Source organism: Suricata suricatta, chromosome 10 (genome assembly GCF_006229205.1).
Source record: "Suricata suricatta isolate VVHF042 chromosome 10, meerkat_22Aug2017_6uvM2_HiC, whole genome shotgun sequence".
Classification (NCBI taxonomy): Eukaryota; Metazoa; Chordata; class Mammalia; order Carnivora; family Herpestidae; genus Suricata; species Suricata suricatta.
In genome coordinates this window covers 23549647-23693825 of record NC_043709.1, presented here as the reverse complement: position 1 = coordinate 23693825, position 144179 = coordinate 23549647, and the positions used below count along the sequence as shown (strand labels likewise).

The window sequence follows — 144179 nt, the reverse complement described above, 5'->3', positions numbered from 1 at the left end:
ACTGCCCAGAGGTGGGTAAGACAAGACTGCCTCATGGTTGAGGGAATGCGGCTCCTACCACTTACCTGCCGTGTGGCTTATGTGGGTTCTTTAAGCACTGCCAGCTTATTTCCTGAAGTCTTAAAATGAGAGTTTAATAATTTAGTTTTTAGTTAATCATAACTTCCTTTTAGGATCGCTGTACAGATTATACGAGACAATGCGTGGACACTGGCGGCCACACAGTAAGTGCTTAGTCAATGGTGACTTATGACATTAGGTGTAATAACCCTCCCTTCACAGATGAGGAGACTACAAACGACAGTCAGTTTGCTAGAGGTCACACCATTTGTAATCAGAACAGGAAGGAAATCGCAAATCCAATTCTGCTGCCTGCACCTTGAATCCTTTCCCCTACACCTTAGCCACGATGTGTGAATCAGGAGGAATATTCTAGTGCTTCTGCTGGCAGAATTTCCCATGACAACGAACGTCTTCCTGCGTATCTCTGGTGCACTGATCTCAATGTCTCCTCTTTGTATCCACAGAACATCATCAAAAAGGTGATTGGGCAGAAGTTTGTGTACAAGTTTGTGTCTTTCCCGGAGATACTGAAAATGGACCCGCACGCAGTGGAGATCAGCCGGGAGAGCCTCTTGCTGCAGGACAGCGACTGCAAGGCGCCTCCCGAGGGCCGCGAGGCGCACAGGCACGGCTTGTCGGCCCTCAAAAGCGCAAGCCGCAACGAATACATCCACTCAGGCCTGTACTCGTCCTTCACCATTAATTCCCTGCAGAACCCGCCAGAATCCTTCAAGGCAATCAAGACGGAGAAGCTGGAGGAGCAGCCGGAAGACAGCCCTCCGGTGGAAGAAGTCAGGACTGTCATCAGGTTTGTGACCAATAAAACCGACAAGCACAGCAGCAGGCCGGTGGTGCCCCTGCCCTCCACATCCGAGGCCTTCCTGGCCTCGTCCGCCTCAGCCAAGGTCTCCTCCTTAATGTTGCCAAATGCCGCCAGCATTTCGTCCGCCTCACCCTCCTCGTCTCGGTCCCCGTCCCTGTCCCCCAGCTCGCCCCTCCCTTCTGAACACAGAAGCCTCTTCCTGGAGGCCGCCTGCCATGACTCCGATTCCCTAGAGCCCTTGAACCTGTCATCGGGCTCCAAGACCAGGTCTCCATCTCTCCCCCCAAAGGCCAAAAAACCCAAAGGCTTGGAAATCTCTGCACCCCCGCTGGTGCTCTCTGGCACCGACATCGGCTCCATCGCCCTCAACAGCCCAGCTCTCCCCTCGGGATCCCTCACCCCAGCCTTCTTCACCGCACAGGTAAGAGCGTCCCTGTGGTCTGGGCTGCACGCAGGCTCAGTGGCATAGCAGGAAGGAAGCAACCACCAAAGCAACTTCCTTCTGCCCTTCAAAAGGTCATCTTAGGGCCCGTAGACCAAAGTCACGGTGTAAACGTGAAGGGAAATTACTTTTCCCTCCCCAGACCAAGGCGTCCACAAGACAGCAGGTTTGGGGTGTTGACTACAGTGCGTTGCTTGGTTGGTTTCTGGCTTTTAGTGGCTGTAAGTGGTCATAATATGGAACACGTGCCCTGGCTATCAAAGGAGATCCAAAGAATAATTTCCTAGAGAAAGTTAAGCGGGCCAAGTGATGTTTCAGAAGGCATTTGGGCTTTGTGAAATTGTTATGGCAGAGTCCTTTCTTGGGGCCCTTGACGAAGTAGTTGTTTGTATTTTGTTACTGAGAAGATAGATGTGAACTGATCCTGCCATTGCAGTCATCAGGTGGACATGCATTGTCCTGTATTCGCTACCAAGAAACGTAAGGGCCACACCGAGTGGTGAGAAAGAGATTCTTCCATAAAAGCATTGCTACTATGAGAAAACCCAGGTCCACGTCAAGAGGGGGAGGAAAGCAAACTTGTGGAATAAGAAAGTCTTCCGTGTTATTAACTCCCATGAGAAGGCAGCCTTTTCCTTTAAGGTGTTGGTTTTGTTTTGTTTTGTTTTGGGTTTATTTATTTATTTATGGTAGTGGTCTTTTTTAAGTAATCTCTACACCCGGTGAAGGGCTTGAATTTAACGACCCGAACTCTCAACCCTGAGATCAAGAGTCACATGCTCCACCAGCCGAGCCGGCCAGGCGCCCCCAGCCTCTTCCTTTAAACGCGATCTGCGGACGCTGTTCCCGTCCAGCTGGCAGTTGCAGGGCAAAGCAGAGCAGGTGCTGCTAAACCCTGTTTTTGCTTCCTCGGGAAAGTTGGACACACTTTGGTGGCAGAGGCTAGACACACTGGCTTTGGGGTCAGTTCCTGGCAGCGCTGCTTGGTGGCGGTGTGCCGGTGGGGCTTGCTCCCTGAGCCTGTCTGCACGTCTGTGAAGGGGACTGTCGTGAGGACTGAGCGGGAGAACGTGCACGGTGAGAGCGCTCGCTACCGCCGGCAGGTGCGCTCCTGGAACTCTGAGGCAGGCGGGAACTCCGTCACCGGCCTCCGTACTCATTGCCATAAATGTCCCTGCGTGACCATCCTGAGGAGTGGCAGCGCTTCGGATTTTCGTGTTTGCCGGTTACTTGCCGCACGCCACTCCGGTTCTTTCTCGTGGCAGGCCCAGGAAGTCGATGTCAGGTCCCATTTTTCCAGCTGAGGTAAATGGCGCACTTGACATAAAGTGACTCCTCCAAGGTCACAGCTAACAGGTGGTAGAAGCAAATTGAACCCTGTTAGTCGCTCCAGAATCCATCCTCGTAAGTAAAATGTTCTTGGCATGCCCGTCGGGAAAACACCCAGTTGTCCCTGATCATAACAGTGCGCGGAGTCTGCCAAGCTGGGAGCCGCTCTTGGCCATTTTCCTCCCCATGGCTTCTCCCAAATCGATGGTGTCGCCAGGACTTTGTGTCTGCTCAAGCCTGCGAGCTGGTCAGCATGAGCGCGCTGCTGTTGTGCTGAGGGTGAGCTGAGGGCTCAGCTCCTGGGCGGAACGAGCATGTGTGCTTTCGATCAGGCATCTTCTAATCAAACACAACTGGCCGGTGAACGCGGTGAGCGAGAACCGCTGAGTAAAATGGCTTGGAAACAGTGGTTCCTGGAGCAGCTCGGAGACGTGACCGAAGAAGTGGGCCAGGCAGACAATCCGAGGATGACCCCCCTGGCCTCTGTTGTGTTGACAACTGTAAGGCGGAGAGCGGTCTTGAGTGAGGCCCAGGCTAGCTCTGATTTCCGTATCTGCTTTCTCTGTAAGGCTGTATCACCGTCTCTGAACAGATGTGAGTCCTGTAGCCTTCTCAGAAACGCAGCTCGGCCTTGCCCTGGGGTTTTGGACAGGACGCAGCGCGTGTGTGGCTCTGCCCGGTGGGACTGAGGCTGGCATGGCTGCGCTGAGCGGAGGAGGAACCTTGACGTGAGACAGGGAGAGAGCGTGGATGTGAACACGAGGATGCTAAACTCGGGCCTGGGAGACAGAACCTACTAGAAGAGCCTAAAATCAGGAAGGGGACACCAGAGGAAAGCCAGATGCTCTAATAGAGGACTTGTGCCTTGGGCAGAGGAGGATGAATGGTCCTCAGCCACACTGAGAGGGTAGGACCTTGATTGTGAGTTGGTGTCAGGAAGTCCAAGAAATGAGATCAGGGCTTCCAAAGGGGGGAGAGGCCAAGGGCAGGGTCTCGTTTCAGGCTCAGAGTGCCTTTGGATGGAGCCAAGGGGGCAGGGGGTGGCCACTAGGTAGTGCTCTGAATGGATTCCGAGGAGTCAAGGGCCGCCTTTGGGGGATGGTGGAGTCTCAGGGCTTGAATCCCCTCACCTTCCAGCAGCGTCAGTGCTGCGCCCAGTGCAGCCGGCAGCGGCCCACAGGGAGGAAGACCCGGAGAGAGCAGAGCAAGGGCAGGGCCCAGGTCAGGTGTTCATCCAAGTAGATTCTCTGAGATCAGACAGGACGGCCACACCTGTCTTGGCTTGACAGTCCTCCGGATGTGCAGGGCAGGTTGGAGTCAGCGTAGGATTTGGGTTCTCAGAGATTGCCTCCCCAGGAACTGCCTCAGAAACCAACCCCGGAGCCACGGTGCTCCCTCAGTGGACAGTCAGCGGCAAGGCCGGCGCTCTGAGCAGCTGGCCTCATCCTGAGGGGCGAGCCCATGTCCCTGCCATCCTCCCAGGGGGCAGGAGTGAAAACCTTCTCTTTGCTTCCAGGTCAACTCTGGGGGCTTCCTCTCCCGAAGGGGACCTGCGTCTTTTCTCCCACGGGCAGCAGTGATGTCTCATTCCTGCAGCTCATTGTTTTTCTTCCTAGCTTAGCACTTTGTCACAAATTACTTTCCTCCGTGGGCTGTGCTGTGTGCAGCACGACACGTTTGTATGTAAACATGATGTTACCAGTGGGAACCTCCTACCAACCTTTCTTAACCATTGGCTTTGGAAGAAATGAAAGGTGTGCTATAATAACTTGATACCCTGAAGATGAAATTCCCAATAATTTACTTTCTTTATCCCAAGAACCGTTTATTTATTTTTTACTTATCCCAGGAATAATTCCCAGTTACTTTCATCCAGAACTATGGCAGGAGGAAGGGCAGGATTAAGAGACTCTTGGCATGAGCAGAGTCACGTGGCCACAGTTTCCTCCAGGGATCCTGTTAAACCATCTACCTTGTGTAGACCCAAGTTCAGATCTGAAATGTCATCTATGGTATGACGTGCATGAAAAAAGGTTCATTCTGCCCCAAGCCATAAACTGCATGCATCCAAACTATGTGTGGTGCATCTGCTGGGACCTGTACAGTGCAGCTGAGACTACTCTTGGGAACCAAGATTATGAATATAGACGGACGTGATGGTCACCCAAACACCCCTCACGCGTGGACTGAGGACCTGAGGACAGAGCATACAGAAGCCAGCTGCGTCCCAAGAAGCGAGGTAGTTGGAGCTCAGCCGCTGCGGTCATATTAGACTGTTGGTAGAAGAGCAAGGATGTTATTTCTCATGGCATGAGCCACAGAAATCGAGATGAGGGAGGAGCTGGGATGTGAAACCCTGTTGGGGCCTGGCCAGGCGCCACAGAGGCCTGAATAGTGCCAGCTGGGACTGCTGACTCCACGTGCCCTCGGCACCGTGGCACCGTCTGTCCCTCTGCCTTCCATTTGCCTCTTCTGTTCAGGGCCTCGCTTCTCATCTCTTCACAAGGTGCAGATGGTTCGGAACTGGAGGCCGCCATGTTGCTTTTCCCTCCGTTCATGCCAAGGCCTCTGTTATCTCCCGTGAGATGTTTGATGCTGAACTCGATACGTGCGGGCGGCGGGCACGACCTCCCCATCAGAGTCTGAGCACGCATGCTCCAGGCTGTTTTATTCGCAGCGGCCTTGACGGGCTCTAATTGAGTGGAGAGAGCCTGCAGAGGACTGAAATGTGAAAACCTCCTTTCTTTACTTTACTGGTGGGGTAATAACATTGGGCCAAGATCATAAGGTGGGAATTTAGAGTACAATGGATGCGTCTCAAGCCAAGCACTGAGGATATATTGCGTTGTGCCCTGGCTCTAGAGTGGTTTCCCATCTTAGTGTCTCCTTTGCCATTATCACAAAGGCAAACACGATTTTCCCCTTCATCCCACTCTGCACAGCACTTGTCCAGCTTAGCCTAAAACCGCCTCTGTACTGACCGTACAGGGGACAGGTTGTCCTTCTAGAAGCTCTTGGCAGTGGAAGATGTTGCTAGTAGAGTTTTGCGTGACGTGACCCTCCAGCTGAAGGTTCTTCCCTCCCTCGCTCGGGGCTGCCCAGGATAAACTGTGACAGCGTGGACCTCCCTCTTTCCACCTTGGAGCCTGTCTCATCTCCCTCCTCTGCCTTCCAGGTTCCACTGCCTCCTCCCCAGTTCTGCTCTTAACCCCTTTCCCCCTCCTGCCATTGACTACCCCTGCTTTATTTAGATTGTCATGGAATTCTGTTGTGAACTCTCATGGGATCCTTTCATGAGGATCAGCATATTCAGTGCTAAACAAACTTGTGTGTAATTTAACTTTTCTTCTAAAGTCTTTAAAATCAGTGTTTTTATTTGAATTGGGGCAACTCCAGGAGTCTTCCAGAGATAGCTTCCATTTATTTGAGGATTTGTTTTTAATCTCAGAATGGCATTGTCATGGATTCTGAGAGGCTGAGATTTGTGATATGTCGGTACAAGAAAATGTTAAATGGACAGCCTGATCTCCTCCTTTATTTTCTAGAGCCCAGAAGACTCAGATTACCAAATCAAATAATCTGCATATACTCGTTGTTGAGTGGCTCATGCACATCCTCTTTAGTCAGTAATGAACGGTTTCTATGTTAATTCATCTGGGAGATAACTGTTCAACACCTACTGTTTGCTAGTGATTGAGGTGCAGAAGTGAACAAGATAGACCATTCCTGCTCTCATGAGCTTTCAGCTTGTTGCCCAACAGGCAAAGAATATGGGGCAATAGAACTTAGGGTGATGTGAAATTTTAGGGGACCCTGAAAACTGGATGAGCAACTTAGACTTGTTTTGATAAGAAATTAACAGCTTGCTAGGATTTTTAGAGAGAGACAAATTCCCATTAGAACCTATCAACAAATTATCAAGCATTATTTGCAGATCACTTAAAGGATACGAGAAGTATGTACAGTGCCTATTTCCGTGACCTTAGGACCCAGCCAAGACAAGGCACGTGTGTGCGCGTGGGCACACACACACACACACACACACACACACACGCATGCACACGGCAAGAGTCAAATACATAGTGCAAAGAAGCACCATGGGAACAGAAGAGGGGAAAGATCATTCAGTTCAATTCACCATATAGGAAGTGAGCACCCATTTACACGTAAGATGCAGTCCGTGGAGCTGGAGAAACAAACATGAATTCGATTGTGCTTGATCATTAGGAGCTCATAACTTGCCCTAAATTGCTAGGCATACTATCCCAGATCAGTACAGAAGAAATATTAAGAAAGAAGGTATTAATTTTGCTGGGGATGGGGAAGGGTGTTGACAGGGCTGCCCGGAAGGCACGGGCACACTTGGGCAGGGTGTGGAAGGATTGGTAGCAGTCATCTGAAACATGAGGTGAAGAGGAACAGCTCAAACCAAGCCATAAAGATACTAAATAGCTTAGTGAATTAGGGGCAATCCCGTGGTTCAGTGGGGAGTGCGGATAAATTGCAAAGATGAAGGGGGTGAGTGACATCGTTGTGTTTTAGAAATCATCTTGATGATGTGGATTGGGGAGGGGTGAGGCCGGAACCAGTTAGTATATTATATTTAATATTCCAGATGAAAGACAAGGGGGCTCTAGGGCTATGACAGTTGGATGGGGCCAATGGGACACATGTGAGAGAGACCTAGGCAATGCCATCCACAGGTGTGAAGGTGGCAGGGGAGAACCACAAGTTGGGGATGAGGAGCATGGGAGAGGAATAAGCTCATGGGGAAAGGGAGGTTACATGTTCATTCGGGCCATCTTGAGTGTGAGGAGATGGTATGACGTAAAGGAGAGAATATCCACTTACAGCTGGAGCTAAGGAGTTTGAGACTGAAGGTAAAGTTAGGGAGTCACCAATATGTAAGGGGTGCTTAAAATCACGGAAACAGCATAGCCCAGGGAAGTAAGGGCTGAGTGGTCAGGGAAGATTCTGGAACAAGGGCTAAAGGACTGGTAGGTTGGAATTCTGTAGTGCTCAGGACACATCAAGCAAAGAAGGAGGGTTCGTATGAGGAAATTAGGGAGCATATGAAACCAGGTTATGGGGCAATCTCGAATGGTAGGTAAGGAACTCTTCCCCCTGAAACAAAGAATTTCAAGGGAGGATAGTATGTTAGGGTGACTGATTTGGTAGTGGTGCTCAGAAGAGATTGGAAGAGAGGTACCTGGGTGGCTCAGTTGGTTAAGGGTCCAACGCTTGGTTTCAACTCAGGTCATGATCTCACGGTTTGTGAGTTGGAGCCCCACACAGGCCTCTGTGCTGACAGTACAGAACCTGCTTGGGATTCTGTCTCTGCCCCTTCCCTACTCTCTTGTCTCAAAATAAATAAACTTAAAAAAATAAAATGAAGTATAGATTGGAAGAGAGACGAGAGGTAGACAGGTTTATGTGGCATTTGTTGAATGCCATTGGTAAGTTGATAAGGTTTTGAATGCAGCAAGAATGGAAACGGGGGTGAGGGGTGGGATAAATAAGAGAGTCACTTCGAAGAAGGATCCGCTGGCCGTGCCCAGAGGCTGTAGCCAGTGGGAGGGCATTTGCATCTCCGTGACCAGGATGCTGGGTTGAAGACAGGACTGAAGGTCTGTTCCATCATTGTGTCTTTGGTGCCTGATACATACCATGTACTCAGTATTCCTCGAGTGGATAGAAATGGGGAGTCATAAGAAACACTAGATTTGGAAAGAAGGTGAGGAATTCCAGTTTGAACATGTGGGACATTCCAAGTGGACATGTCCAGCAGGTGACAAGATAGGTGAGGGGATGCACCTGGAGTTACAGATCACTTCAGCTCATTAACTGAGCTGGGTACTACAGGAGGAAAAAAGATGAGCAAGATGCCTTAAAGGCTACAGAAAGAGGTATAATAAGAATATACAAATTGACATAATGAGGCAGGAAATGTTAAGGAAAAACGTGGTCATAAAGTATTATACAGATTCAGGAAGAAGAGAAAGGTCACCTGATTGAGGGAAAAGCAGAAAAGCCTGCTTTGAGGGGGTGGTGTTTTGAGGGGCAGAGGGAAGCAGGGGTAGGGTGGAGGAGGGGGTTTGAGGGCATGTTCAAGACCGGGGGCCTTGAACCAGAGCCCTCAAATGGGGTATGTCTGGGCAATGGCAGCTCACCAGGTTCAGCTCAAATGTGCAGGCTTTTTAGGAGACCCTGTTTTAGGTGGAAGAAGAACCGAGTTGGTGGGGAAGCGGGGGAGATGAAAACAAAAGACACCGAGAGGAAGGTCTTTCCCCTTGAACATCATTCCCCTTTGCCTTGGCTGCTAGGGCCTCTCCCTACCGGTGAGGGGATCAAGAAGTCCCTGTCTGCCATTCAGAAGGGCCCATTTGCTAAAATATTCTTTGGTGAAGGAAGAGGAAGCATGCATTTTGCTTGCGGCTTCTTTCTTTAGCCTCTAGCCCTCAGGCTGAGCCCACACCATCTTGCCTGACTCCAGGAGCTGGTGGAAAGCGGCTCTGAAAACTCACTGTATAGGAGATTAGCCAGGGTGAGCATTAAGAGGAACATCCCTTAAAAGAAAAACCAAATAGCTTTTTCTTTATAGCCTCCGGCTCTTCAGGGAGAAGAGGGACGGGAGGGAAGAGGAGCGAATGAAGTCCTCTCAAAATACGTATTTGCATACGTTATATAAGATATGTCAGACATGTGAAGTAGACGACTACTATATATTCTGAGTACATCCTGTACCCCTAGGAAACAAGTGTGCACACATCTCTCATCCAGACATGGGTATACATTTTAGACTAAAATAAAAATCCTATACTTCCTGTATTGCTTAAAGGATCACAAAGGAGTGGGTGTATACTTATGGCCCTGAAGAGAGAAAGCTAACTAGGTTTTGAAGACCAGAGGCTTATCGTCTCTCTCAAACTTGGGGAGCTCCATTGGTCAGTAAGCGAGGAGGCCCTGAACACACTGTTACTGTGGCATGTTGTGGTTGGAATTTGGTTCCAGAGTAACATGCAAATATTAGTTCCCCGATCACGTGAGCTTGTGCGCTTGAGCCTAATGTGACTGAGAGGAGCCTCGAAGGTACTGGCAGGTGCCTGGTTTCAGGACACTAAGGATGTTTGTGTATACATCAAGAATTTCTCCCATGAACAGATGAAATTCACAGTATACATCAGTTTCACTTTTCAGGACCACTTATTGAGCGTTTGCTGTGTACCTGGCACACATTAAGAGCTTTACATCGATCATCTTATTTCCTCTTCCTTAGCGATCCTGTAACGCAGGCCTTTTTTCGTCCCCATTTTACAGATGAGGAAACCAAGGCATACAGAGGTGACCTAGGTAGTAAGTAGTGGTTCTGAGGTTGGAACCCTGGCAGAGCCCGTGCTCAAAGTCTTAACTGTCAGACCAGATGGCCCGGTGTATTTGTGAAGCTGCCTCGCATTAGAACTGGGAAGTCGCTCGGAACATGTATTTATCCTGGGAACCTCACTGGTCATTCCACGTGTAGGCAACGCTGTGGAATAGAAGATTCAAATGACTTGGTATAAATTAGTTCACTTTTCAGTAGCTGTACAGTTTGAGAGCCTTTAGAGGTTTGTCTTTCTGCTGAACACAGCAGACCTTTCAACTTAGGTTTATGCCAACTGTTCCTGATAATTAACGAAGCTGCTGAAGCCAATTCTAGGAAAAAATAACACTTCAGTATCCAACATGATGCAATCTGCAACACTGGTGCCTTTGCTGTGGCTCTCAGTACACAAAGCACCTTATTGACATCACAAAACCGCTGAGCGGCTGCTTCTAGTCACCAAAGGTGCAAAACCACGCCGGGCCAGGATTTGGTCTCAGCTGAGAAGAAAAGCCATGCAGACTTAGCAGCCGGGAGAGCGGTTTCGCCTGCCCTCTGGCTGGCTTGCAGGCCAGGACTCCTGCGGCGTGCGTGCAAGCAGATGCAGTCCTCGAGCTCTCCCGGGAAACCCAGAGTTTTGGCTTTATACCCAATCTAACAAGAAAGAATTTTTCCCTCCTCCAAACCATTGCCAGGGAGATGAATTCTCATCAGCCCCACATCCGGAGTGGAATCTGGAGAAGCTAGTTCAGAACTTCTGAAGAAGCTGCTACAGGGTATTTTAATAGCAGTTCCTAAAATCTTAAAGGGCTGCTGATATCTGGGAAAGTGAAGCTTGAGCGGCCCTTTAAAAAGTGTGTGTGTGTGCAACCCAAGTAATAGATGTCTAGTGTAAGAAAATAAAGATAATGATATAGCCCCTTCGTGGAATGCCATACTGTACACTAAATCTTGTTTACTGGGAGAAGGAAGGGAGGCCAATTGAAGAAACCACCTGGACAAAAGTCGCTATAAACTTGAGTTTTACAGCTGGAATGGCTTAGGGAAGGTAACTTGTCCCTACTTTTCTCCTTTATAAAATTGCTAATACAATTAGCATTGAAGAAAAGTAAACTGCACAGCCTTGCAGAAATAACATGGTTTTCAGATTTTCTGAACATGGTGAGGCTTATTTCTTGGTTCAAGGCTGGTGTATCTAGCCTCAGTGCTGATCACGGCCAGAGTCAGGTGATGCCTTCATCAAAATCTGTGTGCTTTTTTCCCCAGACACCAAATGGATTGCTTCTGACCCCGAGTCCACTGCTATCCAGCATCCATTTCTGGAGCAGCCTTAGTCCAGTTGCTCCTCTGAGTCCTGCCCGGTTGCAAGGGCCAAACACGCTGTTCCAGGTGAGCATTTAGAAATGAACTTTTACACATTGAACTTCTAAAGGATGTGTTTCCCCAGTAAATCCTGCAGAGGTTACAGAATTCTACCCTCCATTTGGTTAAAATGTTCAGTTTCCCGAGGGAGTTGATGGGGCTATAAAAGCCAGCCTTCAAAGGCAGACATTTTCATTGAGGCAGAAATGGCATATTTATGTCAGATATCTACAGGTGGAACAATTAATTCATTAAGTATTTGGATATCTTCACTGACTATGACACTGGAAATTTATTAAGGAAAAGGAACACCTTTAAAACTATTTTATAAAATCTCAAACTTTAAAAAATTAATCAACCTATTAACATTACTTGAAATAAATTGAAAAACAAAGATCATGAAGAATGTCTCCATACTGTAATAGAAAAGTTATCTGTAGAATTCTGTAGATCGTCATTAATTTCTCCCTGTTCCGTAAGAAAGGGACATCCAAGGCATTTGGTTAAAAACGAAGTCTTAGCTGCTTTATCCTGCACAACTCCTGTTGCTAGGTGGGCACATTTGTTACTCATTCATACACTAGAATTATGCGGCAGCAGGCCTGCTATCCTGTGGTAATCCGGATTTCCTCTTTGAGAGACTCAGACTGTTTCTCACAGACCAAGATGTTATTACTAAGAGAATAGAAAGAGTCCTAGGGGCAGGAGTGAATCGGAGCTGGGGGAAGTAAGAACTCGCTCTCTCCAGCCTGTCAGCCACCCACCCTGACTCCTGTGCCTGCCTCCCAGTGTGGCTTACCCAAGGCAGTTGTAGTTCTTTTCTCCCCTTGCACCCAGCACTGGCCACTCTATTTATCACTGCCTATTCACCAGGCAACCTCCACTAGGCTGGGCCTTCAGGAGGCTGGAAACGCACTGTGTTTCTTGTTTACTGTGGTGTGCCCTCAGTGTCGGGCACATTGCTGGGCACACAAATGATGATGCTTAGTAATTATCGCTGACTAAATGAGTGGATGCCTAAGAACTCACCAAGAAACTGGGACACCTCGCTGGCTCAGTCTGTAGAGTATGTGGCTCTTGGGGCTCAAACTCACAATTGTGAGATCGAGCCCCATGTTCAAACTACAGATTATTTTAAAAAGAATAAATTAAGAATGGTCTAAGAATGTTAAGTGTTAAAAAGATCAGATCTCCATGCTTTTCTGAGTTGGTCATTTTGCTTGGCAACGTTAACATTTACCTCCTCCGGAGCTGTACCCGCGCTGGGATTTAGGGTCTTGGAAGAAGGGTGGAGCTAAAGAGGTTTTGATTGCTATCTTGCTTCTCTGGTTTCCTGGGAAGCTGAGGTAGAGTTGTCATGATGTGACTGTATATCCCTAGAGTGATCAGGTTTCTCTTCGGGCCCATCTTCTCATCACAAGAAATTGAGCTATGGTCATATGCGGCCAACATGTTTATACTTATCCATCTGAACTCAGGCAGAGAAATAAAAATTAGGAACAGTGAGCAAGGGAAGTACTAGCAAAGTTTCAGATTAGTAATCTTTTGGTGGAGAGTTAAAAGACCTTACTTCCTGGTATTCAGGTTGGAGTGGCCGTCTCCTAGCAGTAGGGTTCCTGATTAGGGCACAAGTGGTTTGGAGCATGTGTGCGGGGAGCTCTGTGGGCCTAGGGACTGCGGCACTGCTCCCGTCCTAGCATCTACCAAGGCCTCCTAGGGTTCACTAGATGTTGGTGAACAACAATGGAATCTCCCTCCCTTCCTTCCTGACTGGGAATTCTGCCACCTGACTGGCACAGGACTTCATGATCTAAGGAATTCATGGAAAGCTGTTGGTTGGGAGTTCTTTGGGATCCCTTGCCTTAGAATCTAAACCTTTTCGAGCCCATCACGCCTAACAGTGACAACTGCCCGTGTCCGTAGTGTCTCAACACATCAGGGTAGTAGGAGCTCTGCGTGCTGGATATACGTCGCCTTTTCTCTTTGGTCATGAATGTAAACCAGTGGCTCTCAACGTTAGTGTGCAACAGAATCAGCTTAAATGGTGGGTCAAAAGCTGGCTGGGCTCCAACCCCAGAGTTTCTGATTCAGAAGATCTGGGATTGGGACTGAAAACAACATCTTTTCGAGATCCTAGCAATGCTGCTGCCCCAGGAATCCACTGAGAACCACTGCAGACCAGTGGTTCCTAATTTATAATGAGAATTCTGCAGAAGAAACTGCTGCATTTAATTTCACAAACTCTTATCTGCTGTCCTCTCTACCAGAGCCATTCAAAACAAAGCCGCTACAAATAGGGGCGTCGGGATGGGGAATCTAATCATTTTTGGATGACTGGCAGGGCCTTCCTTGTGCCCTGTCATTGGGGTCCATAAGACTAAGGAAAAACAACTTTGTACCTTTTAAAATATCATCACTCTTCCTATGATAAAAGCAGTTGTGATAGAAGTTGGAACTAACAATTTTTAAAACAGTAAATAAAATGTGGTAAGAATATTAAAAATTAAGATTATCAGTAGTACTCCTTTTAAAATAATTTTCTTTAAAAATAACCTTTCACATATACTGTAAATGTGTTGGAGGAATAAAAGAAATAACACTTCGGCTACAGTAAGTTTTAAATGATGCTTGCAAGTCTCCTATTGTGAGGCTTAGAAAAGGAGACCAGAAACCTTAGGGTAGCAGTTGACAGAGAGGAGGAGTTTTTGCACAAAAGGTCCACTGATATAATTTTTGTGGCAATTTATAGCAGATACTGGGGAATTGAAGGGAGAGAAGATAGTGCCTTTCTGGACGAGGTATATTTAAAAGTAAAGTGATTCTGGTCAGAACAGTTTGGCAGTTTGAACTTATCTATAGGATGTCTGTTCCACTTTGAAACAGATTTTGATCAAATATGGAACAGGTACAGAGAATATCTCAAAACAAGGCAGTGCTAATTAAGTTTTTCAATTAAGAAGGTTTTCTGTAATTTGCAATTCAACAAATCTAACCCAGAAAAGATTTCCAGTGCTCTGTTATCAGGGATTGTAGAAGATACACAATATGGGAATAATAGATTTATAAACAAAATGTTGTGGGAACCCAACTGTTTTCTAGCAGGTGGCACCTGAGCTGGGTAGAAAGGACAGGATTGTGGCAGAGAGAAAAGCACCTTTTAGATTATCTGAATGATTTGGCTGTGCAACTACAGTCTGTTCACAGACAGGGTGCTCAGAATTTTCCACCATAATCTCTTAAGCAACCATGGGAGGCTTTCTTAGCTGGAGATAGTGTAGTAAAATGTCTATTTTCAATATTTTTTATAGTTTACCTGAGACAGTGAGCATGAGTGGAGTAGAGGAAGAATCCCAAGCAGGCTCCACACTGTCAGCATGGAGCCTGATGTGGGTCTTGAACTCATGAACCATGAGATCATGACCTGAGCTGAAGTCAGACACTTTTTAAATGACTGAACCACCTACGCATTCCTATAATTTCTATTTTAGAAAGATGTGGAGAAAAGATTGAAGAGAAAGTGTAAGGGACAGGAAGAGATGAGAGAAATTTATTACTCCAAATGAGGGAAAATACCTTTTAAAGTAGTAGAAATGGGAATATATTTAGAAGACATTCCAGAGGTAAAATTGAGAGGAAGACTTTTAGTTGGGTTTGAGGAGGAAGAGGTAGTGAAAATTAGGGAGAGACAAAGACTACTTATGTGATTAAAAGACAGGAAATGCTTCGTGTAAGAAGCTCACATTTTTTGAGGGCTACTATATGCTAGCCATTGTTTGAAGCACTTTTCGTGGCTTCTCATTTAATACAGTTGACCCTTGAACACTATGGGGGCTGGGGTGCTCACCCTTGCAGTCAAAAATCCTTGTATAACTTCTGACTCTTCAAAAACTTAATTACTAATAGCCTGAAACCTTTCTGATAACAGCTGACACATACTTCGCATGTTCTGTATATTATATGCTGTATGTATTCTTATAAAAAGTTAGCCAGGGAAAAGAAAACCATAAGGCAAAGACCTTTATAGTTCTATGCTGTTTGTTGAACAAATCTGCAAACCTGTGTTGTTCAAGAGTCACGTGTACTCCCAGTAATTCTTTCTGAAAACTGAAGGAAACTAAGGCCCAGAGATTTTGCTCAGTTTACCCAAGACCACACGCTAGTAACTAGCGAAACCTGGATTCGAGTTTGGGGTCATGCTCCTGTCACCACTCTCACTGACTTAAGGGCGAGCACAGACTTGCTGGCTTTTGGGGAAGATGCATTGATGGGGACACCCAACTGACAGCAGGAAATGACTGTTGAATCCAGTACGGGAGAAAGGCAGGCTGCGAGGAAGGCTGCAACGTCAGAAAAGGGAGTGGAGGTCGGGAGTCAATAAAGATGGCGCATGCCAGAAAAGCCAAGCAAGAAAAACTACGGAAGTAAACTACAGAAATAAAGGGCAGAGGGCAGAAACCAATAATACATATTTTAACCAGGAAGAGTAACAAAACCAAAACCTGATTCTTTTGGAAACAACAGTAAAATGGTAAAACACAAACCAAAATGAGGTAAGACTGCCAATAAGCTAAAGGAATGATAATTCAAAACCTGCTCTTTCAGGGTCTGCTCTGAAGTCAATGTAAATAGTAGTTAGGAGCATGGATCTTGATAACCCAGCTGAAATGGATAAAATGTTACAAACAACTAAAGTTCCAAAGTGTCAGAAGAGAGACAAAACCTTGAATTTGTTAATGACCATTAAGGAAATTGAAATAGTATTTAAAGGGCATCCCCACATGCTGTGGGGATAACCAAACTTACATTACAGGCTCCTAGGTATCAACTGAAGTGACAGCTACTGATAAACTGAAAGGCACTAGACATAAGTTATTGAAATAGTTTGAAAATTGAAAAAATATATTATTCTATAAGTATTGTACAGTACTTCTAACTTGGGCTAGGTTTTGAAGTTCGATATTTCATCTTGAAACTTAATAACGTATCTAGACGAAATAGAAATGATACTAGAAGATGGCCCATGAGATCATCTTGACACCTGTCATTCTGGACAATGAAAATCTAGTCATGAATCGTAATGTATTAAAGGGAGGCCTTTAAATATTCCTGGTCAGGTGGGAGATAGCTGTGGTGTTTCTTTCAGACCTGAAAGTTCTCAAAGCCCATGCCTTTATCCTACATATCATCTTAGTTACCAACAAAACAAATTAATGTTACTTTCTGTCACTTGTTTATCACTGTGAAGTGTGATAGTGTCATTGTAATTGAAAAGAATATTTCCTCAGGCCCAAAATATATTCTTGCTTTCTAAATCTTTTAAGGTAAAATACACATTTTTAATAGTTACTGAGAAGCATCTTTATAGTACTCTGGATAAACCATGGCCATTTTCAAAATAGTATTAGAAATTTTACAAGGGAATCAGTTAAGGCTGTTGTCTCTGGTTCTCAAAAACAAGATTTAAAGCAAATTAGCATTCTGAGTAGTTTGGAGCCTCTTAAAACGAGTATTAGAACATGCTTTAGCAACATATAAAGTATACATTTTTTTCTAGTGACCTAGGCATATAAAATAGGGAGATTTTCTAGGCCTTAGTTCTTAGTTCTGGGTAATCGTGATCTCACTCTGTAGAACAGTCCCAGGGGCAATCCACCACGGTCTGTGTAGGAATGTAAAGAACTCCGGTTTATCCCAATGGGTTTGCAGTAATTTATATTAAAAATCTTTTGTTCCTTACAGTTTCCAACACTGCTTAACGGCCACATGCCGGTGCCAATCCCCAGTCTGGATAGAGCCGCTTCTCCAGTACTGCTCTCTTCGAACTCTCAGAAATCCTGATGACATCTGGCCACAATTAAAGACTATTAACTGATGAGACAAATCTGTCCCCATGGGCTAGTTTACCTGTGTCATGAGAAGGACCTTGTGAAACCCTCTGTTAATTTGGTTTGCACTTTTCATAACATGGATGGTTTAGATTTATGTTAGCATTTTTAAAACCTTTTTATATTCAAGTATATATGAAGATCTGTTTGGCATTAAGTGAATTTTAATGTTTTTGTTTTTATATCCTCTTAGCTCATAAGTGTTGAACACTGTTGACAGTGAAGAACTTTTCTTAATGGTTTTCAGTATAACTAATAAGGATGTGAAGCTTTTTTTCCTCTTTAATTCCGCGTATGCTGAACTATGCTTATAGACACTATAACCAGCTGTGCCTTCCTTTGCATTTATAGTTTTATGTAAATGATTTCTATACTTTTTAGTATTAAGAGAAAATGTTTGAAAGACAAATTAGTATCAAACAGCTCTCTAGTAGAATTTCATTATTTTCCACAAGTAGGCAACATGAAAGCATATTCATATTTTTCCTTTTTGCTTTCAATTGTATAAGAATTGCCTTAGAACCTCTTTTGAACTGAAATTCAGTAAATGTCCAAGTTAATGTTTTTATAAAAGAAACTAAGCCATATTTAGGAAATAAACATTCATAAAAGAAAATGTTCTAAAGTGCATTTTTTAAAAAATGAACTTTGAAAGGCTAGCCACCTAGCTGTTTACAATCATCTAGACTCCCCAAAGGCAAAAACCTGGGATGGAAATCTACATCAAGTTCACTCTACCCATGCCCTTGAACTAAATCCTATGTAAGCATGTTCTTATTTCAAAAAATTAGCTGTGGTTCTCCCAGTTTTCCTGGAGAATCACACCCTTGATACATTTCTAGTATCATTATGGAGTTAGGGTTTCTCTAAACCGCTCCAACTATAATTAACATTTAAAAATCCTATGCTTTGGAAGAGGCGCACAGACAACAATTTTGTAACATCAAGTATCTTCATGTGTACAGGCATAGCCTTGCTTGTGGAAACTGAGAGGTAGGATACATTGCTTCATGTATTACTAAGTTTCTAGGGAGAATGAAGGAAACTGGATACAAGAAATATAAAATTCTTTAGGAACCTCATCATTGTGGAACTGAATTAGTAATAATTTGGAGCACTCAGCAGTAAACTGTCTTGTGTAGCACAGTTTAGAACAGTGATAACAGAAACTCTAAGGCACTGTTCTGTACATGAAGTAGGAAAATTCTAATGTGAAGAGAACTGGAAAGTGCCCTGTGCTTTCAATTCAAGATCAGATTATCGTCCTGAACTAGAAGTAATCAATTTGAACTGTGGCTAAATAACTGACTCCAAAGTAGGTGTTAAATGGCAAGGATTATGAAAAAGCATACTAGAGATAAAGCTTATAAAAACATTTTTGGAATTTTCAAAAAAAACCTTAAAATCTTGAGATTTTTTTATTGGAACTAAGCATCTCCGTACATCTCCAATATACACCTCTGGACATAAATTCCAAAACCCACCGATACTACTGTCACTCCCTCATAGGCTGAGGATAATTCTGTACTAAAAGAGCTGGTCTGGGGAACAGAGATGTACCCAACACGAAATGTTAGAGGTGGAGGGGGCCTCTGAGAATGCTGCTCACCAGGGTTTCCAGATACGCCTATTACAGAAGCAACTGGGAGCTGCCTAAGGCCAAACAGCTCATGAAAGGTAGAACAGTGATTGGTGCTCAGTCCAGTCCTGCTTTCCCATGCCTCGCTGTAACTAACTACTGGCCCCAAGCTATATGTGAGGTAGAAAAAAAGCTGATAAAGATAGAAAAGAACATTAAAAAAAAAAAAAAGTCCGATAAGCGAAGAACACATCCCAGAATTAAGATTCTTAGCAGAGAACGTTAATCAATGTACAAAAACTTCAAAAATATCTTTAAGTGTATATGCTGACTGGAAATACCCAAATGAATATAAGCCCAATTCCTGTATTTCCTTCCTTGAAAGACTATGATTAACATGGATTCTAGCTCTGTTTATTAGAAATGGAAAAACACCACGATTTTTATGGATCAGAAAACTCTGACACAAATAGAGAATTGGAGGTATTGAAATGTAACCTTTATAGCTCTGCCTCATTCTGTATGTGTGTGTTTTAACAATTACTTTAGAGAATAGATTTCAAAGAACATACTAAATAACTTTTTTTTTCCCTTTCTACTGTCTACTTGATCAGTGTTAAACTGCTATGGCTAAGGTTTTATAGAATTATAACCTAAACGTTGGTCTCTTTGTACACACCTTTTCTATGAGTGCATATCTTCATTCACTTTCATATATGTATCAATTTTACTATTATTTTTGTTCAATAAATACTTTGTGATAAAAGGTGTGAGGAGGCAAGTGGGTTGGTTTACTTCCATTTACTTGGGATGATCCAAATTTTACTTTTCCATATGGGTACAAGTTGAAAAATAAGTCTTGGCCTCTAGCCTTAAATATGGTACATCAAAATATACTACTGTATATATAATTTGCTTTAAAAGAGATATTTAATGAAACAAACAATTGAGGTTGAATTGGTGAGGGTTGGGGAGGAGAATGGGTTTGAAAAGTAATCCCTTGATCTTTTAAATCTTAAGCTCTACCAATCATTCTACATTGAAAGATAGGGTATGGGGCAGTGAAGGGAAAAAACAAATGATTATTTTTTTTTAGCTGCAACTAATATCATGCTAAATGGTGACTGAAAGTGTTTTCCCTAACATAAAGAACAAGATAAGGATGCTCTCTGTTGCCAAATCTACTTCAACACAATACTGAAAGTCTAACCAAAGTAATTAGGCAAGAAAAATAAATTATACAGGAAGTAAAACTATCTCTATTCATGGAAGACATCATCTTACATGTAGAAAACCTTAAAGAACCACAAAAAAATAAACAACTTCAGCAAAATTATAGGACACAAAATCAACACAAAAATAATTTGTATTTCTACACACTAGCAAATGAAAAATTCAAAAAAGAAAACAATTCTGTCAACAATAATATCAAAAAGAACAGAATACTTAGGAATTAAATTCATCAAGGAGGCACAAGACTTATACACTGAAAAACTATAAAACATTTTAAAAGAAATTAAAGACATCTTGCATTTATGGACTAGAAGATTTAATATTAAGATCACAGAACTCCCAAAGTAATCTACAGATTCAACCAATGCAATTCCTTTCACAATCCCAATGGCATATTTCCTCAGAAATAGAAAAATCCCATCCTAAAATTTATATGGAATTTCAAGGGACCCTGAATAGCCAAAACAATCTTGAAAAAGAAGAACAAAGTTGGAGGACTCCTTGATTTCAAAATTACAAAGCTACACATAATGAAAACACTGTGGTACTGGCCAAAAGAGATACCAATAAAATAGAATCAAGAGCCCCCAAATAAACTCTCACACAGACGGCCAACTGAGTTTTAACAAGGGTGCCAAGACCATTTAATGGTAAAAGCATAGTCTTTTTAACAAATAGTGCAGGGAAAACTAGACATTCACATGCAAAAGGATGAAGTTAGATCCAAACTTCATACTACATACAAAAATTAACTCAAAGCCCTAAATGTAAGCATAAAAACCATAAAGATCTTAAGAGGAAAATATTCATGACCTTAAATTTGGCAGTAGTTTCTTACATATGCCACCAAGAGCAGAAGTAAAAAGAACAACCAAAACTTCATTAAAATAAAAACTCTTGGGATGCCAGGGTAGCTCAGTCAATTAACCATCTGACGCTTGATTTCAGCTCAGGTCATGATGATATGCTTTGTCAGTTCAAGCCCTGCATCAAGCTCTGCACTGACGAGGAAGAGCAGCTTGGGATTCTCTCTCCCCCTCCCCCATGTGCTTGTGCAAATACACTCTCTCAAAAATAAACTCTAAAAATAAATAAATAAATAAATAAAATGAAAAAGGATACCTTCAAGAAAGTAAAAAACCCACAGCATAGAAGAAAATAACTCCTAATCATCTCTCTCATGAGTCTAATACCTAGAACTACACAGCTTTGACCCAACTCACCACCACCAACAACCCAATTTCAAAATGGGTAATAGATGAATAGTTTTCTCAGAAGCAAATAAACAAATGGCCAATAAGGACATGAAAAGATGCTCAACATCCTTACTCGTTAGAGAAATGCAAATCAAAAGCACAAAGAGATACCATGTCATATGTACTACAATGAATATAATAATTTGTTTAAAAAACAGAAGTGTTGGTAAGAATGAGATATTGGAACTCTTATACATTATGACTAGGAATGTAAAATGGTGCCATGGAAAATTGATGGTTCCTCAAAAAGGTAAACAAAGATTATGCATTACCCAATAATTCCACTCCTAGATATTTAAACTCAAAGACATGAAAACAAGGACCCAAACAGATGCTTTTACACCCACAAGCAGGACAGCATTATTCACAAAAGCCAAAAAATTGGGGAAAGCCAGTGTGAAACCAACAGATGAATATTTAAACAAAATGTTGCATATTCACAGAATATTTTTCAGATATGAAAATAACATTCTGATATATGCTACAACATGAATAAAACTTAAAAACATCATCCTAAATGAATGAAATAAGCAAGACACAAAAGGACAAATGTGGCATAACTCAACATACGTGAAAGATCTACAAGAGACAAATTTAGACACAAAAAGTCCAGGCATATGACTCCTGATCTCAGGGTTGTGTGAGCCCCATTTTGAGTGCAGAGATTATGTAAGTAAATAAATAAAAACTTAGAAAAGAAAGAGTACTGGCATACCTTGGAGAGACTGCAAGTGCAGTTCCACACCATTGCAATAAATATAATAGTGAATCAAATGAATTTTTTGGTTTCCTGGTGCATATAAAAATTAGGTGTAGGTAAGCTGGTTAAGTGTCACACTCTTGATTTTGGCTCATGTCATGATCATGGTTCATGAGTTTGAGCCCCACCATCAGACTGCACTGTCCATGCAATTCTCTCTCTCTCTCTCTTCCCTGTTTGCATGCTATATTGCTCTCTCAAAATAAAGTTTTTAAAAAAAAATTGTTTACACTGTAGTCTATTAAGTTGTGCAATAGCATTATGTCTAGAAAAAGTGTATATAGACTTTTGTTAAAAAACACTTCATTGCTAAGAAACTGCTAACCACCATCTGAGTGAGCTTTCAGTGTGTCATAGTCATTTCATCAGTGGAGGGGCCAGCCCAAATGCTGATGGATGCTGACTGATCGGAGTGGTGGTTGCTAAAGGCTGTGGGGTGACTGTGGCAATTTCTTAAAATAAAACAACAAAAGAGTCTACTGAAATGATGGACTCTTCCTTTCATGCTGTTTGACAGAATATTACCCAAAGAACTGCTTTCAAAACTGGAGTCAACTTAAACCCTGATACTGCTTTATCAACTAAGTTTATGTGATATTCTAAATCTTTTGTTGTCATTTCAACCATCTCCACTCGGTGTATATTCCATTTCAAGAAATTGCTTCCTTTATTCATCCACAAGTAACTTCCCATCATTAAAATTTTATCACGAAACTGCAGCAATTTTGTCACATATTCAGGCTCCATTTTTTTTTTTAATTTTAAAAAATATTTATTTTTGAGAGAGAAAGACAGAATGTGGGTGGTGAAGGGGCAGCAAAAGAGGGCGACACAGAATCTGAAGCAGGCTCCAAGCTGTCCGCACATGGTCGGATGCAGAGCCCAAACTCATGAACCGTGAGATCATGACCTGAGCAAAAGTCAGTCACCCAACTGACTGAGCCACCCAGGCGCCCCTTCAGGCTCCATTTCTAATTCTAGTTGTCTTTGCTATTTCCACATTTGCAGCTACCTCCTCCATGAAGTTTTGGAACCAGCGTCTTCCAAACTCCTGTTAATGTTGATATTTTAAGCCCTCCTATGAATCACACATGTTCTTAATGGCACCTAGAATGGTGAATCCTTTCCAGGTTTTCAATTTACTTTGCCTAAATCCATCAGAGAAATCACTATCTATGATAAAATGCATTTTAAGGAATAAGACTTGAAAGCCCAAATTACTCCTTGATCCATGGGCTGCAGAGTCAATGTTGTGTTAAGAGGCAAGAAAACAAGATCTATCTTGGTTGTACATCTCCATCAGAGCCCTTGGGTGGCCAGGTGCATTTTCAATGAACAATAATACTTTAAAAACTTGTTTTCTGAACAGTAGGCTTAAAATATTCAGTCAATCATGCTGTAAACAGATGTGATGTCATCCAGGCTCTGCTGTTCCACTGACACAACACAGAAAGAATAGATTTAACATAATTCTTAAGGGCCCTATGGTTTTATGGTCAACGAGCATGGCTTCAACTTAGTCATTAGCTGCACTAGTCTCTAATGAGTCAATCTATCTTTTGAAGCTTTGAAGCCAGGCATGAAATTCCCTTTTTAGCCAGGAGGGTCCTAGATGGCATCTTCTTCCAAGAGAAGGCTGTTGTGCTACACTCAAAATCTGTTTAGTGTATCCTCTTTCATTAATTATCTTGGCTAGATCTTCCGGATAACTTGCTGCCGCTTCTACATCAGCACCTGCTGCTTCATCTTGCACTTTTATGTTATAGCGACAGCTTCTTTACACCAACCCCATGAACCAACATCTTTTAGTTTCAAATTGTTCTTCTGCAGCTTCTTCACCTTTCTCAGCCTTCACAGAATTGAAGAGAGTTAGGGCTTTGCTCTGGATTAGGCTTTGGTTTAAGGGAATGCTGTGGCTGATCTGATCTTCTACCCAGACCAATAAAATTTTCTCCATATCAGCCGTAAGACTGTTTCACATTGTTATCACTTATGTGTTCACTGGAGTAGTTCTATTAATGTCCTTCAAGAGCTGTTCCTTTGCATTTACAAGTTGGCTAACTAGACCAAGAGGCCTAGTTTTCAGCCTAGGCTGGCTTTTGACATGCCTTCCTGATTAAGCTTAAATCATTTCAAAGCTTTTGATTTAAACTAAGAAATATGTGATTCTTCTTTCATTTGAACACTCAGAGGCCACTGTAGGGTAATTAATTGTCCCAGTTTCTGTATTGTTGTGTCTCAGAGAATAGGGAAGACTGAGGAGAGGGAGAGAGATGGGGGGATAGCCTGTTGGTGGAGCAGTCAGAACACACATTTATCAGTTAAGTTCACTGTCTTACATGGGTGTGAATTGTGACACCCCAAGAGAATTACAATGGTAATATCAAGGATCACTAGTCACAAATCACTGTAACAAATATAATAATAAAACTTGAAATACTATGAGAATTACCAAAATGTGGCACAGAGACACGAAGTGAGCAAATGCAGTTGGAAAAATGGTGCCAACAGACTTGGTCAATGCAGGGTTACGACAAACCTTCAACTTATTAAAAAACACAGTATCTGCAAAGCACAATAAAGTGAGTGCAGTGCAGTAAAATGAGTTATGCCTATCATTAAAGGTTACCATGGGCTGTGGAAAGGGGGAAATAGGGTAGTTGTTCTTAATGGGTATAGGATTTCTGTTACCATGGGCTGTGGAAAGGGGGAAATAGGGTAGTTGTTCTTAATGGGTATAGGATTTCTGTTTGGAGAGATGAAAAATTTTGGAGGAAGAGAGTATAAATGCTGTATAATACTCTAATCAATGCCACTAAATTGTATACTTACAATGGGTAAAAAATGTCAAATAAAATAGTAAAAACAGAAACATACAAAAAACAACCTCAACCTCATGAACTGTCCTGGGCTCAAGTGACAGGTTATTAGAACATGTTAACAAGCAGTCTTTCAGATACAATAAAGCACCAGATAGAATGGAGCCACTTCTATACACCTAGAGTGACACATTCAACACGTGTTAACAGCATCACTTAGAAGGAAAACAAAAACGCATCCTCTCTTACCTTTAAAACCATGTCAATTTAAGATGAATCATAAGTGTTCAAGGTTCAAATCTCTATGTTTCAATTCTCTTCATTGCAAAGTTTTCAGGATCTGAATGGTGGTGCTCAAGTATCAAAAAAAAAAAAAACCAAATTCTTTAATAAATGTAAGAAACATCCCTAGGACTTCCCTCGAGGAAGAATTTTATATAGCTACTGGATATATTTCTTCACATTTTATCTGGAAGAATATCAAACTTATGGATAACTACATAAATTCTGCAAAAGATTTTTATAACCTATAAAATGAAAAATCTGACAACTCTATAACTGTCTGACAACTCTATAACTGAAGAGTGCTATCCCATAGAATTACAGTAGAGATTACTAAATGAATGGCCACCATAAATATAAAATAACATCAATGCCACAGTGAGACTTCATTCTTTTAAAAATGAAACCCATCAAAGAAAATGATCCCATCCTGCACAGCCCTCTTCCCCTAGAAAGAACTGTGACTCAACAAAACCACATTTTAACAACATGAAGATCTTATTATAAATTTCAAAACAAAATGGAGGAATTTCCACATAATATTTATAACCTTCAAAGTACAATATTAATACATGTCTGTCAGTTAGAAATAACAGCAGTTTGTTAGGCTACAGGGTTTAACATAAAACCAATTTACAAATGTGAAAAGCAGTAGTGGTCAAATATTCACCATTACACATGAATCTGTTTCTTCCAGAAAATTTTTTTAAAAATTAAAATTTCTGTATCATGAAATATTAAAATAACACCCAAACATGCCACAATCACTATTCACAAATAAAGTTAAAATGAAATATACAAAAATTCACTTAATACTGTTAAATAACAATAAACTACAAGATTTCCTGAACAGAAATGGTAGGACCCCTGAATGTTTTACAGTGAATATCAGGAAAAAATTAAGTTATGATTATTTTCATGATATATAAGCCAAAAATTTACATGACCATTTCAAAATATACCAATTAAAATGTGTAGTTCGTAAGATGCACTAAACAAATAGTCCTTAAAAGTTAACACAAATGCTTAAAACACTTACCAACACCAAGGCGTGTTTATGATGTTCAAAGAGATGCATAATTGAAACTGTAATATTTACTATCTCTGATAAACACATTAATACCTACAATGCTTTAAAACAATCCCTTCAGTTCTCATTTCTGCCCTTTGTATTTACCACGGCTCATTTCAAAGACACATTACAGCTTTTAGCTGATTCCAAGTGAATGTTATTAAAACATATGCATACACAGCCCCCAAATGAAACAAATGGCTCCCCAAAAAAGTATCATCCTTTCTAATAAAAGAATTGTATTTAAAATGAAAACAAGACCTCACATATTTCACTGGACTTGTATGGCTTAGTTTTAACTAAATTAAAGCACAATGTAAAATAGGTAAGTGTATTAGTATACACATATCCAATAATATGCAGTAAATATTTCTAAAACGAGGCAAGGTAAAAATAAATAATTTTGGTGCTTTAAATTATTGGTATCTAATGTGAGATTCCCATAATGTCAGGTATTCACTTGCTTGAATCAACCTCTGCATCACATGCTTTCCTAAACATGATGTACTCATCAATTTCTTAGCTACTCTATTTGCTGATGTTCAATAAAAAATTATACAGCATGAACTTAGGAGTGTTCAAGATGGCTCACTTATTTTACTGTTAAGCAAAGCTAAACTTACATTCCAGGAAACACTGCAGTTTAATTTTAAAAACAAACAAGAAATGCAGCAGTAAAACAATTCGTGAGGAGAAACAGATGCATTCACATCTAATAAAGCCACTGCAACTTCTTCAGGCATTTAACTGTTGTGTTAAATAAACAGACAGTAGTTATTTAGCAGCAATGATTCCGCAATAAATAATGCACTGTGTTTCTCAGTCCTGCACAAAAATTGCAGCTACAGTTACATCAATAGCTGTAACCTACTGGCTCTAACGGCAGAGAAGACCTTAAAACCCACTGTACAAAAAAATTGTCACACTGTGACAACAAATATAAAAACAATCTGTAGGTCTGAAATAAAAAGACTCCACTGTGAAGAGGACAGTGTAGACAAACGGAGATTCCAAGTCCACCAAAAGAAATAATTGCCTTCAGATCTGAGTCCTTGATTGGTAAGAAAGGCTGGGGGCTGGGCTTGAAACCATGTTATCAGACTTAAAAGAGCATGCTCTGTCTTCTGTTCTTCCCATGTCCTAAAATATAAAGTCATTTTATGAGGCAGTTCAAGGTTCAGATTTATCCCACATACAGCATTTGGTGACTCTAGGAAGCTAATGTTCCCACCAGCAAAAACTAATCATCCACGATAAGAGTGATCAGCACTGTCTGAAATGACCCTTTTGTTGATGGGGTCAGTCTACAGCTTCTATGCTTCGAAGTGATGAACCTGATGACTAGGGAAGCATAAGATGTGTCTTCTGCCTCAGGTACCAGGAATGGCGTGTGCAGTGATCAAGCCAGGCCACTTGTAAAAGGTCTCTGTGCCATCTGCAGCTTTCAGGATCTCTGACTTGACTGAGTCAGATTTCTCTCTGAAGAATTACTGAGCTGCCCACATCATACAGAAAAGTGAGTATGTGCAATGCTAAACATCAGTTGTGGAATGCACTGTACATTAGTTTTTACATCAATAATTTTACTGATCAATTTATAAACCAAAAACTTAGTTCCACGCAAAATTTCATGATCGACATGTGAAATGGTTTATGACAAACACACCTGTCTCTGGATAAGAAGAATTTCGAAAACCCGGGTCCTTTTGCAACTGAATCTCTTTCAAACTGAATATTGATACACCTAAAATGCATAGACAAAAACTATCAGGTAAAGGTCTGACATTAAAACAAATATAACACAACTATCTACAGAATGTTTAAAAATGTATACTGACTCAACATGAAAGATTTATGCTACATTTACAAGGTCACAGCCTTGCTGAACTGTTTTTCCCCTTTGTCCCAATGTTTCGAGATGAAAACCAAACAAAATAATCTCCCCTGAGAACTTTTCCCCTGCAACTGTGCTTTGAGTCATGTTTCTGATATATGTTTCTCTTCGAATATGTACATAGAGAGAATAAACACTGTCTATTTCTAGGATTATTGGGGTTGGGAGACCTAATCAAAGGTATTACTTGGTTTTTATTCTCTCTGTCCTTTATCTGTCTTCTTATGATGGCATGAAGGTATCAGGGCCTTAGACTATCTTCAGATTTTCAGAGAAAAATAAGAAATAGGTTTGTACAACCATAATTGCCTACCTCAAACTATGAAATTTGATATTAATAATGAAATGTAAACATCATCTTACAAAAACATTTGTAATTCTCTTTTCATTTCCAAGCTTTCTTTTTCTAATCTTTCTCATGTCCAATCTCTGCCAGAGAGATAGTCTTTCATTAAAAAATATCCAGTACACTCTAAGTTAAAAGCCTTAAGGATTCTTGATTCCAAAGAGCAAACCTCAGTGAATCAGTGGTAGATGAGAATGGGAAATTCATGAAAGCTTGTGGAATCTCAGTTCCTAAATATTCTAATTCCCCATTCACCTTACTCAGTTTTAAAGTAAAATGTTGGGGTAATTTTTAAAAAGTATCTTGTAAGTAAAATGAAGCAGTTACCTCAGGCATGAGAAATCGGCTCTTTTAGTGACTAACAATGTGCTCACCACTGTCATGAGGATAGTAAAGTCAGAGTGACCACAACAAAGGAAAGTCATCTTTATATCTTGAAAAGGAAATCTACTTTCACAAGGAAACAATCTTATGTTTTGGTTGTGCTTCATTACCCTTTGCCTAAAATCCATTTTCAGAAACTCTGAATCAAAGTAATCCAGATTGGGCCTAATGACAATGTTTATCATCAGATGGCATTTTCCAACTTAAGTCCAGTAAGATTAATAATCCATGCCTAAGTACTATTGATTTCTTACAGGGCAGTGGCAATGTGTTCAGTGTTAAAAGAAATAAATTAAAACACAGGTAAGGAAGACATATACTTCCTCTCAAGGAAATCTGATGGACTTACAAAAATAGTAAAATTTTGGGCTTAAAAACCAGCAATCTCTTCCTAAACCCCTAATTTACCACCTAGTCTTCCACCATGGACAAATGGAAATGGGGGGAAGGGGCTTTAGAATTTCTCTTACTTTCAGGTAAAGTATGTATTCTTGGTCCCAGACTTCGAAAGTACACATGCTTCATGGCCTCTTCTGCTGAAACCCTTTTCTTAGATTCGTACTGTGAAAAAGCAAAGAACTGCATCATTAACTTTTTCTCTAAACATTACGAGGGGAGGTAGATTAGCGTTTAGAGCTAACAGATAATATAATAACTTTTTTAAGAACCAACTTGGGAGTACACCAGATATACTCTAATGTGCGTTGTTATGGAGATAATATATATTAATGACTTAGTATCTAAGTTCCAAATTTCCAAGCTGAAGTTGGATCTTCCCTAAAAACTTAAGACTTCCTGTATTTTCTGAAGAGATGAAAAATTAAAATACCTGACCTTTGGTGTTACTTTTCCTCATGAATACCAAAGGATCATTGGAAATATACCCAATACTTCTATGACAGATATTACATTACCTACTGCATACCCATTTCCCTTTCTTCCTTGATGAGATAAGCTAGACTTGTAGAAGGTGTCCACGCTTCCAAGCCCAACAGATTACTATAAACCATGACTATTCTAAGTTTAGGCTAATTATGAGAATCTTGCTCCCCAATACCCAACCTCTCTTACAATTAATGTTCTGGCCAACGAGACTTAGGAGGAAGCCTTGCAGGGGTTTCTGGAAAAGCCTTTGCTTTCCAGATACAAGAGGATTATTATGGCTGACACCCTTATCCTCTCTCTTCTTCCTGCTTTGAATAGAATGGTATTTGTAGGTGCAGCAGCCTGTAAGGCAGTAAGTATAAGGAAAAGAAAGAGAACATAAGAGAACATAAATTGCAGAGAACATGCCCTTGACATAGTTGATCAATGCCAGAAGGTGACAACCTCAGATTGTTCTAGGGCACAAGAGACCCAGACACATTAAGAGAAACCATTATTTATTATGATTATTTTATCTAAGCAGATGATTTAAGCATGCCAAGTACTACCGTAAGTAATCTTATTTAAGGCTCATTGACAAATATTTCAGGGAGGCATTCCTGATCCCATTCTACAGATGCAGAATCTGAGGCTTAACAATTACAAAGATATAACTTACCTGAAGAAATTTTGTTATCAACTCGATTCCTTCAGAGTCTAACCTAAAATAATGAAAAGTGGCAATTTATTCTTTTATCTTAGCTGATAGTAACTTTTCAAATAAAACTTTTCCAAGTGTTTTAATCTGCTAACTTTAAGTGCTCTAAAATAACTACTCTTTTTGCTTTCAAAAGACGCAAAAGTTTTACACTTAAAAGATTTACCTTGCCACTGATTAAGAAGAAAATATAAAAAAAACTAGGCTTTGATTCAAATTTTCAATAATGAAGAACAAATCAGATTACTAAAATAAAGATTTTTTAAAAAATTACCATTCTGTTTCAAAGTAATCTCTATTATCAGAAAAGTTTAAGTAAAGTGTATCATTTTCATAGTGTTCCACTAAAGGCAAGATACAAAAGCATCATTTTATTATATAGGTGAAAAGAGACAAGTGACCCCAAAATGTGTCACTGTGAATAAAACATGTCATATCTGTCACTGATATATGTCATTAAATATATTTTTACAGAACAGTCTACTGAGAACTAAGTACTGGAAGCTACGAAGTTCAATTTATTTTTTGAGAGAGAGAGTGAGAAAACACCCGTGAGTTGGGGAGGGGCAGAGAATCCCAAGCAGGCACCACTGTCAGCATAGAACCCAATGTGGGACTCAAACTCAAAAACTGAGATCATGACCTGAGCTGAAATCCAGAGTTGGGACACTTAGCCAACTGAGCCACCCAGGCAACCCTATTAAGTTCAACAGCCTCAATAAAATCATAAAACTTAATTAAAAATTAAGGTGAACATAGGGGAAGGGAAAGAAAAGTAAGGGAGGCAAAGCATAAGAGACTCTTACCTACAGAGAACAAACTGAGGGTTGCTGGCAGGGAGGTAGTTGGGGAATGGACTAAATAGGTGATGGGCATTAAGTAGGACACTTACTGTGATGAGCACTGGGTGTTGTACGTACATGATGAATCACTAAATTCTACGCTTGAAACCATTATTTCCCTATATGTTCACTAGAATTTAAGTAAAAAACCAACAAATGAAAAATTTAAAAAACTAGAGCTACAAAACCAATGAAGCAGTCAATAAAGACAGATAATTATAGTGATGATATTCATATAATAAGCAGTAGAGGGATTGGGGACTATCTTAATGGGATAATCTCTTGATCAGAAATCACAGGTTCTACTTTGCACTGCCTTTCACTGGCAATATAAATATTTTCCCTACGTGCTCTTAATAGGTTCTGTGGGTGCTATGGCCTAGACGTTCTCCAGACTCTTCTAATCCTTTGCAGTCTGCCATTCTGACAGATATCCAGGGCTCCTCAGGCACAGACACACTAGGGGTTGAGGTCATGAAGAACTTGCTTTAAAGAAGAGCTTGAATTTTCTGCACTGGACATTATAATAGCAAGCAACATATAAATGACAAAAATAGGATTTATGCTACTTAGAAGGAAGAGACACACACCAAAAGCCCTGCACATATTATTCTTCCTAAGAAAGTCTACTTAGAATGTTATTAGTTGCTATAGTAACAATAAGAACATTAATTCACATAAATACTTTAAAAATATTTTTGGCATCAGATTTGTTTTTTCTACTCACTCTACATGAGAACAAATGGAATTAGAGCAACTGTGTTATACTGTGAGCAATGAGAATGGCTTTGATTAAAACAGACATTGACCTTATTTGGTATCTGGGTATACTCCATTTTTAAGGAAAGATGAAAAAACATAGTCAAAGGGGTTATTCTCTGTTACAGACTGAAAATGCAGTAATTCCATAAGTAAAAATTTCTGACTGACATTTTAATGGGGGTTTTAAATGGATTTGGGGATAGATCTGAGAAGAAACTCTAATGAAATGGTCAAGATTTAGGATATGAGGGGTCAGAAAGAATTTACATTCCTCAAATACAAATTATGTCATTAACATTGGCTAAATACTGACGGGTCATCTTGTGTCAGAGTCAAGATTTCACTTATAACACTTTATTAGGTTTTTGTAAGTAAATACAGAATAATCCCATAGGAAGCAAAACAGAAATTTCACCATGGTCTTCATGGTATTAAAAAAAGACATTAACCAATGTCTTCTTCCTGAGAAAGGAAATAACCTAAATAAACTCTGGATTTCTAAGACAATTGTTTTATATTCATTTTATTTATATCAATTCTGTGATTTACATATCTTGATTTCTGAATTATAAAGTCAATCTGACATAAGGGAGGAAGAAATCTGATTAAACTAGATTCTAAAATATTTAAGAACTATATGCATTGTATATTTTCCCCCCTAAATCCTTACTGTTGCTAATGCTTCAAGAGAATAGAAAGAGTCATGTGGGTTTTCCCCCTTTAACTTAAAGAAAAAGAAGGTTGCCTGAGTGGCTCCGTTGGTTAAATGTCTGACTTCAGCTCAGGTCATGATCTCACTGCTCCTGAATTCAAGCCCAGTGCTGGGCTCTGTGCTGACAGCTCAGAACTTGGAGCCTGCTTCAGATTCTGTGTCTCCCTCTCTCTCTGCCCCTCCCCTCCACATGCTCGGTCTCTCTCTCTCAAAAATAAATTAACATTAAAAGAAAAAAAAAAAAAAAGAAAAAGGAAAATACCTGGGCGCATGGTTAATGAGAGGCTGTGGTTTGTATTTTGGAAAGTTGTAGTTCTTGAACTCATCATTTGAAGAAACACCTGGCCAAGTTTCCTGAGATGGTGTTCCTGAAATTAAAAAAAAGTTGTATTTATAAATATATAAAAATGTATATATACACAAATATACATAAATAAGGACAACTAAAAAAGTGTCTTAAAGAACAATTTACATTTAGTAGGTGATTTGACTATTTAAACTGAAAGCAAAATGATAGAAATAGCAAACATATGGACTTTTTTTGGACTATGCAATGAGGCCATATATATGATGCTGCCCAACTGACATCTAACCTGCAAATATTTCCAAATAATATGCTAATGGTCAATTTTCAATATTTCTCCTCTGTTCTTCCATAAAAGTTTTATTGCAAAGATCAAACTCAGTAAATGAAGTTACCTAGAAGGCTCTATCTTTATAATTATGCTAATTATAATTCTTTTTTATTTTTAATCAGTCATGTTTTTTTCAGCTTTTAAGTACTCTCTACACTCAATGTGGGGCTTGAACTCATAACCTGGATACCAAGAGTCACACACCCCACACTGACTGAGATAGCCAGGTGCCCCAACTAATTATAATTCTTATAACAACTACTTATGTTAGTTAGTCTCAGTACCAAATTTTAAAATACATAGTCTTATCTAGCTAGCCAATTGCAGGTAACAAATTACTGGGAAAAGATTTCTGTTACCTAGCAGTCGGAAAATTAAGTGCAGTTCATCTTCCACAGTTGATCCTGGAAATAGAGGTCTTCCAGAAGCCATTTCAAAGAAAATGCAACCAACACCCCTTTAAAACATATCATAAAAAAATGATAAGCAATCTATTTACATATTAAGAAGCACAATTATCTTTTCCTTAAGACTGCCTTTCTGGAGAATTTTGCATTAGCCTGATGGAAAACTTCCTGCACAGATTTTTTCAGCTCCAACTAAACTAATTTGTTAATATTTATCCTATTTGTCTCAACTTCCATAATGCAATATCCATTGCTCCATCACCCTTAAAATGTCCAGCTCTCCTCTGCACGACCCTTGGAGAATACTACTAACAATAGCTGATGGTAATTTAATGCTTATTATGTCTTAGGTAGTAGATAGAGATAGGGTGAAACAAATGATCAGAGATGGTGTTTTTGTTGTTGTTGATTTTTATCTGACAGAAAGAGAGAGAGAGAATGAATGAATGAATATGCAAGTGGGGAAGAGGCGCAGAGAAGGAAGAAAGACTCCGAAGCAGGATCCATGCTCAGTGAGGAGTCTGACACAGGACTAGATCCCACGACCTGGGATCATGACCTGAGCCCAAATCAAGCGTTGGACGCTCAATTGACTGAGCCACCTAATCCAAGATGTTTTTATGCAGGAAGCAGAGATAGAACATGTAGGTGCAAGGTAGTGAGTGTGTGTGTTTGTATGTGTGTGTGAGAAGTAAAAAGAACAGATGGAGATTCAGTAAATGAATACTATCTTCTAAAATCTGTGTCAATATACTTAAGACACAGTTCCTTCCATTAAAGGACTCACAATCTAGTCACTGCATGTAAAATTTAATTTTACATATTAAAATATTATACAAAAAGTTACAATGATGGAGTTACTATGGAAAACAGTATAGTAGTTCCTCAAAATAATTTAAAATAGAATTACCATATGATTCCGCATTTCCACTCCTAAGCAAATCCCCAAAAGAATGGAAAGCACAGTCTCAAAGACATATTTGCCATACCCACAGCAAGACTACTCACAATAGCCAAAATGCAGAAACAGCCCAATGTCCCTGACAAATGGATAAACAAAATGTAGCATGCACATACAATGATTATTCAGTCTTAAAAATGAAAGATTCTGACACATAAAAAAATCAAGTTTTTCTACAACATGGATGACACTTGAAGACATTTATGCTATGTGCAATAAGCCAGTCACAAAAGGACAAATACTGTGATTATACTCATATGAATTGCTTAGACATGTCAATTTTACAGGGACAGAAAGTAGAATGTTGGTTGCCAGGAGCTGGAAGGAGAAGGAAATGGACAGTTGTCTAATGGGTATGGAAGCTAAGTTTTGCAAGATGAAAAACATTTTGCAGTGGTGAAGGTTGCACAGCAACGTAAATGTACTTAATGCCAAAGAACCACACATTTAAAATTGGTTAAAACTGTAAATTTTACATTATGCATATTTTACCACAATTTAAAAAACAAATTTAAAAAATATTATACAAAATGATGTAGAACTATTCAACTCCTGTATATGACTTATCATTACATTATATAGTCAATAAATGCTACCACATTTCAGAGGAAGGAACTCTCACTGGACACTAGGTTGTATTCAAGAAAGATTTATGGGGGCGTGTGGGTGGCTCAGTCGGTTAAGCATCTAACTTTGACTCAGGTCATGACCTCATGGTCCACGGGTTCGAGCCCTGCGTCAGGCTCTGTGCTGACAGCTCAGAGACTGGAGCCTGCTTCAGATTCTGTGTCTCCCTCTCGCTCTCTGCCCCTGCCCTGCTCACATTCTGTCTCTCAAAATAAACCAAAAACATAAAAAAAATTAAAAGAAAGAAAAGATTTATGAAAAGCTGTGTTCTGAAGGTTCCTAGGCACAGAGAATCGGAGAAATCATTCCAGACAGGTGGACTGGTTGGAACACAAGAGCAAAGTTAGGAAAGCCCAGGTTATTTCTGAGATATAGTGAGTAGTCCATTTGGCTAAAAGGGAACATTTATATAGAGGAACGGTCTGAGGTAAGTAGGAAAAGATGGTGTTGAGACATTTTATGAAGATCATGAAGTATCAGACAAGAATTGTACCTTACTCTCTCTATAGGTAATGAAAGCGGAAGTAGCAAAGGTATTTGAGTAAAGGAACATCATGATCAAAGTGGGATAGGAGGAAGATGGCTACAATATTTTATTACTTTTAGATCAACTTAAGGCCAAGTGGATTTTGATGACTATTAAATGATGATATGGATAATTCTGTTTTAAACTGCTATGTACTAAACATTCTTCTAAGTGCTTTATATGTATTAGCTCATTGGTCTTAACATTATCCACAGAATAGCCTTTTAAAGTAGTTATTGTTACTATTCCCATTTCATCTGAGGCCAATAATTTGAAAAAGGTTAGTATATAATTTTAAGGGGTAGAAGTAGTATTTAAACCTAGATCTTACTCATATGTCAGAACCCTTTTATTTATTTATTTGTTTTGAGAGTGTAAGTGGGGAGGGGCTGAGACAGAGGGAGAAGAGAATCCCAAGCAGGCTGTATGATGACAGTGTAGAGCCCAATGCTTGGTTTGATTACAAACCATGAGATCATGACCTGAGCTGAAATCAAGAGTCAGATGCTTAACCTACTGAGCCACCCAGGTGCCCTCATGTGTCAGAACTCTTATTGCTTATATTGTGGCTCTTTAAAATAATATCCTCTTAAAAGTCAGATATCTGCCAGTATGCCTTAGGCTAACGGCTATATTCTTTCAAAGTTATAAATGGCAATAACATGTGCATATATTTACCACATATCAATCTGTGTTGAGTACTCCGAGGAACCAAGAAGCACATCAGGTGGCCGGTACCACAGTGTGACGACTTCATTTGAGTAGGTCTTTGTGGGAACTGACTTGGCTCTGGCTAGCCCTTCATAAGGAAAAGAAAACAATTAAGAAATGTCTATCACAGATTCTTCAGTCCATATCCTCACCATGACTCCAGTAACAAGCATGTCCAAGATAGCTGCTACTCTAGTTTCTTCAAGTTTAACAAAATCAGTTTTATGAATTTTTCTTGAGTGCAAATGGCCTTGGGTCAGCAAATCCTTAGGTAGTTAAGTAATAATTCCACAGCCAGAGCCTATGCTTACTTTTATGCATGCTAATGCATCTGATACAATGCCTGGACTAATCTAAGCTTAAGATACTTTACTTATATGATTCATGATGTCAAAATTATTTCCAAAATTAAATGGAAATTAATGTAAAACAGGTCAATGACAATCTCTTCCAAACCAAATTAACTGTGATTTGGTATAATTATACAAGTCGTTTTCTATTACTAATGAAATGTTTGTCTGTATTAGTACTTCCTAGATCTGAATTCATCCATCACAGGAAAAAGGATAGAATTTTCACAGAGATCACAAACAATTTAACAAAACAATACTCGGGGCACCTGGGTGGCTCAATTGGTTAAAGCATCTATCTGACTTTGGCTCAGGTCCCAATCTCGCTGTTCCTGAGTTGGAGTTCAAGCCCCGAGTTGGGCTCTGCTGACAGCTCAGAGCCTGGAGCTTGTTTCAGATTGTGTATCTCCCTTTCTCTCTCTGCTCCTCCCCACTCATGTTCACTCTCTCTCTTTCCTTCTCAAAAATAATAAACATTAAAAAAAATTTTTTTAAACAAAAAACAAAAACAAAACAATACTCAAAGTTATATGACCCTCCCTTACCTGTGGCCCTTAGGTATATTTACTACTCAAACAATAAAAAAAAGTAACTAAAAGCAGAGACAAAATGGATTGTATTAACTCATGGAATAATCAGAATTTCTTGTTGGTTGTGAAAAGATAAAATTTGATTGGTCTGCTTTGTAAGAAGCAAAATTTAAAGCACTCTCCCAACAAACTAAATTTTAGATGGCCCTTGCCTTTTTTTTTTTTTTTTTTTTTGCTTTTGTAATAGCCAAGAAGAGTTTCTCTATCACTGCTGTTCATTTTGGAATTAAGGAACAAGGAAAGAGCAGTAAATGCACTTTGGCCAAAAAAAAGACAGAATGAAAGACAGAGAAAATAATTATAAGGAAAGCAACAACAAAACTGTGCCCGAGACTATATAATCTATGTGTGCATATGCAAATAACTTGTAATTTCTTGTTTAAACACATGTGACCTACCCATTTCCTTTTTAAAGGAAGAAAAAATAAATACCAACCTACATTCAAACAAACAGTAAAGTGTTAAATGACTAAAAGCATAGGAATTTCCTGAACTCACCACTTAGTGAATTTTTAATCTGTTGTTAACAAAGCAAAACATGAAAGACTTAAAATTGTCAAGTTTAATGCAATATTCCAAATGTAAAACTACTATAATCACTTATGAAAAATGATAAATGCTATTTGTGAAAACTGCACTGGCTTTTTATTACTTAAAACAATTTTTTAAAAATGTTTGTTTATTTTTGAGAGAGAGAGAGACAGAACACAAACATGGGATGGGCAGAGAGAGAGGGAGACACAGAATCTGAAGCAGGCTCCAGGCTCTGAGCTGTCAGCACAGAGCCCCACATGGGGCTCACACTCACTAACTGTGAGATCATGGCCTGACCAAAGTCAGATGCCTAAACTAATTGAGCCACCCTGGTGAACCTGTACTGGCTTTTTTAAAACCTAGTTCTATTAGAGTACTGAAACTCTTGAAATGTGGAATATTAAAAAATAATAAAAAAATAAAGCTACTATACAAAATTTCCTTAATATAACAAAGTTTACTTCCTAGAAGCAAAAAGAATATGTAATTTCATTAAAACTGAATTAGCTAAATAGAGAGAGATAAACAGCTATTATTTAAGCATTTTTTAGTTAATAAGCATATAAATAAATAAATACAAAGTCATGGTGACAGGCATATTAAAGAACCCCCTTCCAGTAGTGCCATTTAGACTCTTTAGTCTTAGGACTCCTTTTATTATAACTTAAAATTATTGAAAACCCAAAGAGCTTTTATTTATATAGATTATATTTATTGATATTTGCCATTTTAGAAAACCTGAGAAAAAGTAGAAACTCACTTAAAAACACCATTCATTATATATTAACATGAATTTTTATGAAAAATATTTTTTCTTCAGGAAAATAAAAATTAGTACAAATGGCCTTGTTTTATGTTTTTGTAGTCTATTTTAAAAGACTCTTAGATCCTCACATCTGCTTTTACATTCAATCTGTTGTGATATGTTGCTCTGTTTGAGTATATGAAGAGAATCAGATCTCATTCAGAAATAAAGTTGGAAAGAGGAAGAACATTTAAAAAGTATTTCTGTGCATATTCTTTGATACTGAATCAGATTTAGTTTCTTAAAGATTAGATGGTAACTGAAATTATATGAGTAAACTTCTCATACTCTGGTTACATTAAAATTTATTGGTCTGTCTTCCACTTTCAGTGGATCTTTTACCCAGGCATGATTCTATAATATCATGTAAATACTAGTCATCTGGAATATATTGATTCCCTAAGTTTTACAGATATTCCAAATGTTTACATATTTCTTTTAGCACACCAAAAAACCCCTCATATCTGTTAATATCACCACTGATTTCATCAGCAGTAAAGTCTTTAAGTATCAGGAAAATATCAAGCTCAATGTGGCAGGTCCAAATTTCCAAAATCTAATTTTTGCTTGAAAACCCAAACCTTCCTATTGGCAAGAAATATGTTCAGTTGTTTTCTTTGAAAGGATAGGCTCACTTCATTTCCAAGAAAACGTCTGCCAAATATACCTAAGTCTGAGCACCCATACTTTGTCAGACATTTTTCTCAAGTAAAAATGATGTTCCTTGAAAAAAAGGGTTAGTTCAGTTTGTACTCAAATAGTCACACAACCACTATTCCTTGAAATATAGTATTTCCATGTGTGTTTTATGTATACTTCTCATTTCATCACATAAAATCTACAAAGACATGTAAAGTTGGAGGTTTAATAAAATTAGTAAATTTTGCTGCTTCATGAAATACCTTTTTATATGGAACTGACACTTTTTTCTTACAAATGTATACTGGTAAAGAACACAATGACTAGTAAGTACAATTAGGTGCCCCTGCCTTGGTTTATACTAAGGCATTAGTAGCTCTACTCCTTATTGCTTTTGGATTATCACTGCAAATACTGACGCCGTGGAAAAGACAAGGAAATATATAGTTTTGATGACAGATACCTTTAGAGACGCCCTAGAAGGGTCTCAGGATGGGTCCACACCTGACAACCAAAGCCTTTTAGCATTTGTGAACATAACTCACCTACTTACGTTTCGTCAAATAGTTTATTCCATGGGGTACAGAGAAAATTTCCAAACTCACATAAAAGCAATCACACAATGTCAACAGCTATTCTTATAAACTTAACCACCTGGAACTATTTATAAATATCTCATACATTCCATACCAAAATCTGCTAGCTTTAATTCTCCTTTTTCATTAATGAGTAGGTTCTGTGGTTTCAAGTCTCGGTGCAATACCTTTCTTCTGTGGCAATATGCCAAACCACGCAGAATTTGGTACAAAAACAACTACAGAAACAAATAAACAGAAATAAGTCTTACAAATAGTAAGATATACTTTGGTAAGCATGCTATGGTAAACAAAAAACAGGCCTATAATAGTCAAAGAAAAAAACACATCCTTAAGTACAAAGTCTTTCCTTATATAGTTTTCTGAATTTTATAATTTATTATTCTATTTGAAGCATCTATTTTCCAGTCTGACAATTTCTATTAAAATAAATAGTAAAAATAAAGTGAAGATTTGTCCCCATAGTAATAGAAATTTGTCCCCATATTTGTTATAGAAAATGATTTAAAAAAAATATATATATATATAATATATCCTTATAAGCTTACGGGCCTACTAAGGCTTACAGTTTGATTATAATATTCTGGCAAAAAAAACTAACCAACCTCTACCCCACCCGCCAAAAATACCTGATTTGGGACAGTGTCTTTAAAATAAAGGAATGGAATTGGCGGTTTTATAAAAATTCTGAGGTGTCAAAGAGGATGGTGCTGCATAGCCCTGGCAAATTACATGCTGTAAAAATAACCTAAACCAGCTTCTATCACCCACCCTCTGGGTGCTTTACTTTCTGCACCTCCTACTCAGCCTTCAAAATCTGCTATGATTCAGAAAAGGAAATTAGCACAGTAGGGCTCTGAATGACTCTCTGAAAAAAGCAATTCCTAGATTTTGGTGGAAAAAGGGTCTTTTTAGAAGGTCTTTTGATTCCATGGAGTTGACAAAAAGGAGCCTCAAGTATAGAGGATCTAAGAATATACCCTTGGTTTACTTGCAGGTGGAAAACAGTATTAGAATATTAAGAATAAGTCAATGCAGGAGGGGAACAACAAGCCTAAAGAAATTCTAGAAATTCTAAAGCAGCAGTCTTCACACACTACATATGTATGTTTTGAAAACCCTAAAATTACAATTTCTATATATTCCTGTTACTTTCTATGTTTGGAAAATATAAGGGTTATTTAAACAAAACTTAAAATGACACACTAAAACATACCTTCACATTGTGCATACTCATGATGTTTCCACAGTCATCCATATACTGTTTTAGATCTTTGTCCTGAAAAAATACAGTACTTTACCATGTGACACATACTTCCCAGAAGGCATGAATGATTTACTTAATAGTAATTAATTTTTAACAGTGTTTTTTTTTTTTGAGAAAAGATATTGAATGTACAACACATAATTTAATTAAATACTGATAACTAAGCAATAATGCCCTGGAGCTGTTAAAAACCTCAATTTCCTATGTTTTGTTATAGTAAAAGGAAATACTGAATTTCTGTTAAATTTCTTACCAGATATTCAAATACCAGAGTCAAAGATTTATCTGTGTGGACAATGTCATGTAAAGTTACTATGTTTGCATGTTTTAGATCCTTTAATAGTGAAACTGCAAAACAGAAAAAAAAGTCAATTATTCAGTATGCGGTAGCCAGACTATAAAATCCTGAAGTATAACACATGAATTAAGATTCTCTTAAGTGTAAAACAATAATTCACTAAGATGACCTATAGTACAAATTTTAATAGAATTCAGTTTTTTCTTTTCTTTGATGATTCTGAGTGTGATATTTTTAATACTTAAAATGGTCCCCCATGTTACAATAATATTCTCCATAACATCTGTTTTTTCTCAAATACAAACTTACTGAGACTTCTAAGACTTAGATAGTTGAAGGTACCAATTATTTCCTAATTGCTAATCATTAGTTTCCTCAAGCCATTTTCTGGATATACAGAATTTTTAAACTTTTTTTTCTTTTAATGTTTATTTCTTGAGAGAGAGCGAGCGAGAGAGCGAGAATGCCCATGCACACGAGCAGGAGAGGGGCAGAGAGAGGGAAAGAGAATCCCAAGCAGGCTCTGTGCTGTCAGTGCAGAGCATAATGCAGGGCTCGACCTCACGAACCATGAGATCATTACCTGAGCTGAAACCAAGAGTTGGAAGCTTAACCAACGCATGCAGGCACCCCTGGATAATTAACCTTTTTTTAAAAAAAATGATATCATACTATTTACATTCAGTATATACTAATTTATAGTTGTTTTTTCCCATAGATAATATATAACATTTCTCAATGTCAAATATTTACCTATGACAATAATTTTTAATGACTTCATAGTTCTTCACTATAAACTATACAATAATATAATTATGTTAAATAATTTGCCTTTATTAAATACCAGCTTTTTTAAGGTCTAAATACATCTCCTAGTCATCTACTATTTCTATTTCTGAGCTCTTTTTACTTATAAAAAATAAACTCTTAGTATGCAACTTTGGTCTTAAACCTACATAAATGCTATATAAACTCCCTTATACATCTGTTCATAAACATCAAATTTTACCTTCTCTTATAGCTGTGCACGGTGCACCTTCTTCATGTTCCAACCGGATCTCTTTTAATGCCACCAAATTCTCTGTCAATTTACTTCTTCCTTTATATACTGTTGCATATGTACCCTATAAAATATATTTTGGAAAGATACATCAAAATATCATAAGAGTCTATAGAATCTATACAATAAAGAGCCCTAACTAAATTTCTAATTTGTAAGTGTATGTTAAAGTTTATTTTGCAAGGAAAATTCTACAATGATTAGTATTGGTTTTTTCACAGCTAAGAGGACTTTCACTATGATATGCAGAGCCTCCATATTCTTATAGCCCTATGGAGTCCCTCAAAATATGAAAACATAGGGAGAATATTTAATTTACTTTTTGTACTTTGTATAAATTAACAACTGGATCTGCAGCTTCAGAATCCAAGGCACTTTATGTGCAATAGTATATGGACTTGGAGGCAATTAACACATATTAACTGAAAACTGGAAATGTACTAACAGTGCTAAATTAGAAAAATTTTATCGGTTCTCAGACTAATCAGAATTTTTGTACATTCACTCTCCCTTAAAGAACAAATATATTTTACAGATTTCTTCTATCATAGCCCTCAAATTCTCTTAAGGCTTTCTGATTAGCTAATTCCATTATATCTGGCTTGCCCTTTCTCACTCTGGGAGGAAGACCACTTCAAAATTAGTCAATACTAGTACCAAGTTCAAGAAAACCAAAGTCTTATTAGCCAAAAAATTCCTTAACTTTCAATGACATGTCTTCATCTTTAGAGAGAATATTTTGATTTTTTGCAGGTTTGAATTTATGCAATTTCTCACATGACAGCACAGACAGCAGACTGCTAACAAATAGATGCCTATTTTGTTACCAAGAAAGCACAATATTTTATGCTGCAATAAAAGATTACTCATTTCTTCCCAAACTGATGGTATAATTTCAAGAATGGAGGGGTTTTATCCTTCTAAAATTCTGTTGCCTTTTCAGTACAACATATAATCTTTTAGACAACAGTGCTTAAAAATGTTTTTTTTTCCCTAGGTTGGTAAAAACTGTGGGCTAATTGTGGGGTTTAGATAATGAACATGTCTTGTATTTTTGAGATAAGTATTTACTTACCTCTCCAAGTTTTTCCAATTTGATATAGGTTTCCATTTTTCCAAACCCAATTTCTGACTGAAAGCAAACAATTATAAATTTAGTATTCTTAAAATTTCAATTCATTTCTTTCTCAGTATCTTTTTAAAGATATTATTTTTCTTTTTTTGAGAGAAAGAGAGAGACAGAGTGAGCAGGGGAGGGTCAGAGAGAGAGGGAGACACAGAGGGAGACACAGAATCAGAAGCAGGCTCCAGGTTCTAAGTTAGATGTTAGCACAGAGCCCGATGTGGGGCTTGAACCCATGAGCCATGAGACCGTGACCTGAGCCGAAGCCGGACGCTTAACCAATTGAGCCACCCAGGTGCCCCCCATTTTTCCAAACCCAATTTCTGACTGAAAGCAAACAATTATAAATTTAGGATTCTTAAAATTTCACTTCATTTCATCCTCAGTATCTTTTTTAAAATATTATTCTTTTCCTTTTAGAAGTACAATTTATTTTTATTTTTTAAGGTAAGCTCCACACCCAACATGGGGCTTGAACTCATGACCCCAAGATCAAGAGTCACATGCTCTACCACTATGCCAACCAGGCACCCTTCTTCCTCAATTTCTGAAACTTTCCTGCTCTAAAGAGTGTCTTAAAATAGAAAAATCTGATTATAATTAAATTGTTGAACATCTGTCAAGTTTTAAAATATACCTGATGTTGGAACATTCAAAGGTTCAAAAACATCAAAGTTCATAATTATTTTTAAATTTTTATTTTTTATTTTTAGAGTTTTTAAAAAGGTTTATTCATTTTTGAGAAAGAGAGAGACACAGCATGAGTGGGGTAGGGGCAGACAAAAAGACACAGAATCTGAAGCAGGCTCCAGGCTCTGAGCTGTCAGCACAGAGCCTGATGTGAGGCTCGAACTCACAAACTATGACATCATGACCTGAGTGTAAGTTGGACACTCAAAAGACTGAGCCACCTAGGTGTCCCCAAAGTTCACAATTAAAACTGCCAAACCATCTTTTTTATATAGATTGGTTAGCATTCTGCTATGAAAAAGTTTTGTTTTATTTTAAGACCCTGAGATTTTAAAATACCACAGACATTTTAAGATACTAAGATTTTTATAAAAGGAACTACATGATTTTTTTTAAACAAAATTGTAAAATAAGTAATTTTCTCACATTTTCATTCATCAGTCTTCAAGTTCCCTAGGAAGGCCTGCAAACAACAAATACTATTTGCTTCAGGTTTTCTAACCAAAATATAATGAAAAAGACAAACTGCAAGTCACACTCCATTATGGATCAGGAAACACCCAGAAGCAAGAAGTCTAAATCTGAGACTCTACACTCCCCCAAAAGTCTTTAAAAGTGAGTTCTTTTAAACCATTGCTTTTAAACCCTGAACTTGTTTGCCTCACTTCTGTATGGAGTCTTAATAAATGAGGTAGATGGAATACACCCAAATATGTAATGGAAACTTAATATTTAAAAGCAAAGCAAAACAAAACAAACCTAACACAAAAGACTTAAGAAAAGAGAAAAAATATACAGAGATGAAAACTCAGGGACTTACAGAAAGAAACAGAAAAAGTTAACAATAGAGAATAAGAATTTTCCTAAAATTGCTCTTATAGTCCTTTGAGTTAGTGAATAAGGTAATAATCTAAAGATTTGCTTCTCACCTAGAATGGTGCTAATGCCCTTAAATGAGTAGTCAGTGAAAGGAAATATTTTGTCCAATTCTGGAAGTTCAAAAATGCAATTTTTCCAGAGGTGTTAAGTAAAACAAAAATGATACTTGATGGTTTGACTTAACATCACTTACCATTTTTGAACAGTAGGAGTAACCTGCCCCAAGTTGAAAGGCCAAAAACAGCAGAAGTGCCTCAAATAGATTTTTATCTTTATAAAAAATTTTACTGTTTTTTAAAACAATAAACATTAACATTGTTTTTATCCTTTTGTTATGATTTACATAGTTAAAAAAGACTAGAAAAACTTTATCTCCAATAGTACTTCCTTCAATTTTGTTAAACTCATAAAAACTTAGGTCACAAGTGGTATTAATGGATGACTGCAAAACTTCTTTTTGCACTCTTTAAGAATTTTTATGTGGTATTTTCAAAAAATTTTATTTAAAAAATGAGATTCTAAAACCATCATACACCATCCATGCATGTATTGTCTTACATATGACTCAGAGATACTAAGTCCTTGCTTTCTATTATCAATAACTATACAGAATAAACCATGTAACTTCCCAAATACAAATTCCGTTTTTAGCTTTAATAGGGAAAATGTGGCAAATAAACCCACTATCTGGTACATGTGAGCTTGATCCTAAATAATCTTTTAGCGTATGTATGTTTTATTTATAGCTTATTTAGATTTGATCTTAACAACTTTGAAAAAATGCTAATTGCCAGGGTCACATAAACTATGGTTGAATGTATTTCCTTTCTTAGACCTATCTCTAGAATTCATTAAACTCACAAACATAGAACTACTGCACTTTTGCCAGGAATTTTAAGTCTTGTGTCATATCTTTAATGAAGGGGGAAAAACCATATTGATAATAAATGGAAAGCAGCATTAACAAAACAATGAATGTCCCTGAGAAAAATAAAAATACCATCTCTTATAATGAGAACCACAAAGAAAACTATGACTGCAAGCCAGAAACTGTTTCCTATCAGGAGGTGGGAAATATTTTTACTCATTCTTTTATATTAAAATACTAGCATTCTCTTAAAACATCAAATATACTAATGGTCCAGTGGCTATGACAAAAATGTTGACATTTGCTTTAAAAAGTACTTAAGGGACTACAAATTCAAGACTGTAAAAATAAAAATGTTCCAGATTACTATATCATATAAAGTATATAAGAAATAAACTAAGATGATCAAATATTAATATAGCAAAGTCATTTGTCAGAGAATCACATTCAGTGAGATCATTAACATTAGCTGAAAGTCTGCTTTTTTAAAAGGAGGTTAATTACTAGACTACAATTATGTTATGAAGTTGAATTTAAATTTGAATAATCAATCTGTAAGATAAAGAGCATTAATGAATTTCATCATGCAGGCTGGCAGAGAATTCAGACAAAAGGCACAGTTATACTAGTGAATTTTCTGCCGGAGTAAAAGTATTTTTATCTCACTTCCCAACCAAGGCTTTAATAATTACATCTAAATAGTACTTGTTGAATCTTTAAATGGAATTTTTAGAAAATCTTGCTTGCATTTTTATCTGCTGAACATGACAAGATTAACAATAGATATAATGACTAGCTTGTTGACATGCTCTCCTACAGAAATTATTTAGAGGACAGAGGACAAAGCTCATTTATTCAACATTTACCAAGTACAATGCTAGGTACTGGGGATACAGTAAAGACGACAGATACGATTCCTGCTTTCATGAGCTCACAATCTAGAGTGAGCTCCATCACCGGATTATTTTTAAAGTTTTGTAAAAAAAAAAAAAAAAAAATAGCTAAAGAAATGGAACAGTAAGCTTCATATTTTAATAAGACATAAAAACCTCCTTAATTCTACTTTCCAAACAATTTTTTCCTGTTACTTCATTGTTCCAAGAGAATACCTGGCTTTTTGGCAGCCCCAAATTCCTGTTCGGATGACTCTTAGAGGATAAGCACATGAAAAAATTTTTTAAGTCCAAAATAAACTAGAAGTTACAAAAGCCTTCCTATAATTCACTGTAACCTGAAGTGGTATTTGAGCATTATGGGAGATTTCTGGATTACTCTGGCTCTGCCAATATAATCACTGTATCACAGTTATAAAGATGTCTTTTTTTTTTATTTCAAGTTTTAAGTTAAATTTAAGTTTACATATACTGTAATGTGCTTTCAGGAGAAGTCAGTGATTCATCACTTACAGATAACACCTGGTACTCATCACAAGTGGCCTTCCTTAAGATGTATTAACATGCTAGCAATACAGTCTGAACTTAAAAATAAGTGAAGTATATGCAAAAGTTTTCAAAATGCCATCCTAAAAGTGAACATATATGTAAGAAACACTGGGGACAAAGGGAGATGTTTTTCAAACACCCATTTTCCTCCTTGTAACAATTACAGAGTTGATGTTACTGATACAAATGTGGGGGGCAGAAGAGAGATTGAGAATCTCTTTCTAGTTGGTAATTTTCTTACAAAAATTGCTGTTACCATCAGTATGATAGTATCTTAATATTGTATATAATATGCCAAAGGTAAATTAAATTTCGAGTGGACTTTGAGCCTAACTTCCATGCTCCGTAATATATTTATTATTTCTGGAGACATCAGGACTTGATACCCTATTTCCTTACCTACTATTCGAAATTAAAAAGAAAGGATTACATAAGATGTATATTATGTATATGTATGTTAAACCATAAGGAATGGTTAATGAGGTATGTTAAATGAGGAATCCAACTCACTGTTAGGAACAAGCAGATTCTGTAAATGTGTAAAGCCTACAATTTCAATATGAGCCAATTCTTATATACAGACTTTCAACCTACTTAAACTGCACGTAACAGTTCCACGAATTTCCATGGTGCATGCCATCATTCTAAGTACATCAATGCTCTAATGAATCATGACAGTTGGCACATGGGATTTCCTCCAATCTAATGTTTAACAAAATATGTTGAGTTAGAACATCCGTTTTGAATCAACCATAAATGAGTTTTATGTAGCACTTCACCAATCCAATAACCAATATCTTTAATATGAGATATGACAACTAAATGTAATGTGATGTACTAGATAGAATACTGGGACCTAAAAAAACCATATTAGAAAACTGGGGAAATATGAATAAAGTGTGAAGTTAATAGTAACATACCAAATGTTGGTTTCCTTGGTTGTGACAAACATACTACAATAATGTAAAATGTTAATAATAGTGGTAAATGGGTATGTGGTATATGGGAACTCTTTACATTATCTTTAAGTTACTTTATCTTTAAGTTTATCTAAAACTGTTCTAAAATAAAAATAGAAGTCAGTTGAGAGAGGGAGACTGAATATATATGTGTATGGAGATGACAATTTTCTTTTAAGGGAGAGAGGACAAACAAGGAGTAGGGCAGAAGGAGAGAGAGAGAGAGAGAGAGAGAGAGAGAGAGACTATCAAGCAGATCCCATGCTCAGCACAGAGTCCGACACAGAGCTTGATCCCACAACCCTGGGATCATGACCTACACTGAAATCAAGAGTCATACGCTCAACCAAGTGAGCTAACCAGGCACCTCAGCAATTACAAATATTCTAAAGCATCCTGAGGAGATGGGATAGGAAGAAGGACAATTCCTCTACATTAAAAGAAGGAAAGAGTAGAATGAGTATAGGTATAGACAGATTTGCACACTTGTTATTCAAAAAAATGAGGAGGTTTCTGATAATGGTTTCTCTCTTCTTTATCACACAGGAAGAGAAATCATCTGCGTAGAGTGAGAGGGGAAGTGTAAACCAGAGAAAGACAGTATAGAGTAGCCAAGCAATACTGAGGGTTCATTTGAGACTGATAATCATGAATTTAAAGAACCAATTAGCCCTACTGCATGTCTCTCTTCAGAAATGAATTGATTTGCTCCTTAATTCCTACTCAAAGATTTATGTTATTTTTACTACTCTATTTGTTATACATTGCTATTAAATATGAGAAAACAAAGTTTTATACTTTTAGAAAGACAAGGTTTAAAATTTTATCTTGAAAATATATTTTATTTTTCAAAGAGTATATTATCCATGCAAACATGAGCTCTAAAACATGTCAAGAATAGCCTTCTTTTCCCACCTCTTTTCCATCCATTCCCTAACCCTTCCCTTTCATACATAAACCTAGGGTGCCAAAGAACAATTTTCTAAATACTTCAAAAGAAATCATGCTTTAGTAAGGTAGATTAATCAAGGTAGATGATTAATGAAAAGGATCCATTAGTAGAACCAGACAGAGCTGGCATGATTAATTGAAATCTACAAGCCATTTTAGATAAAAAACCAAGGAAAATGAGCAGGAACACTCAACCATAATAAAAATTCCATCACTTAACATTCATTAGAGGGCACTGTTTTCCATAATTTCATGTATACTGAAAAGGACAGCCCATAAAGAATAGCTTTAAGAATCACGTTGTGATTAAATCATGCCTTTGGTCTAAATGTGAACATTTGATAATTCCAAAATTTATCCTAGGTACTAATCTTTCATAAAAATTAATAGCCAAAGAACACTTTCAGTGAGGTAACCAAATGGCAAAGCTATTTAAATAAAAATGTCTTAAGCCGTGATGCAAAACTACGATCATAAACCTATACCAAAACCAAGCTGGCACTATACTTTTACTTTATTATATATTGATGAATGAATGTCAAGTAACAAGATGCTCATATTATATACAGTCTAGAGTAATTTTATTCTTTAGAATATGTAACCAAAAGAGAAGTTTTTGGTGAATAAAAAAAAAATCCATAATATACAAAAAGGAGAATAACAACTGCTAGTAACCCAGGAATCCTCATCAATTGCTCCTTCTGAGCTGAGTACCAGAGCTCCTGCCTATTTTATCTGAATGTGGTCCCTAGGATCTGGGTTCTACTTCTCATTTCCATGGGACTGCCACATCATCCCTAATTTTGAATAAATTCCTAATTCATCATTCTGCCTTAGTCTTTCTCTCCTACTTCGTTTACATTTTTCCTGAAGCCACTTTAAGAAACAAAAATGTGATTATGTCAGCTCTTGTTTAAATCAGTACCACTGAGGTCCATTACATGAGATGAAATTCAGACTCCTTATTTGGCCTGATAGCCCAAGCTTTTTTTTTTTAGTCTGGATTTATCCTTCCTTTCAAGCCCTATTCTTTAATATTATTCCACATATACCCTTCATATCAGTTACAATTTCCCAACATACCTATATTCATACTTCTGGGTTTTAGTACATCAAGTTTCCTCTGCTTAAAACACCCTTCTACCAGGGTACTTGGGTGGCTCAGTCTATTAAACGTCTGACTCTTGATTTTGGCTCAGGTCATGATCTCATGCTACATGAAATAGAGCCCTGCCTCAGGCTCTACACTGATGGTGCAGAGCATGCTTGGGATTCTCTCCCCCTCTCTCTCTGCCCTCCCCTGCTTATGTTCTCGTTCTCTCAAAAATAAATTTAAAAAAAAAATAGCTGAGCATACGCATACAATCAGATCCAACAGTTCCACCCCTAAGTATCCAACCAAGAGAATGCTTAATTCTATTAACCAAAATACAGATACAAGAATGAAAACAGAACCGTTATTTGGTAATAACCTAAAACTAAAAACAACCCAAATGTTTAAATGTCCATCAACAGGAGACTAGATATGGTATAGTATACAATGGAATGCCATGCAACAAAAAGAACAAATGAACTATAACTACACACAACAAACTAGATAAAAACATGAGCAGAACCCTGAGCAAAAGAGGCCAACCAAAAAAAGAATACATACTGTATATTTCCATGTGCATTGTAAAACATATACAAACTTGCATACATTTTCATATATTTGTATAGAATGTAATTTAAGAGTTTATAGTCATAATTAAAGTTCAAAAGTTTAAATATGAATAATCAGAAATAAAAGCATTTTAATGATAAGAATGTATACATAAATAAGGATTTTAAAAAGTCTTTTGAGATATGAAAGTATAACTATGAGCATAATACAGGAAACATGGGTAAACCTAATCTTTGGCATTAGAAGGCAGGGATGTGGCTAGAGCTGAGTAGGAACAGAAAGTGAACAGAAAAGGGGCAGGATAGGGCTTCTCAGATTTTTGGAATTTTCTTTTATTGATCTAGGTACTGGTTACACAGGTATGTTAACTTGCAAAAATATATTGAGCTGTGTAATTATGGCTTATGTATTTTTCTGTATCTCTAGTATATATTAATATATGTTTATATATCTAATACATATTCTGTACATCTAGCAAATATAAAAAAATTTTCCTAAAAATAAAACAGTATAAACTGTATTCCATATGCATCTTTATACTCTTAAAGAACTGGAAAACAATTAAAATCCAAAGGGAAATTTAATAAAATTTAGTTATATTAAAAAAGCAAATATAAAAATTAATGTAAAATGTTTACACCCAGAAAATCAAACAAGGAGCTTGGATGATGTAGGTATAAGAGACTGAAAACTTACTAAAGAAGCTCTACGAGACCTTCGGCTCATCGGTTGATCAAATGGTGGACTGTTTATCTGCAACTTTTCAAGATACCCATCAGGTATTCTGATATCTGCAGGCAGTGATAACCGTTTATTTAAATCCTTTAAAAAGAAACACAAGGTGTTTGTAGGTAATCACAAATGGAATAGACAAAGGCCTTTCACTTTTGAATTCATAGGCTCTACATACTATTTATTAATAAGTGACCTATCAAGCTTTGTTACAGTTTCAAAGTTACCCATGTTGACTATATATATCTGAGTGCAAACATACTTACTGTAAGCAAAAGTATACAACAGAGTTCTACATAAATTGTACTTTGCAACCCAGTTATTTCTGAGTCCTTTCATTGGTAAATTCCACATGGAATTTCTTAGATAGTAGTAGGTAAAATAAACCATAAAGGAAATGATACCCGTATTTATAATATAAAGCAAAAAAAAAAAAAAAAAAAAAGCTGGTGCTTATTTTATGTACACATTTTGAAATCTGAAATAAAATATTTATAAAGTATTAAGTATCCAGATGAACCTCAAAAATATAATTAAAATCATATTTTCTAAAAAGAAAACTTTGCTAAAGTATCATTCTGAATTTCTAGTATTTTTGAAAACTCACATTTCCCTTACAAAGACCCTTACATGTGTTTTGCAGAATGTTAAATATAATGTATACTTGCCCTGGGATACTAGTTAATTGGAAAAAAAGGAAGTATTCACAAGACCATACTAAATTTTCTTAGAATGTCATTTGCCTTCATAAAAATTTTTCAAATGGGCATTTACTGTGTTTGATGTGTGTTTTTATACACACAAATACACATATGTAGGCGTATTTTTATTTTAAATGGTTACCTCCATTGAGATCCGTCTATGTATACGATTTCTAAGACAAACACCCGTAGGTGACTGCACTTCATCAGATGATGTCCCAGAAGCTTGGTCACTCTCACCATCTGATCCCATTTTTAGATTTTCATGAACAATATCTGTATCAGAAAATGAAACAGCATGTATCTTGGAAGAGATGTATTATATGGACTATATATCACATAATTTATTATCACTACAAGTAAGATATAGACAACCAAGTCATAAAAATCATAGCATAAGAAGTCTTCTTACATTCTGAGTGCTCTAGGTGTATAGCTAACAGATCAAAATATAATTCAGATGCCTTGAAACAGTAGTGAGAAGTCCTTTCACACTCTCAGATTATTAAAAGCTATGGAAAAATTTAACATTCAAATCATTATCAACAGGTGAATAATAAAATTACAGGCTGGAAATAACACTTGAGGATTCTTAGTCAGTTCTCTGACTTTCCAGATCTGGGAACTGAGACTTTGAAAGGTTAAATGATTTTCAAAGGTTACACAGCTTAGAGGCAGAGCTAAAATAGAAACCTGGTCTTTTGCCTTTTATTTAGTTTAGTATTTTTTCCATTAAATAATGTGCCATTAGGTCTACAGACAAGTGACCTACTTCTTTGAATATTCTTTAAAACAGAAGTTTTCAATGCCACTAATGCAGCTTTCCCTCCCTAGTGTTAAAAATAAAAGAACAAATTCAAAAATTATTCACTGAATATCTATTTAACTATAGAAATAAGTCTGTGACCACCAAAAATCTGTTTGAAGTCAAAAACATTTAAATTACCACGTAAAGTGGGTTTTAAGTTTGTTTTCCTTTTTTAAATTAAGGATAAAAGTTAAAGGGGAATAGAGAGGAGGAAGATTAATTCTATGTGAGTATACTGAAAAAAAAATTTGTATCCTTATATACCAGCTCCATGTTTGCATTTGTCAATCATCCTGTAATTCATATAGCAAGAATTGCCCACCAGAAACAAGTATTAGATCTCAAACATATCTCTTACTATTGGTTCTCTTTATAGAATTATTCATTCCCCCCAAAAGTATGTTGTTTCATGCTAGAGTGCTTTAACATACTTCCCGCTCCACTCTTCTATCCATAAGAGATGGCCCCAATTTACTAATTTGGTGAACTCATTCTTCAAAACTATGTTCACTTGTCATTACTCAGTGAAAACCTTTGCTACTCTCAGACGCAGATGACTACCGGGCCCACACCTACTGCTCCCATTGCACTGAAAAGCATTTTTGGTTTCATGAGATTTTACACCTAGTTATGAGATCACTGGAGGCATAATTTAGCTTCCTCACCTTTGTATTCCCCAACTTAAGAAAGTGCCTGATATTTAGAAAGTACTTAACAGGAGCGCCTGGGTGGTTCAGTCAGTTAAGCCTCCAACTCTTGGAGCTCAGGCTCAGGTCATGATCTCACAGTTTGTAAGACTGAGCCCCACGTCGGCATCTGTGCTACAGCCAAAGCCGGCTTGGGATTCTCTCTATCCTCTTTCTGTCCCTTCCCTGTACATGCTCGTGCTCTCTCTCTCTCTCTCTCTCTCTCTCAAAATAAATAAACAAAAACATTTTTTAACAAAAGTACTCAACAAATAATCTGATAGATTATTAACTAAAAATCGAAGAATGGACTAGTAACCACCTCTTCTTTCAAATGAAACATTATAATGAAATACAAACATGTAAAAATAATATTTTATAGCAGTAATTTTAATTTTTAATGATTATTTCCTTGTGAAAATAAGAACTGTTTAACAAAAAAACAGAAACCAAGAATCTTATCAAATCCGTCTCAGTCTCGAATTCCTATATTTTTTTGTCCTGATAACACATTATTGAGAAAATTCTTACACTGGTAAGTAGTTGCAAATATGATGATTTTCAATTGACTGATGTGTAATTTAGGAACACACTTCAATTACACAAGGATTTCTGGAGAAATTTTATACTAAGATCTAAAACAATTAACTTGGCAATAAAAGTCCATGTATTAGTAACTGATTCCTAAACTGATGGTATCCAACACATCTGAGGCCAAGTATTCTTTTCTGTCACAATTTAAAAATGCTAAGATAATTTAATCATGCCTTCTACTTCCAGCAAAATCTGAAAATCTACCTTCTTCAAGAAAATACTGAATAAAATGCAATAACACTAGTATAAAAAAAATGAAGCCCTGGTTCTCCAAGGTGCAACTGACAGCTTCCTCAAGAAAGGCATGAGATTCACAAAGTCCGACATCTTCAGTAAAGGACAGACATAAATACATCTGTTCTACTGCACAAAGACCCCAAAGGAGCATATTAATCTCAGACCACAAATAAATACTTAAGTACCATCTGACTCAACCAAGAAATTACACATGTCATTGATGAAAAATGTAGTTCCAACATGATTATCATGTTCATTTTCATTTCTGTTAATAAGACAAATGTTTAACAATGAAGGCTTATGTCAAAGTTTTACTCATTTGTCACTGGTATGAGCAACTTCTTTCCTGAGTTAGGTGATAGTTTTCAAGTACTAAAAGAATATTTACTTATCAGATGGCTCAATTTTGTGCCACTCACAACTGTAACAGCTACAGATACAACATACTTTTAAATTGAATCTGCACTACTAACAGTTTCAATACCATTTTCTAAAATTCAGACCAAAGATCAGCAAATGTGACCTGTTTTTATATGGCTCCTAAACTAAAAATAGTTCCTACATCTTTAAAGAGTTATTTTAGGAGCGCCTGGGTGGCTCAGTCAGTTAAGTAACCAACTTCAGCTCAGGTCATGATCTCACAGTTCATGGGTTCAGGCCCCGTGTCAGGCTCTGTTCTGACAGCTCCGAGCCTGGAACCTACTTCAGATTCTATGTTTCTATGTCTCTCTCTCTCTCTCTCTCTCTCTCTCTCTGTCCCTTCCCCGTTCATGCTCTGTCTCTCAAAATGAATAAATGTTAAAAAAATTAAAATGATAGTTATTTTAAAAGAAAAAGAATATGCACTAGATACCATATGTGGCCCACAAAACCCAAAAAATTTACTTTCTGGCCCTTTACAGAAAAGTTTGCCAATTCCTGGACTAGACAGCAAAACAATAAATCAAATCTTGATCTGAAATGTTTTCCAGTTTCTGTGGGGTAAGTACTCCCTCCATGGCCAACTTCAAGTTACAACATGACCATCGCTGAGCATGTAATTGGGAAGAAATGTACATGTCATTACATAAAATTTTGATTATACAGATATAACAGAAATAACCCCAAAAGCAGAGGTAATAATAAAGTATGGAAAATATTTAGGAAATAATGAATTTTAAGTATTTATCACCTTTGTTTTTAATTAGCTTATTTAATTACAGGTTTATATAATTTAAAATTTAATAATGGCTATATTTAACAACCAGCTTGCAAAATTCCTAAAAACTTAACCATCATCTCTCATGATCCAGTGTGAGCCTACTCCAGTACACCGTTCTGTAGGGTTACACCTAGAAGGATATTTCTCCCTTAGATAAAACCCCACTATAGATAATCTCATACTCCCCAAATTAACAAAACACATGAGGAAGTAATCTACCATGACAAAGGAAGGAGATAAAGCAAGCAGCAAAATAAAACCCTCAGAAATTTCAGTAAATATAATTATATCATGAGACTATAAAATGATTTTAAAAATCAAAATATGATGCCAAAAAAAAAGACAAGAGCGATAAAAAGAAACTTATAGATGTGTATTTTTCTTGCATATTTAGAATGACACAGTGACCTGAGGCTAACAACTCAGATGATAAACATGGATGCTAATTACTGCACTGGGCTACTGCATGGGAACAATCTGGAGTTACTATGGTATGACCCTAAATTAAGCACCAAGCTGCTGTTCATCTTGAAATCTTGCATCCATCTCCCTAAGGGTTTTGTTTTCTTTCTGGTGGACAGGTTTTCAAATGTTACTCCTCTGTAGTGTCAGCAATATTACCTCTCTAGAGCCTTCCGACTTTCTGCTAGCCTCTGTTATTTTCAACTTGATTTTTATCTTACAAGAAAAATCAGATAATAAAGGCAGGGTGACTCCCATACAACTATAATCTAGCTATGTACATGATCTCTAGGAAAAACAAAACAAACCATTAAAATTACCTAATCGGCTTCCATTTCTGGGCATTGCCATGAAGGATCCAAGGCTTCCTCCAATAACACTATGTGGTCTCCGCAATGGGGGCTTCTTGAAGGATCCTGTGTACTGGTGGAGGAAGGAATGCATACTGTGAGAGGTTGGAGGCCTGCCATTCTTCACAATAGGCTCTGTGGTTCACAGTATCCAAAATCATTCCATTACCAGCCCAAGATTCAGGATCACATGAGAAGGATTGAAAAAGCAAAACAAAAAACAAAAGGTTTATTAGACCAGTAACATATAAGAATTCTTTGGCTATCTATACAAAGTACCAGAATGAAAATAATTTCTATGAAAAATACTTACAGAAAATACTATTTGAAATTGGTATAATAACTTAAGTATCTATTTCTTATATAACCAAAACTGGTTAGCAATCACAGAACTATTATAGCCCATAGATTTTTATTTTTAGCCATTTGCTTATTTTAATATATTCCCAGCTTGTTTCCAAACTACTCTTACATTTACTAATTTTATATATGCCTTATGATTAGACATGCTATAGAATATAAAATACATGGTCCTGGCCTGAGGGAATTTATATCCCTGTTTGCTAGACATTCAAAACGTTTGTCAGTTAATGAATAAAACAGAAGTACTTAAACATAGATCAATACAGAGGTTCTGAAATTTACCTAAAATTTGGGATTTTTTAATATAAAGAGCTCTTTTTCAAGAAATCACATTATAAATAAGAAGAACATTTTAAAATATAATACTTAAAAAGTTTATTTATTTATAAATGGGAGAAATCCTGTTTTGTAATGTTTCCAAGGAATCTCATGATTCCTTTCCACCTCTAAAGACCTCTAAAACACAGACATGATGAAGTCTTCTGTGACAATAAGTAGTCTTTTGTATTAGAATAATGTTTTTACTGGTAGTAGTCAAGGAATTTTAAAAGGAACTGGGCTTCTCTCAGAATCTTCTCTAAAATGGAGCCAGTTCTTCTTTTGCAGCTGATAATAAGGAGTAAGAATATCTCCCGATGTGGGTATTTCTCCTACCTGTAAAGGTTTATCAGACACCAAGAACAAGAAGACCACATGGCGCACACTTCTATTGAAAATGGCTGCATAAAAGATGGGAGAGGGATGGGGCCAAAGGACTCTCGGGGCTCAGACAAAGCCCATGTTATCTAATTTGGGTAGAACACCAGACTGGAAAAAAGAAAAGAACCTAACTAGTAATAGACAACATTGTCCAAAGTGTCCCATGGCCCCCTTGGCAGTAGCTGGTTGATCAAGGATTTGGGGGATCTTAACTTAAACCTAGTGAAATAATGAATGATTTCATAATAAATGGGGATGGGGCACCTGTTACAAATGCAAAAATTAAATAGTCCAACAGTGTAGGATACAAGCTAGAACACAGAAGAAAAATTTTCTTTCAAGGTTGTAATATTTATCTGGAATCATAATAAAATACATAAATAATCTGCCTGTAGAAAAGATGCCGTGGGGAATAAAACTTTTACAGTCGAGAAATATAGCTTAAAAAAAAAAAGATCATAAAGACATTAAATTTTTCAGGGGACTTTTATTGTGTGCCTACCATTCCAGGTCCTGGGCATCAATAGGTGAACAAAATAAACAAGGTACTAGTCTCTAAGATTACAAGATCTTATGGAGGGGAAACAAGAAACTAATGAATGAGAAAAATACTAGACAATATAGCCAATATGCAAAGGATTAAAAAAGACAGGACAGAAAAATAAAGGAGCAACTATTTTACACTAGATACTAAGTAAAGTTCTCTCTGTAGAAGCATTTTTGACAAAGATATAAGTGGAAGAAAGAGCCAATAGTGGGAAGATAGGTGATGGTGAACTAAAAGATATTCTAGACAAAGGGTAAAGCCACTGTAAAGTCGACACATGGGAGGAGTCTAACTTGCTAGACTAGTGGTCCTCAAACTTTAGCATGTTAAGATACACAATTGCTAAGCCCTAGCCCCAGACTTCCTGACTCAGACTCAGTAGGTCTGATGTAGAATCTGAAAATTTTTTATCTCTAATAAATTCTCAGGTGATGCTGATGTTGCTGGCCCAGAGATCAAACTTTGCAAACACTGTCAGAAGAACACAAAGAAGACGAGTGTAGCTGTAGTACATAATTGTTATTTAGTGAGGGCAGAAAGATAAGCAGGTTTTATGTAACTATAAAATTACAGATTTTATTCTGACATTGGAGTCAGTTACGGTAGCTTTGAAGCAGGTAGTAGTAATATGATCTCACTCATGTTTTCAAGATCTCACTCATGTTTTCAAGATCTCACTCTGAAAGGTCAGAGGTGGAAGGTAAGGAGGGGGAATAACTAACTATAAAGTAGCATGAGAGATCTCTATGTGGAATTGGAATACCTCTTTATCCTGATTGCAGCGGTGGTTAAATGAATCTGCATGTGATAAAATGACACAAAACTATACTCACACTTTATTCCATTGCTAATTTCCTGGGTTTGATAATGTTCTATAGTTAAGGAAGATGTAACCAACGGAGGGAACTGAGAGAAGGACACAAGGGGCCTCCCTGTCCTATGTTTGCAATTTCCTTTGAATCTATACTTATTAAAGATTAAAAAGAAACTTAAACTTGCTGTTAGAGAACAGATGAGAGAGAATCAATAGAAGGAAGAGACTATTATGGTATCCTAAACAACAAATGGTAGTGGCCTGAACTAGGATGGAGAGAAGTAGGCAAATTTGGGATCTGTTACAAAGGGAGAACCAAAACGCTAGCAGATATGGCTGCAAAATTACTTTCATACATACTCTCTCATCCAGCTGTTAGTGAGGACGGATATTAAAAACATCTACCTAAAAAAAAATTGTAAAACTGCAGCAGAGTAACTGTTAAAAATAAATAAGGATATGTGAAAGGACAATAGTTGGACAAATGTTACCAAGCATATAAATAACTGTCATTAATAATGAGTTTTTAAAAGCTATTTATGTAGTAAATACACAGGAAACTAGACTGGCAGAAGGGGAGAAACAAAAAAGTAAAGGAGAGTGGTATTACCCCATGTATGTGTAAGTCCTCCTCATTCCACTGGCTCTAGAGTATGCATGAGAGCCGCCTGCTTATACGTAATGCAAGAGTAACAGGACTGAACAAGAGGATGTCAAAAACTGGCTGAAAAGGCAGTTTACTTAGGGAAACTATGAACTACGTTCTTCCTCTTAAGTTAGTATTACCACTATATTACTGTTGGCGTAAAGATCATTTGCTTCACAAACTGGCTACACTATATGTGAGAAGATCATTTAAATAGTATAGTTTACTATTCTTATTTATTAATCCATACTCAGATGTGGACTGTGTGTGTCACCTATCTTAGGAGCTTTTTATATCCTAAGATAAGTTCCATAAAGAATATGTTGAAACCACTAAGGCACTAAGCAACCAAAAGGTGTAGAATCTTTGTCAAAGGCTATTGGTGAAATCCATGGGCCGACACACAAAAGCGTGTTAGGCAAAAGCAGGTTATGTAACTCTGAGACACCCTATGCTCCTAACAATCTCTGCATATCCAGAGGAATCCATGTCTATTATAACATCTCAAGTATTATTTCAAGTAACTTGGGTTAAGAGAAAACTCAGTAAGAGATCCTATTTCTTCTTCTTTACTACTTGTTAAAGTCACTATTATAATAAAGTTTTAATAGAGTAAACAGTATGTACCACTTGAAAGAAATTTTGACATTTCACCATTCATTATAAATTAAGCATGTTTTAGGACAATACTAAAATATCCCAGAAAAATATGCAAATAATCTAAAATATTAATGAGCTCTCCAAGAAGTATGTCCATTTCTTTGATGCAAACTTTTTTTTTTTTTAGTTTATTCATTTTGAGAGAGAAAGAGAGCACAAGGAGGGGAAAGACAAAGACAGAGGGAGAGAGAGGATCCCACCAAGCTGGCTCCACACTGACAGCACAGAACCTGACACAGGGCTCATTCTCAGAAACTGTGGGATCATGACCTGAGCTGAAATCAAGATTCAGACGCTCAACCAACTGAGCCACGCAGGTGCCTCTTTTTTTTTTTTTTTAAAGGAGAAGTTTGTCTTTTAGTCAAATACCCATTAAGAACATGACCCAGAAGCCATTCATAAAGATGTATTGTGTTTGCAAGAACTCTTTGATCTTATGGGGCTTAATTGAAATACCAAGAATTCAAAGTGGATCTGAGAGAATTAAGGATTTTGCTCCTGGAAAGAAGGAAAAAAGTAAGACGTTATAAAATTGTCTTTGAGTTTTGACCCAAATGCAAGATGTGTCCCCCTGCTATATATAAGTAAGTTATATCCAAAGTATTTAAAAATTTTTTTCTACTGAATTCATCTATGTCTCCTCTCCCATATTACAATCAGCCAGACAAATTTGAGTAAATAATGACCCTGATAAACTAAAGCTTGAGTAGGATAAATTACTTACTCAGAGCCATAAAACTAGTAAGTTAAGTGTTAGTATATCTCAAACTCCAATCTATAACTTTTAACTTAAAGTCCAGAGCCCTTTCCCTTATACTTTTCCCTCTCTCACAACAAGGACTCTTACATTTGGGAGGTAGGGGTATTCATACATTCACCCACTGCCATAAACCTCTAACAGAAGAATTTTAGGCACAGGAAAGAAAGGCTTGCCAGAGAATGTGTGCATCATTACAATACTGGCAGGCATTCCTGTAACCCCTTCCTGGTTGTTATTATGACATCCCTAGGGTTATTTCAGTTTTGAATATGTGGCCTTATCCTATAATTTCATAAGGATTTTACAATTTAATCCACTCAATTTAACAAACTCTTTTCATTTTATATCAACATCTGTGAACTACTACTTTGCATTGTAAAAGTAACTGTCAAACATGTGAAATGTTACATGTCTATCAAGTGCTCTCAATACTATGAATAGGTTCTGCAGTAAATTAAAATTCATTCATGTGATGAACCTTGTCATCTAATCAATATGCATATATAATGTTCTAAAACTATGATGAAGACTCAAGGAATTTCACAAACTTACTATACTTTTAAGCTGTATTAACCTGGTTAACTTAAAAATAGTTGTTTAACAACTAGGATACCATTATATATTCTTATATATATTCTTATTTAGGTGCCAATGAAATACGGAATGATAAATGGGACAGGAGACTCCATAAGGGTTAGAGGCCAGAAGGAAGGTTAAAGTAGTACTACTGGAGTACGTAACACTACTCCAGTAAGTAAACAAGCAAAAGTTATGTTGTCTTCTGTTTCATAAGAACCACAGAACAAGACAAAGAAATAAAAGGAAGCTAACAGAAACATATCAGAAAAGAAAACTTACAGTCAATTTGTACAGTAATTAAAAGGAGAAAGAGTCTCTCCTCTCCTCCCCTCCTCTTCTCATCCCCCAAATACTTACCATTATCCTTGCTGCTGTTTTCTTCAATAGTCATTTGTTCCGCCAATTCAGACAATGATTCATCAATAGTTTGGCTTCCTCGAAGAGTGAGGGATAGCCTTCTCTTAAATTTTTTCATCCTATCAACTGAATGTGACTTGAAAACTCCTGAAAGAACAGAAGAGAATGAACACAAAGTTAAAGCTATAAAGTATTTTAAAGCTCAAGGAAAATATCATTTGAACTTTACTGGCAATTTTCAAAATAAGAATATAATAATGAATTGTCATGTCCACCAAACATCACAAAGTCCAACCCCTTCTTGAAAAGGATTCATTCACTCTGGGGCGCCTGGTGGCTCACTGGTTAAGCATCCAACTTCTTGACTTCCGCTCAGGTCATGATCTCACCATCTGCGAGTTCAAGCTCTGCATTGGGTTCTGTGCTGACAGCATGGAGCCTGCTTGGGGTTCTCTCTGCCCTTCCTCTGCTCTCACACGCTCTCTCTCAAAATAAATAAACATTAAAAAATATAAAAATAAAAATAAAACGATCCACTCACTTTGCTCTATTCATGTAACATCATCAGAAAGGCAGGATTTCTACAACACTACATAAAGATGGAGGTTTTAAGCAAAACAACTGAATTAGGATGGATGAGAGGATGAGAAATTTTCCTAAAATGTGCTTTTTAAAAACCAATATAATAGAAAAAAATCAAAACTATTTTGATGCATAGGTCACATTATTATAAACATCAATCACCACACTGGAAACAGTGATATCTTCATATATTAATGGGGGGATAGGAAGGCTCAGTCTATTAAGCGTCCGACTTTTGACCTCAGCTCAGGTCTTGAACTCAGGGTCATGAGTTCAAGCCCCACACTGGACTCCAACGCTGGGTGTGAAGCCTACTTACATACATATATATGTACATAAACAGGGGGACAGGAGAGGTGGAGGGGGCTGGGGAGAGATAAAGAATCATATTGGACACCTCATTAAATGGCTCTAATATGAATTTTCTTTAAGTTCTTATTTAACCAATATATTACATTTTTGTTTTGTTTTTCCCCCCTTGGTCAGCTATCAGGAAACTTTTCCTGTTACTTTTTTTTTTTTTAATGTTTTATTTATTTTTGATACAGAGAGAGACAGAGCATGAAAGGGGGAGGGTCAGAGAGAGAAGGAGACACAGAACCAGAAGCAGGCTCCAGGCTCTGAGCTAGCTGTAAGCACAGAGCCTGACGCGGGGCTCGAACCCACGAACATGAGATCTGACCTGAGCCGAAGTCGGAGGCTTAACCAACTGAGCCACCCAGGCGCCCCCTCTTCCTGTTATTGTAACAATGCCAAGTTTTAGAAGGAAGAAATGAAAGCCAAATTAATAGTTTAAAATGCATACCCCATACTTGACACTTTTATATCTCTTAATTCATTTAGTCTTCCTAACTCTAAAGAGTAGATCACACCATTTATTTTCACTTATTTCAGGTTCAAAGAAGTTTTCTGACCAAAGCCAAACAAGCAATAAATTACAGAATCAAGATTTAAAATTAAGATTACTTTTTCCTTCACATTTTAACATCTCTGAAATTAGGATCTATCTTATAATTAATGGATGTCAAAATATACCTCCAGCTTTGTCCTTCTTTCTCAAGGCTGCTTTGGCTATTCAGGGTCTTTTGTAGTTCCATACAAATTTTAGGATTATTTGATCCAGTTCTGTGAAAAATGCTGTTGGTATTTGGATAGGGATTACACTTAACCTGCAGATTTGCTCTGAGTAATATGGACACTTTAACAGTAGTAATCCCTCCAATCCATGAACATGGAATATTTGTGCATTTGTTTGTATCGTCTTCAATTTTTTCCATCAATACTTTCTAGTTTTCCAAGTACACGTTTTTCACCTCTTTAAGCTTATCCCTAAGTATTTTATTCTTTTGGTATATAGTGTATTACTTACAATAGCCAAGATTTGGAAGCAGCCTAAGTGTCTATCAATAGATGAAAGGATAAAGAGGATGCGAGATACACACACATATACACACATACATACATACGATGGAATATTACACAGCCATAAAAAGATGAAGTCTTTCCACTTGTAACAATAATGGATAAACCTAGAGGGTATTATGCTAAGTGAAAAAAGTCAGAAAGGAAAAGACAAACACTGTATAGCTTCACTTATGTGTGGAATCTAAAAAAAAAACAAAACAAAACAACGAAATAGACAAACAAAAAGCAGAATCAGACCTATAAATACAGAGAACTAATGGTTACCAGAGGGGATGGGGTAGGTAGGAAGGAAGTCCAAAATGGGTGAAGGAAAGTAGGAGATACAGGTTTCCCATCATGGAATGAATGAGTCACAAGAATAAAATGTACAGCATAGGGATACAGTCAGCGGTATTATAATAGTATTTTATGGTAACAGAAGGTAGCTACACTTGTGGTGAGCATAGCATAACAGAGAGAGATGCTGAATCACTATGCTGTACCTGTGAACTAATTTAACACTGTGTCAACCATGCTCAAATAAAATTTTTAATAAGAAATAAATAAAATAGGTAGTATATGTATTTCACCAAGCAAGGTGACTTTATATGAGGCAATCGGTAAACTGTTAAGTGTTGATTCCAACTAAGAAACCTGTTACTATAGGGATGTCCTAAATGCTAGATTCTTACTTCTCAGTCAGCCCTTACATAGTTCTGCCTCGATAGTCATCCATGTCATTTGTTTTAAAACATATCAAATATTTAAGGTAAATTGGGGTATGGCCAATCTCACCTACCTTTTGTTGTTATAAGAATTTATACTAGAGACACTCTCCCTTATAAGAATCCAAATCACCTTGTGCAGTAAAAGAGTAATTCTAATAAGCTTAGGAGGCTCAAACTCTGTACATTCCAAAGAAAGGACTTGCCTGTGACAGACTCCTGGGAAATAACTTCTGAGCCCCTGGAATATTCTGCTTGGTAAGTGTTTTTGTATACCTGAGATTTGGGGCCAGGCAATTTATGCCAATGATGTAAGGTACAGTAAATGTCTCTTTTTGTATGCCTGAGGTTTGGGCCACAGTTGGACCTCAGAGGAGAGGAGGGATAAGGGAAGCTGGAGACTGAGTAGCTAAAATAGTCATATGGGTACTTCACTGCCTATGTAAATGATCCCCAATGAAAACCTTGGATACCAAGACTCACGTAAGCTTTCCTGGTTGACAACCCTTTGCATATGTTGTCATACAAAGTGGCTGGAAGAAGGGAGCACCATCCATGCAACTCCAGTAGGAAAGGACAACTAAAATTTCGCACCTGGTTTCTCTTGGACTCCATCCCACACAGACTTTTCCCTTTGCTGATTTTAATCTGTATCACTTCATTGTAACAAATCATAATCATGAGTTTTTGTCTCTGTTTTTCTCTGATTTCAGTTTCCTTCTAGCAAATCACCACGCCTGAGGATGGTCTTAGGAACCTCCCCAACACACTCCTTCAAGAAATCTGTATGCCCAAACAAAAACTCTTAAGGGCTAGTAACTCACAACTACCAGGTTTTCAACTCCAATATTCTCAAACATAGTGGCGTGGTCACCAGTGTCTATCAAATTACATAAATATCACCACTTTCAAATCTTGCATTATCATATCTGAAAGTCTGTTGACCATGGTACCTACCTCCTATTTTCAGATGACAAATAAGGATAAAACAACCTTCTGATGTTATTACAGAATTAATTCACATAATATAGTAACAGCCCATTCTGACCACTTGAGAAGTGGTTAGTTCAAACTGCCCTATACTATAAATGCAAAACAAAAACTGGATTTAAAAAACTCCTGTTGTCAAAGAATGTAAAAATAATTAATTGTTATGTGGATAACACAAAAAAACCTATACTTATTTGGTTATGTAAACTGTATTACTAAAATTAATTCTACTTTTTAGGGGTGTCTGGGTTGCTCAGTCAGTAAGGCATCCAACTTCGGCTCAGGTCATGGTCTCATGGTTCATGAGTTCGAGCCCCACATCAGGCTCTGTGCTGACAGCTCAGGACCTGGAGCCTGCTTCAGATTCTACATTTCCCTCTCTCTCTGCCTCTCCCCTGCTTGCACTCTCTGTGTGTCTCTCAAAAATACATAAATGTTATAAAAAAAAATTTTAAGAAAAAAACAAAATTCTACTTTAAAAAATATATATATGCAAAATATTTTTAAATTAAGTATGGGGTCCACATATTTCTATTGGCAAGTGGTGATATAAAACATCTCATTGATCTTGGTGGTTTTAAGTGGGTACAACTTAAAAAAGAAATGGGGGCACCTGGGTGGCTCAGTTGGTTAAACATTCAGCTCTTGATTTCAGCCCAGGTCATGATCTCACTGGTGTGAGGTCGAGCTCCACACAGGGCTCCACACTAGGTGTGGAGCTTGGTTGGGATTGTCTCTCTCTCTCCTCTACTCATGCTCCTATGCTCCTATTTCTCTCAGTAAGTAAGTAAGCAAGCAAGAAAAGTAAGTTAAGTAAGTAAATAAATAAATAAATAAATAAATAAATGGAACCACGTAAGCCTTAAACTTTTCTTCACAGAATGTGTCTAACAATGTATCAAGAGATATTCTAGGTATTTGTAAGTCAGAATCATATGCATTGCCCTTATTTTCCATCAAGAAAATTCTCATCTATAAAATAACTTTAGATATTTTGTATCTCACCAGGAATAACACCAACATTTCTAGTTCATATTAGCGAGAGAAAAAAAAACTACTTCACTTTATAAAGCTAAATCTTACTACAAAATTTATAAAACCACATCCTCAAAAAGATCCCTTTTTCATCTTCCACAGTATAACCTTTTAATTACATCAAAATGATTAGTAAACACAGAAGTTAAAGAATTCCATTGTCACAGCCTAAGTCAGTATTAAAGAAAAAGTACTCCCAAATTAAATAGATTCCTTGACATTTCTAATTAAGTAGAATTATACATATCAACATTTTTCCTCATTAGGTAAAAACAAAAACACATATAATGCTACAATAAAAACATCTTTTGAGAAGTAAAAAACTTATTATTTACATTAGCTTTCAGGTTGATTGATTTCTACTGTATTATAATAGAGCTAAATTACTGATTTCCTCAAATCAAAACCCTCAGAGCTTGTCTCCAATATTTAACCTACTCAGGTAAAAAAACTTTTATTTGGGGTTGTTGGGATCTTTACACTATCATTTTCATGAATATTAAGTGAACAATGTGATTTATGGTCAATGCCTAAATTTTTAGTTTTATGTTTAATTCATGCCACTAAAAAAAGTTATTTTCACCTTAAAAATAAATGCACTATAGTAGCACCTGGGTGGTTCAGAGTTGGTTAAGTGTCTGACTTCAGCTCAGGTTATGAGCTCACAGTTCATGGGTTTTGAGCCCTGTGTCAGGCTCTGTGCTGACAGCTCAGAGCCTAAAACCTGCTTCGGATTCTGTGTCTCCCTATCTTTCTACCACTTCCCCACTCATGCTCTGTCTCTCTCAAAAATAAATAATACGTTAAAAAACCAAAAGTAAAAAAAAAAAAAAAAAAAAGGTAAATGCATATAATTTAAAATAAACCCTAAATAAAAACTCCACAACTGAATATTTTAAAGACTTAACTACATAATAAACTATTATAAATGTTCAAATTTCAGCATAAATGTTAATTTTCAGAGGGCTCTTGCCTGACCCTCTCCATTCCTTTATTCTACTTTTTTTTACTCACTGCACACATATCACATATATATATCACATATATACATATATATAAATCCCACATATATGGCACATATATATCCCCATTCAAATATTTATATATGTTTGTGTGTATACAATGCAAAATGTTTATGCTTTTGTAAATGTTTATGCTTTTGTAACTCTCAAAAATATCTCAAGCTTTTTGTCATAGCTAGATAAAATTTAAAAAGTAAAAGGTCAATAAATCATATTCAGAATGACAGCATATTAACTCTCTACACACACAGAGCTGAAAAAATTCAAAATCAGTTTCCAAATACAAGGGCTTAAAAAAAAACCTGACCTGTTTTGTTATCTTACTTTATCATCTGGGACTAAACCTGATCTGGGACTGTCCACTGTTAAATAAAGAAAACTTTTCATGTTTTGTTTCTTTTTCTTTTTTCTTTTCTTTCTTTCTTTTTTTTTTTTTTTTTTTAAGTTGTGGAAATGTAACCATTCTACTTACAAGAATACAGAAAAACAGTCTGGAAAGTCAACTGAGTTTTGTCCTAAGAATGGGAGACATATACATACATATACTTTTTTTTTTTTTAAGACAACAGCTGTAAAGCTGTGAACACTCCCAAAGTAGATCCTCTACTGAGTATTTACTTGCAAAAATGGTGTCATATTGTGGCCCCTTTGGCACTTCTGCTAAAAAATTCTTTGGATAAAAATTTACCTTATGATTAATAAAACTTCTCTAATATTAAGGGATTTATTAGTGTGGCAATCTTCAGATTAGGTCTCTGAAAGATTCAAAATAATTTCTTGTTAATAATTTCAGAATTAGTTGAGGAAAAAGCTGCAGATTGCTTTTAAAATGCCTAATTGACTTTTCTTTAGGTAAAGAAGCAAAATTTACATGCAGAACAAGTTGGGCATTTTAAAGTTTGGATTAAAATCCAATCTTAAAAAGGCAGACCAATATTCTAACATATCAAGTACAGTAATATGACTTCATAATAAAGAGAGCTTCATATATCTTTATAGCATTTTCTGTAGTGACTATGGCTTTAAATAAAACTTGTTATAAATAAGGTAAACTCATTAAGTGGTTTGTAAGCAAATTTTCTACTGTTTATCCCTCAGTTATATAATCATAATAAACATCTAGTACTTTCTAGGACATGTAAGCTAACCATACTTGAGGAATAACTAACATTTAAAAATATTATCTTTTTTCACTAGAAACATTTATTTACATAAAATACAAAGTTACTATACAAAGTTACTATACAAAATACTGACAGAGCACTGAAATAAAAGTTCAATCAGGCTTTATAGATATTTTCCCCCCAAAATACTTAAATACGTTAACCCTTTATGTGTTAAAATCTGAAAACAATTCTTTTCCTTTGATATACAGACAAGCACACAAACCAGGAAAAAGAAACCTGCTAAAAATTTTCCTCTATCCATAAACACATTAGAAAGACAATAAATATAAGAATACTGCGACCCTCAAGATAAAAAATGTCATAGTAGGAAGCTACTAGGGTTGATCCCTCCACTCAAAACAACCAGTAAATTGAAAAAAAAATCAGACTCAACTATTTCAGGGCTCTAGAACCTGAGTGGACACTTAGAACAACCCTGAGTGTTTGCTAAAAGGGAGAGGCTGCTGGGAGAACCACACCTGCAAACCAGTCAACACGGCCCATTACTTAGCCCTGTCCCCATTCCTAGAGCAGCTGGTTGGTGCCAGGGCAGACAATGGGGAATCTTGACATCAAAAAGTTGGGGGGTTACACATTTTGGTCAGTCTGGCAGATCAGAGATTGGCACAGTGCATACACATGCCTTCCTTTAGGCCCTTTCAGGCTGCAAGGGCCCCCCACAACAGCATCTGTTGGAAGTTTTAAAAGAGACAGTAATACGTTTTTGTTGTTTGAGCCAGATATTAAAGAAAATCTTTATCAGGTCAATAGCCAACTGTGAAGATAACAGAAGAGAAACTTCAGTGATCATACATATTTGCAAAAATAGTTTGGGAAGGTCACAAACGAATGGCAATAGCCCAAACAACGAAAAACAAAGAAACACCTGTGGCGTGGGAGAATCTAGTTTCCAGAGTTACTACATTATAAATGTCCTGGTCTCAACAAAAAATTACAAAGCATACAAACAAGAAAGCATGGCCCATTCACTCTCTCACACACACATACACAAACACACACACACACACACACACACACACACACACACAAGGCATTTAACAGAAACCATTCCCGAAGAAGTCCAGAATTTGGAATTTGTAGTCCAAATTTGATATTAAATCAACTGTCCTAATTATGCTCAAAGGGCTAAAGGAAACCCAATGACTAAAAAAAAGGGGGGGGGGGATAAGGAAAACATATGAGAAAAAGGAGAATATCAACAAAGAGCTAAATTATAAAAAAGAGCCAAAAGAAACTTCAGAACTGAAATGAAATATTCACTAGCAGGGTTCAACAGATTTAAATAGGCAGGAAATAAAAGGATCAGCAAACTTTAAGGTAAGAAGGTCAAAATTACCCAGTCTGAGGACCAGAAAGAAAAAGAATAAAGAAAAACAAACAAAGCCTGAGCTACATATGTATCCATATAGGCAATCACAGGAGTCACAGAAGAGAAATGAAAAGGGACAAAAATAATGATAACCAAAAAAATAATAGCTGAAATAATAGCTGAAAACTTCAAAAATCTGAGGAAAACAAATCCAAGAATCTCAACAAATTCCAAGAAGGATAAACTCAAAGAGATCCATGCCAAGATACTTTGATTTCAAAGTGTAAAAACCCAAAGACAAAGAAAGAATCTTGAAAGCACCAAGGGAAAAAAATAACTCAACCTATAGAAGGGACTCTCAATATTTCAACAGCTTATGTCTCATCAGCAACCACAAAGATCAGGAAGCACTGGGAATGATGTAAAGTCTGAAAGAAAAAAAAAACTTATCTGGCAACAGTATCCTTCAAGAATGAAGGAGAAAATAAGACATTTTCAGATAAACAAAAGCTAAGGAGGTACATTAGTAACAGATCTGCCTACAAAAAATGCTATGCTAAAGGAAGAGCTTCAATCTGAAATGAAAGGGCACTAGACAGTAACTTAAAGTCATAAAAAGAAATAAAAGATCATTAGTAAAAGTTCATATGTAGCTACAAAAGACCGTATATAATTGTACTTTTGATTTGTAACTTCTCTTTTTTCTCCCTTTTCTTATGATTTAAAGGGCAAAGTACCCACGTAGAAAAATGATAACTCTATCGTAATTGGCACATAATGTATGAACAGGTAATTTGGAACAAAAGCAATATACAGGGGGAAGGATAGGGATATACAGATCAGTGTTTACATACTATTGAACTAAGTATTATTCAAATTAGTTTGATGGAAGTTTAATATGCTATGGTTCCCAAGTAATGATTAAGAAGTTAACTAAAAAATATTACACAAAAGGAAAAAAGAAGGAAATCAGAAAAGTACACTACAAAAAAATCAACTGTGCAAAAAAGGGCAGTAATGGAGGAACTGAAGAATAAGAAACACACAGAAAACAACTAAATCAAAACAGTAAATCCTTATTAGTAATTACTTTAAATGTAAATGGATTAAACTCTTCAACTCAAAGGCAGAGGAGAGACTGACAGAATGGATTTTTAAAATAATGTCCGTCTGTATACTGTCTACAAGAGATTTATTTTAGATACAAAGACACAAAGAAATTGAAAGTAAAAGGACAGAGTAAGGTATTCCATGCAAAGAGTAACTAAAAGAGCGGAAATTAATTTATTTTTGTCAAACAAAATAGATTAAAATAGTTAAAATAGGTTACATAAGGAAGGGGACTACATAATAAAAGATTAATATATAACAAGTATAAACATATACATACCTAACAACAAAGCTTGAAAATATATTAAGTAAAAACTAACAGAATTGAAAAAAGAAACAGTTCTACAATAATAATACTTGGAGATTTCATTATCCCATTTTCAACACTGGATAGAAGGACCAGATATAAGATCAATAAAGAAATAAAAACCTGAACAACATTAGATACCCAGTGTATTAGATCTAACTGACATATATAGAATGCTCCACCTAACAACAGAATATTCTATTCTATTGAATACACAGTCTTCTTAAGTGCCAGTGGAACATATTACATGATACACATTGGTAAGACCACAAAGAAAGTCTTACTAAATTTAAAAAGATGAAAATCATGCGAAGTTATTTTCTAATCACAATAAGATGAAATTGAAAATCAGTAACAGGAAAAAAAACTGAAAAATTTACATATATGTGAAAATTAAACAGCATATTCTTAAACAATCAATGGGTCAAAGAAGGAATCACAAGAGATATTAGAAAATACCTTGAAACAAATGAAAACAAAAGCACAACATATCAAAACTTATGGGATACAGGAAAAAGCAATGCTAGGAAAAAATTTACAGCTGTAAAACCTACAATAAAAAAAAAGATTTTAAATCAACAAACTATGCTTTACAAAACTAGAAGAACAGCAAATGAAACCCAAAGCTAGCAAAAATAATAAATATTATACTGTAAATAAAATAGAGATCAGAAAAACAATGGAAAGTCAACAAAAATCAAAAGTTGGTTCTTTGAGGGAAAGCAAAAAACTGTCAACAAAATCTACTTTTAGCTAGATTGACTAAGAAAAAAAGAACTTAAATTACTAAAATCAGAAACAAAAGTGATGACAACCTACCAATTACACAGATATAAAAAGGATTATAAGAAATTACTATGAATAGCTGAACACCACACTGGATAACTTAATGAAATGGACAAATTCCTGGAAACACCCAAACTACCTAATCGGGCTCAAGAAGAAAAAGACAATCTGAACAGACAATAAGCAGTTTGAATCAGTAATCAAAACACTTGTAACACAGAAAAGCCCAGGACCAGATGGCTTTACTAACAAGTTCTACCAAATACTTAAAGAAGAATTAACAAGAATCCTTTTTAAAATATTCCCAAAAAGCTAAAGAGAACTGATCACTTCCAAACTCCTTCTATGAGGCCAGCATTACCCTGATACCAAGGCCAGACAAAGACACTACAAGAAAACTACAGGCTACTATTAATAAAATACTGAAACTAAAATACTAAAATAGTAATATTGAAACTATTAACATTCTCCAACTCATTTGCAGAGTAAAAATCCCTAACAAAATACTAAGGAACCAAATTCAGCAACATACCGAAAGAATCACACTAATGACCAAGTGAGATTTATTTCCAGAAGGCAAAGGAGGTTCAATATGAGAAAATAATGTAATAACACCACATTAACAAAATGAAAGATAAAAACCACACGAACATCAATTAATCCAGAAAAAACCTCATTTAACAAAATCCAATACCCTTTAATGATAAAACACTCAATGAAGTAGGAATAGAAGGGAACTTCCTCAGTATGATGAAAGCCATATATGAAAAACCCACAACTAACATTATATTCAATGGTGAAAAACTAGAAACTTTTCCCCTAAGATCAGGAACAAGATGAAGATGCCCACTTTCATTACTCCTATTCAATATAATACTGGAAGTTCTGGCCTGAGCAATTAGGCAAGAAATAGAAATAAATGGCATCATACTTGAAAAGGGAGACATAAAACTATTTCTACTTACAGATTGTAAATACAAGACCTACATATGTAGAAAAATATAAATATAAGACCTCATATGTAGAAAACTATAAAGAATCACATATAAAAACCTATTTGAGCTACTAAACGAATTCAGGAAAGGTGAAGGATACAAATAAACAAGAGTCAGTTGTATTTCTGTATATTTGCAACAATCACATGAAAAGGACATTTACTTAGCACAAAAAAAAACAATGAAATACTTAGGAAAAACTTGAAATGAAAAAGCACAAGATTTGTACACAGAAAACTACAAAGTGTTGCTTCAAGAAGACCTAAATAGATGACCTAAATAAATGTAAAGACATTCTGTATTCATGTATTAGAAAACTTAGTATTAAGATACAATATTACCCAAAATGATCTGCAGATTCAATGCAATCCCTATCAAACTCCCAATGGTGTTTTTTACAGAAATAGAAAAGCCCATCCTAAAATTTATATAGAATTATATAAGGGACCTTGAATAGCCAAAACAATCTTGAAGTAAAAGAACAAACTTGAAAGACTCAAATTTCTTGATTTCAAAACCTACTACAAAATCATAATAATCAAAACATTATGGTATAGGAATAAGAATACACATAAAGACCAATGGAAGAGAACAGAGCCCAGAAATAAACTTTCATATCTATTATCAATTGATCTTCAGTAAGGTTACTAAGATCATCCAGTAAGGAAAGAATAGTGCTTTTAACAAATGCTAGGAAAACTGGATCCATTCACATGAAAAAGAATGAAGTTCGATTCTTACTTTAAATATTTGGATTACTGCTTATGGTTAGGACATAGAAACTTGCAAAAGACTTTCATTGCTCCCACCTCAATAGTAACAAGCCAGAGTATAAAATCATCTCAGAGAGCCGAGATGCAAAGAAACAGAAGTAAAGTAAATTCCTACAGGACCAAGCCCTTTCCAGTAATGAAAGGAAGCTGGGTCATGATGAAAGGAAGAGTGAACCTGCCACAGAAGGGAAAAATCAGCCCAGTGTTTAACAAACTTTTAAAGGGAGCGTGGTGGCTGGCACAACAGATTAAAATCCTTAGCAGTCTCATTCCCGAAGCAAATCTGCACTTTCTCAAAAGGATGTTTTCCAACCACTGGAGCTGCATCAGCAGAACAGGGAGGTAGGGCTGCAAAACGCTGGGAACAGGGCAACAGAGCTAAGAGAAAAGTGTCCGGAAAGAACAGAGACCCTTCACCAAGTACAAAGCCACACCCACTACAGGATGGCATGAGGGTATCAGGTAAATGCTTTCTCCAGAAGATAGGTACGTCAGGGATGGAGCTAAGGAGAAAAGAAAATGTCTCAACTAATCCCAACAGCAACACCTCTTACAGTTTTATGAACTGTTGGCTGGGCTGTAAAGCATGAAGATTTCTTGAGTCTCACAAGTGCTCAGATCCTAAGACATAATGAAGAGCAAGTCTTGATTCTGCACTCAAAACATCGAATACCACTGGTGAACTAAATTAAAACTAAAGCTGCAACAGAGTCCAGACTCAAATTAGGCTGTCTTCCTATTAGTGCTGTATTTCAGCTTTTCTCCTTCAACTATGACATAAAGGCCTATTTATGTAAATAAATGCTATGCATCATCCTTTTAAATGACTGTACCAAGCAGCAGAAATGTTTTATACTACCTTTTTCATTAGAGACTATTAAGACATATATCTAAGGATACGATTTAACAAAATTAATATATTTTACTGCTTTCATCAACAACTTTGTTAGTGAAACTGATTCTTCCCTGCAAATGCACATAGGGAAAAAAATGCCACTGCTAACAATTTGAAATAAGGAGCTAGTAGTTTTATAAACCACTGCATACATAGCATCAAAGCAAATGTCAACAGCTTTAAAAAGTCAAATAATGTTTTAGTATTATAAAAATTAAGTTTTGACCGTGCAGGCTCCCTGAAAGTGTTTCAGGATCATGGATCACACTGTGAGATCTGCTAGGCTAACATTCCAAACTTCATCCCAATTAACTTATTAGCAAACTGAATATTAGCAATTCAATAAGGTTAATGGTTAGCTATTAATAATAGAAATCACATAATCAAAATTACCAATTGCTGAGCACAGGAAGAAGAGCAAATTTAGAGGGTGAAAAATGAATTCAGGATTGAGCCTACTAGAGCAAACAACTCAGAAAAAAAAGTACTGAAAAAATCTTTTCAAGTACAGATCTGAGAGTGCTATTTTTTTTAATGCTTATTTATTGTGTGTGTGTGTGTGTGTGTGTGTGTGTGTGTGTGTGTGAGAGAGAGAGAGAGAGAGAGAGAGAGAGAGAGAGAGAGAAGTGAGAATGAGAGAGAGAGGGAGAGAGAGAGAGACGGGGGCAGCGGGGGCAGAAGGAGAAGGAGACACAGAATCCAAAGCAAGCTCCAGGCTATGAGCTGTAAGCACACAGTCCAATGCAGAGCTTGAACCCATGAGCTGTGAGATCATGACCTGAGCCACCCTGGTGCCCCCTGAGAGTGACATTTATAAAACCAATTAAAGCCAGGAAAAATTTGTGTGATAAAAGGGAAGGTCAGGAATGTGACAAATGCATCAACTATTATGTGGATAAAGGGAAGTCATCAAAACACTTCCAAAAAGAATGAATCAGATACAAATTGTGACAAATGAAAGAATTTCAGTGACCATCAGAGCCAATCCATTTCATGGTTAAGGAAATAGAGCTTGAAGAGGCTCAAAAAAAAGAAAAATGATTTGGCCAAGTCTCTGAAAGTGAGAGTATTAGGTCTTAAAATGCCACTTTAGGGATCCTGAGTTTTCTTTCCATAGTACCAAATTTCCATAGAAAGCAATTCTTTCCTCTTCTAGCTAGATAATTAAAGCCTACCATCAGGGACAGATGTCAAGGAGAAAATAACACGTTTCTCCACTCCCTCTAAACCCTGCTCCTCTTACTAGTCTATCACATGTCCTGTTGTCTTCATATCCCACAAATCAATGCATCACTCAAACCTGTAGGCCCTTCCTTCAAAATAGATCCAGTGTCTGACCACGTCTTACCACCTAAACTGCTAAAATCTAAACTCAACCTTGATCATTTTTTTGCCTAGAATATTCAGAGCATCCTAACTGATCTTCCTGCTCCCACCTCCTTCCTGCCCCACTGACCACTGTGTAGTTTATATGTAGCAACCAGAGCATATATAACTAAATCATAAATAACATCATCTCTTTTCTTCAAAATCCTCCAACAATTGGCCCCTTACTCAACAGTGAACCCCAAAGTCCTTAAATGGCTCACTAGGCCTTAAAAGACTTATCAGCCATTCCTCTTTTTTAACCTCCTCTGCTCCCACCTACTCCATTCTAGCAGCACAGCATAGTCTCATCAGTGATCCTGCCTTTACTTGCTCTTCCTTGGCCTGGAACGCACTTCTCCCAGATAATTCTCACTTCCTTCTGGGTTCAACTCAGATATTGCTTGTCCAGTCTCCCTATATAAAAGTGACAACTCTATATCCAGGTTGCCCTCTACCCCCCTTCCTTGTTTTAATTTCCTCCGTAGCCTTCCTGCTTGACATTCTAAATACTAGTTTATTGCTGATCCCCTCCACTAGAATTTAATCTCCTTGAGAGCAGGGACTTAATATTTTGTTCACTGTTGTATTTAGTACAAAACCTAGCATTCAACAGGCACCAAACCTACTGAATGAATGAATGAATGAATGGAAGTAAATAATAGAGATTAGTAATCTTTTATAACTGAAAATCTTTCCATTTAGAGTCAATTTATTAACTGGAAAAGTTTTAGATCACTGTCCCGTTCTGATGGCTCTCCTTAGGCTTTTTTTTCCCTTTTATGTTAAGAACTTTTATTCACTCATTCATTCGATAAACACTCACACAGAGGCCCTATCATGTCCTAGGCAATATGAAGCACTGAAGGCAGAAAGATAAATAAAACATGAATTCCGCCCACAAGAAACAGTCTTGGGGAGGTATTATATGATTTCCAGAACAATAAAGTTACAGTACTCCAGTGGGGATAACTGCAGGTTAATACACCAAATGTTGTTAAAACTATTACAAAAGCCAAACAATTCATTCAACAAATACTCAAATCGTATTTTTCAAGAACACTGCTTCACCAATTTGACAACTTATACAAAGTTTCATTTGACTGGCTAAAAAGATCACGACCTTTAGTTCACTATATTTGAATATGAGATGACATCCCTACTCATCTTTATTCATTAACCCTTGGATTCAGTAACATCTTAAGACAGAACCTAAACCAGTCACCAAGATGCCTCTAACAGGCTTATTAATGTTGCATCTCAATACATTCATTGGTGTAAATAATCCCCAGATCTTTCTAGCTTTCCACCAGAAAGTTATTTTCTTTAAAAATGTATTTTCTTTAAACATGTATTTTTGCTTACATTGTTGGGAAATACATTAAAATTCAAAATATGATTAAAATCTGATTTAAAAATCACTCAAAATGTAGGTATTTTTCATCACAAATAACAATAAATTGATTTGCAGATGATAAATCCCCACAGAAAGGGCATTTGTTTGAAACAGCTGTTTGGTTTCAGTGAATTCAGAAAGTCATCTATTAGAAATGTCATATGATGCTTTTGATAATAATGGTCTTACTCACAGCAAAACCAAGAGAGCAATTGTAATCATTTGAGGTAGTGCCTCATTTTGATACACAAATGGTTATACACAAAAAGGAAAAGGCCCGCTGAAAAAGCAGCAAAGATTTGAAAACAAAAAGGTATCTGAAAAATATAAGACTTCATTAATTTTTATCTATTTCTTTGTAAATGGATCAAATTATTATTTACTCCAGCTAAATTAACTTTACCAAATGTTCTATGATTAAAAAATGCTTTAAATTATATTGTAAAACTAGTTCACTGACAAATTTTCATTTTTTTAAGTAGGCACCATGCCCACTGTGGGGCTTGAACTCACTACCCAGAGATCCAAGAGTCATAGGCTCTACTGACTGAGCCAACCAAGAGCCCCTACAAACTGTTTTTAAAATACTTGCTCTGCCCATTAATTTCCTACTCTTGAAAATCAATCATCTTTGATGGCTAGTGAGTGAATTATTACTACTCTAAAAAAACTGAAAGTCTTCCACAATAATTCAAAAACAAAGAAGGCAACTCAAATTACTATTCTATATCTCAGTTAAGTGGTAAGCGCTCCTAATCATGGATTTGCATATAAGTACTGTATTTCTCAAAGTAGATCTTACAGAAAGGTTGAAGTAGACTACTGATTATTCTGGGCTTCAAATTATATTACTTAGTCCCTTGAAAACTAACACTTTTAAGCAACAAAGGAAGCACTGGGAGTTTACAGCTTTGTGTAGTACCTTACCTATCTTCTCTCTAGAGTAATCTTGAGGAAGGTAAATTAGTTTAAATAAAATGTTTCCCACGCATTAGAGAAAAAAACATTACCCCTAAAAAGCTTTATTTTTAAAATCAGAAAATAATGACACAGAAGTTAATGGAAACAAAACTGATCTAGGCACTTTTCAATTGCAGTATCACACAAAGTAACTACATTTACACTCCTGATTCATATTTGGCCACAAACTCAAAGGTCATTCTTGACCGTTTCCCTTACCTCAAATGCTATGTTCAATTGGATCAAGTCAGACTGTGTTACTTTCATACCCCTCACAGTTCTCAATTCCACCACCCTCTACCTCTACTGCTAAGTCTTAGTTTAAACCAAGATAATTGATTATTTAAATCATTACAACAAGCCTCATAAATAGTTTCCCTGGTTTTTTCAAAAGATTAATAAAATAGGTAAACCTCTGGCAATCTTGGTCAAGAAAAAAAATTAGTGAACAATAGTGGAAAATAATTAGGTGACATTTTGGAAAGTTAAATATTACAAACTCTATGATCCTGTAATTCTCAGGTTTTTCTAAATGTTTTTATTTTATTTTTGAGAGAGAAAGAGACAGAGAGACAGAGCATGAGTAGGGGAGGGACAGAGAGAGGAGACCGAGACTCCGAAGCACGATCCAGGCTCTGAGCTGTCAGCACAGAGCCTGACATGGGGCTTGAACTCACAAACTGTGAGATCATGACCTGAGCCTAAGTCTGACGCTTAACTGACTGAGTCACCCAGGGGGCCCTGATCCTGTAATTCTTAATCTGGGCACATATCCAAGAGAAATTTTAATACATGTTTATCTAGAAATATGAACAGAAATGCTCACAGTAACATGTCTGTAACAGCATAACACTGGGAACAACCCAAATGTCTATAGGCAGATAACTGGATAAATTCTGATAAATTTGCAGAATGCAAGACTATATACAGTGGTAAAAATGAATAAACTACAATTATATGTGACTAGAACAAATATTATAACACTATATAAAATCAAAAAAGCAAATCCAGAAGACTACCTTTTAGCATACTTGTTTTTATAAAACAAGAAAAAAGATACCAAAAAAAACCAAGACAAAAGATACATTTACATAAATGTATTTATAATAAAATTTTTATGAAACAAAAAAGACTAAAATACAAACCATTCTGAAATGATTCCAGCATTTAGGGAAAGGCAAGGAGAACACACAGGAAGATATAAACAACCGGTAATGTTTGAGAAGTTGGATTCACAGACATTACTTTACTGATGTATAAATATACTCTAGATAAGATCATGCACAGACTGGTAAGAATAATGTATCATAAGCCACAAATTGTGATTAACACAATTCTGTGCAAATTGGTGGGAAAATGTTAACTAAGTTTAGGGGGGAAAAGAGAGGCATAATAAAAGATTGGGTAGATTAAAAATCTTACAAGAGAATAAGTGAAAATAAAAAAGGACGCAGGGCTAGAGTCAAAAGGGCTGATTTTTCTTCTCCCATCCTGCCACTAAGTAGCTGTGTGATCTCAGGTTAGTCACTTACTTAACAGATAAGTTTCCAAAATGGACTATGCTCATAAGGATTTCTTTCTTTTCTGAAACATATAACCTGTGTATAATGTTATTAGATATGAAATCTGGTCACTTCTGGAATATGTACCATTCCATTCTGGGCTTCCATTATTTTCCTAACCTACTAACATTATCTAATATCTGTCACTACATTGTGCCCACAAATAAAATTAAGACACCTAAATTATCATCCCAGCAGAGTTTCTTCATAACTTCTACTGACTATTATAACCACTTAGGCAGAAATCCAAAAGATACATATACCCTGGGAGAATAGTTTTTATCTGACATATGTTTGCTCAATAAATATTCCTACAAAAAATCATATTAACACCAATCATAGAAGTCAAGTTTAACTAGGTTATGCTACAATAACAGACACCAACAAATCTTAATGCCTTAAAATAACTAATATTTTATTCCTTTATGCTATACGCTCATTGAGAGTTGACTGAAGATCTCCTCCAAGTCTTCAAGGACCTAAGCTAAAAGTAGCAGCTACCATAGGAAGGCGACAGCGTGGCAAAGTATACACTTTTTTAAGTTTGTTTATTTGAGAGAGACAGAGAGAGCATAAGCAGGGGAGGGGCAAAGAGAGAGAGAGAGAGAGAGAGAGAGAGAGAGAGAGAAAGAATTTTAAGCAGGTCCACACTGCCAGCACCAGAGCCTAATGCTGCTAGGCTCAAACTCACAAAACCATGAGATCATGACCTGAGCCAAAACTAGACACTCAACTGACTGAGGCATTCAGGAGCCCCAAATACGTACCATTAAAGTATCCATCTAGGAGTATCACATACTTGTTCTACTCACACTTCATGGCTAAACCAAGTCACATGGCCATGCCTACATTTAATTTGGCAAGAATACCTACCATGTACCCAAGAGGAAAGTAAAAATACTTGTGAACAATTTTCACAATTTCAAAATTTGGAAACATCAAATGAAGTGTTAACATACTACAATGTACTAAAAACTCAAGACTACAAAGAAAGAATCAATATACTTGGCTTTGAAAAGATTTATCAACATATATATGTCATCAAATTGGGGCACCTGGGTGGCTCTGTCATTAAGCATCTGACTTTGGCTCAGGTCATGATCTCACAGTTCATGAGTTCAAGTCCCACATCGGGTGAGCTTGAGTCCTGCTTTGGGTGAGTTCAAGCCCCGCTTCAGGTAAATCATGAGCTCCCAGTGTGCCCTGCTTCTCTCTCTCTCTCTGTGTCCACTCTCTCTCTCTGCCCCTTGATCACCTGTGCCCTCTCTCAAAAAAAAAAAAAAAATAGACAACCTAGAGACGGATAAATTCCTAGAAACATATAAATGCCCAAAACTGAAACAGGAAGAAACACAAAATTTGAACAGACCAATTCCCAGCAAAGAAATTGAATTCATAATCAAAATACTCCCAACAAACAAAAGTCCAGGACCAAATGGCTTCACAGGCAAATCCTACTAAACAGTTAAAGAAGACTTAATGCCTATTCTTCTCAAACTATTCCAAAAATAGAAAAGGAAGGAAAACTTCTAAATTCATTCCATGAGACCAAAACCAGATATTACCCTGATACCAAAACCAGATAAAGACAACACTACAAAAGAGAACCACAGGCCAATATCCCTCATGAACAGATTCAAAACTCCTCAACAAAATACTAGCAAACCAGATCCAACAATACACTATAAAAATCATTCACCTCGATCAAGTGGGATTTATTCCTGGGTTCAATCTCCACAAATCAATCAATGATGCATCACATCAATAGGAGAAAGGAGGGGTACCTGGCTGGCTCAGTTGGTGGAGCATGCTACTCTTCATCTCAAGGTTATAAGTTTGAGCCCCATGTTGAGTGTACAGATTATTAAAAATCAAATCTTCAAAAGAATAAATAAGAAAAGGCTAAGAACCATATGATCATTTCAATAGATACAGAAAAAGCATCTGACAAAGTACAACATCTATTCATGATAAAAACTCACAACAAAGTAGTTTTAGAAGAAAACATACCTCAATATTATAAGGGCATATATGAACATACATATATGAACACACAGCTAGTATCATCCATCCTAAATGAGGGGGAAAAAGAGCTTTTATTCTACGGTCAGAAATAAGATAGGGATGTCCACTCTCACCACTTTCATTCAACATAGTACTGGAAGTCCTAACCACAGGAATCAGACAACAAAAAAGAAATAAAAGCCATCCAAATTAGTAAAGAAGTAAAACTGTCACTCTTTGCAGATGACATGATACCATATATAATAAAAACCCTAAAGACTCTACCAAAAAACTGTAAGAACTGATAAATCCTGGAAAGTTGCAGGATACAAAACCCATATACAGAAACCTGTTGCATTTCTATACATTAATAACAAAGCAGCAGAAAGAGAAATTAAGAAAACAGTCCTATTTACTACTGCAACAAAAAATACTAAGATACTTAGGAATAAACCTCACCAGAAAGGTGAAAGATCTGTACTCTGAGAACTATAAAACACTGATGAAAGAAATTGAAGACAACACAAAGGAATGACAAGATATTCCATGCTCATAGACTAGAAGAACAAATATTGTTAAAATGTCTGCACTACTCAAAGCACTCTACAGAGTTAATGCAATCCCTATCAAAATACCAACAGCATTTTTCACAGAACTAGAACAAACAATCCTAAATTTTGTATGGGGCCACAAAAGATCCTGAATAGCCAAAGCAATTTTGGCAAAGCGAAACAAAGCTGGAGGCATCACAATTCCAGACTTCAAGTCATATTACAAAGCTACAGGAATCAAAATAATATGGTACTGGCACAAAAATAGACACACAGATCAAGAAGACAGAAACTCAGAAATGAACCCACAATTATATGGTCAATTAATCCATGACAAAGCAGGAAAGAACATGCAATGAGAAAAAGTCTCTTCAAATAATGCTGAGAAAAATGGACAGCTATAGGCAAAAGAGTGAAACTGGACCACATTTTGCACTATATACAAAAATAAATACAAAATGGAATAAAGACCTAAATACGAGACTGGAAACATAAAAATCCTACAAGAGAGCTCACACAGTAATTTTTTTGACATCAGTCATAACAATGTCCTTCTAGATATGTCTCCTAACAAAACTAAATGACAACCTACTGAATGGGAGAAGATACCTACAAATAACATATCCGATAAAGGGCTAGTATCCAAAATATATAACACAGCTCAACATATAAAACACCAATAATCCAATAAAAAATGGCAGAAGACATGAACAGGTATTTCTTCAGGAAGACATACAGATGACCGATAGACATATGAAAAGATGCTCAACATCACTCATCATCAGAACAATGAACATCAAAACCGTAATAAGATATCACCTCAAACCTGATTATCAGAATGACTAAAATCCCTCTGGGTGGCCCTGTATCAAGCATTAATAATACACTAATAATTAAAGTACACTGAAGTACAGGGTTCACTCCATGAGCATAATGAAGGTAGAAAGGGAAGGGAAGTTTAAATGCTTAATTAAATGTGATACATGACAGGTAAAAGCCTGATAACCTGAGAAGTATGATAATAGATCTGGATTCTTCCCTGGAATAGAGTTGTACAAGGGTTGGTGAAAATAGGGAGATAAGGCATATTCAGTCTCACAAACAACTAAACTACAACAACTGAACCAGAAAAAACCCAAATGAAGCCTCATATATGTAACTTTAAGTATTAAATAATCGATGCCATATTAACATCAGCTTAAACATCGTATTATCTGAGTAGCTTCAAGTGCCAAAAATAATCAAAATAAGATCCTTCCTTTCATAAGATAATTGTCATGACTTCTGCCCTCTACAACCACAGCTTCAAGCACATTCATTAACTAAAACATTTATGGAACATCCAGTATATAGAAATCCTGTGTTAGGAACTAAGGACAAAGGAACAAAAGACCCTATTACTGGCCTAGAGGTGAGAATCTAGAAAAGCTGGCAGTGACAATGAAGTGTAGTAATGATGTAACCTCAAGCAGCTCTGGGAGCACAGATAAGGGAGAACCTCTGATAGAGGATATAGAAAACAAAGAAAGGCCCAGCGCACTGCAGAGGTTCAATAACTACTAAATGAAGGCTGGCTTTATCTCCAGGACTTTAGTCTCCAGGACTAATATTTTTACCAGTGTTATTAGTCAAGTATTAAGTCAAAAGACAGAAATCACAGCAGTAATTTTAACAAAGAATTTAGTGTACATTGTTAACCAGCAATTGGAGAGCTGAAAATGCAAAAAAGAGGACTCAGATAATCACAAAGATAGTAATTACAGGAAACAGCTATGACCTGCAGAACTGAGGGGAAAAGAAGTGTTTGGAATTACTAAAACTTAATGCTTTGGAGAAACCCTATAAAACTCAGGTCCAGATCTCTGAAAATAAAGCACTCTTCAAAGAACACTAAGAACCAAGAACCTGTAGGAGGGTCCCTGCAAAGCTAAGACAGAGGTTGCTGATAGGGAACAAAAGGCTAGCTGATTGATGGCACCTAGGAGATTTGCTGAGGATTCTATGAGTGGAAAAAATTCAAAATGGAGCCACATGCCACTCCTATTCCTGCCAGGGTGATGGTCTGTTACTATGAAGATATTGATAGGAGAAGTAAGCATAAAGGAGCAAATCTCTTGTGCCTCCTCTTGCTTTCCTATTTCCCATTCTCCTATTAGCAGAATTTAACAGAGAACCAGGTAGCAAAAGAGAAACAGAGTCTTTAGGGTCTCAGCTTCCACATTACAAAATAAAGCTTCAAAGGATGAGTACGAGGCTGACAGAAAACACCCTAAAAGCCAGCACCACCTATATAATTTCTCCTCTCTAGGCACTTAAGGTAGTATTCTGCAAATATTTACAATCAGAAAACTCTAGTTAAATTAGGCTATTTGATTTTTCTCATGACCTCTGGGGAAATTATATAAATAATGAATACTAAAATAAGGGCATCTATTTTAACACTCCAAACTTTAAACTCTCACCTATTCAAAAATCATCACAAGATTAATGTGGATTAATGAAAGGTCTGAATTGCTAAAATCTTAGATGAATGCTATTTTAGTATTCCAAAGTGTAAGTAGCTTTTTCTTTTAGACCAAATCTATTCCTAGTGATTAATTTTAATATTTTTATGGATTGAGGGATCCCTGGGTGGCTCAGTTGGCTAAGCATCCAACTCTTGGTTTCACCTCAGATCACGATCTCACACACAGTTCATGAGTTAAAGCCCCCGCATCAGACTCTGCACTGTCCATTCTCTCTCTTCCCTCTCTCTTTGCCCCTACACTGCTTGTGCTGTCTCTCTCTCAAAAGTAAATAAACTTAAAATTTTTTTTATTATTTTTATTGCCTGAAAAGTCCTGAATCTTCCTCTGGAATAGCTGACTTAGGAAAACATCATTTCAAACATACCGTATTTCACCAAATCTAGGATGTCACCAATTACAGAACACAGCACTATTCCACAAACCACTAGGGGGGAAAATGTTCTAAGTTAAACTATGATTTCATGGGTTCTTTCAAGGACTTTTAAGAATTACTGAGAGAATTCTACCACAAAAATAATCTAATGTGCTACTAAAGGGTATTACCTCAGAATATACTTTAATAACTTTTTATTATCAACTTCTATTGTATTAATTCTTTAAAATTTGTTTCTTAAGCTTCTATTTTTATTTCCTTTGTGGTTTTATCTTATCACTTACTCAACAAATAGCATAAATATTAACCTTAGTTCATTTGTGTTCATTTTACACTGATGTGCTAAATAATTTCATTCAACATTTATAGGCCTAAGGCAAGAAGATGGGAAAGGATGGGAAAGAATACAAGGTGGTTTTTTTTGGGGGGGTGGTCATGAAAATGTTCTAAGATTATGGTGATGATTGCACAAATGTAAATATATTAAAAACCACTTAATTACATAGAATAGAGAAATTATATTCAACAATGCTATTCAAATTATGAGAAATTCTGCTTTCTTACATCAAAACAGTTAAACAAAACAGCATACTTTTGAAATAACTGTAAATAAATATATTAGAAGATTCACTAGTTCAGGTATCAGCAAATTTATCTGTAAATTACCTAATAGTAAATATTTCAGGCTTTATAAGCCACATACAGTGTCTTGTCAAGTTATTTTTAAACCACCTTTAAAAATGTAAAGCCATTCTTAGCTCTAGGTCTAAACCTTGTTGCTCTAATCACATGATATTTTTCTTTCAAAAAAATGTAAGTAACAAAAAAAAAAAAACTGTCAAGGGGCACCTGGGCAGCTCAGTCGGTTGAATGTCCAACTCTTAATTTTGGCTCAGGTCATGATCCCAGGATCATAGGATCAAACCCTGTGTTGGGCTCCATGCTTAACCATGGAGTCTGCTTAAAATTCTCTCTCTCTCTCTCTCTCTCTCTCTCTCTCTCTCTGCCCTTCCCCCCACTTCTCCCCACTCTCCCCTCTCTCTCTCTAAAAATAAAAACATAAAAACAAATTTTTAAGTGTAAAAAAACAAAAAACAAGTAATTCAAATGCAGTCCATAGTGATGACAATATTAATGTGGAGACACCAAACACAAAAGCAATTTTCGTCTTTGAAAAATTCATTTCACCACTCATGTACCACTACTGTAATGGACGGGCAGAGGGAGGTGAATACTAACAGAAATTATTTCCATACTGTAAATCAAATGTTCTAGATGTGTCTTCTCAGCATCCAAGGTATATTAGTGGAAAAAGACAAACTTCAGACGTTTATTATTAATAACACATGCTATCCATTTCCAAAAGATCTGAGAGGACAAGGACTCACTGATGTATACCCTATATATCTAATCAAAATTCACATTATTTCCAGTTGTGCAAGGAAATAAATACATCAACAATTAGTTTTACTAATTAGAATTTCCAGTAGACTTTTTCAACTGGAGTTCTACAGAATCCTAGGGCTCCATGAGGTACCACTTATTCAAGAGATGGTGACTTAAAAAATAATTGTTTTTTTAACTTCGTGCACCGAAAGAAAGGATACAGTGCTGCAAAGTGATCAAGCAGGTCCATTAGCAGCTTTCTGTCAGCTCCTTAAGGTAGTGCCATACTCAGAAATTCCATGTAAACCGAGTCACATCAGAGTATTTACTCTTAAATTTGTGACTTCTCTACTCAGCATATAGACTCAGAGATTAATCCATGCTGTCGTGTGCATCCAGTTTCTTTTTGTTGCTGAAGAGTATTCCACTGTATGAACATACCACCTGTTCTTCATTAGCCTGTTAATGAACACCTGAGTTATTTCCGGTTTCTGAATACTGTGATTAAAGTTCCTATGGACATTCTTGTTTACGTCTTCTTTGGTGGGTCATTACGGGTAGATGTCTGTTTAATTTCTAAGGAATGGTTAGTTTTCCAAAGTGGATGCATAGGTTTTACATTCCCACCAGCAATGTAAATGTTCCAGTTTACTCCACATCATCATAAACACTGGTTTTATTTATCTTTTTTAATTCTAGCCATTCTGATGACATCTGTCATTTTAATTTGTATTTTCATAGTGACTAACAATGTTGACCACCTTATCACATGCTTATGATCCATTCATATAGCTTCCTCAAATCTTTTGTCCATCTTAAATAGAATTAAGCCTTTTTGATGTGGGAGCTCTTTGTATGACATGTATTAAAAAGATTTTTCTGTTCTGTGGTTTGCCTTTGGTTCTCTTTCGTTCCTTTTATGGTTGGTTCCCTATGTCCTGCAATTTTTAGTACCAGTAAATCACAAATATTTTTTCTGTATTTTCCCTCTACAAGTTATATATTTTTAGCCTTACAATTTAATACCATTAACCACTGTCAATTACTTTTTGTATCTGGTGTGAGGTAAGGGTAACTGTTCATTTTTTTAATGGATTTTTTTGTCTATTTGTTCTATCAGAGAGGTCGATGAGAGAGCTGTATTAAATCCTCAACTATAATTGTGGATTTCTCTATTTTTCCTTTTAGTTCAATTTCTGCTTTATATGTTTTGAAGCTATATAATTAGGTGTATACAAATTAAAACTGTTATATCTTCCTAATGAACTGAACCATTTAACATTATCTTTTTTTAATCTCCAGGGATGTTTCTTGGCTAAAGCCACTATATCTCCTATTAGTATAGTTAAAAGAGCCATTTCTTAGTTAATATTTGCATGACACATTGTTTCCCTTATTTTTACCCTGAACTTCGGTTTATGCTTTGTAAGCAGCAGATAGTTGGACTTTGTTTTTATTTATATATGTCTTATCATGGGAGCATTTGTCCATTTGCATTTGATTATTGATGTAATTGAGTTTAAGTCTACCCCATTTGTCTCCTTGTTTTCTGTCCTTTGATTCTTCCTTTCTTTTCTATTAAATATTTATTATTCTATATATTCTACAGGCTTATGTTTTAACATCATTCATTCAATGGTTACTGTTAAAGACACAAAAATGCATCTTTATTTTCTGTCTTAAATTAGTACTTTTACCATGTTTCATACAAGGAGAGATTCTTATAATTTAACTATATTTACTTCTTTTTCCTTAGTTTTTAATGTTTATTTCATTTTGAGAGAGAGAGGGAGAGATTTCATGAATGGGGGAGGGGCAGAGAGGTAACAGATTCCAAAGCAGGCTCCAGGCTCTGAGCTGTCGGTGCAAAGCTCAATGTGGGGCTCAAACCCATGAACTATGAGATCATGATCTGAGCTGAACTCAGATGCTTAACTGACTGAGCCACCCAGATGCCCCTATTTACTTCTTTTTGCTATTGCTGTCATGTAATTACTTCTACATGTTATACTATTTTCCAGTATAACATTTCCAATATTGGACATTGTTAGAATTGCTGGTTTAAGCAGTTAATAGCCTTGCCCAACATATTTAGCTACTCCACTACTCTTCATTCCATCATGCTTCTGAGAATTTGTTTTAGAATTTTTTCATTAAGTTTATTCATTTGGAGAGAGAGAGAGAGAGAGAGAGAGAGAGAAGGACAGGGGGAGGGGCAAAGAGAATGGCTAGCAGGCTCCACACTGTCAGTGGAGAGCTCAACGTGGGGCTCAAAGTCACAAAACACGAGATCTTGACCCAAGCTGAAATGAACAGTTGGACACTTAACATACTGGGCCACCCAGCCGCACCTGAGATTTTTTTCTTTAGCCTGGTAAACTTCCATAATATTTCCTGAAGTGTGGATATGCCACACTTCTATCAGCTTTTGTTTATCCAAGAAATTATTTATTTCATTTTTATTTCTGAAGGATATTTTCACTCAGTATAGAATTACTTGTCAGGTTTTTTTTTTTCTTTCAGTGCTTTACAGGTATCATTCTACTGTTTTCTAACCTACATAGTCAACTGAAAAGTCAATTTTGAGAATTCTTATTATTTCTTTTAAGTAAGATGTCTTTTGCCCTTTTAGTGTTTTAAGATTTTTTGGTTTGTTTGTTTATATATGGGTTTCAGCACTGTGATCCAAAACTAGGTGCTGAGGAAAATAACAGCACCAGTGGACACAGTACTAATTCCTACTATTAAGTTGTTGACTACTTAATAAATAGAATAATTAGTTATTCCTTTGGCTTATTGGTGCTATGAAAAAGTTTCCAAAGCACTAAGGCGAAGTGTTTGTTATTTATCCTGTTTTGGACTCACTGATACAGTTTCCTGTATCAGTGATATGAGATCTTAACAGTTTTGAAAAATTGCCATTATTTCTTCAAATACTGCTTCTGTCCCCTTCACCTATCCATTTCATCCATGTCTTAATCTGTTTGGGCTGCTATAACAAAATACCATAGACTGGACAGCTTACAAATAACAAATTTATTTCTCACAGTCTGGAAGTTAGAAGTCTGAGATCAAGATGCCACATGATCCCGTGAGGGCCCTCTTCTGTGCTGTAGATTTCTTACTGTATTCTCTCCTGGTTAAAGGGGCTAGGGAGCTTTCTGGGGATCTCTTTTATATAAGCATTAATTCCATGCATGAAAGTTCAACCCTCATGACCTCAGCACATCCTCAAAACTTCACCTCCTAATACCATCACAATGAGCATTAGGATTTCAACATGAAATCTAGGGGAACAAATATTCAGACCATAACACTTAGGAACTCCAATTATACATATGTTAAATCATCTGGCCATGTTACACTTGTTTTATATAATGTCCTGTTTCTTTCCATCTTATTTCCTTAGTGCTTTAAAAATATCCATGCATGGGGCGCCTGGGTGGCTCAGTTGGTTAAGCGTCAGCTTCGGCTCAGGTCAGATCTCACAGTTCGTGGGTTCGAGCCCCGCGTTGGGCTCTGTGCTGACAGCTCAGAGCCTGGAGCCTGTTTCAGCTTCTGTATCTCCCGCTCTCTCTCTGACCCTCCCCTGCTCGCACTCTCTCTGTCTCCCAAAAATAAATAAAAAGCATTAAAAATTTTTTTTTTAATTTAAAAAAAAATCCATGCAACAATCCTCTAGGTGGGTTCTCTCAAGAAACACAGCAAGCATAAACTTCAAAAACTACCTTGGAAAAAAAGTTAACATTAGCAAATTACTTCTCCCTTTTAGGGAAAATGCTAGCAATTCAGTACTACCTTCAATCTCATCCATGAAAGCTTTTATATGTTTAAGAACTTATGAGGTCATCACAAACAGGAGATAGAACAAGGTATATAAGGAAGGTGCCTAATTTTCAAAAAGTATCAGTTATGATAAAACCTTTTTCAAACACCAACTTTTGTCTTTGACTCAAATGTTACTGTCAGTTTAATAATCCTGACATCTGTTATATTCATATTTGTTATGTATTTATCCATAAACATTTTAATTATTTTTAATGCTTTTTAAATGTATTTCTGAGAGAGACAGAGTGTGAGCAGGGGAAGGGCAGAGAGAGAGAGAGACACAATTCAAAGCAGACTCCAGGCTCTGAGCTGTCAGCACAGAGCCTGACGCCGGGTTTGAACTCACAAACCATGAGATTATAAACTGAGCTGAAGTCAAAGTTGGACGCTTAACTCACTGAGCCACCCAGGTACCCTTTTATCCATAAACATTTTACAGCTTTAAAAATCCTTAAATCTATCATTCAATGTTAAATTAAAATTGCTTTTCACACCAAAGTTGAGATATGTATTATTAGCTACATGTACATAATTCATTTTCCAATTTACAGTTAAAATAATATGAAGGGCACTGGTATATACATATCCCTATGGAGCTTATAAGCAGTCTTCACATCTTATTTGATTTTTAAAATGATTCCATGAGGTAAAAAGGTATAACTACTTACCATTCCTGTTATACAAATGAGAAAACAAAAGCACAAAACTTAAGTGACTCATCCAAGAGTCATTAAGCTACTAAGTAAATTCTGATAAAACAGAAATTCAAAATCTATGTGCTCTTTTATCTCCTCACAAATAAATTGACTCATGTGCAGATTACAAGTGAAACACAAACTGCCTTTATAATTTTTAATTTTAATAAGCTTAGGTAATATTCTGAGTAAAATAAGTCAAAGCATGCATGATCATCTTTTTCAAAAGAAAAACCACACCTTGGGGTGCCTGGGAGGCTCAATTAAGTGTCCAGCTTCAGCTCAGGTCATAATCACAGTTCCTGAGTTTGAGCCCATCCAGCGTCAGGCTCTGTGCTGACAGACTCCAGATTCTGTGTCTCCCTCTCCCTCTGCCCCTTGCCTGCTCATACTCGGTCTCTCTCACTCAAAAATAAACATTAAAAAGAAAAGAAAAGAAAAGAAAAAAAAAACATCTCAAAGCAATTTTAGCAATACCAAATTATCTATAAGGCAACAAATTTCATTTACTGTTCTGCCAAAATGTGCTTAGCAAATTCTTTCCAGGACATCTGGATGGCTCAGTCGGTTAAGCATCCAACTCTTGATTTTGACTCAGGTCATGATCTTCTGGGCTCCAGTCCTACACAGGGCTCTGGACTGTCAGAGATAGGCCTGCTTGGGAATTTCTCTCTCCCCTTTTCTTTCTGCCCCTTCCCCATTCACCCACACTCTCTCTCTCTCTCACAATAACTAAACTTTAAAAAAAAAATTACTTCCTAATGAGGATATCTTAACTGACAATTTTTTGATTGTCAGTTTAATTTTAATTTTAATTTTTAAAACTAGGTTTATACAAAGTAGACAATACTATAAATAATACTTCTGCAGGAGGCGAACACTACTCCTTCCTCCTTCAGTAGGCCTGTGAACATTTCTCCTTGGGGAGATTCATAAAGACAAATTCAAGACTCAATACCACAAATGGCTAAGAAAAATTTTCAAATATTCCTGGTTATATTTCAACACTTCTTAGAAGAGATTTCGGAAAAATTAGAACAAAAAACCTCTACCAAACCTTCCACTGCTATCCAGCCTTTCTAGACTAGCCAGTGTTTTGGGTTTGCTTGTTTGTTTGTTTTTAAGAATTTTAATACACTTCAAATCAGTGTGCCAGGTTCATTTTAGCTCCTGCAATGCCAAACCTGAGGACAGAAACTGTTTCAGTTTCTCTTTCTCTTGTGATGACCAATGTATAAAGATTTAAACTTCACATTATCCTTATTTTTCTTGATCTTAACAGAGTTGGCATTCTTTTGCCTGACCATGAGCAGAAAGTCCTTGATTTCTTCAATTTTGTGAGGCATGGCTACGAGGGGCACAGGAGCATGGAGCTGGCACCCCCCAAAAGATCTAGCCAGCGTATATGTGAATAAAGTTATTTACAATGATCAATAAACTCTTTTCTGAAAATGTCAAGTGTTATACATTCCATCACAGAAACAGGCCACACTCATTTACTGTACGAACACAGATGTTTCAGCAAGCCATTTCTGTCAATACTTTTATGGGCAGTATAATGCAGTCCTTCAAAGAAAGGAAAGAAAAATAAATAACCATACGAAAAGTTCCATAGTTATTTTCTTTCTTATTTTTAAGAGAGAAAGAGCACAAACAGGGAGGGGCAGAGAGAGAGAGGGAAAGAATCCCAAGCAGTGTCCATGCTGTCAGCAGGGGAGCCCAACACCAGGCCTGCTCTCACAAAGGATGAGATCATGACCTGAACCAAAATCAAGAGTCAGACACTTAACCAACTAAGCCACCCAGGCGCCCCTGCCATAGTTTTAAGTATTATAAACTGACATTTTAACATTATATATTATATAATATCTGATGTTATATCAGGATATTGCAACATATAGGACTAACAGACTTGAAGAAAGTAAAAATCATCTCTGAAAAATGAAAAGGGGAATTATAAGCTGCTTTTTAAATTCTATTATCAAAAAAAACCCTCAGTTAATGGTAATTCATGCTTGTTTAAACTAACTAGCAAAGGCTAAGATCCATAATTTGATCCTTATATAAATCAATTATCTTTGCACTACTAGGAATATAACATATCTGTAACTCTGGACATTCATAAATAGTAAATATGTATCAGTGGTCATCTGAGGATTTAGCCAAGATTATATAAGTGGCTTTATGCCATCCATCACCAGGAAGGTATACAACTCCAAAGGATGTGACATTGTATAGATTTCTGGGTCTTGCTGTTTTTTCTCAGTAGAAAGCTACTAATACATAAATCAACAAAATTATAAAACACCTCAATTTTTTTTACCTCTATTATTTCATTCTTTCCTCTCATTTCACGATATTTTTAATGACTGTGCTCTTCCTCCTTATTTTGTTACAAATCAATATGTCTTCCAAGAGTCAAGCTCAGAGACTCCTACCACAGTGGTAGTTCCTTTGGTATCAGGAAGACTTACAAAATAAAACAGCAATTCTCAATTCTGTAGTTATTCCTTTCAATAAATATTCTGTGCTCACACTTTAAGTACTTCAATTTCTTACTAATAGTTGAAGAAATATGTGATTATACTTAATGAATTACAGTAGATTGAGGATTATTTCTATGTCATTCCCAAAAATGAATGGGCTAGTAAAGTGTCTTTATAGTTTATGACTTAAAAATTGCTCACAATTCCCAGTCCCTCTTATCTACACAGTAACATAGTTTTCCGTATGTGAAATTATCTATTCTGTCCTGTGCATCAGAACAGAAACAAAGTTGAAATCTCTAGCAAACTCTACCAAATAAAGCTCAATAAAACCTACTAGTATTATTTGGAGAATAATGGGCATCCTAGATTTACCAAGAGCAATGATCTGAAAATGTGTATATCAAGAAACAATGATCTGCTGTCTAATAGACAAGACTGACAAAAGAGTTGTCATATGCTTTTTTGGAAAAAGATGAGTCTACAAACACAGTCCCAGGTCTATTTCATCTGTACTCCATCTATAGGAATGATCTAGAAATATTTCAACAGGAGGGGCACCTGAGTGGCTCAGTTGGTTTGGCTCGGGTCATGGTCTCATGGTTTGTGAGTTCAAGCCCCATGTCAGGCTCTGGGCCAACAACTCAGAGCCTGGAGCTGCTTCAGAGTCTGTGTCTCCCTCTCTCTACCCTTCCCTGCTCACTCTTTCTCTCAAAGATGAATAAACGTTAAAAAAAAATTAAAATGCTTATGTTAAAATATATATATTTCAACAGGAAAAAAATAAGTACAGAAGGGGAAGAAAGGTTTCTCTTTTCAACAAAGAATGGCAGGTTAAAACTATTGTTACTTTTATTATTCTGAATCCATCTGTATAAAGTGTAAAGAAAGTCAAAAGGTCACAATCTCTAGATATGGCTATAGGTTCCCATGCAATTTTGTGGTAAGAAGTTAGGAAGTGACTGGAATTGTTCCCTGTTTCAAAGGTAGGAAGTGAGAGGTTATCCTGAGGTCAGGATCTTCTAATGTAGCTCTTGATCTAAATTGTGTTAACTTGCTCTGCTCCAGGATGAAAGCAATTATGACCAGATCAATGTGCTCTGCATCTGGTTAGTCAGCTGCTCCAGAGTAGGCAGCCAGCAAAAGAGCTTTGGGGCCCTCTCTGGGCACTGTGCCTCTTTAGATTTGAGCGTAGGCCAATCCTGTTGCCACTAATTCTTAAAAGGTATTTTCAGATCTCCAAGAAGTAAAATAAACATAAATAGAAAATGCTTTCCTTTTAATTTTCCAAGTAAGCTGTAATTGAAGTGCTCCACATTTTAGTCTAACATTCACTAGAAAATGAAATATTTTAACAACTCTATGTATGAAATCACTAAACTGGATCAAGTGTCAGGCTTAGAAGCATCAACCAATTCCTTGGAAGAGGAAATTTCAAAGGAAGCCACTGGTTTGTTTTGTTTGTTTCTTTTTTAAAGAAGGACAAACAATGCTAAAAAAAAAAAGAGTCCCAAAACTTAGGTAATTATGAAGTCTTCTTAAAGGAAATGGCTTGAATATGAAATTTTATGATTCTTGCTATACCTACAAGTGGTACTAAGAAATTCCAGCATTAACCCAATTTTATTACAAATCCCATGTTAAAGTTTGAAAAAGTGCTTCAGTCCCATAACTAACTCTCTTTCAAGTTAGAGTTCAAGAAAAACGTCTGAGTTAAAAGGTATGTTCACTAAAAATAAGAATTGGTAAATCAACCAGTCAGCTAATCAAGCTGCTAATGTAGGAAATCACAAGAGAAAAAGTATATCTATGTACTGTAAGTATTTTCACTTTAAACATTCAAATGTGCTTACCAATCCTTTGCTGTGAGACAAAGACCATTATACGCATTCTCTGACTCTACAATTTCTAATCAATTTCTTTAAGCATAAAGGGAAAAGTTGAAAACACGTGTAAAGCAGGGCATTTGGGTGGCTCAGTCTGGTGAAGCGTCAACTTTGACTCAGGTCATGATCTCATGATCCAGGAGTTTGAGCCCTGAGTCAGGATCTGTACTGACAGCTCACAGCCTAGAGGCTGCTTCAGATTCTGTGTCTCCCTCTCTCTGCCCCTCCCACCACAACCACCACCCCTCCCATGTCAAAAAAAAATTTTTTGGGGGGAAAAAAAAAAAACCACCTGTAAAGCAATGAATGCCAAACTCTGCAAGATCTGAATAACCTTTACAGGCTTTTAGAGATCTTTCTTACATCCAATTTCAAGGGATATTTTTTAGCAACCTGCCTTTATCAAGTCTTTCCAAAGTTTTCATAGAAATGACTCTCTTGAGGTGTTAATATTTCATTGTTTTAGGCAATATTCGATTAAATTATGTAATTACAGTGACAAAGTTGGCATACAACAACTGTTCAGAATGTAAGCTCAAACTAAAGAAAAGCCTACTAGCTACCAGTTAGTATTAAACATGTCATGGCCAAGGCGCCTGGGCAGCTCAAGTCGGTTAAACATCAGACTTTGGCTCAGGTTATGATCTATTGGTTATTGAGTTGGAGCCCCACATCAGCTGAGTTCATTCCCTGCTTCTCTCTTTTTCTCTGCCTCTTCGCCCCTCCGGGGATTCTCTCTCCCCCTCTCTCTTCCCTGGCTCACTTATGCCCCCCCTCTCTCAAAACGAACAAACAAATCCATAGTAGTGTTATAGAGGGAATGAAGGCCAGATTAGTCAGATCTACTGCATCCCCTCACTTGCCTTCTTAAATGCTGTACATAAAGGTGTCTGCAAGCATGCCAACTATCTATGACATCCAAAATACTTTAAACACTAAAAAGTTTCTTAATTGCAGTGGAGAATGATTTGAACTTTTTAAATGGAGTGCTGATGAACTATAATAAAATTTCCATGCAACTTTAAGTTATGTTCTTGAAGCATAAAAGAAACAGATAAAAGAACTAAACTCAGTATTACAGTTCAATGAAAATTTTGTCACACAATCTTATTCTATTCATTTTATAACTGGAAGTTTGGACCTCTTAATCCTCTTCACCTATTTTTATAACCCCCTACCCCCACGGCAACCACTAATTTGTTCTCTGTATTTTTTAGTCTATTTCTGGTTTTGATTTGTTTGTTCGTTTGGTTTGGTTTTTTAGATTTCACAAATAAGTGAAATAATATGATATTTGTCTTTCTCTTATTTTATGTAGCATGATACCTTCTTGATCTATCCATGTAGTCATGAATGGCAAGAGTTCATTCTATTTTTTTTTTATGCTGAGTAATATTCCATTGTGTATTTATACCACATCTTCCCTATCCATTCACCTATCAATGGACACTTAGGTTGCTTTGACATCCTGGATGTTATAAATATGCTGCAATAAACATAGGAACACACACATCTTTTGGAATTAGTGCCCAATCATCTTGTTAGCCCATCTCTGTGAATGTGATTTCTTTTTTAAAAAAATAAAGTTAAATTCCATATGAAAAACCTATTACCTTATTTCATTCTTACAACTAATAGTATTTGAAATATGTGGATATCAGCTAAGAAATGCTTATTATTTTATATAGAAATTAAAAATAGGGGCACCTGAATGGCTCAGTTGGTTTAGAGGTCAACTCTTGATTTTGGCTCAGGCCATGATACCAGGCTTGTGGGACTGAGCCTTGCACTAGGCTCTGTGCTCAGCATGGAGCCTGAGATTCTCTCTCTCTTCCCCTACGCTCCTTTGCCCCACTTGCGCGCACTCTCTCTTTAAAAATACAAAATACAGTAAAATGATATGAAGTAAAATAAAATAAAATAAAAGTTTATTATAGAATTTGATCTAATGCTTAAAAATCAATTTCTCTTTTTATCATGTTTTGGAACAGCATGGTGAACTCACAGGCACCCGAATACACAGTTCTTTATATGACATGTGTCATAGCAGGCTGAAATTTTAAAATCCAAGTCATCAGGTAAGCAAACCATCAAGAGGAAAGAAAACCTAATGGCACTCACCATGGCTCTCCAGAACTTATGAGTAGTTAAGAGACAATAAAATGGGTATGAATTCATTATTACTGTATTCCAGAATGTATTTTACAATAATTAACTTCAAATATTGGGGTGTTAGGGGAGAGAAGTCAACATTAAATTACAGTGAGTGAGAACATTCAATTTAATAGATTTAAAAAGTGCCTAGAGCATTAAAATTCTTCTTAATGAGTTCAACATAGACTCTCCTTTGTGGTTCAAACTACTTCCAAATATATGGATTCTTTTACCAAGAAAAAACAAAAAGGTCATTTTTGACACTCAAAATTTATTTTTATCTGGAAATTTTAAAATGGCAGCTTAAGTCTCTTAAGCATATCACTCCAATTTAGGTCTTCCCTGGAGCCGTAATGTGTAGTTACCTTCTGTGTACACATTTCATTAGCATATTTATCTATCTCTCTAACATCCTCATTAACAGAAAAGGGCAAAGAAAGGTTTCTTTCTTTTTTCTATCCTTGCTGTATGCAAAAAAAAAAAAATTAAATTTAAGGATTATCCTCACTGATGGTTCAAAAGACTTAGCTTTCAATAATCAATGCCCTAAAATGCAATAATATTTATAACTTACTATAAAACCTGACATTGGTTTTGACACAAACTTTATTAAGGACAAATTGAGACCGATTTATCTGAGCAAATCTTTCAACATTAAAATACAAGCAATCTTCTGTTTATAAGTTAACCAGGCAATTTATAAGTTTATGTCCCTATACACTAGCAACTAGATCCTTCAAAAATGATTACAAATGAGAGCGCCTGGGTGACTCAACTTAAGTGTCCAACTCTTAGTTTCAGCTCAGGTCATGATCTCAAGGTCTGTGAGATGGACCCTGTGACACACTCTGTGTTGACTGCGTGCAGCTCCTGCTTGGCATTCTCTCTCTCCCTCTTTCTACTCCTCCCCCACTTGTGCGTATCACACTTGCCTGCGTATTCTCTATCAAAATAAAACATTAAAGAGAAAGATTATAAATGTAGGGGTGCCTGCGTGGCTCAGTCGGTTAAGCGTCCAACTTCTGCTCGGATCATGATCGCCTAGGTCCATGAGTTCGAGCTCCACGTTGGGCTCTTTGCTGTCAGCTGAGAGCCTGGAGCCTGCTTCAGATTCTGTGTCTCCCTCTCTCTGCCCTTCCCCTGTTCGTGTTCTGTCTCTCCCTCTGTCACTCAAGAATGAACATCAAAAATGTTTTTGAAGATTACAAGTGTACATAAAATAACTAGTACTGGTGTAAGAACCTGAGTCTGAACCTAGCAGACGCCATGACAGGCTTTAAGTTTCCCTTCTAAACTAGGTCTAAAGGTCAGTCTCCCCAGAACTATTAGGGGGTTACACATTGCCCGAGGCAAGAGAGACCACCCTAGTAATACCCTTAACATTCCTAAGGGCAGGCCTATTGCTTAAGGCTAGTTACACCCTACGTGAGGGTCCTGGGTCCTGGGCCTACTCTGTGATTGGTTAACACTCTAAATGTTGTAATTGGATAAACCTGCTGTCAATAATATTGTGTAATAATAATTGGATCACTGTACCTGTGTCACCATTTCCTTTGCTTTTGCATGCGTGACTCGGCCTCCCTGGCGGTCTGTTTTTGGGGGCGATATTAAAATCTGGGCATAACACTGGGTCATATCAACATTTTTTGTTTCAAATGAGGTTTAAGTTTACATATTTCCCTATCCGTTATTTTCTCTAGCAACATCATGTAAGAAGGCATCTATAATGAATTCAAGAGGAAAAAAGACCTTTGAAAAAAATCATTAAGAAAAAATCATTCTTGATCTCAGCTCAGGTCATGATCTCACGGTTTCATGAGTTTGAACACCACACTGGGCTCTGTGCTGACAGAGTGGAGTCTGCCTGGGATTCTTTTTCTCTCTCTCTCTCTCTCCCTCCCCTACTCATGCTGTGTCTCTCTCTCTCTCAAAATAAATAAACATTTAAAAAAATCATTAATGTGAATTTAGGTAAAAATGCACTTTACCTGCTAAAAGATCTGTCCTTTTATCAATTTTCTCCTCCTAATACAAGTCAAAGTAGTAAAATGAGCTTTAAAAAAAGGGGGGGGAGATAAAGTTAGCCTTTCACATTACACAATTTTCAGCAATCATTTTAAAATATAAGAACTTGGGGCACCAGGGTGGCTCAGTCAGTTAAGTGTCTGGCTTTGGCTCAGGTCATGATCTCACGGTGGTGGGTTCAAGCCCCGCGTCAGGCTCTGTACTGACAGCTAGCTCAGAGCCTGGAGCCTGCTTCAGATTCTGTGTCTCCCTCTCTCTCTGACCCTCTCCTGCTCATACTATCTCTCTCTGTCTCTCAAAAATAAATAAAAAACATTAAAAAAAATTCTAAGTACAAGATCTTTATATGACTACTAGAAGTCAGTATAATCAAGAAAATAGTATCTTTTTCCTTTTTAATGTAATAAAGCAGTTAGTAGTACTATGTGCCAATCTTTTCTTTTTAATTTTTTTAATGTTTATTTATTTTAGAAAGAAAAAGATACAGAATGTGAGCAAGGGAGGCACAGAGATAGGAGACAAAGAATCCAAAACTGGCTCCAGGCTCTGAACTGTCAGCACAGAGCCTGACACAAGGTTCAAACTCATGAACTGTGATATCATGACTTGAGCCAAAGTCAGACGCTTAACTGACTGAGCCACCCAGGCACCCCCTATGCCAATCTGTTCTAGTACTCTATTTACATAAACTCTTTCAACTATTAAAGTAATGCTATAAAATTATTTAAATTATTCTCATTTTACATATCTAAAGAAACTTAGTCATTGATGAGTTAAAAACTCAATGTTAGAACTAGTAAGGAGAAAAGCCTGAGGGAACTCAAACAATGTGAGACCCTACCCAAGTCCCTGTTTTTACTATTATATAATATCACCCTTAATAGGGTTTAGCACATAGACTCTCTCAATAAACAAATCCCTGGGCACTTACTTTTTCTTCTAGGGGTTGTTAAAATCAATGAGTGAGAAATAAAATACAAATGAGTCCTTTTCCTTTCCTTTTTCTACTTCTCTTCCTACGAAACTGGGTATTCCTCACACTATGCTCTCATAATATTTATACATATCTTTTTACATAGTATCCTTCTACTTATTTCTAGTAAGTTTAAGCACAAGATTATAACACTTTCAGAGAAGGAAGGACATTCTGACATTTGTGTTTTGAAATCCCATTCATTTCCTTGTGAAGGACCTAGCTTTAAGGAGGCCCAAGTATTGGACAGAAGAAAATAGGGGGCAGTGAAAAAACAAGTTACTCTCTATAGAGTAATTTATAAACAAGGGGGACCCACATCTTATTGAGCTTAAAATATTTTGCACACTTAAGGGTCCCTGGGTGGCTCAGACAGTTAAATATCTGACTCTCGGTTTTGGCTCAGGTCGTGATCTCATGGTTTGTGGAATCAAGCCCAACATGGGGCTCTCTGCTGACAGAGCAGAGCCTGCTTAGAATTCTCTCTCTCCTCTGTCTCTGTCCCTCCCATGCTCTCTCTCTCTCAAAATAAATAAACTTTAAAAAATATATTTTGCATATTTAATCAAACCTGTCCAAAATTTATGCAACAAAATTGGAACTTATTCCAACAAAACCAAAAAAACAAGTTTTTCACAAACATCCAGTAATATTAAGATTAGCAACTGAATATACATCTTATTGGATTCCCACGAAAGCCTCATGAGTTGGTATTGTTCTGCCTGTTTTATAAATGAGGAAACAGACTCAAAAATGTTAACTGATTTGCCTAAGATCACATAGCTTGCAAGTCTTGCCATTTCCAGTTGGTAGTGTCTAAATGAATTTAGAAAGAAAGTAAGGGTACAAAAGAACCAAAGCCTACAGCTCCAAAGCTATTCATAGCAGAAGATACTCGGGAGTAGATTCCAGACTTGGAATTTGGTGAGTTACAGAGGTTAACAGAAATGGCCCCTAAGAATATCCAACTGAGAGAGAAGATCAAGGGCAGGATTAGGATCCAATTTCATTTTGATCTAAAGCAGAAGTTCTCCAAGTATAGTCTGTGAAATCTTTACAGGGGGGTCAGGTCCTGAGATTAAAATTATTTTTATAGTGATACTAAGAAGTTATTTGCCTTTTTCATTTCTCTCTCAAGTATAGAGTTTTCCAAAAACTACACTGCATAGAATATTGCAATAGACTGAAATGCAAAAGCAGATGTGAGATTCCAGGTGTTTTCTATTAAACTAGACATTAAATAGACTTATAAATACGTAAAACAACGCTGATATTCTTGCCATATTTTTGAAGTTATTTTTCATTTAAAATGTTCTATGGCATATCAATTTGTAATGTTTCTTAAGTAATGTTAAAGAATATGAAGAAGTACAGAAACCAAAAAGGTTTAAAATCTGTTGCTCTAGATCAAGGCTGGAAGATAGCAGCACAGTAGAAGGACCTTAGGCTCACCCTGCCCCAAGAATACAGCTATGTATGTAGTTATCAAATCACCCTAATTATCCCACAACAGACCTCAAGACTGGCAGAACAAATTCCACAACTAAACATAGAGTGAGGCTACATTGAAGAAGGTAGAAAGTGTGGAGACATGGTTTGGGAGAGAAACAGATCTAAAGTGGGGAGAGAGCCACAGTTGCAGAGCAGGGTGAAAGACAGACTAGCACACAGGGCAGCACACAGGGAAAATGAATCCCCATAGCAACTGGCTTGGAAAGTGAGAAAGGCTGAATTTCATGAGTCTTTGCAACTAATAGGGTTAAAGCCTGGAATTTTAATGGTCAGCAGCTTCGCTGGGATAGAGCCCCAAGGACACTGTGCTGTTCTTGGAGAGAACAGCAAACAATCTGCAGGCATACAGCATGGAAACTGCAATCTGAAGAATGGGGAGTTTATTTCTCACCTCTGAGGCTGTCCCAGAGAGGCAGCCTTCACAGAGAGACTCCTCCTGGAACAAAAGAACCGACTGGCTCCATTTCTCTCCCCTGCACCTCAGCATAAGTACATGGCCACAACTAGCTACCTAACTTGCTTACACCAAGCCCCACCCTCTGGTGCTCAGGTGGAACTGTCCTTTGGAGTCTCACTTGCCTCAGTCCTAGCAAGGTGGGCCTCCTCCCCACAAGACCAGTACAAACTCCTGCCCCTACCAAGTCTCTCACCCCAGGAATTTGGTGGGGCCTCAGTTCTAGCAGCAGTGGCACCAGCTCTCAATTCACAAGGAGACCAGAGCACACCTAGTTAACACTCACCATGATGCGGCCAGGGACAAAACAATGCCCATAGCAGGCAAGTAAAGCTTCTGCAAACAAGCGGCCTAGAGGATAGAGCAGCCAGAATACAACAGCAGGGTGCACACAACACATACTGGAGGCACTCCCTGACGTGCCAACCCTGGAGAACAGGGGACACTACATGGCAGAACATTACAGAACTTCTTTTTCATGAGGCCATTAACCTTAAGAATAGGACACTGAAACTAATTTTCCTAACAAACAGAAACAGGCACAGGGGTGCCTGAGTGGCTCAATCGGTTAAGCATTCCGGTGAAGCGGAAGTCAGCTTCTGGCTTCAGCTCAGGTCATGATCTCACAGTTCGTGGGTTCGAGCCCCACATCGGGTTCTGTGCTGACAGCTAGCTCAGAGCCTGGAGCCTGCTTCGGATTCTGTATCTCCCTCTCTCTCTGACTCTCCCCTGCTCACACTGTCTCTCTCGGTCTCTCAAAAATAAATAAAAACCATTAAAAAAAAAAAAAAGAAAGAAAGAAACAGGCACAAAGATTAAACAAAATGAGACAACAGAGAAACTGATCTCAAAGGGAAGAACAGGAAAAAGCCATGGCCAGAGATCCAGGCAAAACAAATATAAGTAACATAGTTGACATAGAATGTAAAGCAATCATCATAAGGATACTCACTGGACTTGAGAAGTGTGCAAGACATGAGTGAGACCCTTAACAGAGAGACAAGTAATAACACAGCAGAGATAAAGGGCTAAATACACAAAATGAGAAACATGCTTGATGGAATGAACAATAGGCTGGAAGAAGCAAGAGGAACGAATTAATGACCTAGAAGACAGAATAATGGAAAATACACTGAACAAAAAAGAGAAAAAAGAATTATACAAAATGAAGATAGACTTACAAAAAATAGTGACTTCATCAAACATAGTAACATCCGTATTATAGTGTCCCAGGAAAAGAGAGAAAAAAGGAGACAAAAAATTTATTTGGAGAAATAATAACTGAAACTTCCCTAATCCAGGGGAAAAAACATATTCAGATGTAGGAGGCAGAGAGAATTTCCATTAAAATAAAAAAAAGTAAATCCACACCAAGACATATTATAGTTAAATTGGCAAAATATAGTGATAAAGAAAAATTTTAAAGCAGAAAGACAAAAGAAGTTAGCTAACTTAAAAGGGAAAACCCACAAGGCTAGCAGGGGATTTTTCAGCAGAAATTTTCCAAACCAGAAGGCAGTGTCATGATATATTCAACATGCTGAATGGTAAAAATATGCACGCAAGAATACTCAATCCAGCAAGGCTACCATTCAGAATAGAAGGAGAGATAAAGAATTTTCCAGACAAATAAAAACTAAAGGAGTTCACGACCACTAAATGGGTTCAGCAATAAATATTAAAGGGGACTCTCTGAATGGAAAGGAGAGATCAAAATGATAATATAAAGGTAAAAAACACAAAAGCAGTATAAATTAATGTTTCTGTAAAAAAATTAGTCAAGGAACTCACAAAATAAAATGATGTAAAATATAACTACATATACCTAAAACATGGGAGAGGAAAAGAAAGCAGAGGAAAGGAAAGGAGTAAAAAAATGGGTTCAGACCTAAGTAACATCAACTTAATACAGAGAAAGAAATCCAAATATATCACTAAAGAAAATAAGCAAGCCATGAAAGAGAAAAACAAGAATCACAGAAAACATTCCGAAAAAAAACATAAAACAATAAAATGACAATATCTATCTATCAAAAATTACTTTGAATGTATATGGACTAAATGTTCCTATCAAAAAGCATAGGGTGACAAAATGGATAAAAAATAAAACTTATCTAAGGGTACCTGGGTGGCTCAGTCTAATGGTTAAGCCTCTGACTGGCTCAAGTCATGAAATCATGGTTTGTGGGTTCAAACCCCACGTCGGGCTCTGTGCTGACAGCTTAAAGCCTGAAGCCTGCTTTGGATTCTCTGTTTCCTTCTCTCTGTCCCTCCCCCATTTACACTTTGTCTCTCTCTCTCTCTCAAAATAAACATTAAAAAAATAAAAATAAAAAAATAAGACTCACCTATTTAAGACTAATTTTATTGATTTTTTAAAAATAGTTTATTGTCAAATTGGTTTCCATACAACACTCAATGCTCTTTCCCACAAGTGCCCTCCTCCATCACCACCACCTCTTTTCCCCCCCTCCCCCTTCCCCTTCAACCCTCAGTTATTTTCAGCATTCAATAGTCTCTCAAGTTTTGCATCCCTCTCTCTCCCCAACTCTTTCCCTCTTCCCCTCTCCCTGGTCCTCCATTAGGTTTCTCCTGCTTTCCTGCCAGACCTATGAGTGCAAACATATGGTATCTGTCCTTCTCTGCCTGACTTATTTCGCTTAGCATGACACCCTCAAGGTCCATCCACTTTCCTACAAATGGCAATATTTCATTCTTTCTCATTGCCATGTAGTACTATTGTGTATATATACCACATCTTCTTGATCCACTCATCAGGTGATGGACATTTAGGCTTTTTCCATGTTTTGGCTATTGTTGACATTGCTGCTATGAACACTGGGGTACATGTGCTCCTATGCATCAGCATTTCTGTATCCCTTTGGTAAATCCCTACCAGTGCTATTGCTGGGTCATAAGGGAGTTCTATGGATAGTTTTTTGAGGAACCTCCACACTGTTTTCCAGAGCAGCTGCACCAGTTTACATTCCCATTAAGACTGATTTTAGACCTAAAGACGCCAGCAGATGGAAAGTGAGGGGATGAAGAAATATATATTATGCAAATGGATGTCAAAAGAAAGCTGGAGCAGCAATACTTCTGACAAACCAGACTTTAAAACAAAGACTGTAACAAGAGACAAAGAAGGACATTATATGATAATAAAAGAAACAATCCAACAAGAAGATATAATGATTGTAATTATTTATGCACCCAACAAAGAAGCACCCAATACATAGAACAGTTAATAACAAAAACAAAGGAACTAATTCATAATGATAAAGTAATAGTAAGGGACTTTAACAGCCCACTTACATCAGTGGACAGATTCTCTAAACAGAAAATCAGCAAGTAAACAATGGCTTTGAATGACACACTGGCCCAAATGGATTTAACAGATATATTCAGAACCTTTCATCCTAAAACAGAAAAATACACATTCATTTCAAGGGCACATAAAACATAATCCAGAATCAATCACACTTAGCCCACAAGTCTCAACAAATTGAAAATCAAAGTTATACCACAGGTCTTTCCTGACCACAGCAATATAAAACTAGAATCAACAAGAAAAAAATCCAGAAAAAACACAAATCTGTAGAGATTAAAAAGCATGCTACTAAGCAATGAATGAGTCAACCAGAAAACAAGAAATAAAAAAGTACAAGGAAATAATAAAGATAAAAACACAACAGTCCAAAACCTTTGGGATACAGCAAAAACAGTTCTAAGAAATTGATAGCAATATATGTCTACCTTAAGAATCAAGAAAAATCTCAAACAACCTAACCTTACACCTAAAGGAATTAGAAAATGAACAAACAAAACATAAAACCAATAGAAGGAAATAATAGGGATTAAAGCAGAAATAAATAACAGAAACTAAAAAAAACAGCAGATCAATGAAAGAGGAGCTGCTTCTTTGAAAAATATCAATATAATTGATAAACCTCTAGACAGACTTATGAAGGAAAAAAAAAGAGAAAAGTCTCAAATATGTAAGTCAAAAGTAAGAGAGAAGAAATAACCACCAACACCACAGAAATATAAACAGTTACAAGGGAATGTTATTTTTAAAAAATTTCATGCCAGGACATGTGGGTGGCTCAGTTGGTTAAGCATTTGACTTTTGATTACAACTCAGGTCATTTCTCACAGTCCTGAGAAGAAGGCCGCCCGCCCTGCTTCGCATGGGTGTGGACCCTAATAGTCTCTCTTCCCCTTTCTCCCTTCTACACTTGCTCACTCTCAAAAATGATAAAAATAAATTTTTAAAATTAAAAAAATAAGTGCCAGAAAAACTGGACCACCTAGAGGAGATGGATAAATTCCCAGAAACATATAAACAACCAAAACTGAAGCAGGAAGAAATACAAAATTTGAACAGACCAATTCCAACAAAGAAATTGAATCCATAATCAAAAAGCTCCCAACAAAGTCCAGAACCAAGTGGCTTTACACCAAATCCTACTCAACATTTTTTAATGTTTTATTATTTATTTTTGAAAGAGAAAGAGACAGAGAACTCGTGGGGGAGCGGCAGAGAGAGGAGAGGGAGACACAAAGGCTCAAGGCTCTGAGTTGTCATTACAGAGCCCAGTGAGAGCCTCGAACACAGGAACCACGAGATCATGACCTGAGCCAAAGTCAGACACTTCATCTGAATCCAGGCATCCAATTCTACTATACATTTAAAGAGAAGTTAATGCCTATTCTTCTCAAACTATTCCAAAAACAGAAAAGGAAGGAAAACTTCTAAATTCATTCCATGAGACAAGCATTACCCTGATATCAAAATCAGATAAAGACAACAGTACAAAAAGAACTACAAGCCAATATTCCTGATGAACACAGATGTAAAATTTCTCAACAAAATACTAGCAAACCAGATCCAACAATACATTATAAAAATCATTCACCACGATCAAGTAGGACTTACTCCTGGGTTTTGTAAAGGTGGTTTACTCTTCACAAATCAATCAATGTGATATATCACATCAATAGAGAAAGGAGGGGTGCCTGGCTGACTCAGGTGGTGGAGTGTGCTACTTTTGATCTCAGAATATAAATTTAAGCCCCATGTTGGGTGTACAGATTATTAAAAATCAAATCTTCAAAAAAATTTAAAAAAGAAAGGCTAAGAACCATATGATCATTTCAATAGATGGCAGAAAAAGCATTTGACAAAGTACAACATCCATTCATGATAAAAATCCAGAACAAAGTAGTTTTAGAGGGAAGATAGCTCAACATTATAAAGGCCATATACAAAAAACACACAGCTAGTATCATTCATCCTAAATGGGGAAAGAAAAACCGGAGTTTTCTCTCTATAGGCAGAAATAAGACATGGATGTCTACTCTCATCACTTTCATTCAACATAGTACTGGAAGTCCTAGCCATAGCAATTAGACAACAAAAAGAAATAAAAAGCATCCAAATTGGTAAAAGAGTAAAACTTTCACTCTTTGCAGATGACATACCATATATAGAAAACCCTAAAGACTCCTTTGAAAAACTCCAAGAACTGATGAACAAATTCAGTAAAGTTACAGAATAAAAAACCAATATACAGAAACCTGTTACATTTCTATACGTTAATAAATAACAAAGCAGCAGCAAGAGAAACTAAGAAAACAATCCCATTTACTACTGCACCAAAAATACTAATATACCTAAGAATAAACCTAACCCAAAAGGTGAAAGACCTGTACTCTGAGAACTGTAAAACACTGATGAAAGAAAGTGAAGATGGCACAAATGACAAGACATTCCACGCTCCTTGACAAGAACAAATATTGTTAAAATGTCTATATACTACTCAAAGTAATCTACAGTTAATGCAATCCCTATCAAAATACCTACAGTATTTTTCATAGAACTAGAACAAACAATTCTAAAATTTGTATGGAACCACAAAAGATGCTGAGTAGCCAAAGCTACCTTAACAAAGAAAAGCAAAGCTGGGGTTTAACAAATTCCAGACTTCAAGTCATATTACAAAGCTACAGGAATCAAAACAATATGGTACTGGCACAAAAACAGACACATAGATCAACAGAACAGAATAGAAAACTCAAGAAATGAACCCACAATTATATGGTCAATTATTCTTCAACAAAACAGAAAAGAACATCCAATGGGAAAAAGACAGTCTTTTCGACAAGCGGTGTTGGGAAAACTGGAAAGCAACATGCAAAAGAATGAAATTGGACCACCATACACAAAAATAAATTCAAAATGGATTAAAGAACTAAATATGAGACCTGAAACCATTAAAATCCTACAAGAGAATACAGGCAGTAACTTCTTTAACACTGGTTAAAGCAATATTTTTCTAGATATGTCTCCTGAGACAAGGGAAATAAAAGCAAAGATAAACTACTGGTATTACATCAAAATAAAGAGCTTCTGCACAGGAAAGGAAACAATCAGCAAAACTGAAAGGCAATCTATGGAAGGGGAGAAGACATTTGCAATTGACATATCCCATAAAAAGTTAGTATCCAAAATATATGAAGAACTTAGAGAACTCAACACCAAAACCTAAATAAGACCAATTAAAAAATGGGCAGAAGAAATGAACAGACATTTCTCCAAAGAAGATACACAGATGGCCAACAGACACATAAAATGATGTCCATCAGCACCTACCATCAGGGAAATACAAATCAAAACTACAAAGAGGTGTCACCTCATAGCTATCAGTATGGCTAAAATCAACAACACAAGGAACAACTAATGTTGGGGTGGGTATGGAGAAAAAGGAACCCTCTTGCCTTGTTGATAGGAATACAAATTGGTACAGCGATTGTGGAAAACAGTAGGGATGTTCCTCAAAAAGTCAAAGATAGAACTACCCTATGACCCAGGAATTGCACTACTGGGTATTTACCCAAAGAATACAAAAATACTCATTCAAAAGTACACATGTACCCCTATGTTTATTGCAGCATTCCTTACAATAGTCAAATTATGGAAGCAGCTCAAGCAACCATCAATAAATGGATGAACAAATACAGAAGTGGTATGTGTGTATATGTACCTGTGGGTGTATATTTGTGTGTGTGTATATATAATAATGCAATATTATTCAGCCATTAAGAATGAAATCTGACTATTTGCAACAACATGGATGGAGCTAGAGTATAACCTAAATGAAATAAGTTTAGTCACAGAAAGACAAATAACATGATTTCACTCCTATGTGGAATTTAAGAAACAAAACAAACAAGAGGCACATGGGTGGATCAGTGGGTTAAGCCTCCAACTTCAGCTCAGGTCATGATCTCACAGCTCATGGGTTTGAGCTCCTTCAGATTCTGTGTCTCCCTCTCTCTCTGACCCTTCCCCACTCACACTATGTCTTTGTCTCTCTCTCTCTCTCTCTCTCTCTCTCTCTCTCGCTCTCTCAAAAATAAATAAATATTGAAAAAAATGTTTTAAAGAAACAAATGATCAAAGGGGAAAAAAGAAGGAGACAAATCAAGAAACAGACTCTAAATTAGAGAGAACAGAGGCACTTAGGTAGTTCAGTCAGTTGAGTGTCTGACTCTTGATTTCACTCAGGTCAAGATCCCAGCGTTGTGGGGTCAAGCCCCACATTTGGCTCCACACTGAACATGGAGTCTGCTTGGGATTCTCTCTCTCTCTCTCTCTCTCTCTCTCTCTCTCTCTCTCTCTCTCTCTCCCCCCTTTCTCCTGCTTGCATGCTCTACAATACAATACAATACAATACAATATAGAACAAATAAATTATAGAGAACTCATAGTTACCAGAGGTGGGAATGGGCTAAAATAGGTGATGGGGAGTAAGTAGTGGTGATGAGCACCGGGTGATACGTGGAAGTGCTGAATCAGTATACTGCACACTTGAAACTAATATAACACTATACGTTAACAAACTGGAATTAAAATAAAACCTAAAAAGCCAAAAACATAAAAAATAAATAAAAAATACTTGGGTCAAAAGAGAAAAAAAAGCTACTGCTCTTAAGGCTATTCTCAACCAATCCCCAAATCGAAAATCTGGTCCTCATCAAAATTAACTGGCTATGTAAATGTAAAAGTTCCTGGGTTTCACCATATTATAAACTCCTTAAGGACATATATTTTTTTTTAGATCTTTGTGTCCCTTCCTACCCCCATTATATCACTCATATGCCCCCAAAATTTGTTACATCAAGCCAGATGATTTCTCACTTGATCTTTCTAAATTAATGCTATAGTTTATCCCTCAGTAACATAAAGGATTCTGTGATGTCGTATCACCTCAAACTGAGCTAATAGCACAAGAAACTGAAAGGATCAGACTTCACTTGGGACATAAGATGACACCACTCAAGATATCCTGTGAGGCTCAGCTCATCATTCACTCTTTTAAACACCTCCTAACTCCAAAAATAAGAAATTTAAAAAGCATTTTAGGGACCTCATTTGAATGGAAAGAGGTAAAAATATCTAGATATTTAAAATGTCATATTCTTAAAGAATGAAACTTTAATTCTCTTTTAAAATAACAATTTAGGGGCACCTGGGAGGCTCAGTCAGTTAGGTGGCCAACTTCAGCTCAGTTATGATCTCACAGTTCATGGGTTCGAGCCCCATGTCAGGCTGTGTGCTTACAGCTCAGAGCCTAGAGGCTGCTTCTGTTTCTGTGTCTCCTTCTCTCTCTGACCCTCCCCAGCTCACACTCTGTGTGTCTCTCTCAAAAACAAATAAATGTTTTATAAAATTTTTTAATTAAAAAAATAACATTTTTTTAATTAAAAAAAAATAACATGACACATTTTCAATTACCACCAAATAAAGAATTACGTGTTTTCTGGCTCAGTCAGTTAATCGTCAGCTTTGGCTCAGGTCATGATCCCACAGTTCATGGGTTCGAGCCCCGCATTGGGCTCTGTGCTGACAGCTTAGAGCCTGGAGCCTGCTTCAGATTCTGTGTCTCCCTCTCTCTCTGACCCTCCCCTGCTCGCACTATCTCTCTCTGTCTCTCAAAAATAAATTTAAAAAGCATTAAAAAATTTAAAGAAAAAAATAATTATGTGTTTTCAAAGCACAAATCTCAAGGAGCACCTGGGTGGCTCAGTCAGTTAAGCATACGCCTTAAGCTCAGGTCATGATCTCACAGTTGATGAGTTTAAGCCCCGTGGTCAGGCTCTGTGCTGACAGCTCAGAGCCTGGAGCCTGATTCAGATTCTGTGTCTCCCTCTCAGTCTGCCCCTCCCCCAATTCACTCTCTCTCAAAAATGAATAAATGTTAAAAAAAAATTTTTTAAACCAAGCAAAAATCTCACAAAATCTCCACCTTCTAAATATTCACATATGTTTCACTGAGAATGTCCTTAGCCATGGTTGGCACAAGTCAAATATGAATTTGCTCTTCATGTTAAAAGAAAAAGCATGTAGGCAACTTTCTAACTTTTCTCACCAAAACAGATCTGAACAACTAGATGTGCTATCATTCTATAATTGATGACACAACAGTTTGTCACTTTAGTATTTTTTAAACTAGCACTTTCTTAAAGCTTTCTAGATAGTGACCAACTTTCGTCGGCAACAGTGGAACACTTGGCAAGATGTCAAAGATGCAGCACTCTTCAACTTTCTGATAGTTTTTGTTTCCATGAAGTGCTAAATTAGATTAAGACAACATAAAGAAAAAAGAGGGCAAAATGTGCATTCTCATTAATAATAACAGACTTTAAAAAAGAGAATTCCAAAGAAAGACTGCCTGTGAGAATACAGAAAAATATTTTAAAACAGTAATGTCTAAACTAACCAGAGTCCTGTCAAATAGGACACTGTTCTTCAACATGAATAGCTTCCTTAAGAGGAATTAAATGGATTATAGTTCTTCAAAGATTCTAGTTAATCAAAGATTAAATACATGGGCTGAGATTCTCTCTTCTTTGTTTCACTACTGTTTGATACCTGTTCAGTCTTGTTCCTCAAAAGCTGCAAGGTAACATATTCGTACATTTAATTAACACCTGGTGAAATGTTAATTACATACAACAGTGGCACCGGTTGACCAAGGGTTTATAGCATATAGGGAGTCCACTTGGTTCAACAAAAATTGAAAATAAGCCTCACACAAGTTCAAATCGTGATTCATATTCCTTCAAATATGACACAGAGAAATCCAACCTTAGTTTTTCCTCTTTGGAGAAGGAAATAAAAAAACCTACCTCAAAAAGATGTCAGATATAGATTAGAATGTATGGATTGTGACTAGCACACGATACTCATTCAGCAAATGTTACTTCTTCCACTGGGCACTCCCAAAGTGTTAACACTAAACATATGTACTGCGTATAAAATTGCAGGCTACACACCACTGATCTGTCCTCAATTACAGTCAGAATGAGAGATTAAATAACTTTTACAGGGTAATGTGGCAGCAAGTGAATAAAATTATTTTTTACTGTTTATTTACTTATTTTTGAGAGAGAGAGAGAGAGAGAGAAAGAGAGTGAGAGAAAGCACACCCAGGGGAGGGCAGAAAGAGAGGAAGAAAGAGAGAATCTCCAGCAGGCTACATGCTGTCAGCACAGAGCCCGATGCGAGGCTCAAACTCAGAAAGCTGGGAGATCATGACCTGAGCTGAAATCAAGAGTCAGATGCTTGATCAACGGAGCCACCCAGGTACCCCTTCGCCCCACCATAAAATTATTTCTAAGAAAATATTCTTAATTTCAAATAACTACCCTGCAAAAAGAATTTCCCATTAGGCAATTCTTATGTGAAGAATATCATGATAGACTGAATAGCTCCGTGAAGTCTTTACTAAGCACAGAACTGCTGAGTGAAAATTCATCACTGAGGCCAATAGGTCCTTCTCCACCTAGATACATAAGGCTTTCGTGTTCTGATTCCACTACTTTCCAGCCACATCTCCAGAGATCACATTACAATATCCTGGTTTTCTTCCAACCTCTCTGGCCACTCTTTTGCCAACTTAAATCTTCTCTCTCTCTTTCTCTCTCTCTCTCCCCCCCCCCCACACACATAAATACACATAGCTATTAAGCCTTAGAAGCTCTGGGGACAAGTATTTTTCTTCTCACTCTATGCTTCCTCAGGCAAACTCATCTTAGTACAGGGATTTAATCTAAACAATAACTCTCAAATTTCTATTCCTGATCCTTTTAGATCTCTTTTCTCAGCTTCACACTCCTATACCTAACTGTGTATTTGGGTGTCTCAGACACCTTAATTATCAAAGCAGAATCTCATTCTTCAGGGGAAATTATTCACTGTCAAACACCTCACCAAAAAAATGTATTGTCTTAGTACTTGGTCCTAAGAATTATACTTTTTATAATTATATTTTCAAGTTTATTTTGGTTCTGAATGGGTAGTAAAAAACTAAAACCATCTATACCCAGAGTTTAGTCTATATTAACATAACTATTCAGTTGTCTTTGACAACATGACTCTACTATTCCAGGAAACTCTTGTCCAGGCAGATAAGAGTTGCAAAAAACTTCATTGTTCATTTCAGGAACTTCCCAAAAACCCCATATAAACCAAGAGCAGACTATTCAACTTTTTAATAAATAGCAGCACATGATTGTTCACTTTCCAAGACAATTTAAAAATCTTACCTCAAAACCCTTGCTTTGCTGTATCTATTAATCCTAAACTATTATATCATGATCCTTATTAATTCTAATCAAGCTCCTGGGCCAAAATGTCTTTTTAAAGACTCCAAATCCTCAATAAATATACCAACTTTGCTCTCCCTTCCTGCTTCACTACTCTTTTCATACGCCCTCCCCTTTCTCTGGCAGACCCTAACAGCCCTGTAAAGGTGGTTCTCTCCTTTACACAATAAAGTTATTTGGTAGTTTTTTGGAGGTATTTTCTAAGAGCCAATATTCCACAGCACCACCAGATAGTTTCCCGAATATCTATTAAAATTCAGTTCAACAATACTAGTTTCATCACAAGCAAAGTGAGGAAAATATGAATACCGTTATAAAAAGGTATGAGATCATCCTATACTAGGCAACATCAGTTGACACTTGGTTCCATTTTCTTAATGAGTTAAAACATGTATTAGGCCTACAAATAAAACTTTAAATAATACCAAATAGATTACTAGTATCAGTGCAGCCATAAAACCAATGAGGAGTTCAGAGGACAATGGGAGGTTAAAAAAAAAAAAATCACAGACAGGTTTAATAATTGAAGGAGGAAGCTTAGAAGAGAAACAGGATGGGAAAAAACCAAATTAGAATAATCCACAATACTAATAATTAGTTCAAGGAAAAAATACTGCTAGATTTACTACAATATAACAGTGAAAAGTAACTTTAAAGGAATTTTCATTATTATAATATTATTTTTAAACCATGATTTGGAATTAAGACACAATGAAATGCTTAATATATCTTCCAGAACGTTGAGACTTTTTATCTACCAAGAATAAATGTATAAGCATTTCTTTTACTATAGATCATTTAAAGCACTTATAAGGCCACACGGATGCTTACACAGGAGTAATTTGAAAGAAATGGTTAAGTATTTAAAACGCCTCAATGCTTAGAAGGAAATGAAGGATCCAAATTTTAAGATCTAAACGTAAAAGTGGACACCATAAGTACTGGAAGAAAATATGGATGAATTCCTTCATAATCCTGGGAGTGGTGAAGGCTTTTCAAACTATGTTTCAAAGTTCAGAAATGTAAAAGAAAAAAATAGTGTCACCATATAAAAAAGGAAACTTTTTGCATAAGAAACATCATAAAGAATGAAAATATATTATTTTTTGCAACCTGTATTACAAATAAAAGGCTAAACCCCCTATAGAGACTTCCTGAAACCAAGAAGAAAAAGACCAAAACCTAACAGGAAAAACAAAGAATGCTAGAGTTCACAGACGGGAGAAAAAAGTAAAATGTCCATTATAAATACAAAAACAAAATAATTCAGCATCATTCATAATGAGAGAAATGCAGTCTGAGTTACATCAGTTCTCCTCTATCCAATGAGCAAAATTCCAAAAGTGTGACACACATTCAGCTGGTGAGGCTATGGGAAAATAAGCCTCTCTAACATTTAGATACATAATGGCAATAGGACTGACAAAATTATAGAAGAATTTTTTTTTAAAATATTTTATGATAGTTTTAGATTTACAGGAAAATTGCAAAGATAGTATACATAGTTGCCCTACACCAGACACCTAGACTCTGCTATGAAGATCTTATATTACTCTGGTATATGTCACAAATAACCAAAACTGATGCAGTATGGACTAAAGTCCACTCTATTCAGATGTCATTAGTTCTTACCTAATGTCCTTTTTGTTACAGGATCCCAAGCACTATACCCCATTGTTATGCTGTCATGTCATCGTAGGCTCTTCTTGGCTGTGACAATTTGGCTTTCCCTGTTTCAGATGACCTTGATGGTTTTAAGGAATATTATTATAACAAAATACCTTAGACTAGGTAGCTTATACACAACAAAAATTTTATTTCTCACAGTTCTGGGGGCTGGGAAGTCCAATATTAAGGCCCCTGCAGATTTGATGCCTGGCAACAGCCTACTTCCTAGTTCATAGATTGCCATCTCTTCACTAAGTCCTCACATGGCAAAAGAGGGGAGGTAATTCTCTGGTGTCTCTTAAAAATGTATTAATTCCATGACCTCCTATGTTAGCACCTCTCAAAGGCCCCACCTCCAAATACCATCAGGTTTCAACAATATGAATTACAGGGGGGGATACACTTGGTTTATAGTATTAATACTACATATTTATAGTATTAATCCTTGGTCACACAGCTCAGATAGTGTTTGTCAGGTTTTTCCCCTGCTAAGTTACCCTTTTCCCTATTTTTCCATTCCTTTAGAGCGGAGTTTTGTTATACCTCTTTGAGGGCTGAGTATCTACATAAATTACTTGGAATTCCTCTGCACAGATATGTCTGTTCTCCTCCATTTACTTATTTCAGTATGGATTCATGGATATTTGATAATTAAATTATAATCCAATTTTTAAAGTTCCATTTTATTTTGTTTCTCAAATTATTCTATTATTAACATTGGGAGCTCCCTTTGTCAGCTCCTGTACCCATTTTACCTGCCTCATTCATAGTTTTTGTTGAAGTACTTCCTCACTTTTCAGTGTTGTTGTATTTATTTCCTGTCCCAGTCCTGGAATCAGCCATTTCTCCAGAGCTCTGGTTCCTTTTATGGGAGAACAGTATTAGAAACCAAGATCTTGGCACTAACTGTGCTCACTGTTACTGGGGTGTCATTTTTTCCAGGCCCTCTCTACTGAAACAGCAAGGACATCTGTGTAGACAGGTACTTACCACCTGACTGACCCTTGTTCCTAGAATCTAAACCATGATTTGCTTATGCAAGTACAAAATGTTGTATATATATTATTTATTTGGTATTATAATAGCAAAAGATAAGAAACAACCCAAGTGTCCACAAAGGACTCAGGGACTTACCTGAATTCTTACTTCTGTGGGTTTATGACAGTTATTAAAAGTAAAGGAAGATCTTTAGCTAGACATGGAAAAATCTCCAATATAAAACATACATGTATTTGTTTGTATTTACAAAAAATACACTGAAAAGATAAACAGATACAAAAGGAAATGTCTACCTCTAAAAGGTGTGGGAGGAAAAATTGGCAGGAAAAAGCCAAAGGTGAAACAAGACTTCTCTATATCTCTCTCTACATAGCTTTAAGTTCTTAATCATATCACCTATTCAAAAAAAATAAGTTTAAATCTTTTTAAATGTTAAATGCCTACAAAAGTAGAAGGATTTGAAGAGTTCAAAGTAAGAAAGGAATGGGGCAAGGAGATAATCATTTGTGAAGAGTAAATAGTTAAAGAAAAGATACCTCCATCTTAGGAACAAAACCAAAAATATATCAAAAATTCTTTGTAAGTATTAAAAGTAGAGTTGATCCTTAAATGACACAGGGGTTACCCCTGTGTAATCCAAAACGGGCATTTAACTTTTGATTCCCCAAAAACTTAACTACTAATAGCCTACTGTTGACTGGAAGCCTTACCAATAACATAGTCAATTAACACATATTTTCTATGTTATATATGTATTATATGCTTTATTCTCACAATAAAGTAAACTAGAGAATAAAAAGTGTTATTGAGTAAATCCTAAGAAAAAATGCTTTTATATAATACTGGGGTTTTTTTTTGTTTCCAAAAAAAAATCCATGTATAAGTGGATCAGTGCAGTCAAACCTGTGTTTTCAAAGATCAACTGTAAAGTCACTTAGTTGACTTTAAAGAGCTGTAACACAGTAGCTGCTGAAATTAGCCTATTCTCAGTACCTGCATATAATTTAACTAAATTACTACTAAATGGTTACCTATATTATATTAACACAGAGGTAAAGTCTAAAGAACTAAATAATCATTTGTAGAGGTATAATTAGATTGGTACGCTGGTATTGGCAGTTAAATATTGTCCTAAGAGACAATAAAGTCATGTCATGTCTCTGCGGTGAACCAGACCAGAATAAAAAGGCACAAGTAGCTCTTTTTAGCATTCCCAAAATAAAGAAGCATCCTTTGAGGCTGCTTCTGAAACATCAACATATCACAAAAGGTTGGCCATTCAACATCCAGAGGTAGCTCATTGGTAGCTATTCACAGAACTTTCCCAATGCCTTCAAAGTAGAAAAGAAGACATTCTGCCTAAAAAATATTCAATAGCTCAATTCCATGGATGAATAATATCCAAACTCTTTACTGGTATATCTCCTCCTTTGATCTTACCTACCACATCTTCCACATTCAACCTCTATTTTTCTCTATTTCCACTATATGGAAATACTTAATAGGCTGGTGGAGAATAACAATTTTTGTAATGTAAAACACTTTTTCATACTTCATTTTTACATTCTGCCCTTTTATACTAGGAAGTGCTAAAGCTAAAGCATTACCTCCTCCAAGAAATCTCTACCAAATACCCTTGGCTGAATGTCATTCCTTCCTCTTCAGGGCAAGTCCACCTTTGGTAACAGCATTAATAAATGAATAAAATCATAAATTACCTAATTTTTACTGAGATGCTCTTTAAAAAATACAACCTGGACAATGAGGAAATGGAAGTCTACCCTGATGCCTGATGCAACTCTTAGAGATGCGGTGGCATATTTAGGATTGAAGTTTTAAGCTAGAGAGATGAGCTTGAAAAAAAAAATGGAAACACGTGTTCTACTTCTCTTTTGCCTACCATTTATACAAGTTGAATATAAACACATACATAATATCAAAATTATTTGGAAAAAAGCTGTCTCACCATACCAAACATTAAGATATACTAAAAAGCAATGATAACTAAAATAAACTGGAACTAGAATAAGAACAGATGGATCGCCAAAACAAATTATCTCAGATTAAGGGAAAAAAAACGTTATATGTAGCAATAGGATTTAAAAAAAAAAAAAAAAAGAGTACCATAGGGGCATCTGGGTAGTTCAATCATGTAAGCATTCAAATTTCAGTTTCTGGTCAGATTATGATCTCATGGGGTTGAAGCCTTCCATCAGGCTCTAAACTGACAGTGTGGAGTCTGCTTAGGATTCTCTCTCTCCCTCTCTCTCTGCCTCTCCTCCACTAGTGCTGTGTCTCTCCTTCTCTCAGAATAAATAAATAATTTTTCTAAAAAACTATCACAAAATAATGAAAAATGAAGGAGTCAGGATTCAGGGAATGGTAATCATTTCCTCTTGAGCAATCTGAGGGGAAAATACAGAAAAAAAAATCCAGCAATCAAAGAAATCCCAACACAAGCAATGACATCTTTCTACAAATTATCTAAAGTATTATTATTATTATTATTATTACTTTTCTTTTTCTGAGAGAAAGAACGAACAAGCAGAGGATGGGGCAGAGGGAAAGAGATAGCAACACCCAAGCAGGCTCCAAGCCTAGCACAAAGTCCAACGTGGGTTTCAATCCCATGACCCTGGGATCATGACCTGAGCTAAAATCACAAGTCAGAAGCATAATCAACTGAGCCACCCAGTTGCCCCTGAAGCAAGAATTTTAAAGAGTTAAAGAGTAGTGTCAGTAAAAGTAGATGCGGCCACAACAAGCATTAACTGAAAAGGTTCACAGGGTTTGATTTGGGAATTCCGTGTCTGTGTATCTGGCTACCCCAAGAAAATGTAAATGGTGGGGGGGGGGGGTGCCTCGGGTAGGATGATTGTGGTCACATGCTACAACTTATCCCAGCACAATTTAAAATGATGAAAAATGAAAAGTAGTTATTTAATAATTATTAGCCACTATGAAATGGATAAACTTCTTGTGATACAATGCTGTAACAATGAAAACAAGAGCCATAAGAATTATTTGGTAACTTAAAAAACAACTTACATTATAAAAAAGATCTTAAAACGTTAAACTCTATATATGAAAACAGACATAGAGAATATTTGAAGAAAACCACTGCTCAGGAATTTCGATTATGGTCTATTTTCTACATTGCTATGTTCTTACATTTAAAAAATAATTTTTAAAAACATAATAATTGAGACTGCACCGAAGCAAAATAATAAGACACTCAAACTGTTAAAGGAATTCAGCAAGAAGGCGATTAGACTAAGGTGGCGCTAATGCCTTGGTACCCTAAGTAAGCAAACCAAAACCTAAGCCACAGTCACTGCACAAGAATCTGAGAAAATGAAACTTAAGAACAACCAATCACAAAAAGCCAACTAGGCTTTCCAAATAAGGCAACTGCTTAAACTATCACCAAATAATTCCCTTTGCTTCTATGTCTTCCCTATAAAAACTTCCCCACTCTCCCAGCTCCAGTTGGTAGACAGGTAAAAACCTCTGGTTTGGTGCTCCCTAATTCAATCAATATATGTTCACGAAACTTTGAAAAGAAAATTAATGTGCCTCAGTTTACCTTTTAAGAAAAAAACTAAAACAGCAAAACAAAAAGATACTCACTAAAAGGATTAAAAATCCAGTAATTGGAACATAAGACTTTTATACATAAAGTTAAGAAAATCCCCCCAAAACATGATACACCAGGAAATTCAAAAAAGAATAAAAAGAAAAAATAAGATGCAATGATGGAAAGTTTCAATCACTTTGCCTTTAGTTTATATATGAGTGAATGCTCCTCTTAACACTGTGCTAAACCCTAGAACCATGTTTCTAAAACTCAAACACTGCCTGGAACATTTTAAAAAAACCAAGCTCAAAGATTCCAATTCAGTTGTTCTAGACAGATTTTATACCACGGAGACATCTAGTTTTTTGTTTGTTTTTAAATCAAGAAGCGTGCCTTCTGAAGTTCATGTGAAGGCCACTGACCTAGAAAAACATCCTAAGATAACAGGAGCACTAAGTGGCTCAGATGGTTAAGCATCTAACTGTTGATTTTGGCTCAGGTCATGATCACATGGCTCAGTCTGTGAGTTCAAACCCTATGTCGGACTCTGCATGACAGCATCAAACCTGCTTGGGATTCTTTCTCTCCTCTCTCTCTACACCTCCCCAACTCACATGGGTACTCTAGTTCTTTCTCTCAAAATAAATAAATAAATAAACTAAAAAAAAAAAAAGACACAAATAAGACCTTATGACAAAGAATAAAATGCAAAACCATTTTCTTTTTTTAATGGTTAAGTTATATGACCTGTTATTCTATTTTGACTTTCAGAATATCTGAATCATACATAAAAAAGTCATTAACATGGACAGCAAATACTGTTAAGAGTTCAAACAAGTAGTATAGCACAGGTTTGAAGAAAGGGAACAAAGGGTAAATGGTTATAAGAAAAATCTGGCTGGTCCTAAGGAAAAGATTAATCAATGTGCTTATTTATCAGGAAGATTGTAACACCTTTATTCATAATGGGCATTAGATAAGAAACAACAATGAATATCCTACATTATTGGTCCAATAGTCTATACTATCCTCCTCCCACAATATACCTAAAGGACACAACATACACTGATAAGTAACACTAACTCAATAACAGTGATTCTCAGGGCACAAGGGTGGCTCAGTTGGTTAAGCCTCCGACTTCGGCTCAGGTCATGATCTCACATTTGTGGGTTCGAGCCCCACATCGGGCTCTGTACTGACAGCTTAGAGCCTGGAGCCTGCTTTCGTTTCTGTGTCTCCCTCTCTCTCTGCCCCTCCCTGCTCATGCTCTGTCTCTGTCTCAAAAATAAATAAAACATTAAAAAATTAAAAAAAAAAATAAGTGATTCTCAAATTGGGTGGGAGTCGGGAAGCATATGCAAAAATCCTGGAGATATGTACAGTTTTAAAAGCCAGAGAGATTACTTTAATTCAGCTGTCCTTGTGAATCACTTATTTAACCAGAAAGAATAAACCTGAAGGAATAGATCAGCAAAACAATTCTGGTACCATTACCAACAATTCTTCCTATTAAAGAGTAATACAAAATAACTTCCAGTTTTGAGTACTAAATGCAAGGTACTTCGCAAAGTCCTTTATACATACCATTTCATTTAATTCCCAAACCCCATGAAATAAGCTCTGGCACTTCCCAATTTCATAGAAAAAAATGACCCTTAAGTGTTTAAGTAACTGGTTCAAGATCACATGATAATGAATTATTACTGAAATAGTTTCTTTACAAAAAACAAATGGACACATATAACCCATTCCAACTTCATATTATAAAAATAAGAGTTCAAAATTTTTCCCAAAAAATTATACATAAAATTAGAAATGTGTCAGGGCACCTGGGTGGCTCATTGGGTTAAGCAACTGACTCTTGATTTCAATTCAGGTCATGAATCATCTCATGATTGGAATTCCCTCCCTTTCTCTTTCTCTCTGCTTCTCCCCCAGCTCACTCACGCACTCTCTCTCTCTAAAACTAAACAACTTTTTTAAAAAAATGTGCTAACCATTTTATAGCTTCTAAGGAAGAAAAGGGATCAGAAGAGAATAGAAATGTAAATAACAAAAATATCTGAAGAGGGGGCAAATGCTCACAAATTTATGGGCAGAGGCACCTGGCCAGCCCTGTGGGTAAAGCATGCAACTCTTGATCTCAAAGTTGTAAATTCAAGCCCGTATTGGGCATTAGGAGCTTAATTCTTAAACAAAATTTTTAAAAATTATGGGCAAAAAAATCTACTACCAAATGCAGTGCTGACTCCACTACTCCTGAAATGATAAAACATCAGTAAATACTGATCTTGAAATTTTAACTGATATAAAATTTAAAATTTTAAGACCATATAATAAATATGAAAAGGCATAGAATCTCTCAAATTATGAAAATTCCTTTTTAAATATCACATTTCAAGATGTCATTAAGCCATAATCTCTGATTTCTAAAATATATCTAATTCTTACAACACACCTACAATAACAGAGGTATAATTTAAAGCTCAGGTTAAAAATATCAATAAAATGTCTTTAATTTTAAAATTAGACCCTAAAGCAGTTTTTATTTAATTATCATTCCGATAAAAACAAAATTCTTGGTCAACTGTATACATAAACTATCAGGGCAAAAAGGGATGACAATAAATGCACTGTTCTCTCCTTTTGAGTGCAATTTTATACTTTGGTAAACGCATTTAGCTTTAGTACTACACATAGTCAAAAGCTCAATTCCATTAAGGATGGAATCTTATCACTACACCAAATTTTACTCTTGATGTTAACCAAAATTTTTAGATCTTTAGAAACAGATACTTTATTCACACATAAATAATGTAATTTCATATTTCCAATTTATCTAAGACAACAAATTAGTACAGCTTACATGTAATTAAAAAGATCCAATAATACTATTATTGCCCCTTCAAGTTGCCCTACAAACTGCTTCCATATTGCTCACACACAAATACCACCTACATGTAACAACAATACTCAAAATATTTGATGGCTTTTAATTTTTCTCCCATATCAGAATTGATTCTTGACTCTCTCTAGGCCATGACTAATCTGACCCTAATTTACCAATTCAGATCCTAATCCCATCACTTCACTCATTCAATTAGGCAATACATAATTTGGAGGGAATACCAAAAAAGCATGGTCTATCTGGAGCACAAGGCCAACCAGCATGGAGATTTATAAATAATCAATTACAAAACAATGTCTTAAGAACTATGGTTGACATAAATTTTATAGCACATCACCATAAAGAGTGACAGTACAAAAAGGGACATTTGCCTTCAAAAATGAGAATTTCTCTCCAAGTATCACAGCACTGTAATACCAATACACCAGCTTCCTCATCCTTATTTCCTAGCATGGACCAGGACTGTTAGTAAAACGGGCAGGCACTTCAGACTTAGGTACATGGATGGATAGGCAAAGGAAGGAAGGACAGACATACATATATATAAATGTAAAGAAGAATGAATACCTGTTAGGCTAAAATGGACAAAACTGAATGTAATAATATAGATGAGGTAATCCAAAACCCTTGTATATTAAAAGAACAACAGGAAAAGATAAATCTAAAAGATATTTAGGGAATAAAATTGATAAAGTTTGGTGTGAGAGAATCGGCTAGGGAGAGAGCTAACAGAAAAGCATCATCTGCCAAAGGTTTTGCCTCAAATGACTAGGCGGATGGTGGTGCATTACTGTGGTAGGGAATAGAGGCAGAGGAAAAAAAAAAAAGTTCAGTTCTGGTAAAGGAGCACTAAGAGGCAATATTTGGGAGGTAACTAGAAAGAATTCAAGAAAAGAGGTTTGGATTAGAAGCAAAGATGTGAAGATCATCAAAATATAGGTAATAAGAACAATGCACTAAATACAGAGGAGACTACCCAGACAACATGTAAAACACAAGAAAAGGGCCAAGAGCAGAACATTCCAGTCAACCAGTGTTACTGTTATTTCACATACTGCAATAGTTCCTCATTAAATTATATTTTTATACCATATACAAAGACTAACACAATTCCTAGGGCATAATAAATGCTTTAAAAATATTTATACCCCTGAAATTGAAAAACAAAATGTATTTGGGGCACCTGGGTGGCCCGGTCAATTAAGCATCCAACTCATGATTTTGGCTCAGGTCAAGATCCCAGTCCTGGAGATGGAGCCCACCTCAGACTCTGCCCTGGGCATGATGCCTGCTTAAGATTCTCTTTCCCCCTCTCTTTGTCCCTCCCCTGCCTGAATGTGCACCTCTCCCTCTCGCTCCTCTCTCTCAAAAAACAAATACATAAGAAAAATGTATTAAGTATAATAAAGCCATAAAGGATTCTTAAAAAATATTTCAATAAGACAAGTTCAAGGGGCTAAAGTCTGCTTAAGGAATCTAAAATTTAATTCAAAAATCACTGCAGAGCTTCCCACCAGATGTAGCAGTACAAACCAGTAATTTAAAAATCTGGAACTATGGAAAAGGTTTAAAGATAATACTTAAAAATATATATTAGCTAACTTATTTTACATTAGCTAATTTAAAGGATAATGCCTCTAAATTTGGAGTAATAAGAGCTTCAAGGTTGTTACCTAATGATTTTTCACAAATATTAATTTTTTACCAAACTTTGTTTACATTATTTAATATTAACACACACTATTAACAAATATTAACCATCAATTATAAAAATAGAAGGACTAAATATGTGACTGAGAAGACCAAAGTGAGTTAGTCATTAACCTAGAATATAGTTAAAGTATTCTTTGGTCCTTTTCCCACTGTTTACAAATATGCATATAAAATTTAGAGTATTCTTGAAAGTATTTATGCTTATAAATACATAAAGAGAAATAAAAGTGTGCTGTTAGAAGGCTGATAAGGGGCAAGTGGGTGGCTCAGTTGGTAGAGCATGCAACTTTTGATCTCAAGGTCATGAGTTCAAGCACCATATTGAGTGTAGAGCTTATTACATTAAAAAAAAAAAAAAGCTTAGAAAAAAAGGTTGACAAAAATCTTTTCCAAATTAACTTTTATGACAACCAAAAGAAAATCTGCTGTCATTGCTTTTCTACTTTAATGGAGTATCTTTAGTCAATTCAATAACATTTTCTCTTCTTCCAGTTGAACAATGGATAGGATATATATCAACAATAACATCATAAGGGCTGGCTTTCAATGTAAAAAGTTATTACCAAAAAATGTACAACCTGCTCTGATATTTCTATTTTCAGTGGTATATAGCCATATAGCAATAAAAACACAAGATTAAAATTTATACTTTACTTAACTAAGCAATTCCAAAGCCAAAAACCAATTACTAATTATATGTGTACAGATGTAGATATCAAACTTTTCTACCTTAAAAAATTCCCACCCAATACTGAAGCAACCTACAAAGCATGCATCTGAGCCATCTTCCCATTAGTGGCATATGCTGAAATAATGCAAACTAATTTTAACACATGTAAAATCAAAATTAAAAAAACTTAGAAGTAAAAATGATAGTAAACACACAGTATAATTATTTTTGCTTTTCAGCACCAATATTCATTTTACTTTATGCCTAAAAAAATAACTGATCAATCCATGATTAAAAATAAACCTACAAATATTTTCAGTATCTTTTTAGTACCTTTAACTCATACTGAGCTATAAATATGTTCTCTCTTATACATTTTGTATAGTTCAATTTTTTTGTGTGTAGTAAGCTAATTCAATGGAATTTAAATCTAATTTTGATGAGTTTTTAAATTTATCACTTTTTCATTCTCTCTATAGCAGACACTTAACAGACTTTTTAACATCACATTCCCATGGAGGCATGTAATATAGTGGTCTGAACACCAAAACTGGAACCTCAGCTTTATCAAAGAGGTAAGATCTTGGAGACCATCACTTAATCTAGGGCCTCTGTGTCCTTATTTATAAACAGGCCCAATATCTATATGATGAGCTTACTATGAGGATTAAACAAAGTAACATCTGGCATAGTACTAGCAAAAGAAGTAATTGAGTTTAGTTTCTTTCATGTACAGTTTACATCAAAGAATTTTTTTTCAATGTTTATTTATTTTTGAAAGATAGAAAGAGACAGAGCACGAGAAGGGGAGGGGCAGAATGAGAGGGAGACAGAATCCAAAGCAGGCTCCAGACCATCCACGCTGTCAGCACAGAGCCCCAATGCGGGGCTCAAACCTTGAGATCATAACCCAAGCTGAAGTCAAGACACTTAACCAACTAAGTCACCCAGGCACAACAAAAAATAATCTTAAAAGGAGACTGGGCACCTGGGTGGCTCAGTTGGTTAAGCGTCCGGCTTCAGCTCAGGTCATGATCTCACGGTTCATGGGTTGGAGCCCCACATCAGGCTCTGTGCTGACAGCTAGCTCAGAGCCTGGAGGCTGCTTCGGATTCTGCATCTCCCTCTCTCTCTGACCCTCCCCTGCTTGCACTGTCTCTCTCTGCTGCTCAAAAATAAAAAAATAAAAACATAAAAACATAAAAAATAAAAATAAAAAAATAAAAGGAGACTTTGGAGCAAGGTAATTGCCACGCATCCCAATATGCCACAGATCTGTAAATCTACCTACCTCCTCACATACAGTATTCAGTATCATAGGTTACAATGGAACATAACATTTATAGTTGGCACATTCCCATTAGATTTCTTGTTAGGTATTTATTTTCCAAGTTGGCCAACAAAGAGAAACAAGATAGGAAAGGTCAGCTACACTCAGATACATCTAATACATTTTCCTGGCCTTTGGCAATTTCTCTTTCCAGGTCAATATTTTGCAGATATCAAAGTAGCTGGCAACTAAAAAGGGTGGGAGCAAAATAATAGCAAAGAATCCAGTAATGACAGTAAGAATTCTTGGCTTAATATTATAAATATTGTAAATAGAAATTTTTAAAAAAAAAGGTCCTCTCCTCACCAGTTCAAAGAAATTGCCAACATTGTAGGCTGAATGCTAGTAACCTACACCGTTTCTCTTTAGGTGATTTTTAAACCTCATAAATACTACATAAAGCACAATTTTATGCCATAAGTCTACTGTTTGTCATTTAAAATGCAAAATGTTGGGGGTCCAGGGTGGCTCAGTAGGTTAAGCATCCAACTTCAGCTCAGGTCATGATCTCAGTTCGTGGATTTGAGCCCTGCAGGACAGCTCAGAGCCTGGAGCCTGTTTCAGATTCTGTGTCTGCTCTCTCTCTCTGCCCCTCCCTCACTTGGCACTCCTTCTCTTTCACGTTTTCTCAAAGATAAATAAACATTTAAAAATGTAATAAATAAAACACAAAATGCCATCATCAGTGATAAACTGCACCTTAAATAACTTTTCCACTTAAAACTTCAAGCAAAAATTACATTCAAAATTCAAAGAACCCAAAACTATTCTTTCTTCACATGTATGAAAGGAGACAATTTTTACAATAGATAAAATACTCTAATGAATATTCTTATTAATTGAATTTAACATTTAATGTCCTTTTTCTACAACACAGTGTAGAAGTTATAAAAAAGAATTCCATGACATGATGCTGCAATTTTTATAAAGATCAGAAAACAGTAATAAAGATTTAAAATGTAATGCCTTATAAATATTCAATACTATTAGACAATAACACAGAAAATGCCAGGGAAAATGTTGTGTTCACAGATAATGTTTAATAATATTAAGTGACATCATCTTCACTTCGGAATATCTTCTTCAGTTGCCATTATAGTTTCTACCATTCACAGTAAAATACCTCCACAGTTGTTTAGTTAGTACTATTTCATCAATAAGAAAAAGGAGGTAAGTATTACTGAAAATAAGGGGAGAAAACAAAAAAAGCCTCAACTAAGTAAATTATTTTATGCCATCTCTTTCCACCCTGATCATAGGATTGAAGCAATATCTAAAAACGAAATAAATTAACCAATGTACACTTTAAAATCTGTTTAGTCACCACTACAGAGAAAATAAAATTTAAGTTTTCTATTTTTTGTGAAACAAATGACTTATCAGAACAAGATTACTGATGTACAAAGCTACCAGCACATACTGGATCACTACCAAACAATCAATTCTTCCAATTTCATCTTTCCTTATTATGTATCTCTCTTTCTCCCTTCAAGTAACCAGAGCAGATCTGGCTGGCTACACTATTTCAAATTCCTAACACCTGAAAGTGACTTTATTGGGTCAGAGTTCAAGGATGAGAAATAAACTCTTTAATGGGAGCTTCTTTTAATAATAGGAAAATTACGTTATTAACAAAACTTTATACATCATACACTTTTTTTCTGATTGTAAAAGGAATACAGAACGTATTTTTATTCATCCCTAAATCCCACCACCCAGAAATTCTTCGCTAACTTAATTTTAACTTCGCTAAAATTAAACTTCATAATCTAATTAAACACTAAATAACATGTAGAAAATAACCAATGTATCTTCAATTTGGTCTTTTGATAAATATGCTATACAAAACACTGATCATTAATGATACGATCTTTAATTTCAGAGATATCTGAAATGTGTTAAATGGTAAGAGTGGGGTATGGAGTCCCACAATTCAAAGGCGGGTCCCTAACATGAAATCCCTTACACAATTTTTATAGCGCCAACATTGTAATGGCTGCAAGATATGACTGTTCTCAGAATAACATCATCAGTAACGTTCCTATATCAGACAGTCTTCACTTTTAATTTCTTTTCATTCACGCTTCAAGCTCTAAATATTTTATATATATACATGTATATTTTAAAACAGCTTAAATTCAAAGGCTCAGCTATTTTCTTTGAAGTCCAGCATTCAAACTATTAGCGTTTCTGGCCTATGAGACAGTCCACCAGATAAAAGGATAACACTTTTATATTCCAAATTCTCCCTCAAAAAAAAAAAAAAAAAAAGACTTCCCTTAAATATACCCCATTTTTTTCTTTTGTTACAACCGTTGTTTTTGGAAGTATGCAGATATTAGAATTACAAAGACTGATAGGACTTCATTAACAAAACCAGTAACACCACTGCTAGCAAATTTTTCTTAAATTCGATTGAACCTTCTCTCTAGCTTCAACGGAGGCTTTCCTTGACTCAAGGCATTAAAGACCTTAAAATCCCATTCATTTTCTTTACCCTATGGTTAACAGAAGTCTAAGATACAGTAACTCAAATGCGTTACTTTGACCTTCTTACACAAGCGCCTTTTAAAAGAAATCCCTCAACAAAGACTCAAGAATCAGCAAAGTTTGAAGAATGAATTGTTTTTAAGACAAGCACTTCCTCTTAAGTGTGAGAAGGTCTGGCAGCCAGGAATACACTTTGCTGACCCTAGGAATAGCCACGACTCAAAACAAAATTTGCCACTTTTTTTACCTAGAAAATTTAATTGGCTACGAAACCATAACCAAGGACGTGTCTTTAGTGGACGAATTAATATAAAAAAGGAGCGCCAAGGATTTCAGCTACATGTTTTTGCCATTTTTGAAGAAAAGCTAATTGTTAGTGGCCATGTGACATTCTAAGATCCCAGAAAGGAAAGGGTGGGAGGAAGAGAGAGGAGTTCAAGGCAGTTCAGGGTCAGAACAAGCTCAGGCATCCTGTCATTAGCAAACGTTCCCCCAAGCTGAAGGCACAATACTGCTTACCCGAAAAGGAGTGGGTGAAAAGCAGGGGGAGAAAGAGGGGGAAACCACAAGGGAGTCAATGTGGCAGTGAGGTGGTGACGGGAAGCAGGGAATCGGGAGCTATCCAGCTGAGTTGGGGAGCAAAAGCATCGGGCACGAAAATGCTGAGAAAAGCAACTGCAACGGAGACGACAATACTTGGCAGCTGCCCATATTCCCTTCCCCATCGGTTTTCGGGTTTCCCACACTCCCTCCACCTCTGCTCTTGACCAACACTCAGGGGTGTGACCCGCCAGCGGGAGGCTGCGGTGATCTTTGTCTCGGCCCGGCTCCCCACGCGAAGGCTCCTCCTCCTCCTCCTCCGCGCTCGCCACTCGCTCACACCCCCGGCGTCTCCAAGGCGCTGGAAGCGCGGCGGCCACCGCTGCCTCCTCGCCCACCTCCCGCGGACTCGCGCCCTTCCTTTCCCCTACGCCGCCCGCGCCTGCAGCTCCACCCCCGCCGAGGGGGATCTTTGTATCTCGGGGGACTTTCTGCCTCTTTCCTCCTGGGCCTCCCCCCGGACACCAAACGGGGAGCAAGCACCCGAAGAGGCTGCGGCTGGGGGCGCCTCCCGCGAAGAAGCCCAAAAGATACCCACACCCCACCCCACCCCGGAAATGCCTGGGCGCCCCGGGGTTCGCGCTGGACCAGAGGGGCGACAGGCACTCGCGAGCTCCCTACGCCGCGCCTCCCTCTCTCAACTTCCCGGCCGGGCCTGAGCCTCCAGCGGCCCCCAAAGCCTCCCGCCCCGGCACTCGGTCCCAAGCACCCTCCCGACTCCCTCGGCTCGGGGTCCGCTGGGCAGCAGGAAAAGCCCCGCGCGGTCTTCCGCCACCAACTCACCAGCAAGTGCGGGGGCCGCGTCGCAAAGCGAGGCGCGGAGGCTGAGCTGCTCTGCCGACGCCCGCGGCGACCGGATGCAGGTCCGGGTCCCAGCGGCTGGCGGAGCCGAGGCGCCTCCGAGGCGCAGGCCTCCGCCGCTGCCTTCCGGCTCTCGCCGCGGGTCCGGAGCCTCTGGGAGGGGCCGCGAGTCCCTCACGCGTTGCCAAGCCCCCCGGACAACATGGCTCCCGGGCCGCCGGGCCGCGCGGGTAGCCCACTAATCCCCTCGGAGGAGCCTGGGCGGGAGGTGACGCCCGGCTGAGGCGGCCCGCCCGGACAAGGGCTCCTTCCTCTCTGCGGCCGGACCGTGAGGAGCTCGGGAGACGGCAGGCGGCCGCTTTCGTTCTCTGCGTGTGCGCGGTCGCTTTCTCACTCGGCGGTTGCGGACTGACGCCTCCGCCTGTTCCCCGGAGGAGAGCGAGCGAGCGAGAAAAAAGACTTTTATTGAAACGATCCAACCAGCAGCGGCGGAGGAAAGGGACCCGCCGCGGGAGCTTCCCCCACCCCCGCCTGAGCTGTTTGCTGCCGGCAGCGCGACCCCTGCCGGCGGCGGCGGCGGGAGGGGCGGGGCCGGCGGCCCGGGGCGGGGCCTAGAAGGCGGGGCGGGGTATCCCCGGGAAACCCCCAGCCCCTGAAGTGGGCGCCTCGGTCACTCCTGCAGGGCTTCCGAAGTCACCGGAGGGAGGTGAGAGAGATGAGAAGACCCCACAGGAGTGCGATGGTTACGTAGTGACGCAACACCGCAACTAGGGAAGAAATTACCTGAGTAATTCAACCCCTTCATCTTCCTCCCACCCCCCGCAACGAAACAAAAACTCTTGCTTAAATTATCCAAGTAATTATGTAATTAATATATCAATGCCGCAGTTCTCTACTGGTTTTCTAGAGAGTTTATTTCAAAGGGCCCACACCTGAGCCCTGATTGCAACTTTTCTCCTTTATTATGAGTGGTTGGGTGGGGGTAGCAGTGCAGCAGTCATTCACGCACGCATCATTTATTCTTTTAATTTCTTTGTATTGTGTTGTTGGCAATACGCTAGGTCCTCAAAGGACTGAAAGACTAGCTGGATGAAAGATAGTCAGTAACCAGTTATAATAAAAATCTGGGATTTGTGAGGAGAGAAATACAAGATGCTGTAGGAGAACAGAGAGGAAATACTGTTGATGTTGGTTAGGTTTTGTTTTCTTCAGGGGAAGGAGGGCCAAGAGGTTGGCCCAGTTTCTCTAAATATTTTTACTTTCTTCTTTCCCAGAGGCTAAAAGCTAGTTCAGGAATGAACAGCAGAGTGAAAGTGAAGACAAACTAAAGTAATACTGACCCACTTTTTTCCACTAATAAGGACAAAAGCAAAAGGTAAAAACAAACACACCCCTAGAGGGAGATAATGAGAGGACAGAAAAGACAAGAATGGGGACAGGATGTGTACAACGTAAATAAGGAAAAATTTTAAGCCACATAAAAGTCTGCTGAAGTGATATATAAATATTTCTTCACTTTAATACCCAGGAATACCCTTTGTAAGTCTTTAATGCAATTTCAAATCACATTATATCCTGAGGACTTCTGACAATTACTTTCTTGGATTCCTGGATGAATCCTTTCCCTCTAAAAATAATGCCTGCTGACTTCTTTCTCTTATTTTGTTGGGCAAAGTGGGATAAATCTACTGTAATATCCAACAAAAATCATACATTTCAATCAGACTTCTCCCATGCCTCTAAAATTACTAGGATCCATAAATTAGCAACACTTATACGCTGCACATATTTAACACTTGCTTGCCGTTCATATATGAATTCAAATATAGAACACAAGCTTTCTTTTAGAACAAGTGTGCTTAAAAAAAAAACCACACTGTTAATAATGCATTTTTGATTTGTCCAAGTCAGAGAACTTTGTACTATACCAAAAATATACCATCACTGTAATATAGTATCATTTTAGAGGTCTTTACAAGTTAGAGAGCTAGAAAAATTAGTATTTATATAAGGCCTACTTACATGCCAAGCATTTTTCACATATTTGTCTTATGTTAAAAAAATTATATGTCTCTTTTGAGTCCCTTAGATAATATTAAAAATATTAAAATATTAAATATTAAATATAAAAATATTAAAATAATAAAAGTGAGTCTACAAAACAACAGCCTGAGTTTCACATCAATAAATATCCTTTCATATTATTGGAGTGGAATTACTCCATTAGAAATCAAAAGATTGTCCTAATTGCCTCATCTAAAGCTACTAAAAAGCACCCTTTCCTTTTCCTAAATCTTTTATTATTATAACAAACATTTCATAATCAAAAATCAAAACTTAGGTAACCATTTTATTGATCTATTCATTCTTTCCATCAAAAAATATCTACTGACTGCATATGATGTGCCAGGCACTTTTCAAGGCACTGAACATAGAGAAGTGAACAAGACAGACAAGATATTGCCATCACGGAACTGTTTTCTAGTGATAGAAACAAGCAATAAACATGTAACTCATTTAAGGAATTCATAAGATAACTTATAATCATAAGAAATATCTTCAGTATATGAAGAAAATGAAAAACTAATGGAAAAGAAATTGGGCAGGAGGAACAGGGTGTAGATGGTGAAGTCCAGAAAGTCCTGATGACAGCAAGAGGCTAAGAGCCATAGTTCTTTCTCTGTGTCCCTCAGTAAATTATTTAATTTACAGACAAAAAAAAGTCACATGAAAAAAGAAAATATTGGAATGCCTGGGTGGTTCAGACAGTTGAGCATCTGACTCTTGATTTCAGTTCAGGTCATGATCTCACAGTCATGAGATTGAGCTCTGAGTTGGGCTCCTTGCTAAGTGTAGTGCCTGTTTTAAGATTTTCTTTCTTGGGTGCCTGGATGGCTCGATCAGTTAGGCCTCTGACTCGGGCTCAGGTCAGATCTCATGTTTGTGGGTTCGAGCCCTGCATCAGGCTCTGTGCTGACAGCCAGCTCAGAGCCTGGAGCCTGCTTTTGGTTCTGTGTCTCCTTCTCTCTCTGCCCCTCCTCCTCTCATGCTCCGTCTCTCTCTGTATTAAAAATAAATAAAACATTTTAAAAAATTTAAAAAAAAAAGATTCTCTTTCTCTTTCTCCTTCTGCCCCCCACCCCCTTACTCATGTGCATGTATTCTCGGAAAAAAGAGAAAGAAAGAAAGAAAAAGAAAATGTGGTAAATACACACAGTGGAATATTATTCAGCTATAAAAGAGGAAGGAAGTGATACAAAAACATGGGTGAACCTTGAGAAGATTATGCTAAGTGAAATAAGCCAATTAACAGAAGGACAAATACTCCAGGATTCCATTTATATGAAATACCCCAAATACTCAAACTCAGAAGCAGAAAGTAGAAGAAGGGTGATTGCTAGGGACTGAGGGATGGGAGAAATGGGGAGTTGATGTTCAACTGGTATATCAGCTATGCAAGATGAGTAAATTCTAGAGATCTGCTTTACAACATTGTGCCTGTGGTTCACAATCCTGTAATGTACACTTAAAAATTTAAGAGTGTAGATCTCATGTTATCTGATCTTACCACAATTTTTTTAAAAAGTTACATACAATCAAAATAATGAGTAAATTTATTTAGTTACTCTTCTAAATTGATTTAAAATTTGCCCATGATGTTTTTGACATGCTTGTTGGCTTTTTTCCTGGGTTGTAGTACAGACTTTTTAACCTTGTAAAATAAATTATAAAATTGCTTAGAGTATTTTCCAAACTGTGGTTAATAAATATTCCCTAGCACATGGTGAGGGAGAGGGTTGGGGAAGAATTCCAAGATCAGATCCACTTGGGAAATGCCACATACTTCATCTCCCTTTTGGAAATTCACCACACACATTTGCATATTAAAAACTCTGAGCTGTTCTGAGATTGAAAGTTATTTTCTTTCCAGTTAAGCAATTATACCCCAAAATGTTCCAACCATAGAATAGCTTTATCACAGGACATACATGAAAATGTTGAGGGAAATGTGTGCTGATGAGCAAAATTTGGGAAACTGGTCTCTTGGAGCATTGGGCATTTACCCTTCAGCCTTGGGAAAGGGTATCCTTGAAGGGGGAGAATTTGAAGTTCAGTGAACTTTGGACAGGGTAGAGTGGGATGGAGTCAGAAAATCTTTGCTGTGGTTCACACTCTGAGAAAGACAGAAGCCTGGAAAACAAATGTGAAATATATGCAGATAAGATATGGATGGAAAAGAGACACTAACCCTGGTTTTCAGTTTCTCTAAATCAATCGTTGTCAAACAATAATCCCTGAACCAGTGGCAGCAACAATATGACCTGGGAATTTCTTAGAAAAAAATTCTCAGGGGGACCTGGGTGGCTCAGTTTGTTGAGCGGCTAACTTCGGCTCAGGTCATGATGTCATAGTTGGTGAGATCAAGCCCCACCTTGGGCTCTGCACTGAAAGCTTGAGCCTGCTTCAAACTCTGTGCTTCCCTCTCTCTCTGCCCCTCCCCTGCTCGCTCTCTCTCTCTCTGTCTCTCTCTCTCTGTCTCTCTGTCTCTCTCTATCTCAAAATTTAAAACCAGAAATTAAAATTCTCAGGCTCCAGTGTAGACCAGTTGAATCAGAAACTCTGGGATGGAGCCCAGCAAACTGTGTTAACAAGCCTTCTAGGATTCTACTACACAGTAAAGTTTGAGAACCACAGCTCTGTACAGCACCAATACATAGCTTCATCTATTTTCGATTTCCCATATGTCTGAATTTCTGGACCATTTCCAATTATTAATAGCTATAAAAATTTCTCAAAGAAATTAGTTAACGTAACCAAATTGGGAAAAAGCTTTTTGTTTGGTTTCCCTTTTTTGCCAGGCTGAACCATATAATAAATATATTTGTGTGCAATAAGAGTGAAGCAAATCAAGCAAAGGGCAGCAGTCAACTTTCTTCCCTGTAATGTCACCTGAGCAAAAGAATTTTACTTTTAGTAAAAATGAAAGTATAGATGAGAAAAGGTAGTATGGAAGGATTTTTTAACCTACTTTGAAAACAAAACAGCTGATATTTATAAATATTTTGTACCATCCCAGCAGATGCAAAATAACTTTATACCATTGAGTACTGATACAGCTGTAGCCCATCAGTTAAAAAGTTAACTATGGAGATTTTACAGATCCAGATCTCTTTAAAAATCATTGTCAAAGTATCTCCATAGATACACAAGTTACAAGTTGGAGGAGGGAAATTTTTTTACTGCCTACATCTAAAATTTTAAATTTATAGTACCAAATTTATCCGTAAAGGTTTGGTAACATCCGAGAGACTTGGTACAGTCCAGGGAGCGTTATAAAAAGCTTTCAGGAAAGTGATGTCATGTGTCCTTACAAAGGAAATGAATCCAGGAACCAAACTTAATCTTGGCAGTTAAGGAAGACATAATTTTCAAACATTACGTTTCAAAATGAAGTTGATCTCTAGTTGTTGACAAAATGCTTAGGGAGTGTTAGTCTTCAGGCTTCCAGTAAGGCTCCAACAAGGCTCTATTAAAAAAGACTAAGGAGAGATTAAATTGTTTTTCTTTCTTTCCTTTTTAAACCTTATGATATTAACTGCTCTTAACTAGATTGATGTTCTGCCTCCTAAAAGAAATCAGAGGTGGGCTCTTAATCAAGTAAAATATACGTAAGCTTATTTGAGGTTGCTAAAAAATGAAACACAACATGAAGCCACCTTTAAATTTAACAAATTTCTCTCTTTAAAAAAAAAATACTGTTGAAAACTGGGAGCTAGGGCACTAAAGGTTTTTTTGCCTCTTAAGTGCTTTAAAAAGGAGGATGTGGCAATTAGCATTTTCCCAGAGTCTTGTCAGAATGATCCTTGGCCTGCTTTCATCCTTTTAAAGAATGACAGAAGGGAGGGAAAAGCATAGCCTTATGGTTTTTCATCTTTAAAATTTGTTTGCCCCAGTGATTTGCATGTAGGTATGTTTATCAGACTGAGTGTAGTTGTAATTCTTTTAGTCTTTAGCTGCTAGTTTAGAAGGGCATGTTTTTCAGAAAACTAACTTTGACTTGTCCCTAAGCCCACATGACCATGAGATCATTTCATAACACCTGGGTGGCTCAGTCAGTTGAGCATCCAACTTCAGCTCAGGTCATGATCTTTCAGTTTGTGGGTTCAAGCCCCACATCAGGCTCTGGGCTGAGAGCTCAGAGCCTAAAACCTGCTTTGGATTCTATGTCTTTCTGTCTCTTTGCCCCTCCTCTCTCTCTCTCTCTCTCTTAAAAATAAACATTAAAAAGAAAAATGAGAAAGAGGAAAAAGACAATAAGAAGGTAAAAAGCAGAGGCAGAGAAGAAAAATTAAGTCTTATAAATGTACTTTTATTCAGCAATAAGGAAGTCACAAATGTTAGTAGTGTTAAAGTTCATGTACTAAAAAGAAAGAATAGAAAAACACAAAGCTAAGCAGGTCAGGGTTCTAACCCTGAAGCAATATTACATACGAACTGAGCTTTGCAACCAGTTGGATTGGATGAGCGTCTTAGCTTTGCCACTGTAAGATTTAGGTAAGTTACTTAAGAGTTTCCCCATAAGTAAAATTAGGATAATAACATAACTGCCAGGTTTTAAGTATTAAATGAAGTAATGAAAATAAATCAACTATATTGCAACCTTTTCTTTTGTAAGGGACATGAGTGACTCAAATACCTCCTACAGAAAAGGGATTTTATTGTTTACAGAACTACAAAAACCAGGGGTATTGAAGGCTTCAGCGACATCTTATCCAACAGCCCACACAGTGTCATCAGAACCTGGCTTTTCTCCTTTTGGTTCTGCCTTTGGCAGCCCTGGCTCATTTACCCATTAGGTCAAAAGATGGCTGCAAGATTTGTAGCTCTATATTTTCTGGTTCAAGGCTTCCAGAAAAGAGGGAGCAACATCCCCAGTAGCCCAAACATTAGCTCCAATTAGCCCAACTCAAATCGATGAAGTGTCCCTGTGGCCAAGGCAACTGAGTGATTAGCCTCATATGCTCTACCCTTAAAGCCAAGGTGAAGTTTGCTTCACTTGAATCACATGTGTTGAAAGTGTAGGAAGAGTGGTTTCCTCCAAAACAAAATGAGGGCACTCTTATCATAAGTAAAGGGCACTCTGACCATCCACTTAATTAAAATGCAGAGAGCCAGAGATAAGCAGACTTTATTATCAGCTGGACCCAGACAGTCTGCCTCAGAACACGGTTACTCTGTCTCTCCTTTGCACTTCGGTCTAGGTGCCAACCACATTCCTTCAGGCTTCTTTTCAAGCTCACTCACATCCCTGGAACCTAGCCTTCATCACTGTAATCCAAAGGAAAAGAGCCATTCAGGAAATTCTGAGGAAGGATTCTAATTGGCCCAGCCTGGGTCATATGTGTCTGTCCTCCAATCAAAAGAATCCCACCAGACCACGTGGAGTGAAGGCATTGTACTTGTTCAAGGGACAGAGAGTGCTGTGTTAACAAATACAAGAGAGAAGGAATTCAGGGCAGTCAAAACCACAGGTGTCCACTCTAACTGGTAAATGCAATGAGTATAATCAAAAGTTGCAAATCAGGGAAAATAATTTTGGTAAAGAGGGCAGGGTCAACCAAGAAGAGCAGCAAATGAATGAATAAATGGATAAATTAGGGCTACTCAGCATGGGCTGCAACTTGGCAATAAAAAGAAACGAATTATTGACCTATGCAACAACATGGATGAATCCAAGTAATTATGATGAGTAGGAGAAGCCAGATCAAAAAGATTACACACACTATATGGTTCCATTTTTGTAAAAGTATAGGAAATGTGAGCTAATCTATGCAAGCAGACGAGTGGTTGCCAAGTCTGGGGTAGGTAAGGATGAAAGAAGAGCATGAGGACACTTGTGGGGAAGACAAATATGTTCTTTTTCCCTTTATTGAGTTAATGGATTTCATGGGTGTATGCATATGTAAAAATTTATCAAATTGGATGATTTTTTAAAGTTTATTTATTTTGAGAAAGAGTGTGTGTACATGTGCATGTGAGGGAAGGGGAGGGATAGAGGCAGAGGGAGAGAGAGAGAAAGAGAGAGAGGACAGAGAGAGAGAGAATCCCAAGCAAGGCTCCATGCACAGCTCCACGCACAACCCGCCCTACTGGGGCTCAAGTGAGATGATGAACTGAGCCAAAATCAAGAGCCAAATGCTCAACTAACTGAGACACCCAGGTGCCCCTCAAATTGGACACTTTAAATATATGCAATTAATTATTGCATTAGTGTACCTAAATAATACTGTTTTAAAAAAAGAGGGAACAAATATGATCTAAAACACTGTCCTGTTTAATGGCATTTGAAATTATTTTCTGACCTGTCTGTACAAGTCTGAATTTTTCAACAGTGTTATAAATGCTTTCTGTAAGTATATCTGTATAGAAGTCATGTCACTTAACCCAAAGAAGGTTTCTAGCCACAGGCTCAAAGAAGAGGTTAACAAAAGACATAAGTTCTTCTTTGAAGATTTCTCTTCATGATGAAAAGGAGTCTAGCAGTGGACAATACTGAATGAGCCATGTCTGAAATCCACTCGACTCTATATAACACTGGATGAGAGACTGAAGGATTTTAAAGCTTTAAAATGTTTACGGATAAAAGGGTGGCTGGGTGGCTCAGTAGGTTAACCGTCCAACTTCGGCTCAGGTCATGATCTCACAGTTCATGGGTTTGAGCCCCGCGTCTGGCTCTGTGCTGACAGCTCAGAACCTGGAGCCTGCTTTGGATTCTGTGTCTCCCTCACTCTCTGCCCCTCCCCTGCTCATAGTCTCTTTCTGTTTCTCAAAAAATGAATAATAATAATTTAAAAAGATAGTGACCTGGTATCCACAATATCCCTTCAAAGCAGACTGTAGTATTCAATAAATGCCAGCTCCCTTTTCTTTCCACCTTCTCAATATGAAAAGAATCCAAAAAGTTTGAAATATTGTTCATTTCTATAAATATATTCTGTTTTTATACTACAAAATGTAGATTGTTCCTGCAATTATTTTTTAAATGTAGGCTCTATGCCCAATGTGGAGCTTGAACTCACAACCCCTAGATCAAGAGTCACATGCTCTATTGTCTGAGCCAGCCAGGTGCCCCTGTCTGTGCAATTAAAGGTAATTTGCCTCTAGGCAGAGAGGAGCTTGCATTGGCCGGGACATTCTGTTTCTTTGGACACCCTGAAAGGCATTACATAGATCACAGTTGGAATGGCTTTCTAGAGCTCAATTACCTACCTTTGAATTCTAGTTTGATTGGAAGGCATCAGAAGTGCTAAATATTTCAGTATTACCTCTTATAGATCTAGAAATGCAAAGACATTTTACAGAGTATTTTGTTGTTTAAAAGATAATTTTCTCATGATAAAAAATTTTAGTAATGTAGCCTGTTCAAAAAATATTTTACATCGTTTGGATAACAAATTACTTTAAATAAATTAATGATTAGGGTAATAGGTACTTCTCTGTGTATATTTATGCTTCATTCCTTTACTACCTTCTATCTACTATTAGGCACAGTGAAGTAAAATATTCTAGCCTTCTCTCATTTTGCATTAATGTTCAAAGATGTAGTATAAAGACTATAGAATTCAAAGTGAAATGGACTTGGGTTTAAGTCTTAGTTCCGTTATTTGTTATAAGACAATGAGAAAGAAGGTTAATCTTTCTGAGCTTCAGTTTCTTTGCATGGAAAATGGCATAGCCCATAGGCCCTTTCATGAGGATTGAACAAGACACCAAATAGAAAGTTGCCTAACACAATACTTGTCACTTAACGAGCATCGAATAAACGTAGTGTTCTTCCTTCCACTCACACGCCACGACGATAAAAGTCATGGAAAAATACTTCAATGAAAATGCATCTGGGAAGGCAGGGATCTAAGTTTATAATGCTCAAGAGAGAATAACCTGCTATCTAAGAAGAGGAACTACAGTATTTAGAAAAAAAGGGAATGGAGACCAACATTTTTGCTAGATTAGCAGCTCCAATAACATACTAGGATGGCTTATATCCTAGTATATTCTTCGTCATAAGCATTCCTTAACATTCAGAATGTGAAGGGCCAGTAATAGCATTATGAATAAAACACATGTAGTTTGTCATGTAAAGATTTTCCTACTTCAGGGGAACAAAACACATGAGCACAGATTCTTATTCATCTACTTTCTATACTTGGCATTTACAAGTACAGCTAACTATAAAGCTCAATTTATTTTATCAGAGATACTCAAGCAATTTTAGGGTAGGAGCTAGAAGAAGTCTTCCAATCCTCATATTTACTTTTCAACTATCATTTCATTCAAATATTCCTTCAACCAATATGTGTTTGGTGTCTATAATGGACCAGGCACTGTAAGGAGTAGAAGGAAACAGGCAATGTCTCTGTCCTCAAAGGGCTTAGCGTTTATCAGGGGAGAAGAAGGCCTGGCCATAACTCAGAAAAACTAAAGGCATAAGATAAAAGTTCAAATATGCTACTCAGGAGAAGAGGAGGTCCTGCAGCTTGGACAAGTGGAGGGAGCAGGTAATCAGAGCAGTTTGTACAGCTTATACAAGACAAGGCAACAAGTACTTATTGGTGACTAATTAGGAATCTGGCATTGAGTGCGACCAAGTATGTAGAAGTCCCTTAAGTGGTAATTCCAGGCCTCATGGAATGTACAACATGAGTTTGATGCAATGTTCTAGCACTCGGCAGAATGTGCAAGGTAGACAGGACATCTCTACTCCTTCAATAGCTTTTGATGTATTTATTTTAAATGCCTATCGTTTGTTAATAGTAATTCAGTTATTAATGGTAATCCAATCTCAAAAAACAGTGACTCTGGGGCACCCAAGTGGCTCAGTCAGTTAAGCATCCGACTCTAGATTTCAGCTTAGGTCATCATCTCACAGTTTGAGGGTGCGAGGGTTCAAGCTCCACATCAGGTTCTGTGCTGACAGTGCAGAGCCTGCTTGGAATTCTCTCTCCCTCTCTCTCTCTCTCTCTGCCCCTCCCTCACCCATACTTTCTCTGAAAATAAACTTAAAAAACACAGTGTATCTATTATGCATAGAGACAAAAGGCAGATGTCTCTCTAGGAGTGGCTTGATAAACAGATAATGGAAAAAAGAAATTAGAACATTTTGAAATAGCCTCGAATTGTTTGCCAGATTGTAAATGGGCTATGCCATTCTTTATGAATTTTGGATGCATGGCAGTAGTTTGAAAACTGAAATTTTAAATTGCCAAATTTAAATTTGGTTTACTGCTTAGTCTCTTATTTTTACAGAATTAATAACACAGTTATTTATGACTGACAAGTCCCATAAAATTAGGGTCTAGTGTTTATGTATAGCAAAATTAAGATCAGCACTAAACTTTCATTAGAAAGGTGAAACACTGGGATGCCTGGGTGGCTCAGTTGGTTAAGTGTCCAATTTCGGCTCAGGTCATGGTGAGCTTGAGCCCCACATCGGGCTCAATGCTGACAGCTCAGAGCCTGGAGCCTGCTTCGGATTCCGTGTTTCCCTCTCTCTCTGCCCCTCTCCTGCTCATTCTCTCTCTCTCTTTCTCTTTCTCTCTCTTTCAAAAATAAATATTTTAAAAAATTTTTAGAAAGGTTAAACATTTTATTTCACAATAGAGATAGGCTATAAATCCTTACCAAATTTATTTTTAAATAATCTTTGGAAGTAAATTTAATTTTTGTTTATCTTGTAAACCCATAACTGTGAAGTAATCAATTTCCTTTTCCCAGAATCAAGTTTCCAAATTTCTCATCTAAAACAACCTCACTCCCCAAGTTTAGCATCTAAGTTTTTTGACTTTTTCACTTGAGAAACAGTGTCTGTCCTTTTGTATCTGATTCATGCCTCCTGCGGTCTTAAAGACTAGATGCCTCAGCTCTTTT

The 144179-nt window shown here is 37.0% G+C and overlaps 3 protein-coding genes across 6 annotated transcripts in view; 2 read left to right on the top strand and 1 right to left on the bottom strand.

Annotated features, from left to right (window-relative positions):
• Positions 1-19611, top strand: part of ELK3 (ETS transcription factor ELK3) — a 38451-nt gene extending 18840 nt beyond the window's left edge. Inside the window, exons 2-4 of one of the 2 annotated variants that reach the window (XM_029953422.1) lie at positions 528-1307; positions 11284-11406; positions 17119-19611. In XM_029953422.1, coding sequence (XP_029809282.1) covers positions 528-1307; positions 11284-11406; positions 17119-17217 — 1002 coding nt within the window. In that variant the 3' untranslated portion in view covers positions 17218-19611. The remainder of the gene's footprint in view (positions 1-527; positions 1308-11283; positions 11407-17118) is intronic. The other variant, XM_029953423.1, reaches the window with a different exon arrangement.
• A 6057-nt stretch (positions 19612-25668) lies between these two features.
• CDK17 (cyclin dependent kinase 17) lies at positions 25669-132803 on the bottom strand. Of its 3 annotated transcripts, none has more exons than XM_029953537.1 (17): positions 132234-132803; positions 62565-62711; positions 57110-57274; positions 52944-53077; positions 52065-52190; positions 43869-43925; positions 42743-42857; positions 41689-41783; positions 41385-41447; positions 40263-40386; positions 36622-36742; positions 33782-33879; positions 33050-33155; positions 30433-30475; positions 29360-29450; positions 27932-28009; positions 25669-27405 (listed from the first exon to the last, which is right to left on the bottom strand). In XM_029953537.1, the coding sequence occupies exons 2-17, from the start codon at positions 62680-62682 to the stop codon at positions 27368-27370; spliced, it is 1572 nt and encodes a 523-aa protein (XP_029809397.1). In that variant the 5' UTR covers positions 62683-62711; positions 132234-132803; the 3' UTR covers positions 25669-27367. The 3 variants fall into 3 exon arrangements, with proteins under 3 accessions (XP_029809397.1, XP_029809396.1, XP_029809395.1); XM_029953536.1 differs by lacking the exon at positions 132234-132803 and adding an exon at positions 117128-117221 and having other exon boundaries at positions 25669-27760; XM_029953535.1 differs by lacking the exon at positions 132234-132803 and adding an exon at positions 117128-117219.
• LOC115305098 (translation initiation factor IF-2-like) lies at positions 125228-132907 on the top strand. The gene is made up of 3 exons (XM_029955441.1): positions 125228-125260; positions 131458-132519; positions 132686-132907. Exons 1-3 carry the CDS (start codon positions 125228-125230, stop codon positions 132905-132907), a joined length of 1317 nt encoding a protein of 438 aa, XP_029811301.1.
• The last annotated feature ends 11272 nt before the right edge of the window (positions 132908-144179 follow it).

Coding starts and splice junctions, on each gene's coding strand:
- CDK17 (XM_029953535.1), bottom strand. CDS start 117,170: ATGGGGTATAGTGCTTGGGATCCTGTAACAAAAAGGACATTAG. Junction 52,191..52,943: donor ATAGACGGATCTCAATGGAG/GTAACCATTTAA, acceptor TTCTTTTTAAAG/GATTTAAATAAACGGTTATC. Junction 30,476..33,049: donor CTCATTAACCATGCGCCCAG/GTATTTTCCTTT, acceptor TCATTATTTTAG/GTTAGACTCTGAAGGAATCG.
- LOC115305098 (XM_029955441.1), top strand. CDS start 125,228: ATGGACAAAACTGAATGTAATAATATAGATGAG. Junction 125,261..131,457: donor AATGTAATAATATAGATGAG/GTAATCCAAAAC, acceptor GACGGGAAGCAG/GGAATCGGGAGCTATCCAGC. Junction 132,520..132,685: donor CGGAGGAGCCTGGGCGGGAG/GTGACGCCCGGC, acceptor TGTTCCCCGGAG/GAGAGCGAGCGAGCGAGAAA.